The 141047-nt window shown below is 37.2% G+C and overlaps 1 protein-coding gene and 1 long non-coding RNA gene across 5 annotated transcripts; one reads left to right on the forward strand and one right to left on the reverse strand.

Annotated features, from left to right (window-relative positions):
• Positions 1-45839: 45839 nt before the first annotated feature.
• LOC127522488 (uncharacterized) lies at positions 45840-46871 on the reverse strand. Its single transcript, XR_007932612.1, has 3 exons — positions 46751-46871; positions 46196-46274; positions 45840-46035 (listed from the first exon to the last, which is right to left on the reverse strand). It is a non-coding gene; the product is annotated as an uncharacterized LOC127522488 (long non-coding RNA).
• Positions 46872-49880: 3009 nt separating this feature from the next.
• On the forward strand, positions 49881-120286 carry cntnap5l (contactin associated protein family member 5 like). Of its 4 annotated transcripts, none has more exons than XM_051912512.1 (24): positions 49884-50164; positions 68204-68314; positions 76243-76436; positions 93916-94063; positions 94804-95007; positions 95564-95748; positions 97302-97445; positions 99559-99829; positions 100188-100337; positions 100963-101134; positions 101564-101670; positions 102871-102990; positions 106024-106221; positions 107090-107246; positions 108510-108637; positions 108810-108980; positions 109387-109605; positions 110797-111033; positions 111940-112173; positions 115825-115958; positions 116206-116293; positions 118360-118572; positions 118673-118747; positions 119109-120286. In XM_051912512.1, the coding sequence occupies exons 1-24, from the start codon at positions 50086-50088 to the stop codon at positions 119303-119305; spliced, it is 3936 nt and encodes a 1311-aa protein (XP_051768472.1). In that variant the 5' UTR covers positions 49884-50085; the 3' UTR covers positions 119306-120286. The 4 variants fall into 4 exon arrangements, 2 of the variants coding, with proteins under 2 accessions (XP_051768472.1, XP_051768471.1); XM_051912511.1 differs by having other exon boundaries at positions 49885-50164; positions 106021-106221; XR_007932611.1 differs by lacking the exons at positions 118673-118747; positions 119109-120286 and having other exon boundaries at positions 49882-50164; positions 106021-106221; positions 115829-115958; positions 118360-118488.
• Positions 120287-141047: the final 20761 nt, after the last annotated feature.

Below are 141047 nucleotides of genomic sequence, written 5' to 3' on the forward strand. Positions count from 1 at the left end.
CTATGTTCAAGTACATTTATTGGCTAACACTGATTTGTCAAAATTGCAAGAATGACCTCAAGCTATTACTGCTGTCTTTGTAAAGAAAACTGGTAACAATTTATTTTAGGGTGTTTTAACTAGTTGCTTATTAGCATGCATATTACTAGAATATTGGCTGTTTATTAGTGATTATAAAACGGTTAGTTCTCTCTTCTCCTTGATTCTGATTGGTCAACAGCTGTGTTTTATTCACGATAAAACACGGCTATGACCGCTTCACCCAACGGTTCTGTGTATCACTACACAACACCCTTAGCAACCACTCTTGGCAACGTAAACTATATGTTCTCAATTGATATTGTTCATTGAAGCTTACTGTATTATGTAAAACTAGAAGAGAATTGTGAGAAAGAGATCGAGTGAGCAAGTTTATTACCTGCATTCAGATTTAGCATTTTCCTTCAGGTCAGTCCTATGTTCATAATAAAAAATCTGTTTAAATGTCCAATGTATTATCTTGTCCTTTTAACAGTTAAGGAGTTTTCCCCTGACTGACAGCGCTAGTCAAAGCATTTGTCAGTTGTGTGTTATGTGAGTTGTGTGAGTTATGTGAGTTATGTGTTCACAACAATTTAGTCTTTTCAATGTAAAAGTCTTCGCTACTGTCTGACACACTCATAAAGACAGTCTTTGCCGCCATCTAATGGCGTAATTATGTAATTTCTGTTGCTGTTCACGGTCAGGGACTATTTTTTCCAGTGGAAGGAAGGCTTTTAGTGAAAGTTTACTTAATGAAAGTTGTACATTTTTGGCTTTAATATTTGTATTGTGTGGTAACCGTATTATAAAAGCAATAAGGTACTCGAGGCTAGTGCTATATCGTGAATAAGTCACGGCTGAAGAGGTTGCAGGCCCTTTGCTTCGCGTCGTGCCTAACAACGCCCTTCAACCGTGACTTATTCACGATACAGCACAGCCTCTCGTACCTTATTGCTTACTTAAGCACATATTAATGCCTTATTCTGCATGACCTTATTCTACATTCTTAATCTTACTCATACCTAAACTTAACTTACTAACTAGTAATAAGCAGTAAATTAGGAGTTTATTGAGGGAAAAGTCATAGTTAATAGTGAATACATGTTCCTTATACTAAAATGTTACCAGAAAACTATATATGAATATGTAAAATAATGTATTATACTAAGCAATATTTTATATTAAATAAATATTAAATACTGCATGTAAAAATGTATTTAAACATGTATAATATAATAAAATACATTTAAATTAAAAATGGGACCAGAGAAAATTTGAACACAGCCATCAGAAAAAAAGTTGTGTTATAGAAATAGTCTCATTACGTGTCTCGTTAGTTTTTTTGTTTGTTTGTTTGTTTGTTTTTTTTTTCATGCCAGTCTATAATTTTGAACAAATCTAACCTATTTTGGAAAAAGCTATGTTTGGTCGCTTTACTTATGTCAGTTTCTTCCTATCTAAGTGGGCAGTTCTTGGCCAGAATAACCTGATATTCATCCAAAAATGTGGCTCCATGAGAATACTTTAAAAACAACAAAGCATGTTAACCAAAGAACATGGCCTACTTTTGTAATTCAAATTAAAAGTCAAGAAAATAACATTGCCCAGTGTTTTTACAGCACAATCAAAAATATCTTATAATCTATTTTGAGCCCAGTGTGCATGACTGACACAAAATAGACAAGAGCACACCGTGTACGCGTGCTTGTGTTAAAGCGAGCGAGCGAGAGAGAAATAACCGGAGATTCTTGACAAGATAAATCATCAACAACCACATAAGCCATCTCTCCTCTAGCCCAACCCTGCTGACGCTGAAGAAAAGCTAAGGTTGAGCTGTTTGCTGCAGCTCCTTCACCACAGAGCTGTTTTTACGGGAGCCTCTGAGATGCGGCCATCTGTATTCATCTGTCTCCATTTTCATTGTGTTTCCCCGTGTTGCGGTAGAGACGCTGATGCAAACGGTACCAAATGCCAGCCATATCTCTGAGACTGCTGATGCTACACAAACACACTTTACCCAGAAGTCCAGTGCTTTGTCATGAGTGACATACTGACAAAAAAAGAGGCCTGTAGACAGCATAAAAAGGTTATGTCACTGCCATTACCATGAACTCCAGCATAGACAGGACAACATCGCAGTGGATGCGTTTTCCAGGTAAGAAATTTATGGATGAATTGACTGCAGTATTCATCTATCAGAGGCAGAGCTTTGTGTCAGTTTACAGCACAGTGAAATAGACCAGACTTTGAATTATTGCACAGAATATTTCCAACACAGTGAATGATCCGGTAAAAATGGCCAGGTGGATGTGTAATTTGTTGTTATTTCTCTATTTCTAATTCTCTCTCTCTTTTTCACTCAGACAAACATGTTTTTCCCAAAGGACTTTTCTTACACCAGTTCCTACCTCTGTAACAGGTAGTGAGAGAGCAGCCTAATTGAATTCAGTGTCAAGCGTCTGGGGTTCGGCCATCTCATTAGCCTGCGGTTACTCGATGTCCCAGGACATTAAGCCACAGACTGATGTACTGAGAAAAAGACAAAAAAGTCACCTTGTGTCTCCCCGAGACAGAAATATCCCACATGTAATGCTTTCTCTTCTAAATAAGAGTCCCATAGGGCGTACACATGTGGGGTGGGCAGTATGACCAAAATCTCTAAAAACTTTTTTTGCTGTAAATTATCCCTTAAATTGTCTAGCTTCACATTATCCAACATGTAAAGACAAAATACTCAATAAAACAAAGAAAGTAATATGTTATAAATATGGATACGTTTAAAGCAATTTTAAAATTGCTGGTGAACTTTATGTGAACTTAAAGGGTTAGTTCACCCAAAAATAAAAATGCTGTCATTAATTACTCAGCCTCATGACATTCCAAACCTGTAAGACCTTCATTCATCTTCGGAACACAAATTAAGATATTTTGTTGAAATCCGAGAGCTTTCTGACTCCTCAATATACAGCAATTTAACTACCACTGTCAAGGTCCAGAAAGGTACTAAAGGTTCAACCTTAATGTTATGAAGTGATGACAATACTTTTTGTGAGCAAAAACAAAACAAAAATAATAAATAACAGTAATTATTTTTGTTTTCTTTTTGTGCACAAAAAGTATTCTCGTCGCTTCATAAAATTAAGGTTGAACCACTGCAGTCACGTCGACTGTTTTAACGATGTCTTTAGTACCTTTCTGGACCTTGACAGTGGTATTTAAATCTCTGTCTATTTGACAGTGGTAATTAAATTGCTGTCTAATTGGTGTCTATTAATGCTGGGCAAACGATTAATCGCGATTAATCGCATCCAAAATAAAACTGGGCAATGTGTGTGTGTGCTGTGTAAACTTATTTTGTATATTTAAATACACACACATACATGTATATATTTAAGAAATATTTGCATGTATATACTGTAAATATACTTATATAAATATAAAAATTTCATATATAATACATTTTTCTTAAATATATACATGCATGTGTGTGTGTGTATTTATATATACATAATAGTTATACACAGCACACACACATATATTATGTAAACACAAACTTTTATTTTGGATGCAATTAATCTAGTAAGCAATCAACAATCTGTCTAATCTGGGGGGATTCCAGAAAGCAAGGATATCTTACTGTCAAACATACACTGAACTCTATAAGATATTTAGGGGGAGATGACAGAGGAGACTTGGATGAAAGAGATGTTGATTTAATCTGAGTTGGATCTAAGATCCATTCCACTCCTGGTTGTTTTTTAGTATTCCTCCCTATGTGGTACATATCAGGGCAGACGGAGAGTTGGCGGGCGGGTGGGTGGTTGGGTGGAAAGTTGTTTTGTTTCAGGAGGGTTCTGTAAATTGTATTATATGCATTTGTTTGTATGTACAGTGTATACTTAGATAGCATGTGCATGTATATGAATGATTATTTCAGGTGTATATATGTATGTACAAATATGTATATATAGTTAATAACTGCAGAAATAATTATAACCTGGTTAATTTTTGTTTGCATAAGGAAAATTCAGAGGAACTTCTGATTTGATTTCTGTTAAGCCTATCTGTGATCTATTTCTCCAATTACAAAAAAAAAAAAAAACATACACTGAAGTCTTGGTTGATTAACCCAAACCTTGCTTATACTCAAGGTATGCTGGTTCCAAAAACATGCCCAGGAGTAAGTTCAGTCAACCCAGAGTATGTTCAAGGTTAACACACAAGACATTCTCAACAGAGCAACGCGTCGACGAGTCACAACGGAAACGGACCCTTTCTTCTTCTATTGTTTAATAACGATTTACATACTTAGTGAATATCGCCACCTATTTGGTGGTTGTGCAATCATTCTTCATATATATATATATATGAAGAATATATATATATATATATATATATTCTTGTTGCATGTAAACTTGGTTGTTCTGTTCCTGAGTTCTTTTGTTTAATAAACTAAAATTGCTGCATTTAGATCCTTTTTTCCTCATCATTTCAACAATTGTGTGATAGCAAGTAGTTCATAATTTTGTGTTGTGGAAAAAAAAAGCACAATGGACACACTGCGGAGGCAATGGTAACAGAATACTAGAAGCATGATGTACAGTATGCTGTCGTCCTAAGTGAACTGAATGTTTAGTCTTATGCTTGAGGTTATTAACCCAAGAAATGATGTCAGTTCATGGAGACTCTGCTAGCACAGTGGCAATAAAAGGGTCTTTGCACTGTAAAGTCAATTTAAATTGATGGTTCACATTGTCATGTAAGAGGACTTCAGAATGCGTTTACAGCACATATGATTGCCTTTTTAAGTGGCCCCAGAGCTCTACACGCAGTCCGCTGTTTGTGTTAATAGGCGCCATTGCCCACCAGGAGTCGTCGCTGAAAGGCTCTGAATAAGTAATAATGGACATATGAATAAATAAAGAACAGTGTCAGTTTGAGATTGGTCATCAGAGACGATCCATTCCAGGTAAGCGCTTCAGTCAAAAGACTTTTGATTATTTATTTAATTACCTGCATGATCCCATCTCCTCCAAGCACGTCGCATTGCCCGCAGCAGAGGGAGAGCCTTGCAAGGAGCCACTTCCTGCTTTTCATCCCAGCAGGAAGAGTTACACTGTGGGTCAGCTACCATCGTGAGGGCTCTGGGGGACATGAAAAATGCATCAGCGGTAAGAAAAAAAAGAAGAGGGGGGAAGGGGGGGTATGAGGAAATGAAAATATGTTGGAAATTATCCTTGATCCTGTTTGTAAACACGGTTTTGCCATTTAGCTTGTACACAATTTGCAGTTCTGCACAGAGATGAACTCTTGGTTGTGTCTGAAGGCTGTCGAGCTGGACCAAAAGGGTACATAGCATAAACCACAATCACTTTGTTCTATCCAAGCGCTAATAAGCATAACGGCCATGAAGAGGCTGTGGCAACATTCCAAAAGTCGACAGGCAGTTAATAATTCAGTAGAGCTCAATACATTTTTTTTAATGATTTTGAATGAATTATTGAGGGATCCAAACGCCAGACTCCCCAGTAAGCAGACTTACTAAAGTCGTCGCAGTTTTGGCCCCTTCTCAACCCTTTTGCTGCAGGGGCAGCCGAGGGTCAGACCACCTAGCAAGACCACACAAAGGCAACTAGCTTCAAGCGTGCTTGATTGGCAGTTTCAATGAGTAATGGTTGTGTGGCTTACAAGGCCGCAGCAGATTCTGTTTCATTCATCCCTAAAGTCGTCCACGCAGTAATTTCACTTACCTTCATTTTGACATCCCTGTCAGACTCACACGCAGCTTCTTTTCAGTCTTGTTTTCTGTGCTGCTCTGACCAGATTGCAACTTCAATTTACTGTGGCTCCGTGAGCCATTCGGTCCTGACAGTAATGTTGAGCGCAGCTCCAGAATGAGCCGCATGGAGCCAACTAATTTCAGTTCAATCTACTGTTATGAGCGTTGCGCTTGTTCTCCCTTACCTTAGACAGTACGATCTATTTACTCCACCAGTGGGATATGATCTGAAACAAACACACACACGCATGCTTCTACAACAACCTGTCACGTTTCTCTCTGGGGGAGTGAATGCATATTGATCTGATGGCAAACTCTTTACACCAAAGGACCATTAGGGCAACACATTACTTCCTGTGCGTCTCACTCTCCTTCTCTCTCTCCTTTACTTACAGCTGAGCCCTGAGTAAGAGATCCATTGTGTGAATGACACACTCGTGCTGTTTTGACTGGTGCTGTCATTCATAGTGCTGTCTTGTCTTCAGAGCCGCTGCTGTATGGGGTTGCACATTGCTCAGGTTACCAAGGACGGGGAGCGGAGGGACGGAGATAGAGATGCACAGCAACCCTCAAGGCTGAATGAAATGAAGGACTGGCTTTGAGCAAGAATGAACTGAATTCAGTAAGGAAGCTAATTGTGCAGAAAGCATTCACTGTTGTGAAACATATAGGAGAATGGGGGTAGTTGTAACCGCAGAGAAGATTTCTAATGGTGGGTTTTTGCAAAGGGAGATATTTTCTTTTAAAGAATTCTCTGTTTAAGGACTACAACAAACGGCTAGTAGGGACTACAATGAGCTTCTTCCTGGGTTAGTGACATCACTAACCCTAAAATTTACATAAACCCTGCCCCCAAGAACACGCAACAAAGGGCGCAAGGCCATGTAAGGCTGCTTTAGAGAAGGGAAGAGTTGTTGTTACCATGCTGTCATTTTATGCCGGACTGCTTCACAAATGAGGGTCAATTTATTGGTGGATTTGCACAAAAGATTAACATGAAGGCACATGCTAGTCGATGAGTTGAATCAACTCAATCTCCACAGCAACTACATAAATTTATCCACTAACTGTCCAGAAACGTCCAGATGCATTCTATAAGTTGTAACTTCTTCCTGAGTCACTCCATCAGTGTCCGACTCCGGTTTGAACAATGTAAGGCTGAACACTGTTACTGACAATCCTCATTTTGGCCACGTGAGATTCTCCAGCTTTGTTGTTGTTGAGCAACCGAAGCATGAGCTGTTAAATCTCTGCCATTTTCTGGAAAGCGGCCGGGAGCAGCAGCTCATTTGCATTTAAAGTGATTCACACAAAAACAGCGTGTTTTTGCAAACACCCAAATTTGACAAGCTATAATAAATTATTTGTGGGCTATTTTGAGATGAAACTTCACAGACACAGACAGACTGTTTTGAGTTGGGTTGCTTATCTTGTTCATTTGGGAATGCAAATTGTGGCAACAATCTTCCCAAACTTGTAATGAGAAATGCTTATTAAACAGCTGTTGTCAACAAACACTATTTGCAATTTTTAAACAAATTGACATTTTAAACCTGAAGGTTTTTTTTTAAATCCCATCCCAAGCAATCGTTAGCAGAAAAATCACAATTAGATTATTTTCCCCCCAAATCATGCAGCCCTAGTGTAAATTTATGACATTTAACAACGACAACTTGCCCCAAACTGACAAGTAACGTAATGCTATAGCCCTTATGTAGCCCCGCCCCTTTACAGCGCTGTGCTTGTTGTGTTCTGTCTTCCGGTTCGTATTTCTACAGAATGAAGGTAAGATCTTATGATGAACCACTCGTTTTAAAATCTTCCCAGTCTACTGACATTTGTTATGACATCCGCTTCAAACATTACAATGCTCATGATAAGTTTCGTTAATTCTACAATCAGTAAATTTACTTCACCAGCTAATTACGCTTCGACAGCGATGCCATAGAAACATACAGAGCTACCGCAAAGCAGAAGTTCAAAGACAAAATTCTAAAGAAGGCTGCTGCTTGTTTCTCTGGCGCATAAGGTCTATACAATTGAATGATAGCTCAAACTATGTGGCTTTTTGATGGGAACAGTTTTCTTAATAATTAGACTTGCTACAATGTTTCTGGTGGCACAAATCAAAAGGGTCCACTTGATATGGTTCTCAGTCTCCATGATATTCTGGTCTCAAGGTTTGGGTTCCTCCTTCAAAGTAAGCACCACACACATTTTCTTTAGAAAAATAAAAAAATCTTGGAGAATATTCATGAAACATGAACTTCTGTGTAAATCATTTATAAATCCATTCGTATGTAAATGGTCCAGTTGAATTGAATGTGACAATTTACGCAAGAAAAGTTTTATAAATGATTTCGTTCTGCTTGTGTTTCATGAAGTTTTTTCTATTTTTGCATTGCTTTTAAAAGTAATTTACTTCAACTTCAAGGCCAATGAACTCTCTATTTCAATTCTCAACTAAAATACATCTATAGGGTCCTTAACAATGAAGCTAATCAGATAAGCGACAGACCTCCAGTGACATGAAAATGTCTTTAACTGCACAGCAGCTGAAAACATGCATATGTGTGTGATTATGATATTTTTGATACATTTTTCTGTTTTAATTGGCTGCTTTTCTGATTGCAGATGTAGGGGTGGCTATGTTTAGACCTCTTGGAAAAGAAAAGTCAACAATTTTCCCCCACAGATGGTTCTTGTCTCGAGCAGATGGCTTCATGCAGCATTGGAATATAGGGGATATAGTTAAATGAGGTACTATTATTTTATTATGATCAGTGCTAACACTGTCATGGCAGATTGCTCCACCTGAAAGAGTCTTGCTTTTGTCTTTTTGGACAACAGGTTTTTGTTGTTGTCCATTCCAAAGAACCAGGCAAGAAATAGAAGCTTTTGACTAAAATATCAAAGTACCTCAATTTACAACCATCACAGCACGTTAAGAAGAAAGTGGAAAAAGAAAAAGGAAGAAACGCAACTGCGCTTTGTTTCTTTCAGGCAAAACTGTTTCCCTGCCAGCTCAGAGCGTCAGACTCCTAAGGAGAGCTAGAGTGCAGAAACACAAAACATTACAAACCCAACCGAATTCCACCCTCATTCCTCTTAAAGAAATATAGCCTACTTCATCTCAGCAAACACAAGCTCTTGAAGCTACAGGCAAATGTTCTATTAATCACACCTGGCAAAGACACAGCGAGTGTTTCGACAATGACTAAGGGAAAGAGAAACGTGTATCGAGTTCATGGTTAACTATGATTCTTTGTATAAAGCCAGAGCCCAAACCACCATAGACAAAATGGGGGGGGGGGTCACAGAAGATGAGTGCGAATTCCAATGTGATGCTTTAGTTATAATGATGAAAGAGCCACTATAAAATTATTTCTGAACACAGCAAATTAGGGTAGGACATTTTCAGAAAGGCTAGCAATAGCAAACTAGCTTTGAAAGCATTAGATCCCACCCTTCATTCAGAGCGCTCTACAAAGCCACGCCTCCTCCAAAACACATGAACGAGTACAGCAAGGAGCAAACAAAAGGGTCACGAGAGATGGTGTTAAACTACTTAAAGCACATAACATTACAATAATAATGAACATAAACAACTTAAAGAGCACTGACCTCTATCACCTGACTGCTGCAGGTGCTTGGTGACTGACATCTGTCTAACTCTGTAGAGTCTCAGCCTCAGGCAATCACGCCCACGGACCGTTGGCTGAATGTCTGATGCATAAGGCACACACAATTGGAAATACCTCAGGAGTTTAGAAGTCGTCATTAGATTGGTTGAATTCTACAGGATTTCCGGGAGGCGTGTGTGTCATGTTATTTAACGATCTGCCTGAAAGCAAAGACGTTGTGATGCCAAACCCCCTCATGGAAGAAGAAAGCCTGTGACTGTGACAATGAGCGTTTATCAGGATCAACTAAATGCTGGAATTTTAAAAGTATGTGAAGTTCACAGCATAGATTTTTTTTTAAAATAAGTCCAAGAGTTTTACACTCCGGTCTTTTATTGTAGGGACACTAGGGCTGGGCGATTTGTCCGATTTTTTCGATTAATTAGAATTTAATGTTTGGCCTCGATTTTATTATTTTTTAAATCAAGAAATCGCGATTTTGAATAAAAATGTTAGCAAGCATTACAATTAGACATGTTGAGACAATACAGCAATAATAACCGTATTAAGAGAAGAAAAAGATCCGACCTCATGATGGCGCCGGCGCGCCTGATTAACCGCTCTCATGAATGTAGAACACATCACTAGTCTTAAGCGGCTGTTCATTCAGAAATGCTTTATTGCGTTATAAAAATGAGACGCAGGCAGTGGAATGAGAAAAAAAGGCAAAGATATTAAACGCAAATTGAGCTTTTTTGTTTTAACTTGACCGCCGTGTTTTTTAGAATGCCATTTCATGGGTGAGACGCTGCAAAAGACGCGAGACACAAGTGCAACACCTAGACATGTCCGCCAAACATAAAAACAATAAGACAAATAGCGCAATGGAATGCAAAAACCTGTAAACCTGTTTGATATTTCATGTTTGCATGATGGTGACAGGCTGAAAGCTGCTGTTGTTTTCTGTTTTTACAAAGCATTTGCTGTTAATAATAGCCTATTACTGGTGTTATTGATTGCTATTACTTTTTGGCTAAGAAATATTTAGCATTTATTTTATATTATTTCTGAATATATAGTATGTGTTTAAGATAAGTTTGTACAACATTTGCCTTCATATTTCAGGCATATTTTCTGCAAAGATATTTAACAAATTGTTTTACATTTACACCATGTTGATTACTTCATGTGTGGTGCACTTGGAATGGAACTTTTTTTTAACCAGATTGTTAATAAAGAGAATGTTACTTAAATCATATTATAGTTAAGTTTTTAAGTTGACTAGTTAAACAGTAAAAAAAAAAAGTGAATCGGTCAATCGTTCTGAAAAAAACGAGATTTTTATTTTTTTTGCCATATCGCCCAGCCCTAAGGGACACAGATGTTATATTTTCACTCCCATAACATGACGCTGAGCAATACAAACTGTAATTGGTTGCTTTACATGTCAATCAGACGGCCTCTTGGGTGGTCCTTGGCCAATGAAAGCAGCTATGGAGTCCAGACCTTCTACCTTCAGTACACTCAATACAATACAATACTTCAATACATACGCTGACAGGTAGGAAGGACATTGTATCATTGCATTTGGATTGAATTCAATGACTGGACGAACATTTTATGGACCTATGACTTCCACAAATGATAAATATACATATTAATACATTTAGAACTTAGTGACTGCTATCAGGATGTGAAGTAACTTTCAACCAGCATAACAAATGATAATTTTCATAATAAGATATAGTTCTTCCTAGCTGATTATTACTAGATGTGAGTAGAGGACATACTGTATAAAAAAAGATAGCTGGGTCTGGCTTTAAAGTCAGGGTTGAAGTCAGTCAAGGGTTTTCACATGACAATTGCTAGAGAGACAAGAAAATGGGCTTTGCTTTTGACAGAAAGCTTTGAAGTCCATCTGCATCTTTGAAATTGCACATCACAAATGTCAATCCAGTGGACCGAGTAAAAAAAAAAAAAACATGAAAAACACTAATGGAGCCCTGAAAGCATCTCTGACAGATTTGGTAGAGCACCTGGGTCAAGGTTTGTTATGATAATGCCTACAACCGCCCTCATGGGCAAACACCTGTTTGCTTTTTCTTCTGAGGATGAGGGTAAATAATGAGACACTGAGTAGTGGTTTGGGTTTCAACAGAACTACACTGAGTTCAAGAAGTAAATATGAATTTCTAAGACAAATAATAATAATTAAAAAAAACTATTAAAAAAGCATAACCTCATCTGCATGTAAAATATGGCAATAAAACAAACAAAATACAGACTTCTAAATCCAGTTTTGCTTTAATCATCTGCCCTATTATCTTTGAATAAACGTATTCATTTATGAGTATTTTTAATTGATTTTTTTTTTAAATGATACGCTGATTAATTATTATTTAGATTAATTAATCAGCATATATCTATGCTGGTCATTCCAAATTAAATAACAGAAGTCTTAATTAGTAACCAATCTTAACTGTTAAAGCTGTCTACTAATAATATGAGCTGTCAAATAATGAAAGGACAAAATATTTTTTTCTTCTTTCAGGTGGAGATATTTCATTTTGTTTTTCTTCACACATGAAACATGACATGTTAAATGCAATCGGTCAGACTGTAATGATTTTACACACAGATAAAGGCATATAACAGTGAGTATGTGTGTGTGTGCGTGTGCATTTGTATGATAATGTACTGCACATATGAAACACCACTTTGCCTTTTCTCCCTGCTGGGGCAGGACAGTGTAATTGAAACCTTTATGAGAATAGAGGGACAGGCAGAGGAAAGGCTGGGGAATGGGGAGGGCTGGGTCACTGAATCCATAACTCAATTTAATGGAACTATGGACTTGTGGCTGCGGAAAGTAAAACCAGAACACACGTCTTTATTTTCATTTTCAATAATGGGACGATGACGCAGCAAAACTGCAATCGATTTCATGGTCGGAGCTCTCTCTCTCTCTCTCTGCCTGTCTCTCTTCCCTCTCTCACAGTCAAAAGTACCAAATGCACCGGTTCAGAACTACAGTGAAAGCCTCTCTTATATCCAAATCAACTCTTAATAATACAGGTTCTTTACTGGGATTGATGGTTCCAAGAGGAAACTTTAACATTCATGGAAACTTTCCATTCCACAAAAGGTACTTTAGATTATTAAAATGTTAATCACAATAAGAAAGAGTTCACTGGAGGGTTCTGTGGAGAATCACAAATGGTTCTTTTATGGCATTGCTTTGAAAACCCCCTTTTGGAACCTGTGTTTTTAAGAAAGTAGTGCTTCAGTCAAATACACTGCTCTAAAAAAATTAAAGGAACACTTTGAAAAAACATCAGATCTTAATGGGGAAATATATCATGCTGGATATCTATACTGATATGGACTGGCTAATGTGTTAGGAACGAAAGGATGCCACATAGTTTGATGGAAATGAAAATTATCAACCTACAAGGGACTGAATTCAAAGACACCCTGAAAATCAAAGTGAAAAAATGATGCAGCAGGCTAGCCAATTTTGCTGAAATTTCATTGCAGCAACTCAAAATGGTACTCAGTATGGCCCCCACGTGCTTGTATGCATGCCTGACAACGTCGGGGCAAGCTCCTAATGAGGCGATCTGGACCAGGGCATCACTGAGCTCCTGGACAGTCTGAGGTGCAACCTGGTGGCATCGGATGGACCGAAACATAATGTACCAGAGGTGTTCTATTAGATTTAGGTCAGGTGAGTATGGGGGCCATTCAATGGTATCAATTCCTTCATCCTCCAGGAACTGCCTGCATACTCTCGCCACATGAGGCCTGGCATTGTCGTGCACCAGGAGGAACCCAGGACTCACTGCACCAGTGTAGGGTCTGACAATGGGTCCAAGGATTTCATCCCGGTACCTAATTGCAGTCAGGGTGTCATTGTCTAGCCTGTAGAGGTCTGTGCATCCCTCCATGGATATGCCTCCCACCATCCAGGCCCTTTCACATCTGTCACATGTACTCAGGGTGAACCTGCTCTCATCTGTGAAAAGCACAGGGCGCCAGTGGCAGACCTGCCAATTCTGGTGTTCAATGGCAAATGCCAATCGAGCTCCACAGTGCCGGGCAGTGAGCACAGGGCCCACTAGAGGACGTTTGGGCCCTCAGGCCACCCTCATGAAGTCTGTTTCTGATTGTTCGGTCAGAGACATTCACACCAGTGGCCTGCTGGAGGTCATTTTGTAGGGCTCTGGCAGTGTTCATCCTGTTCCTCCTTGCACAAAGGAGCAGATACCGGTCCTGCTGATGGGTTAAGGACCTTCTACGGCCCTGTCCAGCTCTCCTAGAGTAACTGCCTATCTCCTGGAATCTCCTCCATGCTCTTGAGACTGTGCTGGGAGACACAGCAAACTTTCTGGCAATGGCACGTATTGATGTGCCATCCTGGAGGATTTGGACCGCCTGTGTAACCTCTGTAGGGTCCAGGTATCGCCTCATGCTACCAGTAGTGACACTGACCCTAGCCAACTGTAAAACTAGTGAAAAACAGTCAGAAAAGATGAGTAGGGAAAAAATGTCAGTGGCCTTCACCTGTAAAACTATTCCTGTTTTGGGGGTCGTCTCGTTGCCCATCTAGTGCACCTGTTGTTAATTTCATTAACACCAAAAAACTGATTAGCAACTCTCTGCTACTTAACTGACTAGATCAATATCCCAGAAGTTTAACTGACTTGATGTTATTCTCTGATTAAAAAGTGTTCCTTTAATTTTTTTGAGCAGTGTATAATCAATGTTCTGCCATGAGCACAATGCTGTGTGGTGAGAATCAGCTTGAAGTGGACTGTACTCCGCTAAGCAGGAAGTAAAGTAATGGGACTGAATCATACTTTTGAATGTTGCCTGCAGGAGAAGCACAGTCTCTATGAAGTGCAGCATTGTGCAACGGCCATTTAGTTATTTAAAGCCAAAGTAACTGAAATATCATGAGCTGCTTACTGCAAGCACTAATGATGCAAGTAAATGATTGAGATGTGGGTTTCTAATTCTTCATTGACTTGACTTCTATTCTGTCATCAGACTTTGACCTAAAAGATCAACTGAATGGGCTTTCATATCATTAATGGTGATTATTTTTGACTTGTGTTCAGCAAAATAAGTAGACCCAGAAATGGAACATTATTCATCTAGTTTGTCCTTCATTAGAGAAATATTTGTTTTTGATTTTCCTTTTAACCAAATGCATAATAACGCAGGGTGCCGGATTCATTTATCAAATACCAGCTGCTTTCATGACTAAGTATGAAAATATATAATATGAAATATTTATTATGCTGCTTCAGTTTTTTATTAAACTGGCACAATATGGGTAATTATACTGAAAACACTGTATAGGGTTCAATGGAAGATCTATTCACAGCATTTGTAGCATAACATTGATTACCACAGAAAATAATTGGCTCATCCCTCAGTACTGCAGTTCTACAAATAAACCAGACTAGCATTCTGGAAGGTCTAGTATTCTTGTACATGACGCACTTAAATGATTTAGTAAAAACTATTTATATCTTGTAAAGAAGTCCTTTTTGAAGTGAGAATCCTTAGACAACTTTTGAATTGCATTACTGATGAATTCCAGTAAATTTTTTGCTTTTAAAAAATGGCCCATTTCTGATATCCTTGTGAATATGAATATATCAATATCATTCAAATGTTAATACTACTAGAATAACCAAGACATTGAAGTTGAAATATAAAATTTAAAACCTTAGACAAGCGATTCTATCATCCAAGTATTCTACCTATAAAAAGTATGTATTTTACCATTGGCCTCATCGCCTGGCCTTGTGTATTTCCATTGTAAGTGCCTTTTTATTTCTTACTGATGTATGTTATATCAGTATGATATCTTACTATATCATATTAATTTTCTGTGGCAATTGACAATGCCACAAATGCTGTCGATAATAAGCTTAACTTGTTCAACCTGCATCACTTCTTCATATATCGTTCCAGCTTTTTATCAGGCTATCACATATGCACACTGACAATGTAAGTTCTCTCTTTGGAACAGGGTGACTTCCTTTATCAGCATGTAATGAAAATATGCCAGAATTTGTCTCATTAATGTTTCATTTGTGTCCCATTAGTGCTGCATTTGTTTCCACTTCATGTTGTCCACTGCGCTCTTGTTTTTGTGCTGCTCTTATTGTTAAAGTAATAAGTTAATGGGTGACTTTTCAAGGTTTAAAAGGATAGTCCCCTAAGTTGCTCCAAGCCTGTGTGAATTTCTTTTTTCTATACTTCCATATTCCACAACTTGAGGGTGAGTAAATTTTTTGGGTTGACTATCCCTTTAAAACCTTGAAAAGTCCCCCATAGGGTGACCTGTCTCTTTAAAGTAAATGATAAAAACTTAAAGAGGTCATGAAATGTATTTTCAGAACTTTATGTTTATAGAGGTTAGCTTATGAAAGGTTTTTTTTTTTTTTTTTTTTGCATTAAAAAAAATTACCTTTTTGCATAAAAAAAAATACCATTTTCCATACTTATTTTCACTCTATGTCACAAACACTCAAAGGGTTAGTTCACCCAAAAATGAAATTTCTGTCATTAATTACTCATCCTCATATTGTTCCAAACCCGTAAGACCACCGTTTATCTTCGGAACACAAATGAAGATATTTTTGATGAAATCCAAGGGTTTCTGAACCACACATAGGCAGCAACGTCGGCGTTCTGTCGTAGACCCCGGAAGTGCTGCACTGCGTTTACTACGTCAACAGTGTAGGAGACTGACAGGGAAGAGAAGAAATTGTTGAATAAAGTCATTAGTATTGTTTTTGCACACAAATATTATTCTCTTCTCTTCATAACATTAAGGTTGAACCACTGTAGTCACATGGACTATTTTAACAATGTCTTTACTATCTTTCTGAGCCTTCAAAGGAGCAATGACATTGCTGCCTAAGTGTGGTTCAGAAACCCTCGGATTTCATCAAAAATATCTTGGTCTTACAGGTTTAGAATGACATGAGGGGGAGTACTTAATGGCAGAAATTTCATTTTTGGGTGAACTAACCCTTTAAATGGTACTTCACTGCTGGCAAAATGGGCTTTCAATAAAACTTTGCTGCCTATACAGTAGAAAAGCAAAAACATTTTTTAATCGGTGCTACCTGACTAGAGAAAACGAAAAAAGGCTGTTGTCTTCCCTTTTGCCAAATAGGTAGGAAAACTTCAACACCCATAATGCACTGTGCATGTTGCTGTCCAAGGCCAGTGAGTTACTTTTGGTTTCCAGTGAAGGATCCAGCGTGTGACTGCAAAGAATTGTAAACACAGAGAAAGTATCCGTAGTCAACTTTAAACTGGATGATCACGAACATTTAGGCCAAATGCTAACAGAGGGGAAAAACTGAAAAAAAAAAAAAATGGCATTCTGTCAGTTCCGCCCAACCCCCGAAACAAAATGCCATTGCGTACACATAAGAAAGCTGTTGCCATAGTGTACCATTTATACCATATAATACTTCTTTCAGAAACGCAAATAAAAACCCACTGCTGTGATGGGCTCAACACAGATGGCTATTAAGTTCGCCTGAGTCAGATTAAAATTAAACAATGAAACCACAATGACAAAATGCTTAGCACTACCAAAGCATGTTGAGAATAATTAAGAAAAGAGTAAGTGAAATGAGCATGGTCTTACTCAACTCGTACAGACATGAGTTGTTAAGAGTACGCCTCCTTGATTTGCATACACATGTTTAGGGTCGTGTAAAAAATCTTGATGTCACGAATGGGGCAATTTCAAATCCTGGCGTGTGAGAGGGGTGGAAACATTTCTTATTATTATCAATGTTGTGCGACTTAATATTTTTGTGAAAACCGTGATACTGTACTTATATATATATATATATATATATATATAATTCTTTAAAAAACAGAAAGTTCAAAAGAATCTGTAATCTTTTGTAACATTATAAATGTCTTTGTCACTTCTGATTAATTTAATGCGGTCCTGCTGAATAAAAGTAAATTTTTTATTAATTAAAAAAAAAAAATCATACTGACCCCAAACTTCTGAACCACACTGTATCATACATTAGCTTGTGGGGACAGACAGAAAATCATCTTTCACTCATAATCTTCACCTTGTTCACATTATTAATTTTTAAAAACTAGATGAGCTTATATTTTTCACCCAAAAAAGTACATGTGAAAAATGAGCACAGGCCTTGCAGCTGAGTGAAACCCAAACATCTATTCTTTCTTTAAGGACAGTCTCCATTTATTCGCTTTAAAGCAGCCTGTGGTCTAAAGCAAAGTAAAGGAGAACAACAGCTTTTCTTAAATGTCCTTGGTGCCATTTAAAGATAATGGAAATTGTGTGCTGTGAAGTACGCCAGGTTTCTCTGTGGTAATTCCTCTTTGCATTATGGGTTGAGGACTTGGTACTTACCCGCCCTACTGCTCTGATCATTATTCATGGCCGCTGAAAGCACACTCACACACAAACACCCTGAACACAGTTCCTCTCTGGAGGTGGGGAGGTGCAACAGAAGAAAGCCTGCCAGAGATCCTTAGAGTCTCACCATCAAAACAGAGACCGACAGACACACTGTGTGTGTGGGTTTATCTGTGGGTATGTATGTGCCGTTGTTGTGCCTCAGTGACCACTGCTTTCCAGTGTCTTGTTTAAGGAATAGTTCAGACAAAAACAAAACCATGTCATTTTCAACCCAGCATGCTGTTATTTTTCCCATGCAAAACAAATGGAGATTTTTTCTAAAGAATAACAATTCCATATAACATCCAAATGGACACAAAACACCATTAAAAAAAAAAACTATAAAAGTAGACCACGACTATTAAGAATTTCCTGAAGCCATATGGTAAACCTGAGAGGAAATTGGGAAGGCTAGTAAATATAGGATTGTCTACAAATTGTATGCACTCTTAATTTTCTTCATATTCCATGTATCATGCATATTCCCTAATCCCTATTCTATTAAACATATACATACCTAATTTTTAAACATATCAATACACTATAGCGTTGACAAAATTGGATGGATGGATGGATCTCCTGGAAAGTAATATCTACATACATATAATTATCTTTCTTTGCATTTGCTATTATTCTTGTTTTTGTTTTATTTATATGTATCATTGTTTTGCTTTTTCTTGTTTTTGTGTGTTGTCTTTCATTTTGTATGTGTACAAATGCAATAAAAAAAATACTGAAAAATTTTACTTCATGGCAGATACGAAATCTCTTTCTCCATCTGGTGCATCACATGCTAAAACAGACATTAAAACCAATGCCACTTTTACATTAGTTACTTTTAAAAATGCATGATGACACATGGTTCCAGATTTAATCTAAGATCTGTGTAAATGAAATTTGACAGCTATGACAATGGGGAAGATCATGGTCTATTCTTCACACAAGCCTTACTTAGCTTTTTGGAGCTTGAACTGTGATTTCCAATAAACAGAAATAAAATACTAAATAATGAAAATTAATCAAAAGCATTACATTTCTACAACAGAATAGTGTTGCATGATATGCCGGTAGTAGAAAGGTATCACAATACCCTATCATTAAAAACTGTACAATACTAAATTTTATTAGTAATGGTACTTTAAGAATGACAGCATTCTAAAAAGCGCCGTGTTTCTTAATTGGAGTCGAAGTGTGACAGTAGGAGTGCAGAGCTCTGCTTCCACTCCCTGCAGGGGAGTAAAATATATCCCCGCAGCGCATGACAAAGAAAGCAACAAAGAAACCTGCATACATGAGAAAATAAAGCACGGGACACTCACGATGCTGCACAGAAAGCCGCCTTTCAGACAGCATGTGATTCCGATCTCTTTCTTGGATTATTGCACTTAAATGGTCAAAAATAAGTTAAAATGCACTTCCTGGTGAGCATTCACGGGAACAGTTTTTATGCGCATTTTGGGATATCACATCAAAAACTGCTTTATGGAAACGCCAAGATGCGCATAATTTCAAAAAATGCGCATAAAAAACTTAAACCCCCTTGGTAGAAATCGTGTTCCGAGGGACGGGAGAAATGGGAACGCGGGGAAATGCTGAAATGCTGTTTTGGTTGTAAATGCCTGAAAAAGCCTGTCGTCAAAGTGATTTGGTATTATTACCTTCCAGAACTGTCTTACACGATTGCGTTCCCAAACAGCAGGCATCTTCTTCCGAAAGCAAGATAACACGTTTATTGCATTTCATCTGCATGATCTGAGATGCAAGTACTTTATTATATATATTAAAATTATTAAATACAGTGGCTTCTCCTACTTTCCTTAGTGAAATTTAGTGTCAGTTTATCAGGAAGTGATGATTTTGTTCTTTTCAACTCACTGGATGGAAACGGTGCTTTATTCGCAAATGTTTTATGCGATATTCCAATTTTGCGCATAAGTTAAATTCACAACTTTGAATGGAAACATAGCTACTGTATTGGATCCATGCAGATCTTCAAGTGTAATAAACCAATAAATGCTTTTTTACATTTGATTATTTAATTTCTTAGGCCTAGTCCACACATACATGGATATAGTTTTTCTTCCTCATTTTAAAAAAAAAAAATCTCATCTACACTCACATTGTAAAACAAATTTCAGTCTACATGAAAACGCAAAAACGTTATGAAGCATGTGGACGAACAGCCAAACCGCATAAAAAAAGATTTCCGTGTGGACAGGGCCTTACCAGAATACTATTATCAAATAGACCTACAGTAGCCTACCTGAAAAATGTAAAGCACTGTTAATTTAATTTGTATCTTTCTTATACAGAAGTACTTTTAATGTTTTTTTTATTTATTTTTTTTTTTTATTTGCTGTGGTATCGATTTAGTATCGGTATCAAGGTATTTTAGTCAGGTATTGTATCAAGTCATAATTTTGGTATCATGACAACACTACAACAGAATGAAAGAAAATGTTAGAAATATGAAGTATGGAGTCAAGTTACAATGAACGTGCCCCATATGAGTCAACATACGCACTTGCAACTGAGAACAATGACTCATAGGGAGAAATGAAATGTAACCACATTGAGCTAATATGTTCTTTTGAGCCAAATAGCTGTACATCTGCTTCATTAAATGTTTTGAGTCACTTTGAGACTCACTATAGCTGAGGACAGCCACTTCAGTATCATGGCAACATTCACACAAGCTGTAATGGACGACAACGAATGCGCAGAAAAAGAGTAGCTCATGTGGGAGATTTCTGTACATTTGGCACCTCCAGAACAAGACGTCACAATGTCTTTCAGCATGTGCTTTCAGAGAATAGCTCTAATTGATCTCACAGATCACCATGTAAGTGGGTGTCCTGCAAAGAGCGGCTACCCATAATTCGAACATCTCCCAAAACTCTTGTTCTTTCATCTTTAATTTTCATTTCCTTGGCACACAGCTCTCTCCATATGGCCGATCCCTATCAAAAGCGCGAAAGCATGAGAGGATTCTTAATTGGGCTTTAATGTCTGGTAGTAATTAAAAATGAGAAGAGCAAAATATAATGGACACTCACAGAATGGTTGTCATCCTCATCAGAGAGCTTGATTAAAATCTGATATGTCTTAAACATATTAAGACTAATGAAAGAACATTGAGGATTCATTTTTCCCCACTGTCCGCACTTTAAAATGCATTAATCAGTAATTTAGCTGCAATGGCTCAATACTTATGACCTTCATAAAAGTCTGAAGTTTTAAAGAGATTGTTGCACAGTTGCATGGGATGATGTGGCCGCACATCTGTTGAGTTTGGACGACGAATCCATTATAAACTCTATTGTGACCAAGCGGAAGAATTAAACCATAACTGAGCTTCTTTTTTGTCCAATTAAATGTGTGTTGCAATGCATTCTCTGCAAAATGGCCAGTCAGTGTAGTATATTTCATATGACAGATGCCAAAAACAAACTCTTGGATCACATCCACAGGCAATAAAACACATAAGCGTAAATTAACCACAATAACACAGCTCAGAGACAGCTGTGAAACTCAAGTATCTAAGTAATGGATGGGTTATCGGATGATTAGGGAATTTGGGAGCACCATGGCAAGACGCAAATGGTCACGCTTTGTCGTTTCCATCCCATCATCACCATCTATTCTGTACCAAAACAATCATAGTCCACCCACAGACACCTGTCGTCGTTGTTTAAAGGGAGGAGAGTTTTGGCTCTGAAAGATGCATGGGAGGAATATTGTGATAAAGTACAAGAGAGAGTTGAGTCATGCTTTTTGAAAGCTGAATGACAATCTGCTGCATACATCTGTTAAAAAAGAGAAGAAATTTGGGTTTGCAATTAATTGGAGGCTTTTCTGTGTGTCGTGAGGGGTTAGGTCATGTTTCTGAGTGAGGGAAGGCAGTCATGAGACAGACAGAGAAATTAAAGAGTGCTTTGTGCTTGGAGACAAATTGGCCGTTAACTTGATACGCGCTGTAAAATTTGGCTTCCGAGCAGCCGGACCTTGTAGCCTGAGAGTCGCCGTAGCGACAGAGGAATTGTGCTAATGACTCGGAGTGTTCCAGTAAATGTTATTGGTTAGACGCCCAAGCCATCGGTTTCTTCCCAGTCCAGTGAGCACACATTGTTATTAATCTCTCTCTCTCGCTCTCACACGCACACACAAATGGATGACAGTCGATAGAATGGGAAGTTTGAAAGACCGAAGACTTCAAGTCTCACATTCATCACTCAGGCCTGCAAATACACACAGACTTACACATTTCGACTTTTCCGAAGCTCAGTGAAACTGGAATTATCTGTGCTGCAACAGTGATAATACATCACTATGGGTCTGTTATGAAACCCAGTGAGCAGCCTTGTTGCCTAAGGCCTACATACTGTAGACAGCATACTGTAACTCAAACGGCACCTCATGATTTTTTAGCAATTTTTTTAACACTCTCCATGAATAATCTAATATCGCTGAATCAAATATTTTCTTTTCACTTTAAATACACTAGAGTAGGAGTAGAGTAGATTCCCAAAGTTTGTTTTGACCCAAAATAAGTGCCTCCTGAGACTTTAAAGTCAGAATTTGTTATAATTAAATAAATAATATGTGACCCTGGACCACAAAACCAGTCATAAGTCACACAGATATATTTGTAGCAATAGCCAACAATAAATTGTATGGGTCAAAATGATCGATTTTTCTTTCTTTTTGCCAAAAATCATTGTTGTTCCATGAAGATATTTTGTAAATTTCCTACTGTAAATATATCAAAAATGTATTTTTGTGAGTGGATATGCAATGCTAAGGACTTAATTTGGACAACTTTAAAGGTGATTTTCTTAATATTTTGATGTTTTTGCACCCTCAGATTCCAGATTTTCAAATAGTATCTCAGCCAAATATTGTCCTATCCTAACAAACCATACATCAATGGAAATCTTAATTATTCAGCTTTCAGATAATGTATACATTTTTTTTAAAAATTACTCTTATGAGTGGTTTTGTGGTCCAGGGTCACATATTTTCAATTGGGCCTGTTCTGTCAGTTTTGGAGCGATTGTTGTGGAGCAGATCCGATCGTGATTGCCGTGTTCATATATGCCTAAACGAACCGAAAACAAAATATACTAGCCTTTGCAAGTAGCGTCCAGAGGTAAGACAAAACCCGGATCCAATGTTTGTGTTTCATTCTGTCTAGTAAGATGTATTAACTGGGCAATGATGGTAGAATAGATGTACCTATATTAATATATGGCAGAAAAAGTAGTATGGTAGTATGCTATTATGAACTCAGCACTTGTCACATGACAACAACTGGCCTCCTGCATGTTGTTCTTCATTTCTCAGTCACTATGGATAAAAGTGTCTGCTTAATGAATAAATGTAATGTTGGTTTCAGCACTGACTTTGACTTGCAGACAAAAGTTTCTGTAAGATTAATAATATAAAACTAATTAAAACTTGATATAGCTTATTTACTTAAGAATTTCAGCCTTCAACTTAAAAAATTAACATGAGTTTGCAAAAACATGAACTTACCAGTCCCAAGGCGTACAATTTAACAAGACAGACGTTAATGAGGACAAGAGGTGAAGCTGGAGATGGTGTGATCAAAGAAGTTTGCTAAAAATTCAGATAAAGGATAGCCTTAGTTAGCAGGTTAAAGCGATAGTTCACCCAAAAATTCTGTCATCATTTACTCACCCTCAAGTTGTTCCATACCTGTATGAATCTTTTTCCTCTGCTGAACACAAAAAAAGATATTTTGGAGAATATGGGTAACCAAACAGTTGATGGGCCCCATTGACTTCTATAGTATGGAGAAAAAAATAATAATATGAAAGTCAATGGGGCTTATGAATGGTTACCGACATTCTTCAAAATATATTCTTTTGTGTTCAGCTGAAGGAAATTCATACAGATTTGGAACAACATTGTGATGAGTAAACAATGACAGAATTTTGGCTGAACTACCCCTTTAACAGCTTACCAAGGCAGACATGGGAATTGTGTTACTTAACATCAAAAGCAGCTGAGCAATAGCTGATTTCGAAGACCGGCCTGATCTGACATGTAGCTTGATTTTGTCCACCGTCCTGGTGAATTTTTGCACTTAGCTTGGCAAATTGTATTCAGGAACTTCCTGTGAAAATTACATGCAGATACTGCCTGAAGTTGGGCAAAAGAAGGTACACTAAGGTACAGCAGCTCACTAGTTTTTGAAACCTTTTACGGTTATATGCTCTGTCAAAATTAAAGGTTACATTTAGTGTAACAAAGGAAATTATTTGAATCATTTTTTCACAATAACAATAATTCATGACTACTTTAAAATACATTTATGTCAATGCATTGCATCAATACTGTGATTACATGGTCTGATATTATTTTAACTCTAAATTGAGTTGTTCCTCATAATCCAAGTGTGGAGTCTGAATAAAACTGCAATAACTGCAACCCTCGTTAAGAATTCTCTCATACCACCCACCTTTTTGCAGACAAAATATGAGGCAGATAAGTATGTGTGGCCGCTATTCAGGTAAAGCAGCAGGGAGGTATGTTTAATACATGAAACGCACAGTTGGACACCTACTTGTCCAAATGAATACTTCAAATTATAAAATATAATCCTCCTCTCACAATTTCAATTTCTCTTTCCCTCCACTCCATCACGCCCACACACAAACTCAAGCATACAAAATACGTTGTAGTTTTATACTTGTGTACATGTTGTTGCATCATTTCCCCCACCAAATTTCACAATTGGGATTACTCAGACTGGAATTACCTGATCTTAAGGGCGGGAGCTGGCCCTTTTTTTAAAAAAAACATATCTTGAGAGCATACCAGTGTGCAATGAAAAGAAAAAAAAATCCCCTTGAAAAACACCCTGTCCACATGCTCCATTTGTGTAAAAAGAAGGTGAATAGAGGGGAGGGAAAATTCTCCATCTAAATTCCGAGGGCTGGAGTCCTTCAGGGTAAGTGCTTCTCGCCAGTGCCATATAAAACGTGCCGGAATGAGGGAGAGGCTTTGATGAGAATCTCCTCCAAAGAGATGGCAGTGATGGAGAGACGCAAGAAAGTGAGAAATGTATCTGATGTAGGATAAAAAAAAATGCAAAAATGCAAGAGGATGCAAAAGATAGGAGTAAAGTGACACTTTTTGTAAAATGGAAGTTTACTTCATCTATTTGCATTGGGACTATATACATGAATAATTTTCAATAGCCAGATCCAAACTGACACTGAACTGACATCAATGTAAATTTAGAACTAATATATATATATATATATAAAACGATTAATTGCCAATGATTGGTAAAAAGCCATAAATTACCGGTGGCACAGACAAGTTGACTTTTGCAATGACGTCGACTAGTCGCTGATAATGTCCTATAGAGGGCGCAACAGGATATGAAATCTTTGAAGTCCACTTTTACACTCCGTTTCCAACAGTTAAAATTACAAATAAATGCAAAATCCGAGAGCGCTCCACAAGACATGTTTGATTATACCATCTGGATGCTTAATATTTAATCGGGTGAATGCACTTTTTTTAAACAGCTTATTGTACACGTAAGTTAATCGTTGTTCTAAACTAATATGCTGCTGCATTGACGCGCACACACATACAGTATAGCTCATACATCACGTGCAGATCGTGCACAAATTCAGTAGTGCAGAAATGTATTGTCAACACTGTTCTGTGATTTATCAATAAAATAGCTTAGAAACTGAAAAGTTCTAGCATATATTACAAATATATTTCTTAGTAACTAAAACCCACAGCTTCACTATTAGTAGAGAGACGCTGCTAAGTAGAATTAATTCACACATACATTCACTCTCTCACTAATGGATTCACATAAATGTAATCTTTACTGTGCTACTTTATCTGTATCTGATTTAGAACGAGCAGAAATCTGTGAAAAATAACATGACCACAGACAAAAGAACTAAAAAATATAAGCTGTTATGTAGGAGAAATAGCCTTGTGGGCAGCGCTGCAAGGTTGCCAGGTTTTCACAACAAAACCTGCCCAATTCCTACTCAAATTGTGTTTCTGGGGGGATCCCACAGTAAAAATCGTGTTATGGGGTAACATCCACGTTTCTGGCAAGGTTCTCCTGGTAAAATTCACATTCTAGGGGCTAAGTATCATGTTATTTGGGGTCGCTTCAACCTACGGACATGAAAAACAACCCACGGAAACAGTGTAAAGTAGCACAATTACTTGGCAACACTGCAGCGCTGTGTCATATGCCATAGATATGCACAAGGCAACCCGCATTCGAGTCACAGCTCAAGGTTCAGGCTTATTTGTTCATTAATGACTTCATCAGTGACTAGTCTACGTTGACTCAACTTTAATCACATAAATGTCAACTTAAAGAAAATAATAAGTCATTCAACCCCTAATAAATTATATATATATATATATATATATATATATATACACTACCAGTCAAAAGTTTGGAAACATTACTATTTTTAATGTTTTTTAACGAAGTCTCTTATGCTCATTAAGGCTGCATTTATTTCATAATAAATACAGAAAGAACAATAATATTGTGAAATATTATTACAATTTAAAATTATGGTTTTCTATTTTAATATACTTTAAAATATAATTTATTTCTGTGATGCAAAGCTGAATTGTCAGCATCATTACTCCAGTCTTCAGTGTCACATGATCCTTTTATTATTATCAATGTTGGAAACAGTTGTGCTGCTTAATATTATTTTATAACCTGTGATACGTTTTCAGGATTCTTTGATGAACAAAAAGTTAAAAAAAAAAAAATATCAGCATTTGTTTAAAATAGAAATCTTTTGTAACAATATACACTACCGTTCAAAAGTTTGGGGTCAGTAATTTTTTTTCTTTCTTTTTTTGAAAGAAATTAATACTTTTATTCAGCACGGATGTGTTAAATTGATAAAAAGTGATAGTAAAGATTTATATTGTTAGAAAAGATTTATATTTTGAATAAATGCTGTTCTTTTTAACCTTTTATTCATTAATGAATCCTGAAAAAAGTATCACAGGTTCCAAAAAAATATTAAGCAACACAACTGTTTTCAACATTGATAATAACTGAGTATCAAATCAGCATATTAGAATGATTGCTGAAGGATCATGTGACACTGAAGACTGGAGTAATGATGCTGAAAATTCAGCTTTGCATCACAGAAATAAATTATATTTTAAAGTATATTAAATAGAAAACCATAATTTTAAATTGTAATAATATTTCACAATATTATTGTTTTTTTCTGTATTTATTATGAAATAAATGCAGCCTTAATGAGCATAAGAGACTTCGTTCAAAAACATTAAAAAATAGTAATGTTTCCAAACTTTTGACTGGTAGTGAGTATGTAGGATTATTTGCTGAATAGAAAGTTCAAAAGAACAGAATTTTTAAATCTTACTGAAGTTTCAATGTTCAATACGTTTCAAAGTGTTCAATTTCAGTTAAGGTGGAGTTTTAGAAGGCAGTAGCCTATGTAGACAGTTGACTGGAGTGCAACCAACTAGGGGTTAGAAATTGAAAATACTACCATCACTCTCAGTTAATACAGACTGACAGAAAATGTCTTTAATCAAAAGATGAACATGCTGTCAGATTAGGCTTTGATAGTTAAACCACATGCCTGCCCAGTGGTTTTTATTTATTTTTATTTGTGATCAAAATCTCTCACATCATTCTGCATGATTTCTCTCTCTTGCACATGCCCAGCAGGAAATAAATCACATGCCTCTCATGTCTGTCAAGATCACACGCAGGCCTAAGGCACTGATTAAAGCTTGACATCGAGGCTCTGAATCTGACCGCCTGGTGTTGTGGGTTTGGGGTGTGTTTGGGCAGGGGGTGGTATGTCATACTGCCCTGACAGGTCAGGCTGTTTATAGGAGGCTCATTTAGATTCCCCTTCTAGAGGCAATGCGGCTCTGCCTGTCTGGTCCTGACTGACAGGTAAGTCCTTGTGGCGTCTGCTTGCCCATGGAGCAAAGGGCAACATGATAGAAACAAAACAGTCTGCTAAGGTGGAAATGTCCTCTAATGAGTGCTTAACCTTCACGACATGGGGTCATATAAATATAGCCTTATGCCTAAATAAATGACATTGACAGTAAGACTATACCACAACACATTCAGGTAGTATTAAAGATTCTGTTCTGTTCTTTCTATACTGAAAAAAAAAAAAAAATACTTTGAAACAATTTATACTGAGAAATTGCTATTAAATTTTCACACATAATAGCAAGCAACACATTTAATTAAACATGAAATTAAGTAAAAATAATTAAATAGTATTTACTTGTAAAACATACTACAATAATCTTTGTTTTATTAACTTCAAATTTCATTTTTACATTCTATTCTATTCTATTCTATTCTATATAAACACCTGATAATAAATCTACAGTAAAATCTGATTGGACAGTCTAGGTGCAAATATATATATATATATATATATATATATATATATATATATATATATATATATATATATACACACCTAGGATGGCTTGAGGGTGAGTAAATCATGGGATAATTTTCATTTTTGGGTGACCTATCCCTTTAACTTCTATTTTAAAAATTGTGACGTGTAAAATAATTGAGTGGCTTTAGCTCATTTTAAGTTAAAGTAAATTGTACAAGCAACGACAAAAAAAAAAAAAAACAATTGAGAGTGGATTAAACCTTGAGCAGGCCACAAAACATAGCCATCATTTAGTAGAAATTAAAAAATTCCTTTCTGTGTTTGATTACATTTTCAAAAAGATGGTGGTGCATGAATTGAAGCATTGTCAGAGGAAATGAGTAATGAGCAGGAAATGGAAGAATAAACAATATTGTGTAGTCTCTGCAGCTTAAAAAGAAAAAAAAAATTAACTCAAAGCAAAGCCTGAGGCAGCTTATGATCTGACTATTTTCTTCCTACTAATTCAGTTTTATCATCACCCTAAAACTAGCAGTGCAGCAAGAGCAATACAAAAGATTCTACTAAAAAGGAAAAGAGAAGATCTTGCTTACAGATGTTCATGGGCAAAACAATTTGATCGAATGTTTTGTGTTCGGCTCTGGCAACCCAGAATGACCCTCATTATTGGTTTTGGTTCCGCTTTTACAGTTAAAAGCCGATATTGTGTATCAAATGGTTTTATAAAATGACAAACAAAATGAGGACTTCCCAGAAGTTCAGTCTATTTTCAAATGATGAGCCAGCAAATTGCATGCTGCACTGACTCCAGGTCTTGTGATTCAAACTTATAAGTAAAGTGAACAATGAAGCTAAAGACTCATTCTTAATGAAACTGAAGAAATTGAGGATTCCTGGAAAATTAATTGATTAAAATATCAAGTAAAACAGTGATCGATCAAGTTATTGATGAATCACTTGTTAGGAAGCCATGTCAAAGACGCAGAACCTCATCAGGTTTTGTCAAACAGACCCAGTCTCCATTGATTAAGCATTATTAAAGAAATGCATGCTCTTGTATTGACTGCCTATTAAATGCATATCAGCAAGCAGCGAGTATGACAAATGATCAGGGTGTTTAGAGACTTCATTATTCATAAGCCATTCCAGGAAGATGCTGTAACATAATGTAAATAATGCTGTTCCACCCTCCACCGAACCCTTTGGGAAGCGAACTAACAGAGGAGAGTGTAGCGGAAATGATGAGGAACTCTGCGTTTCAGTAGGAAGTAGGTGTTTAAATCCCTTCTATCAATCGCTGAGGCTTAAAGAGACAATCTGGAAGTGCTGATCCCAGCAATTAGTGCTGTTTAATCACATGTGGGTGGAATTGCATTAAATATTCACATTATGAACGAGGTGCTGGTATTTTGATGTACCAGCAGTTGCTGATTAGATTTAAAAATGCATCACACATGGTGCAAAAACTGTCACGCTGGACCATCTTGTCAAAATGGAGTGTCACAAGATCTGCCCTATGAATTCTTAAAGGAAAATTTCACCTATAAATTAAATTTGTATTTGTTAATACACTAATCAAAAAAAATTAAAGGAACACTTTGAAAACACATCAGATCTCAATGGGGAAAAATACCATGCTGGATATCTATACTGATATGGACTATGTAATGTGTTAGGAACGAAAGGATGCCACATCGTTTGATGGAAATGAAAATTAGGGCTGAATTCAAAGACACCCTGAAAAATCAAAGTGAAAAAATGATGCAGCAGGCTAGTCCATTTTGCTGAAATTTCATTGCAGCAACTCAAAATGGTACTCAGTAGTTTGTATGGCCCCCACGTGCTTGTATGCATGCCTGACAATGTCGGGGCATGCTCCTAATGAGACGACGGATGGTGTCCTGGGGTATTTCCTCCCAGATCTGGACCAGGGCATCACTGAGGTCCAGGACAGTCTGAGGTGCAACCTGGCGGCGTCGGATGGACCGAAACATAATGTCCCAGAGGTGTTCTATTGGATTTAGGTCAGGCGAGCATGGGGGCAATTCAATGGTATCATTTCCTTTATCCTCCAGGAAGTGCCTGCATACTCTCGCCACGAGGCCGGGAGGCCAGGAGGAACCCAGGACCCACTGCACCAGCGTAGGGTCTGACAATGGATCTAAGGATTTCATCCCAATACCTAATGGCAGTATGAGGTCTATGCGTCCCTCCATGGATATGCCTCCCCAGACCATCACTTACCCACCGCCAAACCGATCATGCTGAACGATGTTACAGGCAGCATAACGTTCTCCACGGCTTCTCCAGACCCTTTCACGTTTGTCACATGTGCTCAGGGTGAACCTACTCTCATCTGTGAAAAGCACAGGGCGCCAGTGGCGGACCTGCCAATTCTGGTGTTCAATGGCAAATGCCAGTCGAGCTCCACGGTGCCGGGCAGTGAGCACAGGGCCCACTAGAGGACGTCGGCCCCTCAGGCCACCTTCATGAAGTCTGTTTCTGATTGTTTGGTCAGAGACATTCACACCAGTGGCCTGCTGGAGGTCATTTTGTAGGGCTAAGGCAGTGCACATCCTGTTCCTCCTTGCACAAAGAAGCAGATACCGGTCCTGCTGATGGGTTAAGGACCTTCTATGGCCTTGTCCAGCTCTCCTAGAGTAACTGCCTATCTCCTGGAATCTCCTCCATTCTCTTGAGACTGTGCTGGGAGACACAGCAAACCTTCTGGCAATGGCATTTATTGATGTGCCATCCTGGAGGAGTTGAACCCTTAATAAGACCCTTATTCCTTGGCTGGGATCGTGTAGAGCCCTTTGAAGCTGCATTGAAACTGAAATTTGGACCTTCAACCGATTGTACCCCACTGAAGTCCAATATATGGAGAAAAATCATGGAATGTTTTCCTCAAAAATCTTTTCGCCTGGGGAAAGAAAGTCATAAACATCTTGGATGACATGGGGGTGAGTAAATTGTCAGGAAATTTGAATTCTGAAGTGAACTGGTCCTTTAATGTCACTTTTAATCAATTTAATGCGCACTTGCTGAATGCATCACATCATATTTGGATGTACGCAAATGCAACTGACTCATGAAGGTCAAATGTCATTGGTTCTTATATTTCGTAACTGATAATCATTGATGTTAATCATTCAAATGTGTTTTCATGCAGCATATCTGAAAGTATGTGGAAGATTTTCTGCAAATAGCTCATTCAAAGCATATGGCTTCAGAGGTCTTGAATGCATGGCTTACCGTGATATCATGAGGCTCTCTGATCATTCTTTGAGTCATGACTCTGATGATGTGAATTGCAAATTGCAAACTGGAACAGAACTACCTGAGATAAAAGAATGCCATTGTAAGTGGCTGCCAAGCAATGTCAAAGATGGCTTACCTACAACACAGGCAGCCATGTGAATAAATGCTACAAGAGATGTTATAAATGTCTGATTATTTGCCTCCTGGATTTCCTGGAGGCATATAGTGGCTAAGTGACTCGCTCAAGGCCAAATAAGGATAGTGGCATGGCTCTGGACTTTCAAAAGTGATTCTCACCTTGCTGTAAAATCTCTAGGGGATTTTGTCCTGAGCTTCTCAAGTGCATTTCCTGACCTGCAGAACACCATCAGAGCTGCAGAGCAGTACATGTGTCTGCCGTAGTATATCATGCACGAGATAGCAGTGGTATGTGAAAGGTCTCGAGCCCTTAGTTCAACATCTATGATGTGCGTGACTGCACAATGCCTGCCTTTTCTTTTGCACTCCTCTTTGATGTCTCTTTTTCAGCTTTCTGTCCTTGATTGCTTCAGGTATGTATATCTGTCTCTTTTTTTCAGTCTCTTTCTCACTCGCTCTTTCTGTTCTCTGCCCAGCTCATCTCTCTAGACACCGTGCTAATGAGCCCAGCTGAGTGTGAACATCAGCGAACCATTTATCGAAGCTTACCAGAGTTTTGCAGGAAGAGGTGTGTTCAGCTATGATTCAAATTATTCAAACCATCTCTCAAAATCACTTAGCTCTCTTTCCCACCTTTCATCACATCCCCCACCCCCTCGATCACTTTATTCTGCTATCGCTGGCTGTCGATCATTGGTTTTTCTTTCTTCCTCTCTGATGGAGCTTCTACTCTGCATCATTCTTATCGGTAAATCTCATCTGAGATATCTGAAACTGTTGGTGGACTTTGAAAACACCATTTACGAGAATTTCAAACCATCATGGTTAGATTAATATCGAATAAAGATGACAGAAAAAATATGTATATTAAGGCTGGAACCACTAATCATTTCATCAGCATGTTCCAGACTCCCTATGTTCAAAGATAATGATGGATATCTCTATCCATCTTTCATTTGACAGTGAGTCTGAAAGTTTCCATTTGGATGGACCAAATTGAATTTTCTTATATATATCTCTATCCAAATAAAGTCATAAAGTCAAAGTAACTAAGAAGGACCCTGAATACATGTATACTGAATGTTTCCTCCCTTTAAAAAGCACTTAACATGACAGGTGTTTTCATTACACTTCTTAACCTTCATTATGTTACGGCTGAAGATCACAAGAGGTAATGCATTTTTTATATTAAGGTTTGTCCTTCAGGTTTGACAACTTTCTTTTCAAACTGTTTTCACCTGTTTGAAGAGCAAACGGGTGCTTCCTGAAAAACAAAGAGAAGGATGTCTATATGAGGACAAGGTTTGCGCCTGTGCTGAAAGCTCAGACAGGCAGATGGGTAATTTGTCAGGCAAGAGCATAGATGTGAAGTTATTCTCTTTGATTCTCTCTCGCACCGGTCGGCACATCAGTGGAGATGTGGCAAATATGAGCAACCTTAAACCTTTACTGGGGATCAAATGCTTAACAAAATAAATTAATGTTTTACAGATGCTGATTTAGGGAGATGCTTAATTTACAAAAGAGGAGGAAGAAGAAAGGCTTGAGTCAAAAAAAATGCTCAAGTTTATCAGCATTGAGACCAAATGTAAGCCATTCATGGGTATAAAACAGCCTAAATATCAAGGATACACCTGTGTTTCTCTTGTTGAAACCCAGATCTGTGTTTGTATGAAAGCTGATCCCCAGTCAGTTGTGGTCGACCACCGCGGTATTGGCTTCTCGTCTGACATTTGTTCTCAGATCAGATTAGTGAGGAAAAGCGTCTTCCCTTAGGAACTAATGGGGTTTTTATCTCTGCGGTAAGGTATGTGAAGCTCGCTCCACTGTCAAAGGCACCCCTAACTTGTTATATGACCCATTGCTATCTAATACACATACCCACTTTCAGATACGAGAAGTAGCTCCCTGAAAACTGTTCTTTTCATGGATACACTCTCACAAACATCTCACTGCTGTCTGATTAGGCTCAAAGATTCTCACCCATTGTCCTTGCTGTTGTAACCATGGTTACTATTTTTTTTTCCATGGTTAGATTGTTCTGTTTCACTCCCTGAATCAAACAAACTACTAGAACTACTAGATACAGTATACACAATTTGCTTTCATCTCTCCATTAAAGTAAGTGTTAACTCAAAAATGACATTTCTATCATCATTTACTCATTCCTTATTCCTTCTATGAAGTAAAAAAAAAAAAAAAAAAAATGAAAAATGTTTTTCCCCTCTGTTTTGTTTTCATACAACAAAATGTATGATCAGGGACTGTCAAGTACCAGAATGATTATCAGTGAACAATGACTTTCTATCTGTTCCTCACAACATGTGCCCTAAAGAAAGTAACGTCATTGGATGGATGGATGGATGGATGGATGGATGGATGGATGGATGGATGGACAAACTGTTGGATGGATGAACAAACTGTTTGATGGATGGATGGGTGGATGAACGGACGGACGGACAGACAAACTGATGGATGGATGGATGGATGGATGGATGAATGAATGGATGAATGGATAAACAAACTGTTTGATGGATGCATGAATGGATGGATGGATGGATGGATGGATAGATAGACAAACTGGTTGATGGATGGATGAATGGATGGATGGATGGATGGATGGATGGATGGATGGATAGACAAACTGTTTGGATGGATGGATGGATGGATGGATGGATGGATGGATGGATGGATAGACAAACTGTTTGGATGGATGGATGGATGGATGGACAGACAAACTGTTTGATGTATGTATGTATGGATGGATGGATGGATGGATAGACAAACTGTTTGATGTATGTATGGATGGATGGATGGATGGATAGACAAACTGTTTGATGGATGGATGGATGGACAAACTGACGGATGAATGGATGGATGGATGGATGGGTGGGTTTTTTGGATGGATGATGGATGGATGGATGGATGGACAGACAAACTGTTTGATGGATGGATGGATGGATGGATGGATGGACGGACGGACGGACAAATTGTTTGATGGATGGATGGATGGATGGATGGGTTTTTTTGGATGGGTGGGTGGGTTTTTTGGATGGTGGATGGATGGATGGATGGATGGGTGGGTGGGTTTTAAGGATGGGTGGATGTTTTTTGGATGGATGGGTGGGTTTTTGGATGGATGGATGGATGGATGGACAGACAAACTGATGGATGGATGGATGGATGGATGGATGGATGGATGGATGGATGGGTGGTTTTTTGGATGGATGGATGGATGGATGGATGGATGGGTTTTTAGGATGGGTGGGTGGGTTTTTTGGATGGATGGATGGATGGATGGATGGATGGATGGATGGATGGATGGGTTTTTAGGATGGATGGGTTTTTTGGATGGATGGATGGATGGCCAAACTGTTTGATGGATGGATGGATGGATGGGTTCTTTGGATGGGTGGGTGGGTTTTTTGGATGGATGGATGGATGGATGGATGGATGAGTTTTTTTGGATGGATGGATGGATGGATGGATGGATGAGTTTTTTTGGATGGATGGGTGGTTTTTTTGAATGGATGGATGGACAGACAAACTGATGGATGGATGAGTTTTTTTGGATGGATGGATGGATGGATGGATGGGTGGGTGGGTGGATGGATGGATGGGTGGGTGGGTGGGTTTTTTGAATGGATGGATGGATGGATGGACAGACAAACTGATGGATGGATGGATGGATGGATGGATGGATGGATGGATGAAGATCTAACCCTGATCATTGCAGAAAAAGAAAAAAAAACCTGCCATCCTCAACATTAACATAATGAAAGAAACAATGTGATTTAAATGTAAGAAAAAGTTATTCAGTGTGAGATTGGAACCATTCGCCTTGTCTTCAAGATCCATATATCACTGTCAGACAGCATAAAATGTGCCAAATACAATGTATGTATGTGTGAAGACTGCATGCAATTCACACTGACAACACACGCAACAATTAAAGTTAATCGTCAAACAGTTTTTGAACAACATTCCATTATAAAGGCCCATTCACATCAAGAACGACAACTATAAAGTTAACTAACAATATCGTTCTGAAAGTGATTTCAGCAATATAATTTCTCTGTGCCATTAACGTTATAGTCATGGTGTGGAATCTGCTATTCTTTTACATTTAGAATGATTTTTAGAACTATATCTTTACCTTTATCATTATAGTTTTCATCCTTGGTTAGTGGAACTTTCTGTATTTCTCCAATTCCCTTTGGTCTTTCATTTTTATCATCTTTTGTTTCCCTTTTTTGTCAAAGTTTTGTAGCCGGTCTCCCTGCATTTGTCATTGATACCGCTCTGTTTGATATTGATCAACAAAAGCTCAAAACCCACAAAGAAACAGATTTACGGAAAGATTCCCAAAGCAAGCAGCCAAACAAGTAAAACCATCAACTCATCAGCTCTAAAGTATTCATGAAAGAACATATCCTAATGTGTGTGTTCATGCCATTACAACATGTTTTTTCTGCATTACTCCAACAACTACATGTTCAAACAGCAACACAAATGCTTTAACCTATTTAAATAATGGATAAAATAAAGCCCAGATGCATCACACTACCAAAACAGATCAATCATGCCACCTCACTTCACAGTGAGTGTTAAGTGCTTGGAGATGGAGGCAGTATCAATCAACAGTTACATTTATTAGTATTGATGAGCCAATAAAAATACTTCTAACACATTTCTGACATGTTTATCACAATAGGGTCCAAAAGAGACTTTTTGAGCCAATCGCCTGAGCTGTAAAAAAGTATCATGTGACTCTAGAGTCATGAGAAAAGTACATCATGACAATGCAGCTTGGCACTACAAGAATATACACCTTTCCAAACCCCACAGTCGTGATTATCCTGAGCTGTGACGTCAAAGACAACAAACATGGAAAAGACAATTTCACACTTGAACAAGTCCTCCAAAAAGATTCAGGCAATGGTAAAACATAAACTATCCCATAATGAAATTGAAAATAAAATAAAATCGAAAATAATAAATAAAATAAAATAATAAAATATAAAATGATCAAATATTAAATATAAAATAAAATAATAATATATACAATAAAATATATAATAAAATAAAATAAAATTTATTTTAAAAAGTAAAAACCCAAAAATCTAAATTCACAATTCAATAAAAATGAACTGTGTATTTGAAATTCATGAACAAATTACTATTTTGAGCAGGTCCTTTTTATGAATCATTTAAAAAGACTAACTACACAACACTACCAGTCAAAAGTTTAGAGTCAGCAAGATTTTTTTTTTTTTTTTTTTTTGAATGAAATTAATACTTTTATTCAGCAAAAATACAGTTCTTTTGAACTTTTTGAACTGAAGGATCATGTGATTTTAAAACTGTAATGTAACGTCTGCTGAAAATTCAGCTTTGCCACCACAGAAATACATTACATTAAAATATATTTAAATAGAAAACAGTTATATTGTAATAATATTTTACAAAATTGTTTTTACAGTATTTTTGATCAAATAAATGCACCCTTGGTGAGCATAAGATTAAGCTTAAAAAATACATTTAAAAAATCTTACCGAAACCCAAAACAGTGTTCATAAATATATAAATATATATATACACTAATGTAAACAAAATATAAAAATACAACTATATACAAATAAACAAATCATAATCAAACAGAAAGCTTGTAAATCAAATCGATACTCAGCCCTAATAGAGGAAAGATGCTAATAATGGAGTTTGAATCTAGTAGGGAGATGCTAGCCAGCCAAACCTTGACCCCACGGATGCTTTACCAATACACAAGAAAACCATTTTCATAAATAACACTTAGAGATTTGTTGGAATTTGGTTTGCCTGTACTTAAGTTAAATCATGATTATTCAATGTTCTAATGAATTTATAAAACTATTCTGACTAATTAATCTCAAGATCAAAGCCACTGAGCTTTTGGTACTGGCATGAAGAGAGGAGTTTGATGTATTGCACTGATGTTTGCTGCAGAACTGCATCACTGGAATGAACAGGGCTGATATGCTGGTTAGGGAGAACACAGACTCTCTTGTTCTGCCCTGGGTCTCCAAATCAAGGCCAAAACCCTTGAGGGAGAGAGGGCAGCATGTCCTCTGGCTCCTCTGGATAAAGTAAATAAAGTTTTATCTCTTACCTGTCTCTCAAAAACTCCAAACTGCCTGGCACAAATCCAGTGAGCACTCCTAAGGCATAAGAGGCAGCGGGGGCTGACCTAATCACCGTGGAGACGGTGTTTAACAGATGGCATTATGGGATGTGGGGAGAGCGGGGGGATTTGTCAGTGTGCTGCTTGTTTTGCTCCCGGCTGATTCTGAAGGTGTTACTTTCAGGAAGCTGATGATCTGTGAGTGGTGAAGAGGAAGAGAGAGAAAGTGAGAGAGAGAGAGAGAAGAGCTATTCGTGCTGGAGTTTTAAGCATAAAACCCCAGAAATCTATTGGATTGAAACTTGAGTATTAATGAGTATGGACTTCTGAGTTGAGTTCAGGTGGTGGATCACAGTATGAAACAGTGGTTTAAAATGTAAACTCTGGGTTTAGATGTTCTGGGTTGTTCACCCTACTGTTCACCCTACCTAGGCCACGTTTACACTGTAAAGCCTAATTCCCAGATTGAATATTTATATTAAAGTTTTAGGAAGTTTTCACATATAGCACACTTTAAATTCGGGATTAAACAGTTTGTCTAATTTCTTCGCTATTGTGACGTATATTAAAGTGAAGCGACTTCTCGACCGCTCAAAAATGTATGTTAGATGCCATTAATCTATTTGACAGCCCTAGAACTAAATAAAAAATAAATACATGGATAAATAAACAGATAACTAATTTTGTGTCTCTTGGTGGATCAGAGAGTGAAATTATGATTAAAGAAAAGTAACTGAGAAGTAACAGAGATAAAGAGATGTCATTTTTGAATGGAGTTTAAATGGCAGTTATCAACGCAACTGATGCCATAAGTCATCTGACAGTGACAACATGGTGAATGTATTACATCTGGATTTCATTCCTACGATACACATTCATACTATATAGAGCAGTTTTTAACGGCCTCAATTAAATTTAGTACCTACTAAGACATGATTTTGGATGCAGCTCATGTACTTGTTCTTAGAAACTTCTTAAGAGGTCAATAAAACATTTGTTTGAATAAAATAAAATTGCAGGGATAGTTCACTGAATGAATGAAATTCTGAAGTACAAAGACTAAAATAGTTTTAAAACATACTCAAATAATCTTTATTTTATTTACAACTTCGAAAATCATTTTTTATTGCGTAGTTATCATTGATCAGTGTGTTGGAGTGAGCAAAGACATTTATCCACCCCCCCCCAAAAAAAAAAAACAACCTTCATAAATAAGAGAAGAATCAGATAGGAGTGTTTATACACAGTAGGTCAGATGCCAAGATATCAGATACATATTGGATTTAAAACCACGACTGAAAATGGTCCAAATCGGATGCAAAAAAAATACAATTTCATATCTCGTATGTAACAATATACATGCCAGATATTGGTGAGGAGAAAAAAAACGTAAATGAATTATCATGTAAAATGCTGCTCAATAAACTAAATAATAATAATAATAATAATAATAAACTCAGTATTTCACTTTTCTAGCTTGTGTAATAATTTAGCTGGTACTAATGTGGCTTTTACCACAAATTGTTTGCAGTGTTCCTCATTTGCAAATATCTTTTGTTAAACACTTATGCTAAATGAATAAATGTAAATGTTTAAACTAGTTAGTGATGGTCTAGATTATTAATCATCATAACCATGGCGTTCAACCATTTGGTGGGAAAGTTAGTCTCACTGCTTAAAGGGATAGTTTACCCAAAAATGAAAATTCTGTCATCATTTACTCACCCTCAGGTTCTGTTGAACATAAAGCAAGATATTTTGAAGAATGTGGGAAACTGAACAGCTCTGGGGCACCATTGACTTCCATAGTATTTTTTTTTTTTTTTTTTTTTCCAATGGTGCCCCAAAGCAGCCTGGTTACAAACTTTCTTCAAAATATCTTCCTTTGTGTTCAGCAGAACAAAGAAATTTACACAGATCTGGAACAACTTGAGGGTGAGTAAATGATGACAGAATATTAATTTTTGGATGAACTATGCCTTTAAGCTAGTTAAATAGCAAATATATTGAATGCATCAGCCACAACTCATATATCCAAGTCTTTTCAACAGGGCAGTGCTCATTTTCGATCATCTGCCACATTAGCATCCATGTATATATCTGCCATTTTCTTTGCCTGACTCCATTAGTGATGGCTGTATATCTTTGACTCCATATTGACTTTCTTTCATCTTCTGGAGGAAACTCTATAGCTGTAGATTACAGACTGACCCTAAGGCTCCCTGCTCAAGAAGAGAGAGAGACTTGTGTCAGCTGAAGGTATAAGACACACACAAACACACAGAAAAGCCATTGACAGGATGAGAAAATGCTGTCATGTTTCTTACAGTCTGAGAGTGTCCAAAGCATTCAGTCAAGCACATGTTCTCTCACCCACTCAACACCCTCCTCTTTCTCTCTCTCTCTCACACACACACACTCAATTATACACGTGTGTATGATCACACAAGAATGAGTAAGTCCCTGCTCTCTGGAGACGAGCGGTTTATCGGCTTATCACTGCTGACTGAAGCAGCTCTCCTTCTTTCTTTCTCTCTCCTTATTTTCCAGCACATTTAAACTGACTTATTGTCCTTCCTTTTGAAAGACAAGCCTCCTCTAAACATCTGTTTCACAGTGAACGTCACAGGTGAGGTAAATCCATGTCTCTACTGTCATTAAGAAAACACACACCCTGAAGAGACCAACAGGAGGGAGGATTTACACCATAGGATCATTTTCTGTGTCTGAATGCAAAAACGTGCCGTGTGGATCTAATTTGGCGCTACCTGGGCTCCATGTCCAGACACCCGATACCTCATGCAGCTCGGCTGGGCAGGTAGGAGGGGAAGTGGAGTGGATCGATACACTTGTTAAAGATTGCAGATAATGAAAATATGGAAAAAATATATTCCCCACCATCAATTTTTGATGAGAAGAAAGCCAGTGGATGCAAAAAGTCCCAAAAGAAGCAAATGTAGAAATAGTATACTGGATTAATAATTGAATGAGTATCTTCATTGATTTGTAGTCTTATTTATTTTTCTTTGTTTTCAACTCTTTTTTAAAGGCTAAAATCTAAAACATTAGACCCGAAGGTCATAGTTGTGCATTGTGCGTTTGCGTTCAATTATGTTTTTACATATGTAATGCAAGCTGTCAACAGTCTTAAAGGGATAGTCCACCAAAATGCAGATTCTGTCATCATTTACTCACACTCCTGTCATTCCAAACATCTATGACTTTATGCGGAAGACAAAAAAAGATATTTTGAAAAATGTATCATTGTTTTTCATCCATATGATGGGGTCCAAAACAACTCACTATATTGACTATCGTATGGAGAAAAAAGTCCTTTGTGTTGTGCAGAAGAAAGCAAATAATGCTGCAATGATGACGAAATTTTGTTGGCAAACCTGGAAGTTAACATCACCCTGACTACTAGACAAAAAGCCAATAGGATTTTTCCATTAGCTTTTGGATAATTGTGAGAAAAAAGCTCTGTGGCCAACAAAAGATTCTTACACATTTTCTTCATCAAGATAATCTTTACCAATGAACAGAATTTTAAAGCCTAAATATTACAACTCGCCAGAAGTAAAATGCAAAAGTTAGGCTATAAACAAACTACACCACGATCACATGACTTCAACATCACCATCACTACTCTAAAAGGTAATTCAGGGGACCTGTTACCACAACTTAATTAATGCATGGTTGCAAGTTAAACATTCTAATTTATTGTTTTAATTAAACCTTTTAAGTTGCAAACATTATTTTGTAGAGTTCTGTTGACATAATAATGTTGATAAATGCAACATCAACTTCATATCCTCTGTAATTTAAACTCAAATTTCTGCGTTAATTGGCTTAAAAAAAGTTGCATAATTTTTTTAGAGTGCTTCGATTTTCATGCCATTTTCATGATACATAAAAGCTGATACAAAAAAAAATCTAAAGTGTGGTATTACTGATGTATTTTATGTTGTAGAATAAAACATAAAAACATATTGAGCTTCCATTAACCACAGACCTTACATCAGGCATTTAAGCAAAAATTAATTCCAAAAATCCATTGACTTCTGGACAATGGAACTTGTTTCCGGGTTCTAGGACCCATTCCTGCAGCATTCTATATAGGTTTATATATTGAGAGCTGCAATAATAAGTGATTAGACAAACAATTCTAGCAAGCAAACTTTGTTGTATCATCTAGTTATGCTCAAGTTATGACAATTTGCAGAGGGAGTTTCATGGTTTGGGAGTTTTCAAGGCTTGTTGTTTTACTTGAGTCTAGTTCTACTGGTGCAATGTATTATACACAAACAAAATACTTCAGAAATCAGAGCTCATCATTACACTATAAATGTTTGCTTTTAGATCTCCATGGGAACAGCATAGGAAACATGTCATTAGAATGTACCTATTTCACAGGCTTTCATTAGCTCAAGCTTAGTTTCAAACACTGAGTGTGCTTAATAATATGCAGACCAGACGATGCTCCACACGGAGGCACGAAGGAACGAAGGAGACACGTCGAGACTTGCACGGAGGCGTTGAAAATGTCTGCTGTTCCGTCAAGATAACCTTTACATCAAACAGAGTAACAGCTGAAACTCCCAGAGAGAGAGAATTTAGTATTCTACAGAATTTAAATATATGCAGAAACATCCTACACATTGCAAAAATAAAGAATAACAAATAATGTGGAATAAAGAAGGTGAAATAAAGCAGGTACTTGCTCATAATTAATATAATAAAGACAGTGCTTTGTTCTTGTTTTAAAGTTAAGTGCCCACAACACACTGCAAAATCCCTCCAAATACAATATATGCTCATAATCAATTACAAAGTTGAAGTGAAGAGAATCCAGCTGAGTTTGGAAGAGCTTCATGCTGCTTCGTGCTTCTATAAAACCTGGAGCCATTCATAAGCTATTCGTAAGCATATCAATGGAAGTACATGATCTGAAATGTGCCATCTTTTCCTCATCATGAGCTGTCATGTGACTAATCTCTCTGGAGCAGCAGAACATTTACATCATGGCAACTCTGACACTAAAAGAGCTTGCATAGTCCCCAAGCCTTTCACTAGCCTCTATACTGAGCTGTGAGGTCAAATACGGAAGAAAAATGTCAAAAGTGTCCAAATCAATTTCACCCAAGGAAACAACTTCATCTTAAAATATTCATAAGATCTTGTCAGAATATTACAAAAGCACATTAACTTGTACCACTGAGCATTGCCACAAAAAGCACAATGTTGCACAGTGCAAAGTACAGCAGATGTCCAAAACAATCAAGCAGTGGTAAAACATCAGCTATAATATAATGGGAACAGCATTTATACACAGATACTTTCGAAAAACCATCAAATGACAAAAATGCTTTTTAGAACCAGATAGTGTAGAAACAACACCTACTAGCAGGGGCTAAAGTGCATCAGGCTAACCAGTCAAACCTTGACCCTTTGATTTTATAGAAGCTAGCAATGTATCAATGCCATAGCTTAAGAGACAGAGTGTAACATAATCTATTGCTTGCTATCACACACTATCAGTAAAAAATGTGTATTTATATGAATATATACAGACGTTATTTTCTCTGCCCCACTTTCCTCACCTCACTAGATCTGAAATCTATTTTTGTAATTTCAACTAAATTCAATATGCTATACTTTATCCTTCACTTCAAATTGTATTATGCAAGTACTTGAAGGCTGTAGCAATACTGCAGTCCTCTACATTTATTCTGTCTCAATGTTTTTAAAAGGTCTGGTTGGAGTAAATCACGATTCCACTTAATATTGATATTGAAATCATACAATTTATTCAATTCCAACTTTGACTGTAAAGTGCTTATTTCTACATAACTAGCCTATTGAAATGCAATATATATTATAGAATAGATATACACTACCGTTTAAAGGGTTGTTCATTGCGATTTCACTTTTTTAACTTTAGTTAGTGTGTAAAGTCATTGTTGGAGCATAAACAACATCTGCAAAGTTAGGACGCTTAAAGTTCAATGCAAAGCGAGATATTTTCTTTTAAAGAATTCTCTGTTTAAGGACTACAACAAACGGCTGGTAGGGACAGACCGTCCTCCAAAAAAAACGACCCTATAGGTCAAGCACCTTATTACAACCTATATTTACGTTTTAAAGTCATGCGCCCTCTAGCTGGCGTAAAAATAATGACAGTGTCGTATTACGTCTGTCGTCATGAAATGACGTATGACCGTCGTTACCGATCAAAATGCGTGTTCATTTAAATGCAATGTGTGGACTTTTTACACCATTTGTCCGATTTCCATTTAGCAAAACTAATTTTTTATTAACGACACCTACCCCAACCCTTAGTGATGTATAGGGCATATACACTTTACACTGGGATCGAACCCACAATCACATGATTGCATATTGTTGCATATTGCAATGCTCTACCATTTGAGCTATACGAAACTCGAAATATGATGCAGATAAAAGGGTACAATGCATTAAAGTGAAAATGTCCTGTTGTCAATAGGGGTGCAACTTTAGTAAATGCTCCTATGGGTAGTATTTCATGCATTGAAATGAAAGTGTCCTGTTGTCGATAGGGGCGCAACTTTAGTAAACGCTCCTATGGGTCGTATTTCAGGGAAGTGACAAACAACCTATATGTGCGTATTGGTTGGAGGACATGTTGGGTAGGGACTACAACGAGCTTCTTCCCGGGTTGGTGACATCACTAACCCTAAAATTTACATAAACCCTGCCCCCGAGAACACGCAACAAAGGGGTGAGGCCATATTATTGCAATACAGTATGTAACACAAATTCAATAAAAAGCAAGTCTTAAAAGCAAGATGCCAACATAAGTTATAACCGTAATTGAACTAAACTATACCTGTTCCATCTTCATGCAGCATACTGTATATTCTCTGGCTCTGTAGGAATCTTACAGTTCCCACATGAGCGATTTATAGATTATCATGACAGAATATGCAATCAATAACTTTAAGATAGTTAACTCCACATCAGCTACATAAATTCATCAACTAACCATTCAGAAACGTCCTGTTGCATTCTACATGTTGTCACTTCTTCTTGAGTCTCTCCATCATTGTCCGACTCCGGTTTGAACATAAAAGTCTGAACAGTTTCTGATAGTCTGTGTGAGGTAATCGGCGCTGCTAACACAAGCTCTTGAAACTCCGCCCTCTTCGTAGGAGCAGCAGCTCATTTGCATTTAAAGGGACACACAAAAATGAAGCGTTTTTGCTCACCCTCAAAAAGTGACAAATTTAACATGCTATAAAAAATGATTTGTGGGGTATTTTGAGCTAAAACTTCACATACACACTCTGGGGACATCAGAGACTTATTTTACATCTTGTAAAAGTGGCATTATATCACCCCTTTAAAACTTTGGAGTTGGTAAGATTTTTTTAATGTTTTTGAAAGAAGTCTTTTATGATCACCAATGCTGTATTTATGTGATCAAAAATACAGTAAAAATAGCAATATTGTGAAATATTATTCAAATTTAAAATAACTGTTTTCTATTTTAACATATTTTAATATGTAATTTATTCCTGCGATGGCAAAGAAGCCATTTCTCCAGTCTTCAGTGTCACATGATCCTTCGGAAATGATTGTAATATGCTGATTTGGTGCTTAAGGAGCATTTCTTATTATTATCAATGGGAAAACAGATGTGCTGCTTAATATTTTTGTGGACATACAATTTCAGGATTGATTAATGAAAAGAACTTTCAAAAGAACAGTGTTTATTTGAAATAGAAATCCTTTGTAATAATATAAATATTCTATTACTGTCACTTTTGATCAACTTAATGCATCCTTGCTGAATAAAAGTATTAATTTCCTTTAATAAAAAACTGAACTTGTGAGTGGTAGTCTATATACACTTCCTATTTTAAAAAAAAGTATGCATGCATGTGCATACATTTATACATGAATAGATGATAGAATGGAGATTATGTACATCATCACTTGCCTTTTATCATATTGAGCCTTTGAAAAAAATGAACTGGAGAGATGGAGGGTGGCAGATTTCTGGCTTTTCCTCATCAGTGGAAACGATTCCCATGTCCGCCATTGAGTGAAGGGCAGTGGAGATGAGAAGGTAGATTATGCTAAAAAATAAAGGAGAGGAGAGATTGTTTGCAGCTTAAAGGGTACGCTTCATTTCTCTTCATTTACTCTGAATTACCCCAGAGTCCCTCGGGAGGCTTGTCTTGCCCAGTGCCCTTCAGTTCATTCTACAGAGCCTTGAGAAGTTCACACTTACTTTACCTTGTAGGAAACTGAAGACCCGCTGCGAGTAGAGGTTATGTAAAGTTAAACGAATTCCATCTCCACATCAGCTGTTAAACTATGGTACATAATAGAGAGATTGTTAGAGTGGGATATGGCAGTTCGAATACATATTATTTCAACTGACACTCATTGTAAACACCACAATTTTGCTGCATGAAATTACAGATGGCATTTTGTTTCATAACCAGGGATATAATTGCAATTTTTTAACTAAATTCTCCTTGAATATAGTTCTAGCCGGTTCTAACATTTATCTAAAATGTATAACTTCATTGTTGCTTATTTACAGAATGCGTATATCTTTTTTCCCCCCCCTAGTCAAGTCAGAAGTGCTGCCATCAACGGTGTGACATCTTAAATGCATCTCTTTGATCTGACGTGTCTTTGATCTCCTCTCTGCTTTCTTCTTTGGATTGTAGGATATTCACTTTTGATTAGACGCAATACACGAGTTTTATCAAGAGTGCATATGGATTGAAAGGTCAGACAGTTGCATATTTATAGACTCAATCATTGTAATTCAATGCTTACTTATTCATAGACTCTTCTAAAGAGACTGCCACCGCAAGCTGTCAGCCAAACCAAACTTCTTCATTAGCAGATCCTACTGCGTTCTTCATCTGTATGTCTAATCTTGAATCAGCTCAGGCTTGGAAATCAGTACTGATGTAGTCAGACATCTGACTATGAGCAATATGCGTCAGATGGTCAGTGAACAGCAGACTGTGGGTGTGACGTCTATATCCAACAAGTGAATAGTGGTCAGTTTAAACGGCAACATATAATAAAGACATGAAACAGGCCATTCATGTGCCATCAGATTTTATCTACTTCATTTCCTCACTTCTGTTTCTGCAATATTGAAGTGAATTGAACTCCAGCATGGAGTGGATGTCTCATGGCATTTCTCCCACACAGAGAAATTGCCCTCTACTCAAGCTCCACAGCGGGAGATCAGTCGGTCAGACCTGTTTTAATGAGACACGCAGACAAGTCTATACGCATGTGTGAGAAAAAGAAAGAGAGCGACAGTGTATTAGAAAGTCGTGCTCACATCCTTGCCGCTCTTTACTCTGGAAAGGATCAAACAAACATGTCCTTCAGATATTTACACAGTCTGAAGCACACACACACACACACACACACACAGAGTAGTCCCCTAGTGTACCAATGTGTCATGGTGATTTCAATTCACTCTCTGGCATAAAGGATCTCTCAATATCACCTCACAGTTCAGCATAAATGGTGATAATCTCTGCGGTCATGATTTAAACCATAAAAAATGACTTGTATTGCATTTATGATAGACAGATATATACATATACTGCGTGTGTATATATGAAGCCAGTTAATTCCAGGTAAGATCAGTAAAAGTCTGACAAATTTATAATTGATTGCCCTTTATATATCAGGAGACAATCAAATGTAACAGTCATTAATAATTGTCACAAGGGTCTTTCTGGCTCTGAAAATGTTTTTGACTTGCCTGACATCTTAGTGGATGTGATCCAGCTTCAGTTTAACAATTGATCTCAGGGAATACAACAAAAATCCACTGGAAAATGAGAATGCTCTTCTCAATACAGGCCTCTATTTAAAAAAAAAAAAAAAAAAAAAAAAAATATATATATATATATATATATATATATATATATATAAATCACATGCAAATAGGCCTACTGATCAAGCTGGCTAGACCAAGTGGACCACATTGGGCCAGTAATTTTGCTACTGTGTTACAATAAAACAATTTGACCAACTTGATCAACTGATATGACTCTGTTTTTCCAGCAGGGACCAAATTTAATAAAATTCCCACTTTTCAAGAAGGAGTAGCAAAACTGTGAACACACACACACACAAACACATTGCTGAACGTACTAACAACGAAACAAAAAACGCGAAAGGAATTTACTTTTTGTCGTTAAACCATTCAAACCAGTCGCCAAACCACGAAGAACAACGTACATGTTGCCTGATGCTCTAGTCTAGAATAAAGCCGCCTGGCTCACACACTAAGGGACGGTTTGTTATAGTTTTGTTGTGGCTATTACGACATAAGGGAACATTTTTATTCATCTCATCTCATCCCATCCCATCAGTCTTAATGCTGCCTTCACGTGCTATCGGAAATTTCCTACTTTCCGCTTCTTAAGTCGTGACTTAACTAGAAAACTAGTTTGATTGACAGGCGATCTAACCAAGTAAGCCAACCATAATGCCGAATCCGCCGTTTTGTCCGACAAAGTAGTCAGGGGAGTTAGTAGATTAACATCGGTGGACTTGAACTTGAAAAATTGTGTGTCTTGACGTCTTTCCGCGGTTGAAACAACATTCTTTTTGATTGATGTTTATTTGATGCTATAAATTAGCCTAACTAGTATCGGTTCACGAGCTGCTTGAACTGAGGCGTTACAGCGACCTGTCACGACACATTAAAGAGCCACAAAACGGTAATTATTGTTTACATTTCTTTAAAAATTGCAAAATTTGAAATTTGAGACTTTGTTTCATATCAAAAGTAACCTTCTCTGTCTTGTCTGTCGACGCGTTGTCATTGTCTTGTTTGCTCCGCGATGTATTTTTCACTGCGTGAGAACATGATGTGTGGTGTGACAGGGGCTTGGCTTGTCGGATTAGCAACAGAAACTAAAGGGGGAGGGTCTTTGCGAACGGTCAATTCCGATATCACCTGAAGCCACTTCAAGGCAGCATAAATTTACTCATTCGATAATTTCTGATTTTTATGTAATATTTGAATATATTTATTTATTGCTATTCATTTATTTTATTTCCCCCTTCGTTCATCATATCACTCCCGTTCAGCAAAACTAACTGAATGGAACCCGTCCCTTCCCGGACACCGTAGGTCTCTGCCATTTTTCAACTTCTGAATCTGAAGGCTCCTCAGCATCTATGGCCTCCTGTGCATTTCTCAGTGTATACAGCATGTCATCCAGGCATTTATTTTTCATCAATATTGCGTTTTTGGACATCATTCTTCTTGCATTTTATATAGTGGGGAACTACGCGTATTCTGACACGGTGAAAGACAGAGGAAAACGCTTTTAGCAATGCTCCATCACGAATCTACCTACCCACTTTTGCTCATGTTGCCACATGAGGCACATTATGTATGACAGGGGCGTTCGAACTATGATTTTTCGGACCCCCAATATAACAATCTCCATTTTGTGAGGGAACCCCTATAATAGCTATAAAATGCAGGTCTATATTAAGGTCTATGTTATCATGTCTATATGCATATGAGTCATACTGTTGAAAAAAAAAAATATATATATATATACATATATACAGTATAGCTTTTAGCTTTTTTATATATATATATAATTATTATTATTACGTCTACTTTTTAGATTTAATTTTAATTAATGCACTAATTGTCTCTAAACTTTTCCACAAACTTCTTATAACACTCCCTTGAGGCTCTTGAATTAGAACCCCTGATTTAGGTTACCTGGCTTAACAATAAAGAAAGAAATGCTCGACAAGCTAGACAATATCTTCCAGTTGTGGAGCTCTCCATGTCCTGAAATCGAGAGCGCACCACTTATATCCTCAAGCACATACTAGTGTGTGACTGACTGAGATCAGCATTGACCCAGAGAGAGAGAGAGAGAGAGAGAGAGAGAGAGAGACTCAGAAGGAGAGCGCTCGCGCAAGTGTTGGATCAGTCCTTCAGAGGGATCTGAGGAAACGGCGGGAGGCGCGTGCTCATTTGTGACTGCACCTCATTCTGGTGGGAGTCCAAACGCTACCTTCACGAGACTTTTTAGGCTTTTTCCCTAACGGTTTTAACGGTCGGAGGTACCTCGGAAGCGTGGAGCGGAGTACTTTTTCCAAACATGAGATTCCACAACAGCATCGGAATGTTCGTCCTCACGACGTTGAGCGCGTTAACTTCAGTTTTATCGGCGAGTAACTGTAAGTTAATTTATGTATTCTGTGAAATACTACTGTTAAACAGTATGTCAATGTATTAAACCTAATCTAGACACACTCAAACACGAGATTTGTTTTTATAAATACAGTCAAGCTGCTTACAGAATTAAAGTTAAACCAATTAATGCAGTTTGTAAGCAGCCAAAACTGCAGACTGTCTTTTATGTATGAATTATTAATGAATGAATATATTCGTTGTATCTGTTATTGTTTTGTATCGTATACAACTTCTTTAAGACCATTGTGGCGTGTTTAAGTGTCTCGAGACGTTGTTTGGATCATGATTTTAATGCATTCACTGAGATTTCCAGTTAAAGTCTACTCTTCGCTAAAATTGTATATAATATGTGTATGCCAACTTTAATTGTGGGGTATGTCCGAGGCCATATTATGCTATCACAGCTAGTCTCAAGCTCACACAGAAATGTCATTAACCCTCTAGAGAGGCAAGAGTCGGCTCTTAAATAAAGATACAGAAATTATCACGTCAAAAGAATAAGAAAGAGAACTACTCTTTTGATACCATAAGATAAATTCATAGCGTGATATATCCTCTTTCATCTTTGATCTCTCTCGCGCGCGCGGACACACGCACACACACACACACACACACACACACACACACACCAAGGCGTGAGCGAGCAGAAAGACACTTCTTGAAAAGTCACGCGCTGAGTTCTGTATGGAAGCTAGCGCGTGATGGGAAGAGTACTACAGAAATAAAATGCTGGCGATGCTTATGATCGGACCGCCTCAGATACTCGCACGAAATGATGCAGTGTGTATAGGTCAGGTGTTGTCTACGTCCCCCTAAGAATATTTAAACCTGACATCACCTACATTGGGTAGACTACCGAGCTGTGCAAATTAGGAAAGCAATTTATAAACGTACTAACTAATGTCTTAATGAAAATGTAAAAATGCAGAGAGTGGTGTATGTGATGTTTAGGGGTGGGGACACAAAATATTACCTCATTATACAAGCATGATGTAAAAAATATTTGAAAAAATAGATGTGTGTACAGGTATTGCTATACTTGTAAGGGGCTTTTTTTTAATGAAAATGTCCTCACTAACCTGGCAAAAACGACTTCTATTTTGGGATATTCTTTACTTGGAAAGGCTCATCGATTGGCCAAAACATAATTTGGTTTACACACACTAATCAACAGGTTTGAGTGAGGGTTAGTCTAGTGTTGAGGTTTATCAAATGCCATAGCCTCCTTGTGAAAACCATTGAGTCTATGAGAATTCACTAATAACATAGTGAAGCCACTCATTATAAAGTGAAACCAATAATGTGTGTTTTGGGGTGCATTGAAAGACCATTAAATGGATGTATGTAAGTGTGTTTGATTAGTGTTGTGAGCGCTTAAAGGGTGCATATCTGCATTAGTCTGGTGTGCACTAAAGCAGAGGTTTTAAAACTTTTTTCATTCCAAGTACCCCCCAATTATTTTCATTCCCTTGTGTGGCACTGCCTTTTTAAAGTACAAAAGCATCTGGAAGCATCATGTACAGACCCATTAAACTGTGTGGGTAAGGGAAGATATTTTTAGCATAATTAAATGGATTTAAAAATGTACTAAAGCCAAAAGAAAATATTGTAGCATAATGTGTCTGTAGCCGCTGTGAGTGGACTGTAGATATATTTCAAATTTATTTGAGTAGCATTTTTACAATAAAAGTTCCAAAGCCACTTTACATAAAATATTGCCTTAAAACACTGCTAAACTGCTAAGAGATCAAGCTGAATGTGACACAAATGCAAACTGTACAGTACTTTTAAAAGTATGTATGTAAGAGATGAATCTCTTTTTTTTCACATGAGTATATATATATATATATATATATATATATATATATATGCCAACAAAATAATCGCATGATTTCCAACCACTCTTTAAAAAGCAGAATAAAACCATAATAATATCAGATTTGGTGAATGTTAAGTTTGTTTATTTATTTATTAACAGACATTTTTCAGCTGGGGTCTGTTGGACACCAGTTTGAAAACCCTTCCAATAAACTGTGCAAAGTGTATTGGGCTGCAGTAGAGGAAATAGTCTGATTGGTGAGTGTTTTGGGGTTCAGTGTGTATGAATTAGGGCTGGGCGATACAGCTAAAAAATGTATCACGATATAATGTTTCATATTGTTCGGTATCGATAATTATTGAAAATTTTTTTTTTTTTTTTTTAAAAAGACCAGTAGAATTTTTTTTTTTTTTTGTAATTTAACCAATGCATTTTTAATTAAGGCAAACAAAATCTTTCTTATATTTTATATGAAGATTAAATAAATAAGTGTTAAAGAAACTTAGAGCTTCACAATTCTGGATAAACTGAGAAACACTGTTTCTGTTTGTTTCAAACTGAGATCATGATTCTGAATGACAGGATTGACAACTAAAAAAAATATCGTTATCGATGAAGGCATACCGTCGATAAATATCGATACCGTTTTGTCGGCCAGGCCTAGTGAATGTGATTTTATTTTGCAGTAAGAGAAGTGCACTATTGTGATGAGGTTGTGTTTTGTTGGGGGAATGTGGAAAGCTGCTGTCTACGAGCAATCAGCACCGCCCATGTCAGGCAGAGGTGCTGCAGCTTCAGTAAGACAGAGAAGTGGCGTTTAACTCGCTACCTGCTGAGAACAAAAGCCCTCTGCGGTTTTCAATCTGTCTCTCACAGACTTCAGCGCCCACGAAACAGGTGTGTGAGTGATTGAACTCGTGGACCCTTGCCAGGAGAAAATAACTTTCCTTTAAATAAGTTACACTTAGGAAAAAGTGTTCTGAAATAGACAGCAACACTGACATCAGGGCTATATGAAGAATCTCAGACAAAACCCTGGAGTAAACTGCTGATTATAATGGGAGAATGCTTTTAACGAAACTTCAGACTCAAAATGAAATGGATTTTAGTGGGACTTTTCACACATTCCCCTTTCAGCATTCTGTAAATAAAGCAGCAATTATTCTAAGCAGATTTTTCAATGTGTAAACCGTCTTTCTGGCATCATACCACAGAAAAGCAAAATGCATTCAATTCTAAATGGCAGTGAAGTTTCTTCGTGAAGCATTTTCTAGGTGTTTACATATATCAGTTTCAGGCACATGCTTCTTATCATTACACTGGTAGAGCAGTAGAATTGTTTATTTGCCTGCACAAAATGTGTCCATATTGCACATACGAGTCAAAATCCGCACAGCAGTTTATAATAATTTAATAGTAGACATTTCAAGCTTTCTATAGATACGGTATATTTCTCATGTCTGTGAGGCAAGTAGCCTATACGCTGAGTTTCGGTTCATTTCTGTGACGCGCTTCAGTTCAAGGGGACCAAGACGGCAGAAAGTGCATCCTATTTGTTTTCTTTATTTTACAAAAGTGCAATGTTTTGTTGTTATTGTGAGTTTACACAAATAAATGTATATCCTTTAGACAGTTTCAAATGATGTATTACTCTTATCTGTATGACCAAAAATGACAGAGCATTTTAAGTTGTTTCCTCTGTTATCAGGATTGAACAGATGCCTCCATGTCATGTAGTAAACGCAGAATACTTTAGCTTCCACGTTAGCTTCCACGCTCTGCATAAACATGGATATGCACCTAATAATAGTCCACATCTATATAGGTTAACGTTAGAGTAAGCGGCCAAGTTACTTGCATGTTTCAAATGAGCCATATGGGGTCAATGGATGATAGGCGAACGTTTGGACAAGACATTTTTGACAAGACAAACATGTCAATCTCTGAGTAATTTATTTAAGCCACGAAATAAACTTCATTCCATAAAATAAGTATAATGAACTACGCAAAAAGCTTTTTGAATGTCTCCAGCATGTTTTACAATTACTCAAAAATCAAACTAGTTTTTTGTCGTAATTTTGGCAATAGATGAACTGTTAAATGAGTGATCTTGAGATGAGTTCATGTATTCGTCCAATCTGACTCTCATATGCTGATGTAATATACATTTAAAACTTGACAGGTGATTTTTAAAAAATGTAGTTTGATCACTAGTTGTTTAAAAAGATTAAGGCAATTATCAAAGTTTAATAAAATGTTTAATTTTCCAATAAAAGATGATAAATTTTTTACATGGTCTGTTACATTTAATTACCCCATAGGAGATTTTGACTCATATACAAATTTCTTTAATAAACAGAAAGCATGCTTACATTGGCCTACAGCTGTTGATGTAGATTAAGGATTTTAGGGAGCCAAATCAGCCTGAATTATGCTCTGTGTGTTTCTGAGTCATGTTTACAGTCTTTCCTAGTGAGTGTTACGTGTGTCTTGTGGGTGTTTATTTATGGAGCTGTTTTCAGTTGGTTTTCACTACATTCATGAAATGCTGAAGGGACTTCTTGCTATATTTATAATCAGCTTTAGCCGTCACTCCCAGTATTCAAGCTAGATTTTAAATCATGTAGCTTTTCAGCAGTGAAGCTATTTTATTGATTAAGTAACAGGCTAGAGCTGACAAACTCTAGTTGTGTTTTTCTGTTGGTTGTTCAGAATCAGTGGCCGGATTCACAAAAATCTTCTTAAGATTAATTCCAAAAAAAGTTTGTAACAATGTTCCAAATGCGGTTCTGAATGTATATCGGTTCTTTCCCAAGACTCGCAGATCAACTAATGAAAAAAGTCTTTTTGCATCTGCCTGCCTGCATATTTCAGTAATAGTCATAAACGTGCACGCTATTTTTGTCGCAACTGGTTTGACGGGTGTTCAGCACTTGGCTTCATGTTTTTTAATGTGCTGTATACTTTTCTAAAGTCTGTCTATTGAATTGATTTGCACTCTGTCTTTTTGCGCTCTTGCTAGAGTGAATGTAGCCTGTATCTGTGTGTGTGAGTGTGATCCTGTGTATGGGTGCACTAATATATGCTGAATATATTCTAAAATTAAAAACAATGGCTCTATTTGAATCATTTTGGTAGAGTTGTTTTACGGTAGAGTTGGTAGAGTTTGGTAGAGTTGTTTATCCTTAGTATTATAGTATTATAGTGTTATGTGTTGTAATCCTTTATTACAATAATTACAGTAATTTGAAACAACCCAATGAATTCATTAAGCATCTTACCTTGGATTTAAGGCAAGTTGGAAGTTATTCTAACTTGTTTACAATTATTTTTTGAAGATTATTTTCAAGAATTCTTCTTAAGTTTAATAATAAGAAAATAGCAATTAAGAAGCATTTTATTCATAAGAATGTTTCGTGAATACGGCCCCAGAAGTAGCAATGCCCATTTCATGAATGAATCACTCTTTTGAGTCAAACTGATTAGGAAAATTGGTTTGCGATTCAGTATGAATCATTTGGACAGTTCACTCATGCACTGATTCATTTGGAGTGGTTTCTCGCTCAGTAAAAATTAAACATAAAATATACGAGCATATGCTATAACACGATTAAGTGAACATGCACACAGATACAGCTCAAGCTATGAATCCTTTGGGACAGGACAGAGGCTATGCTCTCATAATCCTCCATAAGGTATTCAATTAAAAAATGGCTTTCACCCTTAATTCCACAGCCTATTTTTTATCCTCCAACAGATCCAACTCTTTGTGCTGGTGTGACTAAGTGCCTATCAGAGCAAAGCTGTGGAAATAAAGGCCCAATCTCTCTATACGTCATGTTAAGCATAAAATTTAAATGTAAATTAAATAAACCACAGATATCTAAAGCACCAAATGTTTGAAATGCCAGCATCAGATGAGCATAAATAATCACAAAATGTCCTGTGTAAAAATATGTGAAATATTTGTGAGGCACTGACATCTGAAATATTAATCAAAATTCAGTTTGCCAAGAGATCAGTGTGATTGTTTTCTGCTGACCCTAAAGCTGCGGGTCCAATCAGTGTCTGCAGGACGACCCAGATGCTTGCTTAAATTCACAAGAAATTATTGTAAAACTGGATGTACAGGACTGTGCTCTCATCATTGACCTCATCTTTAGATTGTTTATTTCTCTTGGGAAATAAACAAAAATGATTACACTTATTATTAATTAATTTGTGTGCATAATGTGGGTGTTGTTACAAGTAATATGACTGACTAATCTTGAGAATGCATTCTCCTGAACAAATATCTGCACTACTTCATCACTTCATAATACATCACAAGTACTAACTCATCTCATGTTAAGACAGTATACATCATTAAAAATATGTACAGCTCAACCTCCAGATATTAAGAGTCAAGCATACATTGTGCAGTATGTGAGTCAGGCATACTAAGTAGGGCTCCCTCCTGCTTGATGGCTGGATTACCTCTTGATTTCAGAGGAAGTAGCTCAGCCCACAAACCGTTTGCCTCATTCTGTTAAAATGTCAGGATTACTCAAAGTTATGACACAGAATTTTTCAAACTTTGACTCACAGTAATGCACTAAAATGATAAAAGAGAGAGCGCCTGAAAATTTAATTTGGTTACACTTTATTTTACAGTATGTGTACTTACCCAAGAAAGTACTGGTAATATAAGGTAACTACATGGGATAATGTTAGGTTTAGGGATAGGTTCAGGGTTAGTACCTAGTCATTACCCAGTTATTGTAATTGCTATAATAAGTACATAGTATGTACATGCGGAACAGGATTGTAAAAAAAAAATATGCTACCTTAAATTGTAATAATTAAATCATTGGGTAAACATGCATTTGAAGGTGAAAACAATTTGTATTTGTGCACATTTCCTGGCCTACATTACATAAATAGAGTCAGCATAAACTGTTCACTAAATTTGGCAGTGTTTACATATTACAGGTTATTTATTTTCTACAAACACCCAAGACAAGTACAAGTATCTTGAGTTTTCGAAATAAACTCAATTACCTTTACAGTCACTTAAATTGTTCCTCACTTTTAATAACATCAGAGCTGCATATAGCCTGTGTCGTCCTAATAGCTGTAGTGTTCGTGAACTTTCAGAGGATCAGTGAAGCAAGGTGGGCTTACTGACTGCATAAAGAGATGTGTTTGGTGTCATATACTGTCTCAGAAAATTGCTCATGTTAATTTATATTCAAGGTTTTTAGATGCTGTTGTTTCTTTTTTTAAAAATTTACAGCACCCATTTCAATTTTAGATGCGGTAGATGAATGTTCACTCTGTTTTGCTGCATCTCAGAGATTCTCATAAAATATCGAATTTATTAAAGACCCACTGAAGAGCCTTGGATCGTGCAGCATTATTCAATGTGTTGACGTAATTTCAACTGAAACAGGAAGACAGGGTGGGACATATCGAACAGCTCCACCCCTTTTTAAAAATAGCCAATAGTGTTATGTTTATATCACAGCTCGGCCAGAGCCGTTGAACTCGGTAAAGCCTCAGTTTCGTTCTAATGTCTAACCGTTTCTCCTCCTAATCTCCTCCATATCGTTTTAAAATATAGCATTCTGTGCTAACGTTCTGTGACTCTAACGTGAAACCAGACTTCATTCGCCCGGATGAAAAGCACATTTAATCGTTGTTAATCGTTCCCTATCCCCTATATAGTGCACTATGTGCCATTCACCATGTAGAAACTAGTAGATGTGTGAACAAGTGACCAATTTCAGCCGCAGCTTCAGCGTCTATTTGTATTGTAGGGGGCGGGGCGCTTTAGATTCTAGAGAGCATTTGATTGGACAGAAAATCTGATGAGAAGCTGAAGTGCGCGGTGATGTCATTAAAATCATTGATCCATATTAGCGGAAGTGAGAGACGTTTTGAACGCTTATATCTTCTAAATATGAATTTTGTCGTTGTTTTGGGGGACATAGTTATTGTGTTTCCACATTAAAGTCCCAATAGAATGGTTTTCACATCCAAAAGTGTCCCATTGATTTTCTTAGCTCCTGCAAATTTTGCTAGTCAGCCTATGTCGTGTTAATAATTTAGCATATTGCTGGGCCTGTGCAGTTCTTAGTAATATGAGGCCATTTTAATGTTTGATTTTTTTTAAGGGCATTTTTGTTTACCTTAGTATGAAAAAAACTTTTGAAAGTCCTTTGAAATCTCTTTCTTGGCAAAAACATCACTGCCCTAGACCACAGGTTCTGATATGAGGGCATTATCATATAGTCTCCTTCTTTCTGTCTCTTTCTTTCAGTCGGTCTATCTCTGTACTGATCTTAGAGGAACGTGATAGATCCGATATTCTAAGGATCCGGTTGGGTGGGGGAGTTTGGTGAGAGGGCCCTCCCAGTCACAAACAACTGGCAAGAGGACCCTCCCAGTCAACACACAAATGAAGATCAAAGAAGGCAGGCAGGGATTTACAGAGATTAAAGCAAAGTGAAGGACAAACAAAATCCTCCCGGGTTTTGATGAGGGGAAATTAAGGCCACAGCTCAGCATCAGATGAATACAAATAAACAGCACGCCTGCCAAATGACACATCTCAGACAGGAAAAAAACATGCATGCACAAATAACATGTTTTAAGCTTTCATAATGGTTGAGCTTCTCCACGATTCTGCTTGTCAAGGGTTTTTTTTTTTTTTTTTTTGGCCAGGAGTTATTAATCAAGGAAGAGGGAGCTTGATGAGATCACTTGGAGTTGAAGCATGTTTTTACTCTCCCTTACAATAATAAAATTAATAATGTGTATTTTTATAATCAATTTAAAATTTCATAATATAACTCAATTTTGCAATTGCAATTTTGAGAGAGAATTATGGAAATATAGCCTTCCCCAGCCTGTCCACAGATTTGAATAATACACAATGTCATTAAATAATCATTTTGTTACAATTAAATAAAAAAAAATTCAATTCACATTTATTTGTATAGTGCTTTTTACAATACATATAGTTTCAAAGCAGATTTACAGAAAAACTGCTATTATATCATTAGGATCTTAAAATGTCATAAAAATGCTGCTCACTGCTCAGTTTGACCTGTCCTGTGGTGTGGCTTGTTAAATTTCATGTAAAACCTTTTTAAACATTATTTTTCAAATTGTATTACAATGATTGTGAATTTTCTTTGACGTTAATTGAGAGACCACGTAAAATATTATGTACTTTTAAAAAGCCATTTGTCTCACTGCAGGACCGTTAAATTCAACTCAAAAAGTTGATTTAAAGGTGTTAAAATCTTAATGCTTAAAAAAAGTTAATGTTCATTTGCCCACTACTCTTTAGCAGTTTTTGGGAAGAGATTTCAGATCCATTTCTGTCGTTTGAATCTCATAGAATTTTATTATAGATCAAATAATGGTATCTAAAGGGCCAAACAGAGTTATTTGTCAGGCAATCTTATCAAAGCTCCTATTTACACTGCAAGTACTGCTGTCATTCTGCTGGGAGATGATTTAAACAATGCCTGGCGGAAACACTGTAGAAACCCGTTAATCTGCCATTAATCTCCCACCTTAATCAGCGCTATCGTGGGGGCCCATCAGATGGGTGATCGATCCCGCAAGCTATAAATAGCTTAGAGCAGTGTGGGCTAAACAACTCTCTGACGTGATGTACGTTCATTAGACCTGGATGCTTGAGGTGTTTAGTACATCCTGTCCTCTCTGAGATAATCATAATCACTTCCTCTCTTTCTTTTTAATCTTTCACTTTATCCCGCATTGTTTACAGCTGCTGAAAACTGTCCTGTGATCTCTCTATACCTGGGGATGGCAACCTGTTTTACATTGATTGACATGTCAATCTCCAAATTAAATCTATTATATAGTATAGACCATAATACAATATGCAGTGGACCCAAAATGTATTTGGACACTTACAGGTGCTGGTCATATAATTAGAATATCGTGAAAAAGTTCATTTTTTTATTGTAAATTATTTTAAAAAATGAAACTTTCATATATTCTAGATTCCCTACATGTAAAGTAAAACATTTCAAAAGTTTTTTTTTGTAAATTTGTTGATTAGAGCGTACGGCTAATGAAAGTCCAAAATCCAGTATCTCAAAATATTAGAATATTTACATTTGAGTTTCATTAAATGACCATCCCTACAGTATAAAATCCGGGTATCTTTTGTTTTTTGAAACCACACTAATGGGGAAGACTGCTGACTTGGCAATGGTCCAGGAGACAATCACTGACACCCTCCACAAAGAGAGTAAGTCACAGAAGGTCATTACTGAATGGGGTGGCTGTTTACAGAGTGAAATATCAAAGCATATTAAATGCAAAGTTGACTGGAAGGAAGAAATTGGGTAGGCAAAGGTGCACAAGCAACAGGGATGACCGCAAGCTTGACAATACTGTCAAGTAAAGCCAATTCAGACACTTGGGAGAGCTTCACAATGAGTAGAATGAAGCCGGAGTCAGCACATCAAGAGTCACCACACTCAGACATCTTCAGGAAAAGGACTACCAAGCCACTTCTGAACCAGAGACAATGTCAGAAGCATCTTACCTGGGCTAAGGAGAAAAAGAACTGGACAGTGAACAGTGGTCGAAAGTCCTCTTTTCAGATAAAAGTAAATTTTGCATTTCATGTTGAAATCATGGTCCCAGAGTCTGAAGGAAGACTGGAGAGGCACAGAATCCAAGCTGCTTGAAGTCTAGTATGAAGTTTCTGAAGTCAATAATGATTTGGGGGGGGCGTGACGTCTGCTGGTGTTGGTCCATTGTGTTTTATCAAGTGCAAAGTCAATGCAGCCATCTTCCAGGAGATTTTGAAGCACTTTATGCTTCCATCTGCTGACAAGCTTTATGGAGATGCTGATTTCCTTTTCCAGCAGGACTTTAGCACCTGCCCACAGTGCAAAAACCACTTCCAAGTGGTTTGCTGACCATGATATTACTGTGCTTTATTGGCCAGCCAATATGCCTGACCTGAATCTATGGGATATTTTCAAGAGAAAGATGAGAAACAGTCGATCCAACAATATACAGATGATCTGAAGGCTCAATAGTGCCTCAGCAGTGCCACAGGCTGATCACTTCCATGCCACACTTCACTGATGCAGTAATTTGTGCTAGGAGCAAGTCATTTGCTGTAATACGTCCTGCCGATCAAGTATTGAGTGCACAAAAGAACATACTTTAAAGAACTTTAACTTTTCTGTTTTGCAAATCCATTTTTTGATTGATTTTAGGAAATATTCTAATATTTTGAAATACTGGATTTTGGACTTTCATGAGCTGTACGCTCTAATCATCAAAATTTAAAAAAAAAAAACTTTTGAAATGTTTTACTTTACATGTAGGGAATCTAGAATATATGAAAGTTTCATTTTTAAAAATAATTTATAATAAAAAAATGAACTTTTTGATGATATTCTAATTATATGACCAGCACCTGTAAATTACAGTTAAAAATATAGAAAATTGCATTGCATACACTAACAAAAAACTTTTCTCAATTTGCTATTGATTTTGACCAGCTGATTACATTTTTTTTTTTTTTTAATGTATAAAATCAACTGTCAATTATTGTTGTCAGAAGTACCGATTTCGGTATCAAGTCGGTACTGAAGTTTTAAAAATGTAAAGCTTTGAGCGCTGTTGAGTGGATTCTTAAACACCTCTGATTGGCCATTGTGTTCACAAGCTCATCAGATATGTCTGTGATTGGCTAAAATGATCAATGCTTAAAAAACATGTTGTAAATAGACATCAATGACACTCTTCACCGAGCGCTTACACAGATACACATGGGAGCGTTTGAAAGCAGGCATCTATCAGTGGACCGGTCAAATTCAAACACTTGGGTGCGCTTTCAAACACTCCCGTGCGTTGATCATTGTAGCCAATCACACACATATATGTTGAGTGTGTGAACATAATGGCCAATCAGAGGTGTTTACAAATCCGGAAAACAGCGCTCAAAGCATCACATTTTTAAAATTTCAGTACTGACTATATCGATGTCTGTACTTTTGACAACACTACTATCAATCAATTTGAACTCTTTAAAAATGAGTTTAACATGTTGAACAAATACTTTTTTATAAAAAACAAAGTATTTTAGTCCAAATACTTTTTATCTCTATTTTAAACCGTAACAGATCCACTAATTGTTTTTAATAATTTGAAATCTAACAGCTTTTTTTTAAATGCTTTGCTTGAAAAACAGGGCCACTGTATACTCAATATGCTATATTGAAGTAAGTATTGCTTTATGTGCAAAAATCAGCATAACAGAAGTGCGTAATTGCTGCAGCACTGCTGTGTCTGCGAGTAGGACTGCACAACCCACAGATCTGTTTCGTTGAGCGTTCCACTTTTTGTTCAGTGCAGATCAGTTTCTGGTTTGCACTGTCTGTGGGTTGCGCAAGTAAATGGTACGGTTCTCTGCGCTGTTCAGTGGGCTGTGCAAGAAAACAGATCTACTCTCCAGTGATTCGCGCTGTGCTGTTCGGCTGTTTCATCCCACTTTTGGAGCGTTTGGCTTCCCATACAGTGTTATAACTCAATAAAACTCTGTGTGTGATTACAAAGAAGGATTGCTAAAAGATTCATGCAGATATGATTGACTTCAGCATTTCTAAAATAAACAACTAAATAAAATTATATGCATAATATTCCTCTCTCTTCTGTTATTGCTTGCATGTCAATGATCACACCTCCGTGTTCCAATGGCGGCAAACTTGCCTAAGTTCCTTGCCGATCCCTGCTTTCTTATTACCAGCATTCCCTTGTTCTCTTCCTCTCATTTCTCTTTCCCATTCCCACCCCCTCTCTCTCTTTTCTATGTCCCTTTGACCATTTGATTAAAGCACTCCTGCCCAGGACACATACAGGAAGCACAGTAATAATGTCTGACCTTTTGAACAATGACCATGTGGATCCACTCTCATGCAGGTCAGAATGTAGAGTCCATCAGAGATGCGGACCTGCCTGAGACGTCACAGGCCCACCTTTCTTAGTCCTAAAATTCCACATAATGTCTGTCATTCAGCTACTTCAAAATGCTGCTGCTCCCGGGGTTATTTGGTGTTGGAAAAATATAATTATGTGCCTGTTGCTAGGCAAACACTTTACTCTGCTGTGGTCTCTGTCATTGTTATGTTGTGATGTGAGCATGTGTGCATGTGCATATGGCTAAAAGTGAGGGAGAACGTAAAATTATAGATGTGGTGATTTTTTTAAAAATGTCGAAAGGTCAATGACGTGCTCTTGCTGTAGATGATGAGGCTTGAAGGGAGGTGCTTTTGTTGTTTTAACCATGAAGGGCCATAAACCATTTTTATGAAAGCTAAAAGCGCACATTTTGATAGGTGATGAGGTGAAAGGGTTCCTGCTGAGGGTACTTATGAAACCACCAACAATGCTGGACTTACAACAGTGTTTCTGAAGAATATTTCATTGTTCTTTTCAGTATAAAATAGGGCTGTCAAGTGATTAAAATTTTTAATCTAATTACATGATGTGGCGATTAATTAATCGCACATCAAATTTGGCAGAGAACTTACTCCCAAAAGATAATTTGAAGTCATTATTGTGTAAAGCATCAAATATATATTACAAAAAGTAGCTTCAGCAAGAAATATTTTATATGATTCAACATAGACTTTATTACAAATACTCTTTTGGACCATGAGGGTGAGTAAATGATGACTGAATTTTCATTTTTGGGTAAACTATAACTTTAATGTTTTTTTTTTTTTATTACCATAGAAAAATAAAATTATTATTTTAATGAAATTATACTCTAAATAACAAAATAAAACTTCGAGTAGGTGGCGGTAAATGCCTTAATGATTAAGTCGTTGAGTCATTCATTCATTCGATTCGTTCATACGGCTGATTCATTCAGGAGTGAAGTAAATGGTTCTCTTTATGAATGGTCTATATCATTAGGTTTGTTGGACTTGAAGCGGATCATCACCATCAGACCAATGACATCAAAGTACCTCGAGAGCAATTAGAAAGCAGACGGCTCCGTATGCTTTTGAATCATTCTAGGTACTTGATGTCATTCACCGATCGGTTTGTGCAGCACCGCTTCAAGTCCAACAAGCCGAATGGTTCACCTGATTCGTTCAGAAATCAAATGCCTCTGTGTGTTGCTTGGAGATGAACAGTTTTGCTTTGTCTTTATGTTTTTGTTGGCAAAATTGAGCAAAACAGACAATATAATGTCTTAAAATAACACAAAATGAACTTCTTATTTATTGAACTGTTGTATAAAATCAGTATCAGATTTGCACTCATGCTATTCTGGACATAAAAACGGGCATTTTTTGCCCCATATTTTGAATTTTAGGGACATTCTAACTGCGTTCTATATAATAGGCCCCATCACGCAGTGAGTTGTTGCCCTGCATCATATTCGTAATCAATCAACTGTATGAAATGTCAGATGACCTACGCAGGTCGGGGGCAGGGCAAGTGCGTTAAATGCGCTAATATTTTTAAAGTGTTATTTTTCACCATAATTAATTAATCAATCTAATTAACGTGTTAAATACTAACGGTAATAACTGTTCAGGATATTTATCAGTGAGATGGGTTCTCATTATTTGGCTTAACCAGTAGTGCTCAATCCTCTTCCTGGAGATACTGTCCTGTAAAGTTCTGCTTGAATCAGCTAAATAAGATCTTGAGCAACAATTACAGACAGGTGTTTTGAAGCGAGGTTGGAACTTTACAGGATGCTATATCTCCAGAAACAGGGCTGTGCACCCCTGAGCTAAACTTTCAAAGAATTCAGTTCTTAAAGTTGCAATGAAATGAAAGTAGAAACAGATCTTTTCTTCTGTATTGTGACATGCATCCGAGTGAAACCGATTTTTAAAGAAAAAAGGAAGAACGGGGACTTCTATCATTTGGTTTTTGATTGGATGAAGGCGGATCAAATTGTGAGCTTGCAGTCGATTGTAAGAAAGGGGCGAAGTTTAAGTAGACTAAATGATTGAAGAAGTCCAGCATATGTCACCAGAGAGAAGTCTGTCATTTCACTGGAAGGTAGTTATGATGTTTTGATTAAGAATTACAAGGTAATTTTTAATAAAACATGGACATGGAAGAAACGTTTTATAATAAGATCAATAACAGCAACATAGGTTAAATTTTCATTTCATGTCGACTTTGAGAGTGATTCTCGAAACGGCTTGCATCAGCCAGTGGCAGACTCTGCCCACATTCGCTCTGAAGTTATCTGTCAACACAATGTCTATGAATAGGTTTGTGTTGATTAAAATGCCTGTTTTTCTGCTGGGTTCAAGTGTCTACATTGTAATAACTGTGTTTGATACTTTTCTTAGGAAGAAAAACAGTATTGACAGGAATAGTCTGCATTATTCATATAAAGAATAAAACACAGTACTCATTAATATCTCTTTCAAGATATCAGCCATGTTTTGAAATATAAAGCTATTATTTAGTTTCAAAGGGGTTGCTTGAATGAGGTTAATGCAGAATTAAATATATATGACAGGATCTGTAAAATATGTATAGAATTTCAAAGAATATTCACTTTCTCAGCTTTTATAGTGATTGTCAGTTTCTCTAAATGGGTCAACAAGCAACTGAAGAAAGCCTGCAGGATCAGCTTTCGCAGTGTATCGTCCTATTCTTAGCTCTTGTTCGTTTGTTGACTCTGCATGTAATGTTTCAAAATCTTGAGTGGGATTATTAGCGTGTGTAAGTCCATCCCTAGTCTGTGCTTATGATAATTAAACATTAGTCCAATTTTATGTGCCCTTATCATCTGTAACATCTTCAGGTCTAGACACTCCATTGGGAAATTAACTTTGTTTAATGAAAAAATCCTGTTAGAAATATTGCTGGAGTCAACAAGACCTCCAGTGTGTTTAAAATCCTGACACTGCCTGTTTACTAATTTCCCACTCAAGAAAGGGCTTGATTACTTTCAGGACATGTGAAAGTTCCGAAATGTGTGCTTCAGTAAAATTTATAAGGTCCTCCTCATGAATTCAGACAAGAAATATTTTGTTGTCCTCATCAAATGATGTCATACCCTTGAGGGTGTCACATAAACGTCAGGTATATCATTTGTAGTCTCTGAAGTTGTATTTCAGTGCAAACAAATCAACCTCAGATGAACTTTGCAGAACATCTAGTAGGACACTTCATCACTTTCTTTGGTGGACTTTCTTAAAATGCTACTTATTACTGTAGGAGTAAATCTGAAGGGGGTGCTGTGTGTCATTTGCTCAGCTGAAAGTGAAAGGACGATGCCGCAGCTGTTCTCTCTGATGCAGCGAAGAGCACTGCTGACTCAGATTATGGCTCCCTTATGGTGACAATAACACATGTGAGCCCCCTCACAATGGCGAGACTTCTCTCTTTTCTCATTAAGTTGAAGAGAAAGTGGGAGTGTGTACGTGTGAGATGGAGAGAAATGAGGAGGAGGAAAAACAGAAAATGAAGAGTGGGTGAACAGAAACATGGGCGAGATTGGGGAGGAGAGAACAAAAGAGATGGAGAGATGGCCATAGGGAGCGTCAAAATGGGGAGTAGGCAATTCAATGTCAAATGAGTGATTGTCAGACAAAATGTTGCCACAAATGCAAAGGCCCTCTAAATAAGGATATATTTTTACCCTGGTCCATGGAGAGTGCTGCAAAGTGCTTACGCTGCTGAAACAGGAGAGAGCTTTAAAATGCTCCCTGGACACAGCTAATGGTTCCCTAACCTGCTGTTCATTGTTTTGTTATTCTGACGATACATGCATATTCTGGAAGCTTGAGACTAATGTGTTTGGGCTGTCGAGCTGTGGTTCATTAGAGTTCTTTTGATCTGTGTGTTTCCATGGAAAAGGCCATTGAAGGATGCAAGAAAAGCAAATTATGGCATGTTATTTACCTTTAAAGTACAATAGTCTTACATTTGGTATGGTCTCACGAACTTCCTGGGCATTCAGTCTTTGTACAAAAGCATTTAGGGCTCATTCACACAGAACGTGTTTTTGCTTTAAAAACACGAGACGCGGGCAGTGGAATGGGGAAAAACGCAAGGTCTCGAGATGCTTTTTTAAAAAAATTAAACTGATTTTAACTTGAGTGCTGCGTTTTTAGGATGCCATGTCATGCGCAAGATGCTGCAAAAGATGCAAGACATGTTTACATAGAAAAACAATGTAAAAGTAGCGCATTGAAAAAAGGCTTTCTGTGTGAACGGCCCCTTAGTATGCTTGATGTTTGGTTGCATGATTACTAGGCAAGAGGCATGATCTGTGGTGATATATAAAAAAGCAGTTTGTAATTGGATTTACATTCCTTGCTTTAAAAGCGTCCAGGACTGAAGGCCACAGAAATGCTTTTTTCAGTCTTTTTCATTCAAACTGAAAAGGGTCTTGACCTTTAGCAAATTTTGCCAACCACACTGAGCAAAATATTCGAGAGACTAAAATTACCACTGTTGTAATGAACTGACAAGATTTGAGTGAACATTCTGATTCAACTGGTACTGTCACATACTGTACCCAATATTAAAATTCCTTTTTCCATCTTTGGCTTTGACTTCTATTATAATAGTCACAATCTCGGATGATTATAAAAATCCTGACAACCCAGACAATTTCAAACATGAAACATGTCGAAGTGAATTCTTTAAAAACAGACCGGGGTCAATGACAAACTGGCACTGACAATTCAGTTGGATGAAAGGCATACTATATGTGACAGCTTGCAAGACTAAGACTTTAATTAACTCTCAAAAACTGTCCGTCTTTACAGAGAGCAGATGTCTTTACATCACACCCTGCACAAGGCTATGCCACTACGATTAAAAGTTGTTTTGTTTCAGATTCGAACCCCATTATTGAGCTGAAATTCTCTTTTTAGTAAATTGTATCCAGTAAAACAAAAGGTTTAATATTTAGTGCATGCAAAAACATGTAATAAAACTGAAAGTCATATAATGTTTTTTAAATAATAAATAAATAAATCATAATAAAACATATAATACAATAAAATAAAAATCATATGATAATATTTATATAACTTTGAATATACCCTTAGCTGTTTTCCATTTCAAATAAAGAACTTAAGACAAATTCTTTTTTTTTTTTTTCTTTTTTTTCTTTTTTTTTTTTTTTGGTTTTAATGTAACTTTTCTTTTCTTTTTTATCCAGATTACTGTGAAGAGCCACTGATGACATCACTACCCCCTTCATCCTTCCAGAACTCATCAAAATTTTCTGACAGGAGGTCACCACACTATGCTAAACTCAACAGAAAAGATGGTATGTGCTCCTGTCTTCTTGTTCTCTTGCCCCGTTTGTATCAAATAACATCCAGTTGTCTGTGTTTATGTGACTAGAGAATTAAGCAGAAGGGAAATTTGTCCTTGTCAGGAAAAGTGTTGACGTAAAGCTTTTTTTTTTGAATACCTAACGTAATGCGATTTAGCTTCCACAAACACTGCAAAAAAGTATTAGACTTTACACTTTCGTTGGAGGGAATATAACATTCCGCTGGTGTCCATGAGCAGTACTGATGTGAAAAGCTCTAGTGATTAGCTGTGCCCGAAGCAAGATTTGAAGATTTTGGAAGTCATTTCTTAAGTCTGAGAAGACATAGACAAACATAAATCTCTAATGACTATGCAACTTATTTATAACCTCTCAAAATGTAAATATGGACTCAAAGGAAGCTAAAGGAACTGAAAGAAGTTTCAAAACTTGCACTTATGGAAATAAAATGTAATTTGATCCTTATTGCCCAGTAGGGCTGGGCAAAAAAATTGATTTTTCGATTAATAATTTTTTTAAAATGTGGTCGATTCGATATAGATTCTCAAAAGCCACGAATCGATTTTTTACATACTATTTATTTCCGCAAACACTGAACATAATATCTGATTGATGTTAATCTTATTACTAGTCTTCTCCACTAGATGTCATCCTCTTATTTACCTTGCGTGATGTTACAGCGGGGACCCTGTCATTCATTCAGCGCTAAACGTGGCGGATGCAGGCGCGCCTTTCAGCGTGAAAGAAGTTCTGGACAGTTGAAGGAACTGTCAGTGTATCGATCGGGCCAGCGCTGCATGATCACGAAAGTTTATCATTTGCACGCGTTTTCAAGACTTGCCAATTTAAGGATTCAAGTAAAAGAGAAGTCGCACGCTGTGTGAGAAGTTTTGTGTGCGCAGCGCACACACCCGAAGCGCTTACAGCTGTGCGCCTCAGATAGCGTGCAAATAATAAAATTAAATCTCTTTCACCTCTCCTTGCACCTAAATGGACAAATTCACACAAATCTATCTCAAAATGCCGCCTTTGCGAGTATCTAGGTAAACATAGTTAAAGTAAGCAGTAAATAAAGAACGCATGTGTATCATTATTGTATCCGTGCATTAGTCTTAAAGTGACAGCAACCGAATATTCCTGTAGCTGTCTGTTTTAATGTTAATCAAACTACAAAAGACAAAGAGAAAATCACTCCCTGCTCTTTACTGAATAACATTTTTGTAACTTTAACAAGGATTAACCTTTATTTAATTTGTACAGTGAAAATTATTTGCAGTGTTATTTTACATTTGATTACTTTATTCAATTTATGTTCCTGAAAACTACTGTTATACCTACCTGAAAAACCTTAAAAGCACTGATTATTTCATTTGTATCTTTGTTCTAATGTATTTATTTACAGGTGCTGGTCATATAATTAGAATATCATCAAAAAGTTCATTTTTTTATTATAAATTATTTTTAAAAATGAAACTTTCATATATTCTAGATTCCCTACATGTAAAGTAAAACATTTCAAAAGTTTTTTTTTTTTAATTTTGATGATTAGAGCGTACAGCTCATGAAAGTCCAAAATCCAGTATTTCAAAATATTAGAATATTTCCTAAGATCAATCAAAAAATGGATTTGCAAAACAGAAAAGTTCAAGTTCTTTAAAGTATGTTCTTTTGTGCACTCAATACTTGATCGGCAGGACATATTACAGCAAATGACTTGCTCCTAGCACAAATTACTGCATCAGTGAAGTGTGGCATGGAAGTGATCAGCCTGTGGCACTGCTGAGGCACTATTGAGCCTTCAGATCATCTGTATATTGTTGGATCGACTGTTTCTCATCTTTCTCTTGAAAATATCCCATAGATTCAGGTCAGGCATATTGGCTGGCCAATAAAGCACAGTAATATCATGGTCAGCAAACCACTTGGAAGTGGTTTTTGCACTGTGGGCAGGTGCTAAAGTCCTGCTGGAAAAGGAAATCAGCATCTCCATAAAGCTTGTCAGCAGATGGAAGCATAAAGTGCTCCAAAATCTCCTGGAAGATGGCTGCATTGACTTTGCACTTGATAAAACACAATGGACCAACACCAGCAGACGTCACGCCCCCCCCAAATCATTATTGACTTCAGAAACTTCACACTAGACTTCAAGCAGCTTGGATTCTGTGCCTCTCCAGTCTTCCTTCAGACTCTGGGACCATGATTCAACATGAAATGCAAAATTTACTTTTATCTGAAAAGAGGACTTTCAACCACTGTTCACTGTCCAGTTCTTTTTCTCCTTAGCCCAGGTAAGATGCTTCTGACGTTGTCTCTGGTTCAGAAGTGGCTTGGTAGTCCTTTTCCTGAAGATGTCTGAGTGTGGTGACTCTTGATGCGCTGACTCCGGCTTCATTCTACTCATTGTGAAGCTCTCCCAAGTGTTTGAATCGGCTTTACTTGACAGTATTCTCAAGCTTGGGGTCATCCCTGTTGCTTGCACACCTTTGCCTACCCAATTTCTTCCTTCCAGTCAACTTTGCATTTAATATGCTTTGATACATCACTCTGTAAACAGCCACCCCATTCAGTAATGACCTTCTGTGACTTACTCTCTTTGTGGAGGGTGTCAATGATTGTCTCCTGGACCATTGCCAAGTCAGCAGTCTTCCCCATTAGTGTGGTTTCAAAGAACAAAAGATACCCGGAATTTATACTGTAGGGATGGTCATTTAATGAAACTCAAATGTAAATATTCTAATATTTTGAGATACTGGATTTTGGACTTTCATTAGCTGTACGCTCTAATCAACAAATTAAAAAAAAAAACCTTTTGAAATGTTTTACTTTACATGTAGGGAATCTAGAATATATGAAAGTTTCATTTTTTAAAATAATTTACAATAAAAAAATGAACTTTTTTACGATATTCTAATTATATGACCAGCACCTGTATTTGTGCTATTGCTTGTAGTTCTTTTTTATTAATGACTGTTTACTTGTCTTTAATAATCTTTGAAATGTATCTAAGTAGTTTTAGCTGTGGTCTCAAATGGAATCAAGAATTGTAACATTTCAATGGTATTTAAAATATTGGTTTGTCATAATCTTATTTATTACATTATAAGTATACATGGGTCAAAAACAACAAAGACAATAACTATTTTATTCATTTATTATTATTTTTTTTGTGGTGGGGCATGTGAAAATTTATTGAATTCATTGAATCAAAAATCGAGAATTAAACCCGAAAATCGAATCAAGAATCGAAATCGAAAATCGAATCGAGAATCGAAATCGAATCGAGAATCGAAATCGAAATCGAATCGAATTGAGATCTTGTGAATAAAAAATCGAATCAAATTGAGATCTTGTGAATCGAAATCGAATCGATTTGGGACATCTGAATCAATACCCAGCCCTATTGCCCAGCCTCAATGAATGTTCAAATCAGTGTTAACAAATTTTTTTTTTAACACAAGTTTTTAAGTTTTTGCAAATTGACAAGCAACAGCTACGCATTTCCAAGTCTGTATTTTCAAAAGCATTGTAAAAGGTAGATTGTAGAAACCATTGGGACCAATGGTCTCTTGGATCTACTAGGCACAATGCTTTTAGGAAACACAGAACTGGTTCATTTTATGAATAACACTGTGTCCTAACCTGACTTAGACTAGGACTAAGATAAAAGGCGTCTTTTCCGTGTTTCAAACAGAGTTTTTGTCCTAGCTAGCCACGATGGTGACGCGGAATGAGAATCGGGAGATTGTATTTTAGTAACTGTTTCTATTTCCACGACATTATAGCTGGAACAACAACATAGAAAGTATGACAATGATAATCTCAGGTACTAATTATTTTCTTTATTTAATGTTAAAAGCATTTATTGTGAGTTTAAATATCATTTTGCATGACCTTTATAGCCGTACTGAAAGCGACAATGGATAATTTACCTCAGATCTTGAAAATAAAGGAAAGGAAACAAGACTGTGAACAAACTGTGAACAAACAAGTGTATTTATGACCGATTATTTCAGTCACTCAGTATGTGGTTTTAATAATGTTAGAAAGGTGTAATAAATATGAATTTGATTATGTACTTATCCATTTCACTGCAAGTGCAGTGCGCTTGCAGAGAGGCTCTTCCCCCACACGCTCTCCTGACTGGCTGTGATTTTGATTGATTTTGTCACTTCTCATAGTCGTATTATATCTGGTGGTATGCTTAGGACACTGTGCAAGAAGGTTTTACAGCAAGATATTCCTAACGTGAGAGTGAAGGGAAAGTTTACCCAAAATGAATATTCTGTCATGATTTACTCACCCTCATGACGTTCCAAACCTGTATGACTTTTTATCTTCTGTGGTACGTGATGATATTTTGAGAAATATTTCAGTGGGTATTTTTGTCACTAAAATGAAAGTCAGTGGTCACCAAAACTGTTTGTTTACCAACATTTTTCAAAATATCTTTTATGTTCCACAGAAGATAGTCACACAGGTTTCGAACAACATGGGGGTGAGTACATGATGATTTTATTATTGGGTGAACTATCTCTTTACATCAGAAATGCCAGTGGATACAGGTTCCCTAAACAACAACAGCCCCCCAAAACCATGGGGAATGAAACCCAGAAGGAGTATAATGGCTGCTCTTGATTTGCTTAATGATCCTAAAACACTCACAGACTCAAAGTATTTTGCCAGAATGAGCTTTGGCAAATCACGGGGTATAACAAGAGGACTGTATAAATTATGACTAAGCAAACGTGTTGTGGTTTTTACTTCAGGGAGGTGGAGAGCAGTTTGATTAATGCAACCTAACAATCAGCAGCTGATTACAGTCTGTAGAAGCACTTGAGAAAACTCCCCAGCCAATTAGGCAGTTAAGCATAGACATGCCATAAATTCCAGTTTATGCTGAGGCCCTTTGAGAGCGTTGTTTGACCTCATGGCCCAAACACACTCCAAGAACTTCCTTATGATGCTTGGTGGCACTCGCAAATGATCACAATACCAAACTTGGTAGTAGATTCTTAACTTTTCGGATTAGCAGTGTCTTTCAGTGCTAATAAGTGGGGCTACAATATGTCGGCTTGGCCATGTCACCCTCAAGGCATTTCTTTTTCTCATCATGCCTCTTGCCTAGTCACAGCAGGAGGTTTTCTTTTGCTGTGAGACACAGACAGGCAGCCCGTTCCCAGTCACTGCCAGCCTGATCTAAACGTGTGCAGACACCAAATGTTGTTATCTTTAGATCTATCAATCTATTTAATATCTGTCTCTGATGGTCATTAGAATACAAGATCTTTAAGTTGTAATTTATGTCTGTGTCTGTTATTTATGTCAGCTGGGAAATTATTTAATAAATTACATAAATTGCTCATGTTAAAAATGCATTTTCTGGATGCACATACTGTATAAGAATGTCTTTTCCACCTCTTCACGGAGCCTGCAGTGAAATCTAACAAGCTCAGAGTGTTCACCCTGACCTTATGTGAAAATCTTCACAGATGATACCCAGTCACTGAACAGCACTGATGAAGCATTTATTATCTGACCATCTTGTTCTGACTTGCCCCGAGGCAACCCTGTCACTCCTGACCTTGAGGGTTTCCTTTTTCCACACCAGCTTTATGTCCTCTTTAAAACCACAATATGTAAGATTTTGAAATAAAATATCCAAAAACCACTAGAACAATGCTATATACAGTATTTTGTTGACTTGTGTACTTACATTATCCCAGATGTTTCCACAAATGTTTAAATCCAGAGAAATAAGCAATTTTAATCAGGACACGGACTGCATCCGTGTGTTGCCTATCAATGACATCATACTCGCGTTATCCTTGATTTCCGGTTTTATTTTGTAGAAACCATGGAAACACCAAAGACGCTTTAATATATTATGTGTTTTTATTAGACAGGTGAGCAACTGTTTGGATACATTCATCAACAGAAAACTAATCATTTTTATATGCTCAACACGGTTAGTCTTATTGTTTAAATCTCATTTTCTTGATTTACAGTGAGTACCATGTTTTACCATCCTTAATATTGATCTAGCTTACTGCAGTGTGCAACAGGGGTCTCATAGTAGCCATCGAGCGAACGCACAGAGTAGCACTATAACAATTTTCAACACACAAATGTATCTAAAATGATAAACAGCTCTACGTTACCCCACATACTCATGACCAGAAGAAGCGGAAGCGTTCGTCTGCGGCATAATAAAAGCTCCTCTGCTCTCGAGCCGTGTGTCATGCTCGTCTCTCATTAGCAATGGCTCCAGCGGCCTCGTTCCGCTCTAGCGGCTTTCAGCCACACCCTGCTAGTCATGTTAATAAATCTTTAATACATTTGCTCATCCATGAATATGATTTCTGCCCAAGTCTCGTTGGATTCCGGCTGTAGACGTGAAGACAAGACCTCCCATGATTCCGCGAAATCACGGAATCATCAAGCTACGCCTTTGTTTTGAATAAGCGACCTCTAGCGGCAAAAAATTACATATTGTGCCTTTTAAAAGCAACTTGAGCTGTGGTGTGTGATATTGACACAAATGGATGACATAATGATAATCAGACAATATTTTGCTCAGTAGTTTTGTGCTGTTACCTTGACTGGTTTATGCCTGTCATGGACAGCTGACTCCTGAAGCCTTTCATGTTCTTTATATTCTGTGCAGTGAGTAGTTCACTGCAGTGACAGAAATGAACTTTTCCACTATGAGGCAATATTTGACACAATATTTGAGTTTTACCTTTATAGTGGCATTTGTTTTATAACTTGTTTAGATGGATGCATAATCTTTGATGTCAAATTCTTACATTTAATCAATAAATTCATTTAAAATAATAAGGGACTGCTACCAATCAAATTAAATCAATATAAACATCCATATTTGCACTGCAGAAGCTTCTGCACTCTGAGCTGCTTTTTAATGCAGCTCAGAGGTGGCTTGAATGCTTTTACAACTGCTTGAATAGAAAAATAAAATGATACTTTAAATATGAAAGTAAAACTGGCATTAGGTGGCGGCAAGTAACTGTCTTAATGAGTTGAGTTATTGAGTCATTCATTCAAACTGTTCATTAAAACAATTCATTCAAACAGCAGATTCATTCGGTCATTGAATCATTCATTAAGCTGATCCATTCAAAATGCAGATTCATTCAGTAACCAAGCACTGCTGTGTGGTTCTTGGAGATGCAAAACAGTTTTGTTGGGGTTTCATTTGGAAATTTTTGTTGACAAAATAAAGAAAAAATAACAATATTATGTCTTAAATATAATTGAAAATGTGGGCGGTGTTCTTTATTGTTGTTGTGTTTCATTTCTTTCCTATCATACCACTTGCAGAAATCAAATACTACTCCTTTAATATAGTGGTTGCTCATTTTATAGATTGCCCTCTCTGCAAGCGTTCTTCCAGCAGGTACCGTTTACCGAATTCTGGTAAAATAAATAGAAAAGGAGGTGGGTACTCAGTAGGTCTGTGTGGGTGGACAAATATTTTACAAGAAATCTGTGAAGTTGTTGTGCGTGTGAGACCTGCTTTTATTTTTACTCCGTTCTGAACAAGAAATGCTGGAAACTAGAAGAACTACAGTAAGACATGCAAGTGTAGAAATATGCTGTGTAATTTCTAAATTGCCTTTTTTCAACCGCAGTAATATTATACTGCACTGAGGTCTGTCAGCTCTCCTCTAGGGATGGATTGGTGATTTCTATCTCAAAAAGAGAGAGGCTGAGCCACAAAACTGCTGGAACAAATTTAATTCATTTTTTTTCTCTGACCACTAAGCTTCAGTCCTGTCAGCATGATGAACAGGAGTATGAAATCTTAGTGAGTGCTTGAATTGTGGAGAGAATTACGCCCAAATTCTGTTTCATTCCTCTGCACTTTTTTTTAAGCACTGGCTCTTAATCTGTCCCTGTAGGTGGTGGGGGATGGTCTCCGAGTGGAGAAGACCAACAACCTTGGCTACAGCTGGACCTAAGGGACAGGTTGAAAGTCACATCTATTGCTACCCAGGGTCGCTGGGGCAGCTCTGACTGGGTGGCCCGATACCAGCTACAGTATAGTGACTCTGGACGAACCTGGAGACCATATAGACAAGAAGAAGTGATATGGGTGAGTCTAGCTAATCTCTGGAATTTATGCATCTTGAGTGATTGCCTAGACAATATTGGGCATTGTTTGAATAATTGGACACCAATGATAAGAAATCCTTAGCACACGTGAAAAATGAAACCATAGCAACCATAACTAAATAGAAGGGACATTGGCTGTCAAATGTACCTGTCGGTACTAAAAAAAAAAAGTTGACAATATCAGCATTTCTGCAGTACCTGGTACAGTCGGTACCTGCTGATAGACAGAGTTTATTTACAAGAGTTTATTTACAAGTGTTGAGCATTGTAGCCGATCATAGTCATATCTGTTGAGCGTGTGAACGCAATGGCCTATCAGAGGTGCTAGTCAGTAAGTTGAAGTCAGAATCTGCTCAACACCACTGAAAAAGGTTTTGTTTTGTTCAACACAAGCCACAGGCTCATGAATCATTTCATTATAACAACAAAGTGCAAACTCGATGCATATAAGAGATTCTGTCACAGTCACCAGCACCGGCACTACATTTCCCAGCGTCCCTCCCATTTCTCACTTGCACACGATCTCCAATCACCGGCACCTGCAAGTCATCACCTCTCATCAGCACTCCCTAGACAAGCAGTCACCATCCTCACCACATTGTCCTGTCTCGTATGTCTATTGTGTTGTGTTGTGGTCATGCCTGTTCCTGTATCTCCCGTTAGATTGCCAAGTAAAGACTTATTTGAATGTATCTTCTTCGTTGTGTATTTCCTACACAAGCAGCGCGTTACAGATTCATTGTACAATTAAGACAGTTTTTTTTTTTTATTATTATATCGGGAGTTTTCACAAGAAGCTTGCACTTTAGAGGTTAATTACGTAAACAACAAAATTCTGATCACTCACAAAAAACCTGTTGTCTTGGTTTACATGCATACCAGTAACCTTGCAACGCAAGTAAACCACGTTTTGAAATCTTTTTTAATACATCAGTTTATTTCCCAATAGTGACGTCAAAACATAACCTTTCGTGTATCTGATTCTGAGTATTCAATTTGTTATGTCTGTTTTGATGTTAAATAAAGCATTAAAAACTGAAGAGTGTTCCAACACGGGACACTTACGGACTCATATATTATCCTCTCATGCAGTTACAGATGCAGCATTTTGACTGTGGCACTTCTGCACGAGATAACATATTTTTATCATTTCTTGGGTCAAGAAAGAGTCAGAGTTTGCGATATATTTTCTCATCCCCTACAGCAAAACACTCGCTTTGTCTGGATGTGCTTAAATCCCCAGTAAGCATGCATTGTCGGCTTATTAAGCATAATCGGGGTAAGAACGTGCATGTTAACATGCTCATTGACAGCTTAAGTGATTATAAAGGGAAGGCTCTTCTCTTGCTTTCTGTTTATTGCCAGTTCACAATCTGAATACAAGTTTAGTTTTTCATGCTGCTACTGTAAGTACACTGCAAAGTTTCTGGGTTGAAAACCATATTTAAATGCGCAATTGAATCGTAAACCACAATGATTGACTGTGATAACCAATGAGACAAAACGGACATATGTTTTTTATCTGAAAGTGTATTCTCTGTAGTGTTATTTTAGTATTATTTATGTACTATCATAGTATTTATTATTTTGAAATACCCTTTTGGTTATACTTTATTTTGATGGTCCACTTTAGACATTAGACTAACTATAAGTAACATTGCAACTACATGTCAACTAACTCTCATTAGAGTAATACACTATAGACTGTTAGTAGACTGTCAGGTTAGAGTTAGGTGTTAGGGTTCGGGTTAGTAGAATAAGTTGACATGTAGTTGCTAAGTTCTTTATAGTCTGTAGAATGTCTGAATGTTTTGATGAGGACCATCAAAATAAAGTGTTAGCAAATATTAAGCAGATAGTGTACTAATACTCTAATAAGAGTTAGTTGATATGTAGTTGTAAAGTTACTTATAGTTAGTAGATAATGTCTAAAGTGGACCATCAAAATAAAGTGTTAAAGGGATAGTTCACCCAAAAATGAAAATTTAATGTTTATCTGCTTACCCCCAGGCATCCAAGATGTAGGTGACTTTCTTTCTTCAGTAGAACACAAATGATGATTTTTAACTCCAACAGTCGCGGTCTGTCAGTCAAATAATGTGTGTAAATGGGAACTCCATCTATAAGAGTCAAATAAACACGACAGACAAATCCCAATTAAACCCTGCGGCTTGTGACGACACATTGATGTCCGAACAGTATTTATATCATTTTTTACCTCTATAACACCACTATGTCCAACTCCGTTCAGCATCCGGTTAGTGAGGTCAAAAAAACGCGCTCTGATGACGGAAGTGATGTCTCGCGCTTTGCTTCAATGAGTGCGAGACATCACTTTCGTTGTCAGAGTGCATTCAGACCTCACTAACCGGATGCTGAAGGCAGTTGGACATAAATGTGTCATCACGAGCCGCAGGGTTTAATTTGGATTTGTCTGTGTCGTGTTTATTTGACTCTTATAGATGGAGTTACCATTTACACGCATTATTTGACTGACAGACCGCGACGGTTGGAGTTAAAAATCATCATTTGTGTTCATACAGCTCTTACAGGTTTGGAATACAATAAGGGTGAGTAAATGATGACAGAATTTTCATTTTTTGGTGAACTATCCCTTTAAGCTTTTATTTTCACTTTCAGTTTTCATTTTAATTTTAATTAAATTTTTTTTTTTTTTTTTTTTTCTATTTAGCTTTATTTTTATTTTCGTTTAAAGGGATAGTTCACCAAAAAATGAAAATTCTGTCATCATTTACTCACCCTTATTGTATTCCAAACCTGTATGAGTTTCTGTATTCTGTTGAACTAAAAATAAGATATTTTGAAGGTAACCAGACAGTTGACGGAAGCCACTGACTTACATAGTAGGATAAAAAAAAATACTTTGGAAGTCAATGGATACTGTCAACTGTTTGGTTACCAACGTTCTTCAAAATATCTTCTTTTGTGTTCAACAGAAGAAAGACACTCATACAGGTTTGGAACAACATAAGGGTGAGTAAATGATGACAGATTTGTCATTTTTGGGTGAACTATCCCTTTAAATAACGATAACAACACTGATTCCCTGTAGTGCCACCTTGATTTTTGCTTATGGGCATAACAATGCAAGACTATGATCAATGCTACTAATCAATTCATGTGTTGATGTGTTGATCACCTGCAAACTTTATTTTTAGTCTTTTATTCCATTTGACTGTCATATTCCAGCCTATATTTTTTATTCAAATTGCAAGGATCCGAATGGCCTGTGTGGCATTGATGCAAGATGCAGTGAAGCACGAGGCATTTTGATAAACTGCGTTCAGTGATGGAATTTTGTTTGGAATATGTTGATAAATTATTCTCCCTGTCTGAGATCAATAAAACACACTTCGGGTCACTTAAGACCTGTCAGTGCATGCGGCACATACAAATGATTCATTAGGCTATGTTAATTAATCCTGCAGTTCTCTAGTGGCTTGTTTCGGTGAAGTGATTTTCCACAGAGAAGAAATTTAAATGGGCCTGATCTCCATCTTGTATTGAATTTCATCCTCTTATTTTGAGTACATTTCACTTTCCTTCAGACTAAAAAACAAAGTGCAAAGTAAATTTCCCAGAAATGTCGATCAATCTTGTGTTCTTGTTTTTCCTGGTTGCTTTGTGAAGTTTTTCCTGTTTAAAGTTGCATAAAACCACCAAATGCCTTTTCTTCCTAATGAGCTGATGGGAGGGAATATTAATTATGAATGAATTCTTAAGTAGCCAGAGTCCACTGTGACAATGCTGGTGACACATTGAATTGAACATTAATTATTCTAAAGGACATTTTGCTAATTTGCTTAATTATTTTAGATAATTAGTTAATAAGATGGATATTTTTCCACTACGAAGACATAGTAATAATTTGAGCAGGAAGAAATTTTTCAAAGAATTGAGCAACAATCAAGCCCTGTCAAAAGACGTGCACATGTGATACCTGTCATTCGACTTCTGTGATGAATAACATAGTTGGTTGACCAACATTCAGCATTGAAATACAAAAATAATCCATTTGTTCAGCCTCCAGCCTAACCAGCAGGTTTCTTTTCACCTTGAAATCAAGTCTGTCACCAACAGAGATGGTGTGAGCCATGGTGTGGCCAAAAGGAGATATATGTGAAAGGAGAAACTGAGTTTCTCCTTGCTGTTGGGCACACACTGGCAATAGGACCTTGAATTTCGCATGTTTACCCATTCAGAGGAGGAAACCATCTCACAGAGGTGCCAGTCTATGCCAAGGTGAGTTGCCATGCCAGCTGGAGCAGATGCCAGTGAGTCAGACAGCCAGCCAGACAGAATCTGATGCCATCTGTTTAACGCCAAAATTCAGTCACCCACTTTGACTAAACCGAAACACGCTGCCCATTAGATAAGGGTCTTCTCATTGCTACTGCCCACCAGCTACTAGCTGTTAATCATGGTAAACATGTGAGTCAGTAAGTCAGTATAAATCCAAATGGTGTGATTCTGCCACTTACACAATATTTATGAAGCCATTCTGACTGCATTTGTGTGTTAATGATTTTGGATTGTTATGTCAGGAATTTTGTGTGAATGTACATCTGTATGGCTACACGGGAAGTATGACACTATTCGAAAAATAATTATCTATAGGCACAGAAGGGTTGAGGCTAATGGATGGAAGAGAACAGGAAAATACAGCTGTGATTCTGCAAAGAGAAAATATGTCATGATTAAGTCTTTTGTCATGATTTCAGAAATGCTGCTGAATTGTTCCATTTCCATCACCAGTTTTTTTAATCATGGAGTTTTTGTTGCGCGGATATCCCTCTCTCTCTCTTTCCCACCATCTGTGTGAAAGCTTTCTGGGGTCTGGAGTACAGCTGAGGTTTTATTCCTGCTGGCACAAAGCATTTTATTCTCACCACAGCATGAAGGTGGTGCGCTTTGACAATTAAATCCTACATTAGCCACCATCCCCTCAACCTGCCTCACCCCATTCTTTTCAACAGCTGTACAGTACCTTTCGCTCCTTTACTTTGCTTTCATCTATATCTATACCTTGACTTCTGCCTCCTGTGTGCATGGGAGAGAGAAGAAAGCAATTGAAAACCATTATAAAGGCATCCACAATCCAAGCAAAGAACTAGAGTGAGCGAGTTTCATGCAGATGAATACTACATTTTATGTACATTTAATTACTTATGTCTACAGAAAAGGTACCCAAGCTGATTTTCTGACAAACGGGTGCATACACATATAATTTTATAATGACTTTATAATTCGCTTTAATGTTAATTAATCTGTTTTATTTATTTTTCTTAGTGAAGCAGCAAGTAATACGCTATATCTAATCCATAAAATTTGGCAACAGATTACAAGCAATATAATTAATTAAATTCAACAAATATAATTGATTTAGAATGAATTAGATTAATTCCTTAAACGTCAACCATTTAAAACAAGTAAAATTTAAACAAAAAAATATCTGAATAACAGACAGACGTCAAAGATAAATTAATAACTCTTTATTTTTTATTGCCAACATTGAAGACACCTGATGATAACAAGCATAATCTCTCTAGGAAAGAGAAACACAAGAATTAACAGAGGTTTAGATGTTAATGTTGATTTGAAAATGTTGAAAATATTTGGTCACCATTATGGTGATTAGTGTTGTATTTAGTTGGGTAGTTTGACTCTTGCTTTTATGTCAGTTTGTGGTTTTTGTAGTGGTGTTTGCGAATTTTACACAATTTAAATGGTTGACTTTTAAGGAATTAATTTGATTAATTCTAACTCAGTTCTTGTATGTTGAATTTAATTAATGATATTGCTTGTAATCTGTTGCCACAATTTTATTGAGTAGATAGAGCGTATTACTTTTTTACAGTGACCTGTGATTAGTATAATGCGCATCAAACCATGTTAGGGCTTTCCGCACACACACTACTATTCAAAAATTTGGGGTCAGTAAGATTTTTATTTTTAAGAAATTAATACTTATTCAACAAGGATGCGTTAAATTGATCAAAAGTGATAGTAAAGGCATTTAAAATGTTACAAAAGATATCTGTTTCAAATAAATGCTTTTGAACTTTTTATTCATTAAAGAATACTGCAAAAAATGTATCATGATTACCACAAAAATATTAAGCTGCTGAACTGTTTCTTAAGCACCAAATCAACACATTAGAATGATTTCTGAAAGATCATGTGACACTGAAAACTGGAGTAATGATGCTGAAAATTTAGCTTTACCATCACAAGAATTTTAAAATATATTTAAATAGAAAAGTGATTTTATATTGTAAAAGTAATCTTTTGCTGTATTACTGTTTATTCTGTATTTTTTGATCAAATTAATTCGTTGGTGTTCTTTAGAGACTTTCAAAAACATAAAAATCTTACTGACCCCTAACTTTTGAACATTAGTGTGCTTTTCTGTACAGCCATTTAAAAGCAATTGAAACACAATAAACACTATTTTATAGGTCTAGACGACATGTGATCAGCTTCATTTTTATGCAGAATCTATCCAAGACCAAGCTATAATGCACATGCTTTTTGTTACTCTAAAATAAATAAGACTTAATGCAGAGTAATTTACTTATTCAGATTCTATCATAGAATATTTAATTAAAAATTCCATATTCCCAAGGCCACTGGGAGTCTTGCATACAGGTGGCTCTAAATTCTGCTCTAAATTTATAATAAATTTAAGTGCATACTTATTCATGAATCATTTTTTCTGCATTAAAATGTTTGCACACAAGTTAACAGACAAATATGTATATGCGGTTAGTGGAAAAAGACCCATTGTGTATGTTCCTAATGGCAGAATGTGGAAAACTCTCAAGGACGTACTTGCATATATGTGTGTGTGCTTTATAGCACACTGTTGATACCTTTGCCACTGCTATAGTGTCAATGTAATGAGGCATGACGTGAAGCAGCATGACAATACAGGAAACCACATCCACTCCATATCTATATTCGGTATCCTCCTCAGTCCTTAAGTGCACACATAAAGACATACGCACTACATGAGACAACGGCCGAGATATTACACTCCAGCTTCTCCCTGCTCTAATGGTCGTGTTCAGGCAGGAGAGACTGAAGTGACTGTTTGATGGCCATATCCTGTGCACAGCAGCAGCCAGAAGTAAACACCACTTTGCCTGGCGCACTGTATGTTTGGGCACGCAAGATAAAATTTTTCAGTCCGATGCAGAGGCAATACCTGATATGTTCCAGTCCAATATTGTTGAACACAATTTACCGCCTCATTGTCCCGGTGCATGCAGACCTAGTTTGGTTGTTTTTCCTGGCAAGGTGACACTACATATGTTTGCAGGTTGATATGAACGGCTTCAGATACAACTGCAGCCCTTCATCTTTCAAATGTGTGCATTTTTTGGCTTGCATTCTTTGTTTTTGTTTTTTAATGTGTACAAAAACATCAGTGCAGTGTTTCCCAATCCTGTTTCTGGAGGCACACCAACAGTACACATTTTGGATGTCTCCCTTATCTGACCCATATATTTCTGGTCTTGGAGAAGGGGTGGGCACTTCCAGTCCTGGAGGGCCACTTTACTGCACAGTTTAGCCTCCATCTCTTATCAAACACACCTGCCTGCAATTTTCAAGCAATCCTGAAGACTGTGGTTAGATTTTTCAGTTGTGTTTGATTAAGGATGAAGCTAAACTCTGCAGGACAGTGGTCCTCCAGAGTGCCCCACCCCGTCTTGCAGTCTCTACGAATAAGCTGATGAGTTGAATCAGGTATGTTAGATTAGAAAAAGTTTGAAAATGTGTACTGTTGGTGTGCCTTTAGGAACAGAGTTGGGAAACACTGCATTTAACCCGGTGTGGTGAGAAATCTAGTCCCCCCAAGGAATCAGGTGTCCTTTAGGACCCAGGCGGTAATGCCTAGTCAAAAGTTGTTATCACAATGTCTTGACCAATTATAACCTATTTAACTATTGTGTGATGTTTATTACATTAAGTGCACAAACAACATGCTTGAAATACAAACCCGATTCCAAAAAAGTTGGGACACTGTACAAATTGTGAATAAAAAAGGAATGCAGTAATTTACAAATCTCATAAACTTATATTTTATTCACAATAGAATATAGATAACATATAAAATGTTGAAAGTGAGACATTTTGAAATGTCATGCCAAATATTGGCTTATTTTGGATTTCATGACGGCTACACATTCCAAAAAAGTTGGGACAGGTAGCAATAAGAGGCCGGAAAAGTTAAATGTACATATAAGGAACAGCTGGAGGACAAATTTGCAACTTATTAGGTCAATTGGCAACATGATTGGGTATAAAAAGAGCCTCTCAGAGTGGCAGTGTCTCTCAGAAGTCAAGATGGGCAGAGGATCACCAATTCTGCTGCGAAAAATAGTGGAGCAATATCAGAAAGGAGTTTCTCAGAGAAAAATTGCAAAGAGTTTGAAGTTATCATCATCTACAGTGCATAATGTCATCCAAAGATTCAGAGAATCTGGAACAATCTCTGTGCGTAAGGGTCAAGGCCGGAAAACCATACTGGACGCCCGTGATCTTCGGGCCCTTAGGCGGCACTGCATCACATACAGGAATGCTACTGTAATGGAAATCACAACATGGGCTCAGGAATACTTCCAGAAAACATTGTCGGTGAACACAATCCACCGTGCCATTCGCCGTTGCCGGCTAAAACTCTATAGGTCAAAAAAGAAGCCATATCTAAACATGATCCAGAAGCGCAGGCGTTTTCTCTGGGCCAAGGCTCATTTAAAATGGACTGTGGCAAAGTGGAAAACTGTTCTGTGGTCAGACGAATCAAAATTGGAAGTTCTTTTTGGAAAACTAGGACGCCATGTCATCCGGACTAAAGAGGACAAGGACAACCCAAGTTGTTATCAGCGCTCAGTTCAGAAGCCTGCATCTCTGATGGTATGGGGTTGCATGAGTGCGTGTGGCATGGGCAGCTTACACATCTGGAAAGGCACCATCAATGCTGAAAGGTATATCCAAGTTCTAGAACAACATATGCTACCATCCAGACATCGTCTCTTTCAGGGAAGACCTTGCATTTTCCAACATGACAATGCCAGACCACATACTGCATCAATTACAAGATCATGGCTGCGTAGAAGAAGGATCCGGGTACTGAAATGGCCAGCCTGCAGTCCAGATCTTTCACCCATAGAAAACATTTGGCGCATCATAAAGAGGAAGATGCGACAAAGAAGACTTAAGACAGTTGAGCAACTAGAAGCCTGTATTAGACAAGAATGGGACAACATTCCTATTCCTAAACTTGAGCAACTTGTCTCCTCAGTCCCCAGACGTTTGCAGACTGTTATAAAAAGAAGAGGGGATGCCACACAGTGGTAAACATGGCCTTGTCCCAACTTTTTTGAGATGTGTTGATGCCATGAAATTTAAAATCAACTTATTTTTCCCTTAAAATGATACATTTCCTCAGTTTAAACATTTGATATGTCATCTATGTTGTATTCTGTATAAAACATTGAAATTTGAAACTTCCACATCATTGCATTCCTTTTTTATTCACAATTTGTACAGTGTCCCAACTTTTTTGGAATCGGGGTTGTATAAAATGAATGCCTATGTATTGCATAATAACACAAATTGGTTGGTGGTCGTAGCAAACACACTGTTAATCTTTTGTCTGGGACAGCTGAAAAATCGTGCATCGTGTCTCAGGCTTTAGTGCACACAAATTTATGAATAGGTCAGGGGTGGGCAATTCCAGTCCTGGAGGGTCAATGTCCTGCAGGGTTTAGCTCCATCCCTAATCAAACACACCTGAAAGTCTTCAGGATTACTTGAAATTTCTTTATAAAAGAATTATATTGTGAAGAATAAACCCAAATAACTACATCTGAATTCTGATGTACTGTATGCATGGTATCAAAACTGAATATTTTTGTTATATAAAGTGAACCGTGAAAGTTGAGTGATTAACGTTACACTTGTCTATAAGCTTTTCCATGCTTTTAAAATTATTAAAATACTGCATGTGAAATTAAAATAACTTGCAGAACCATTCACTAGAGACTTGCTTTCTGCAACTCTGGTATAATCTAGAATCCCAAGTTTCCAGCTTGTAAATACGACTTCACTTGGTGTGCTCAGAACTCGTAATTACGATATTTCAGACTGCACACGAGGGCACAATAATATAGATAATATAAAATAACATAATTTAATTATAATAATCTATATATAGGTCAGTGAGCCCAAAGCAAATCTGTAGTGAATGGCGAAAGTTAATAACTCAGTTAATAACTAGCTTATTAAAGTTAAAATAAGCTAGTTATTTTAGTTTATAAAATTATAAATATAGATATTTTTCTTACAAAAACCCATCGCTTCACTTCAGAAGGTCTTTATTAACCACCTGGAACCATATAGATTATTTGTGTGATGAATGGATGCATGTTTTGGGCTTCAAAAGCTGTCCCTCCATTCACTACCATTATAAAGCTTGGAAGAGCCAGGCTATTTTTAAATATATCTTCAATTGTGTTTGTCTGAAAGAAGATAGTCACACACACCAGGATGGCTTGAGGGTGAGTAAATCATGGGATCATTTCATTTTTGGATGAGCTATCCCTTTAATGTGCTTTTATTGCAACTATAGTGACCATTATAGCAACTATAGTGACCATTATAGCTGTCTTGAAAATGTTTTAATATGTCAGAAAAAGTTGTTTGTTAGCCTGTTAATGTTTAGCATGTATTTATTTAGCAGACACTTTAATCCAATGTGACTTACAAATGAGAATAATACAAGCATATGTGATTAATCTAAGTGGTTAACCGCTATCTGATTGTTAGCTATAGAGGGACAACAAGAGAAACAGACCAAGACAAATGAAGATTCATGTCAGCAGACAGCACTACTGTATGCCCATTCATTCCATTGTCTAAGGAATATTCACTGAAATTATAGATACTTCTCTAGATGTAGCTAGAAAGTGCAGCGGCGTCTTCTTGGGGAAAGAAATGGATTTTATACATTGATTTGAATCATTTTGTACATGTTTTTGTCCTCAATGTTCTTTTAAACAATGTAGCTGTGAGAAATATTACTGATGGCAGAGTTTGCACCAGTCTAAATGGAAAGTGTTTAGTTTAAATCAGCTTTTCTGTGAGGTACAGAGATGGAATGTTTATAACAGATTGGCTGCTGAATGGGGAATTGCTGTACAGTGTTTGCATTGGATTACTGATGGAGTTATACAGGTAGATGTTTTTTATTGAGCAAGCTCTCCAGATATCAAAGCAGTATTAAGCACAAAGCATCAGTGAAGAGGTCTGGCTTTTAAAGCTACAAGCTAATTTAAAGTATGACTCAATTTTTTAAAAAGGAATTTATGAAGTTAACTATCAGATGATATATTTAATTATTAATGTATTTAATGTATTTCAATGTAATGTATTTTTAATTATTTGCAATAAATGTAGAAAACATCATAAGTTATACATTTATTGAACTTCAATATAGTAATGAACAACTGCATTTGACCAAATATTCTGTGAAATTATTGAAAAAAATATTTAAATACTTTGTATATCACCACAAAAAAGTGCAAATTTTGTTTAAACGGTTGGTTTTAAATTAATCAATTCAAAGTGAAGCAAAATCCCCATTCTAATGAGCTGCTTTTAGTTAATTACCAAGATTCAGAGGTCTATAGAGCTGGTCTATTCTGCACAAGTCATCTGTGTACACACAGGTTCTGGTTCACTAACACAAACAAACTAACCAGAAACTCAAGCTCTTTTTACAGTTATTTTATATCATGTAGGCAATATCTTGCACCTCAGACTTTATTTTTAACTGATTTCATTATACCAGAAAATAGTTCCACCAGAAAGGATTTTAACTATTATTGGTTTATATTATAGTTATTTGGAAACAAAATTGCAGGCTAATCATAAAACCTTGTGGAGAAATTTAAAGCAGCGAGGCATAAAAGTAGCTATTTATTTCCTGCTGAATGATTGTGTGTTGATTTATGGCTAGTTGATGTGGCTCCTGCTCCATGGGGTTGTGCATTATTTAGAAATATATCAAATGAAAAAGATTTGCCAGTTCATTAAAAATGCTCTGTTTGAAACTGACCACCCAAAGAGGTCACCTTGTTGTCATTTTATTTAATATAAAATGCAAAATCTGTAATTTTGAAAATGTCAAATGCTAGAAAATTGCATTTATACTCAAATTATCTCAGTTTAATATAATTTAACACTCTTTTAGAGTTTTGGAGTTGGTGTTGTCAGAGCCTTAAGACCTGGTGGTGGCAGATCCAGTTCTCACAATGAACAGAACACTCTGCAGAGTTATTGTTTGGATTTCTGCAGTGCCTCCCATTGACTAGTTGTTGCTTGTTTAGTTTGGGCTGATTGTGATGTCTCTGAAATCGATTTCATCTGCCTTTCTCCACTGCTGGTTTGTGTTCACGTGATCCACCAAGTGGAAAGCCCTAGACGTGCACAAACCCACAGGTGTACACATTCACACAAAATCAATATGTTTCATTTCAGAACTCTCTCTTATCTGTTCCTCTGTGCTTGGATTGGTAAAGCAGATTAACCTAGACTTTTTCAGCTCTGGCTAAAATAATACTACTGAAAATGATGTGGCAAAATATGAAAGTCCCTTATCATTTTACAATAAAGATCAGTTGTCAATTTCACACAAAAACAATACATGACGTCCATGATGAGGAATATTTGAGTAATATTTACTGGAATAAGGCATGTTTTTAAGGCACAGTGTAGTGGTTTGGAAAGAAAGATAATCATTTTAATGAAATGTCTGCAATCTCTAAATACATATTGTAAGTAGAATCCGTGGTGGTGGTGGTAGGCTATTAAAATATTAATGAATGCCAAAATCTTTTTTTTCTCGCAATTAACAGCAGCATTTGAGGTTTGATTGCAAATTTAATCTTCAGCATCATGAAAAGGTCAGAGCTGCTGTGTTGTGTTTTGTGCTTTGGCACTGATCTCCAAGACTTTTCATATTGTTTCTTTTTTCATTAAGCGCTTTGATGCCTTTGCTCTGCAAACCGCCCACTTTTTACCCCACATAATACGATTTTGGTGTCCATTTAAAATCAATGGCAATGACTGGAAGGAGCTTTAGCGTAAGCCGCTAACAGCGGCTAATGTGGCAAGGAGGATTTATCACGTTGTGACAGATTCTATTAAACCACTCTAAAAAGGTCAATCAGTTCAGAAACGTGTTTATAGATATTTTCTCCCGGCCTTTCTCGTATGCTGCTCTGTCTCTGTCTGGCTTGTTTGGCTAGTCATCAGGTGTGGTCCAACATGTCTTTGTGTTTCCACAGAGCTGGAGGTGACCATGGAAAATATTGATTATGTTGAGCTAAAGCCACTAACGGCTTAATCAGATCATCTCACTGTTATGAAGACTCTGATAGAGTTTGCTGATAGAGCTTTAGCTGCAACATGTTTCTTTGATCTCTTCTTCTCTTTTTTTTAAAGGACTAGAAATATTTTTGGAATATTCACATAGCAAATGTAGAAGTCTGAATTAACCAAGATCACACACAAAAACAATGTAAAGCCAGACGATAAATTATAGCTCAAAAACTTCATCGCCTTCCCATCTTTCATCCCTCCTCTTTCAAACAAGGTTCGATAGATCAGAGTTAATTGACCTCTGAATTGAACTTTACAAGCAACACAAAATGTCAGCAGTACCTTTAAAATGCAAAATAATAATGATTATAATTAAAAAATCGATACTTGCCGTCTGTGTATTGACTCTATATTGGGATGAAAGAGAACACAGTGTTATACTATATTGATTAGCTTCCTCTCACTTTAGTTCAGAGCATTCAAATACCATCACATTGGCCAAATGAAGAAACAAGGAAGTTGCTAGACAACAAGTCAGTTATAATCCTAACCTCTATAAAAATGTACATGGTAAACAATGTTTTATTTTATTTTATTTTTTAGTTTAACTAAAAGATTACATGGAGATTAATAGATTAAAAGATTCTTTACATGCCTGTAGATGTGCATTTTCAGGTGACCAATTTGGGAGACATTGATATCCATGCTATTTAGCACGGAAGTTGTTTTGTTGAAGAGCCTTTAATAAACAGTCACTAAACCTTGTTGAAATTTATTTGACATTTATTTTATTCTGCTGTTTGACCAGCATTCAGTTTCCGAGAACTATTGGCTGAAGTACCCAGATTTTGCCATGTTCGCACTGCAGGAACTAGGAACGATTTTAGTTGTAGGAACTCCTTTTGGGGGAACTAAATTAGCTCCTACTTCAGAGTAGGGTCTAAACCAGCACTGTAGGAGCTATCAGTGACGTGAGTATATGTTGATTGGTCAAACTCATGTCAAACACCGACACCCAGCATTTTTAAAAAGCCGTGTAAACATATTTACTTTACAAACAAGGAAAACAGCGATAACCACTTTGGGAGACATTGATATCTAGGAGACCTGCAGGTTGCAAGTTTTATGATAGATTGAGAAAAAAAATTGTGGAGCAGCTTGTGTAATACAAATTTAGAATGTTCATTTAAAAAAAAAAAATGTATATACTTCCTATAACACAAGGCCTGAGGAATATAAACTTTAATTTTATTTTATATGAAAAAACTTCATAGTTGAGTATGCAGACATTTTGTTTGCTTGTTAAACAAAGTACCATCATCTTTTAAACAGCTTAATTCAAGGCTTAAGAATTTCATTTAAGTTTCAATTAGTGATATTTACAGTGTGTTGCTTAGTCCTCTCTGCTTTGTGTATCTTACTAATGAAAGTCTTTGAAAAGCTATTGTACCTGTCTCTGTCTCTCTCTTTCTTCCTCTCTCTTTGCCTATGCTGAATGAACACACAAGCTAAGCCTATTGTTCAGTACAAGGATTAAACACCTAGGCCTTCATCCTTGGGTTGAGAAGGTGAATCACTTGTAAATTAAGTTTTCCTGTCATCGTCCACTGGGATGTTGGAGAAAGTTCAAAAAGCATTGAATTATTCCCTTTTTCTCTGAATAAATCATACATGGAGCATTGTTGAATTATGTATAGAACTTTTGTTTTGCATTATTTTTTTATGCTTAGTCTCCCTTGTAAATTTGTGAGCACAAAGGAGATGATACTATGGAAGTAATAGCGGAAATATCTGAAGATATCTTAAACCAATTTGTATACAGTAAAGCAATTCTGTCGTGTGAGACTGTCTATATTAAACCAACACACTATGTAAATTTATAATAAAGGAAGTAAGGAAGTACAGGACTGGCTTTTTCAGAGATTTTCGGCTATTCTGAAAAGGTGACATTTCAACGCTTTCCTATTAAAGAAAACAAATGGCATAAATTGACTGCAAGGTTTAAAAAAATAACCAGAATTCTAATAATTCTCTCATTTGTTGATATCCAGGAGAACATGTTTTATTCTGATTGCTGCCTGTAATAATTCTGAGAATGCAGTTGCACTGTTACATTTCATCATCCAAGTTTATTTTTCATTTCCTCTCCATTTTCTTTGCATCCGTGACATTTTTTTCTTCAGCTGATTTCTCACTAAATGAATTATTAATATCAAGTTCAACAGCCTCAAAAACATCAGTCCAAAAAGAGATTAAAATCATGACTCCTTTCACCTTTTCTGGCAAAATTATGACATTTTTATTTTTGTATTTTAAAAATTGAAAGTAGATCATTGAATAAGCCAGCTCACATGAACTTTTTTAATGATATCCCACTAATTTACACCACACTTCAGTCATGCTGGAAGCTAGTCAACCATTAGTCAGAGGTTTATTCATGCTCACAGTCTGTGAGCGACTGCTTAAAACTCACTTGGCAATGAACAAACATTCCAGTCACTCTCTCCTACAGAAAAAAATAGATCTTTCTCTATCTGTAAGTTTGCTCATATTTTCTCATTGTTTCATCACACCCTTGATCTTTCATTAACTTTAATGATGTAGACAAGAAATGAGTTTATTCCAGTTTGTATGCTGTCGGCATACGTTAGCTCGGTGAAAGACAAACAGACTAGCCGCCATCTTCCAAAAATCATTTGGCAACTTCCCCCATACAAGCTCAGGGAGTGATTTATTTTCAAGGATCCTTTAATAAAAATGACAAAACAAAACAGCCCAGCAGAGATGAATCAGCACACAGCTGAAAGACCGAGAAGGTCAGAACTCATCAGAAAATCATTTAGTCTCATTTCATCATCACTGGGGAGCAAAGAACCAAACTCAAAAAGGATCATTTGTGCTAATATAATGTTTGCATCGTACAAAGCATTGTATGCTAAATGGTGTCTGCAGGGCCTGTTTAGCATGGAAGTTGTTTTGTTGAAGAGCCTTTAATAAACAGTCACTAAACCTTGTTGAAAACACACATTTATTTTATTCTGCTGTTTGACCAGCATTCAGCTTCCGAGAACTATTGGCTGAAGTACCCGGATTTTACCGTGTTCGCACTGCAGGAACTAGGAACGATTTTAGTTCTAGAAACTCCTTTTAGGGGAACTAAATTAGCTCCTACTTCAGAGTAGGGTCTAAACCAGCACTGTAGGAACTATCAGTGATGTGAGTATACGTTGATTGGTCAAACTCATGTCAAACACTGGCACCCAGCATTTTTAAAAAGCCGTTTAAACATATTTACTTCACAAACAAGGAAAACAGCGATAACGGCATTTACCTGTTCTCTGCAGGGTTGTGTTCTTTTCTCTGCTTCGATACTGAAAGTTGTCATAGGAGATTTCGTCTCTTAGCTCCAATTTCTGCTCTTTCAGTCGCGTAAATTCTGCGTTTACATTCCATCTCTGTTATCACGAAACCCACGACACACAACAAACACAGCTCCGATCACGGCGTCTTCCATCCACCGGTTTTTAGCGTTTGTAAATGCTGCGCTTAAAGACGCCGCTGTCGGCCGCTTCACAGTTCCTAATCCCGGTGCAGATACAACCAGGAACATGGCCCGGGGCAGAAATTAGTTCCCGGGGAACTATCCTAGTGGCTAGCTCCTATAACTGAGTTCCTAAAACTATTCGGTGTGAAAGCCTCTAACCATTCAGAACTTTGGGGTCAGTAAGACTGGAGTAAAGGCTGCTGAAAACTCAGCTTTGCCATCATAGGAATAAATTACATTTTAAAATACATTAAAATAGAATATTTTAAATTGTAATAATATTTCACAATATTGCAGCTCTACTGTGTCGTTAATCAAATAAATGCAACCTTAGTGAGCGTAAGGAACTACAGTAATTTAAAAAACATTTTTAAAAAAACTAACCGACCCCAAATATTTGAATGGTAGAGTACTTAAAATATTTGATTTCAGTATTAGCATGGTATCTATTGGAATGTCTGACAAATATCACTGTATATGTGTGTACCTATGTGTATTTTTACAGACGTTTACAGGAAACAGTGACACAGACACAGTGGTCCAACACAAACTCCCTCACTCAATCAGAACTCGATATATGCGTCTTCTGCCCCTTGAGGGAAGCCCCAGAGGAGGAATGGGTCTACGGCTAGAGGTCTATGGCTGCACATACAGTGAGTAATACCTTACATGAACTGATCTGTAGAAATCATGGTAGAGATTTTCCATTGATTTTTTTTTTTAACTGAACTAATGATATTTTCCATCATATCTCTAAAACTAACTGTCACACAAACCTTTCTGCATGTTTATATTTCATTAAGCCATTATGTAGTATGTTTATTTAGCCCTTCTCCTAGCAAAGTCGGTATGAAATGGAAGTTGCGATAGTCTTTTCTTCCCTATTGTGATGTATATCCAAGTAAAACGGCTTCTCAAACAAGAAGAAATGTAGGATGGGACTTGATTTTGTCTATTGGGAATCAATTGGATTGTTGGATGTTTGTGGTTTGCTATTGATGCAATCTTATGTGAGTAACAGGTTGTCCCACCCCTAGTTTAAAAATAAAAAATAAAAAAGATGTGCACAGATAAATCACGTATAATAAATATTCCAGAAAAACTAAGAATTGTCCATTTTGATTTCATGGTCAAAGCATTTTTAATGAAGGTACTTTGATATCCTTTCCACAGTGTAGGTGAAACTTGACACACACACACTTGCATTAGTTTATTTTTGCATATTTTATACCATACTTCATATCTGAAGAAGTCAGCTGCATTCAAACATTCAACTTCATTTTCAAATCAACAGGAAGTACAAGAGCAGTCAGATCTTGGAAGGTCAGAGAAAGTTCAGAGAGCTGAGGGTCTTCTCACATTCTCTTTGATCTCCTTTTGCTGTTTTCCTCAGAGTCAGACGTAGCTGACTTCGACGGTCGCAGTGCCTTACTCTACCGGTTCAACCAGAAGTCCACCAGCACAGTGAAAGACGTGATATCCCTGAGATTCCGGAGCCATCAGGCAGAAGGTGTTCTGGTTCACGGAGAGGGACAGAGAGGAGATTTCCTCACTCTGGAGCTTCAGAGAGGAAAACTCATTTTGCATCTCAATTTGGGTGAGAGGAAGAAAAGGGCAAGACATAAGATAAGCGAGAATAAGAAAGGAGTGGATTTTTTTCCCCCAAAGGAATATGAAATTGCTGAAGAATCTCATCCCGTATGATTCAGAATGACCTTCTATCCTTTTATTCTCACTCAAGTGGCTCTTGATGGATCAGAGAGTGAAATTAGAGAAAAGTACCTGAGAAGTAACGTGGATGGATGGATGGATGGATGGATGGATGGATGAACCAGCTAAATTCTTTGCTTTAAGGGTGTGTTCACACTTGGCAGGTTTGGTTCAGTTAAAAGGAACTCTGGTGCGATTACTCGAGCGCACTTAGCCCAGCATGCAGTGTTGTTTTGGATGTGTGATAAGTTCCGTCGCAAAATATATGTCATACGCTCGGTATTAAAAATGACAGTGTGAACACTACATGAACAAGGACTAAATGCCTAATTTTCTTTTTTGGTTCAGATCAAAAGAACCAAGAGAGCCAAACTACAAGTGTGAGCACACCTTTAGGTTCCTAAATCTATGTTCTTAGTCTCTCTTCTGCTGTCTCTGCACAGACGATGCCAAGCCCCAGTCTAGCGGTCGCTCATCTTCTGTCACATTAGGAAGCCTGCTGGATGACCACCACTGGCACTCTGTTCAGATTGAGCGCTTTAACAAACATGTCAACTTCACCGTGGATGGACACACGCAACACTTCCGCAGTCAAGGACAAGAGGACACACTAGAGATAGACTATGAGGTGAGATCTGAGTGTAAATTATTATAAATTTGAATTATTTTCATTCAGTAAATTATATTTGTAATTTGTTTAGACAACACTGAAAATATGACTAAAGGCTATCCCAAATACACCAGTAGCTCCTCACTGCAGTACAGGAGATCCATGGGGTGAGGTTGGATCCAGATCCAGGGGGTGGAGACGGGTAGGGATCAGTGTTTGGTGTAGGCAATCAGTACTATGATTGACATGACTAATAAAATCTTAAGAATCAGCTGCAGGGTGGCATTGGCCTGGCTTATGATGTCACACTTGGATGTGGGCTGGGTTGGATGTCCACTGCAGGTTGCAGCGAGACGCTCCTCATATGTAAAGTGGGAAGAGTTGGATCTGGATCCAGCCTCACCCCCTGGTGTGTATTGGAGATGGTCCTCACTGCAGAACACGGGATGTGTTCTGCAGTGAGGACCATCTCCAATACACAGCAGACATTGACAGAAAAAAATATTTAAAAGTAAATTCTTGTTATAACAAAACAAAACAAATAGAAGAAACGAATAAGATCTATTTCTGTGACATGCATAAAGATATCCCACTCCCTTGTTATCTGAAACCATGTTTCAAAATATTTTATTCAATCACTGTCACTGCAAACTTATGAAAGCCTGAAACAAAGCACCACAGAGAACAAAGTCAATGATTTCAGGAATCTCAGCACAGATATAGATGTAAACCAAATTACCACACAAAGACCCTTTAAAATACACTACCGGTCAAAAGTAAAGGCTTGGATCACTGTGTTGGGTAGTGTAGAGGCTTGGATTGCTATCAGACCTAAGTGTTTTTCTAATTTGCTTTCACCTTTATTTTTGTTACCCATTTTTCTGTAATGTTTCACCTTTTCTTTTCTTCAACCTCCACCCTGTCTTCCATCCCTCCATTTATTCTTTTGTGTGTATAAGTGATTATTTCAAACATGAGAGCACATACCCCCCCCCCCCCCTCCCCCCCTCCTTTTTTTTTTTTTTTTTTTTTTTTTTTGTATTTTTTACTCATTCTCACTTAAATGATTAATGGGTTCAATACTGAATGAAAATTGATACCATTTATTATGGATTAACCTCGTTACAAACAGCTAAAATATTTACCACTTTCCTTTTCTCTCTATTTTTCTTTTCTTTGTTTTTTTAAAGAGCTTCCAATGTTGACAAGGAAAGCAAAGTATATCATTTTCTCATTGAGTGCCTATTTGATGCTTTGTACCATTACTATCAAGGTTCAGCACTCAAAGAAACAAGCAAAAGTGCAGATACACCACTATCAAAGCCCAACTAAACACATGCTCTGAAAATTCAGCAATGCTTTCTATTTCTGCAAAACAAAATAGTTGCAACGTATTGCTTATATTAAAATGTGGTATATAACATGTCTATAAAAAAGGTATATAAACTTGCCCTCAGAATTATTCTCTGCTATGCAAACAGTATTGTTACTGATCTCTGGGATATGTGGTTGTTTTGTGTGTTTGTGTGTATGTGTGTGCGTTTCTATGTGTTTGTCTGTCCTTATTCAAGCTTAGTTTCGGAGGAATCCCTTTGCCTGGCAAGCCTGGGACGTTTCTCCATGAAAATTTCCATGGCTGCATAGAGAACCTCAACTACAATGGTGTCAATGTCATCGACATGGCAAAGAGACGGAAGCCACAAATCTATACCGTGGTAAGTTTGAACTTTTACAAGTGCTAGTCTAACTGTAAATACCATTTTTCAGCATGCCTATATTGTGAGAATCAATGACACTTTAGTGAGTTTGAAAACCATCAAATCCCACTCTTTCTGAAGGATGTGAGTTGAACTCATGCTATTCACAAGGTGAAGTGAGACTTCAAAAGCATAGCTTTGTTGATTTATTTTTGTATTGTGTCATTTAAATAACTTTATTCACACAGGCATTTATATCCAATACAATTTGCAACGGTGTCACTTGGTAAATTACAGTAGCACTGTGTGTGCTTCTAAAGTCTGCTTCTGCAATTGTGTGAAGTTGTGTGCATCGCACCATAAAAGAGCTCTCTTTCTCTAATTAAGAGGCTGTGAAGTCTCTCCTCTTGTCCATTTTTCTCTCGCTCTCTCCGGGTGGTCTAATACACTTACCACAGACAGGAAAAGAAGAGCACTGATCTTCATTTTTCTTAACCTCCCTCTTGTCAGAGGAATTTTAAGACAAAGATCTTACCAGCTTATTGCAATTCCAAAGTCCAAGACTTCACTGCAGAGCTTGACATTAACTTTTTTGCTCACCAGCCATTGTAGCTGGTGGTTTTCCAAAGTTACTAGCCACTCAGCATTTTCACTGGCCATAATTTGGACATCGATACCGTAGGGGAAAAAGCTGCCATTTAGATATTTTTAATATTATCTCATTATTTGGCAGTAGGTATATTAGGCTGCTGTTATTTTAAGACCTGACGCATGGATCCATTATACCGTTAAACATGCGTTTTCTTTCTCAATTTTTTATGTTCACTTAAAACATAACTGACTGTGTTTCTGTGAATACTCACCAAGGCTGGCATTTTGACATTATTTTGTGTGTATTTGACTGTTGCTGCGAAAAGCAGCGAAAAATAACTCAATTAGTACTGAGAGGCGGCTTTATGTGCGCGCGGAAGATGAGTATTGGAAGCGTTTCAGATATTTCAGTATCAATATGTATCGATATATTTTTGACAACACTAAATTGCACTTAGTTTATTATTTCAGATGCCTTTTTAAAAGACTACAACTTATATATATATATATATATAATATATAAAATTTAACCGCCAAAGTGGCTAGTAAGAGTAACACGCCACTGTTACATGGGTGTTAATGTCAAGCCCTTCACCAACTGAATGATGTTCATGCAGTGCTATAGCTATTTTTATACAATAAACTGTTATAGTAACAATTCTGATTAACAGGCTGTAGATTAAAATGGAGCAACTGTATGCCATATTCTTTATGTAGGTTGCACTTTCAAAATGCTTTGAGAACTTCAAAACAACATTGGTCCTCAAAACAAAAGTTAAATTAAACATAGCCACTGCATTCATGTGCAGAATTGTCTTTCATACTCATGTTGTAAATAGGAAACCTCAACGTTTCATCATTAGAGTGTTGAGAGGTATTGATTCACAGACCTTGTCCTGGTCTGTTCCTTGTTGGTGGAATGACCTACCACGCTCTATCCGAGCAGCTGAGTCATATTTTTTTGGTCAACACTTGACCCAGCAATAATAGCACTTTTTATTTTACTTTTCTTTTTTCGATTTTCTATTCTCTTTCTCCATCTATTCGCGTATATTTAAAAAAAAAAAAAAAAAACCCTTGCTACGAGCACTTTACTGATGAAACTGTGACTTGACACGGCACTTACATACTACTGTTGATTTGATTGCTTCTACTATTCTCATTTGGAGAAAAGCGTCTGCTAAATGACTAAATGTAAATTAAATGTAAATTTATAGCAGGATTTCTCAAACTTTATTATTTTTGGGGGGCTCCTTTGGGTTTATTTAAGCTCCATTGGGTCCTAATGAGTCTTAAATTAGGTTTGATCAAATTACGGTCATAAAAAATGTTAAATATCTTAAATGAAACAATGCAAATCGTAATTATTTTAAGAGGTCTTAAATTTGGAGAAAAACAGGAATCAAATTTCAAAACCTTTAATACTCCTTGTTTCCATATTGTTTTTCATTGTCCTTTCCTTTTTAATTCTGCTCTCCATATATTCATCTTTTCTTTCATTTTCTTTCATATTTCCTTCTTCTCTCTCTTCCTTACTAAGGGAAATGTGACGTTCTCGTGCTCTGAGTCTTCCTCAGTCGCTGTGACGTTCCTCAGTTCCACAGGCAGCTTCCTGGCACTCCCTGCCGATTATTTTACGGAGGGTCTCTCTGTACGCCTTCAGTTCCGCACATGGAATCAGGAAGGGCTGCTGTTCTCAGTCCCGCTCTCTTATGATCTGGACCCTATTAACCTGCTTCTGCAGCTCAGCCAGGCCCGGCTGCTCCTCTCTATCTCTGGAGGGCCACAAAACTCTGCTCAGGTTTTCAGTGGTAAGATGTGTAGGAGCAATAGCATTTAATTTGTTAATATATTTTTAGATATTGTATACTGATGGGCAGACATGGTCTGATGGTTAGAGAGTCAGACTGGTAACCCCAAGCTTGCGGGTTCGATTCTCAATACCGGCAGGAAATGACTGAGGCAGCTAAGCCCCAGTCGCTCCCTGGGCAGTACAGCAAAAATGGCTGCCCGCTGCTCCGGGTGTGTGTGTCCACGGTTTGCAGTGTGTGTGTGTGTTCCAGTGTGTGATTAAGTGTTGATGCAGATGATTACTTGATCCATTCATCACAGCTTCGGTTCTGAGGCTGGGCAGACTGCCTGGTTATGCCTGTACTGTTTTTGTTTCAGGTCAGAATTTGAGCGATGGACAGTGGCATTCCATAGTTGTCGGGGTCAAGGGTCAGAAAGTGTCTTTAACAGTCAACAACCAGAAGCCTGTCGCCATGGAAATCATTGGCCTTAGCCAGAACGTGCAAAAAACAACCATCTACATTGGAGGTACAGCATTAGAAATGGAAATAGCTAGTTTATCCTGATTCTTGGAAGGAGTTACTGGCTATATTCAAATTCAGGGATAATAAATTATTTTGATCTCTTATCTACACAGCTCAGTTCTGAACTAGCCTGATTGCTGCGGGCAAAACGAAGTTATTACCCAAAACATTTTCCTGAATGCAAAGAACAATTTTCTTCTGCCTTATTAACTCTAACCTCCATCAACCAAACGTTCCTCATATTCCTGAATGAAATACAGGTTTGGCAAGCTGAGAGCGTTCTTAGGGTCCATTCATTTCACACGCACAGCTGTTATTCCCAAACCTCCTTTTTTACTGGAGGGTTTTTTTATTTCTTTTTAGTTCATTCATGCAGCTCTAACCACATTCAATTACTGTAGAGGATAAATGCGTTTTCTTTAAAGCTGTTATTGAAATCTCTGACTCAAACTTCCAATGTCTTAACTAAGACCTCTAAATCTCTCATTTTGCTTACTTCTGGGACAATGCAGTCCTGCTAAGATTTTATAAGCTGCTTTGCAGAGATTTGTCTTTGTGCAACTTGGTATTAGTTGTGGATGTTGTTTTTGATTTAAAAGGCAGTAAGTTGGAATTTTCCATTATTTTAGGCTGCCCTTTATTCCAGAGCAATTTCATCTGTGAGAACCCCAGCAGAGGATTTCAGGGCTGTATTCGCCTCCTTTTCATCAACAACCATCCAGTCAACTTCCTTCAGATTCAGCAGGAAAGCCTGAGCAACTTTAGCCAGCTTAGCTTTGATGTTTGCAACATACAGGACAGGTCAGTTTTCCCCATTGATTTCTTTCTCACACAGTTTTCTTACTACTTTTATGTGATCAACTATATAATTTGGCTCATAACCAGGCCCAGATGGAATTGGCAGAATTTCTTTGCCTTCTCTATGCTAATTTTGGAGGAAAATCTTCATTAATGGAATAGAATTAATAGTTAATAGTATGGGTTAAACAAAGTTCAGAGGAATGTGTAGAACTTGGAGAACGATGGCCATTCCAATTCTATGGAAATATTTTCAGGAGCAGATTCAGTGTGGGCCAACTCATAACCTATAAGCATAGAATAATATTAAATAATAATATTGTTTGTAATCATAGTATATACAATAATATTAAAAAAGTTGGGTATGAGAAATAATAACGGTTATCATTACCACTAAAAATCAAAAAATGATGTACATGTTTATCCCAACAGGTGTTTGCCCAATCTGTGTGAACACGGAGGTCAGTGCATCCAGTCATGGGACCAGTTTTACTGTGATTGTTCTGGAACAGGATACACAGGAGCCACCTGCCACAACTGTGAGTTATGCAAAGCCCCAAAACAGCCTATGCCTGTTTGATTACTCAGATGTGAGTTTAATTTCACTGTTTTGCAGCACATTACTCTGTTTGAATAATGTATGTAGTTAGGTTTATTTCAGATATTACAGATGCATTGTCAGAATTATAACTAATTATTAAATTATTTAGCTATAACCAAACAAAAAGTGTTCAAAAGTTTTAGAGTGGTAGGTAATTGTCAGGTGCAGGCTACAGGTGCCAACATTGTGTGGAAGAAAGTAGCCTAAATTAACTTTGACTTCAGTAAAAGTGAGGTCTGACTTTTCCCATCATTTTTATTATTCATATAAACTGTATTTATTTTTTAAATGATTCTTACTGGGATAGGCCAGTGTTGCTTACCTTTTATCTTTAAATCATTAACATTAATTATGGCATGCATAATGCATCACTTGACAGCTGCAAGTGTAACAATGATTTGAAACTATGCACTCCCCAATTTATCTATTTAATTTTGGCATCTGTGTCTATGATTTTGAGTTAGCTGTAATTATTTTCGCCAGATATATTTTTACGCTTCCTTGCTGTAATCAAATTTATTGGATCAATATGTTCTAATCTGCCGCAACATGCACCGTTTCATCATATGCTCATGACTGTACATGTTCTCTGGAGGAGACAGAGGCACGACAATGCCATCTGTTAAACTTATTGCATTAAAGACTGAGAAATGTGATATTTCCTTTTTACAAGTCCTGCTGTGCAATTCACAGTCAGCAAAACAACACGTGCAACAAATTAGCTCACTCTGCCGCACAGAGGATTTCTCTTTCTGACGAACAGGTCCCAAGTAAACAGTAATTACCTCTGTTTGCTAAATGAACTGTTTACAATGTCATTGTTAGGGAAGTTAATTTAATATAATTAAAAGAAGACTTGTTTGCACGTGACACTGTTTTTATTTGGGACTGATATAACAGCTATCGGCTGTTTTTGGCCAAGCAGAGTACAGTACTCTATCTGAATGATTCTAAATGAGCAAAAGTTGACACGTTATTTCTTATAATTACACTTTAAGGCAAAAAACAATGTTCTTGATCTCAATTTTGTGTTTTTTACCTCCCACAGGCTCAGTAAATGCAAGCATTCTGTAATCAAACTCAACATAAAAACAACAGCAGATTTATTTCCATCATTTCTATGATTCATCATTTTCAGCAATATATGAGCGATCCTGTGAGGCCTTCAGGAAAACAGGAAGCCAGTCGAGTGTGTTTACAATCGACCTTGATGGGAGCGGACCTCTAGAGCACACTCAAGTTAACTGCACCATGGCAGGTGACTGACCCAATTATGCATACTTAGCGTTGCACATTTCTAGACGTATTATACACTGATGTTCATCATGTTTAACATTATTCAATGATGAAGCTCAAAGCTCAGCACTTCTCATTTACAAACCTGATTCAGTGCATGGGCAGGTGTGACCTCAGCATGTGTGGGGGACTGCCTGGAGAAATCACACATCTCATTAAGTGAATTCAGCATCTCATGCGGCTGTCTAGTTCAGCAGGTTGGATTAGGGTTGGCCAACCTTCCTCCCAGGGAGCCTCCGGTGAGGCAGATTTTTTGCTCAAGCACCACACAAACATCCCTGATTCAGCTAGACTGGATCCAACAAAGCAGTTATTGAGTGTTACCAAGACATATAGATGGTATGATGTTGCTGTGATTTAGACGTTTTCGTGTTTTTCCTAGACTGTGGAGGAAATCACTAAGAATAATTTTTGCCTATTGATAGTGTTGTTTTATTTCCAGTGATATATGATGGATTATAACTTTTCCATCATTTTATCATCATTTGAGCCATTACTCTTGCTAGAAACTGTGTGTGACAACTGTGAGAAATTTGCGTTTTTGTATTGGAATACAGAGAGCAGAAGGGCCACATAAGTGAATGAATTTGGCCCTATGGGCCAGATTTACTAACAGCTTGTGCCAGCGCAAACCCTCTTTTGGCATTAAATATCTACTGTCAGGATTCACGCAGTGAAAAATTATCAATGAAAGGTGTGAACATAACAGTTATTTTTGCAGCTGACCTTATTGCATATGCATTTGTAGGAGTTTCCATTTTAGGCATAAAATTTATTGGAGGAAATTTAAATAAATCATGCAATGTGATTTACTAGGGTTTGTTGTAGTCATTGTGCTCGTATTTGAACCATTATTTAATATAAAAAATGTTGGTAACACTTTAGTATAGGGAACACATATAAACTATTAACTACGTCTTTTCCCTCAATAAACTCAGAGTTTACTGCTTATTAATAGTTAGTAAGGTAGTTGTTAAGTTTAGGTATTGGATAGAATTAAGAATGTAGAATAAGGTCATGCAGAATAAGGCATTAATATGTACTTTATCAATACTAATAAATAGCCAATATTCTAGTAATATGCATGCTAATAAGCAACTAGTTGAAAGACTCTAAAATAAAGTGTTACGAAAATGTCTTAACCCATTTTGCACTTGACATGGCTGCATTTGTTTTTTAATTTGCACATTGTCAATAGATCATTCACAGTAGAACTTTTCACTCCCATTTTCTTTTTTATGGGAATGCAGCCTCACACTAATTTGCACTGTTTAGTAGATCTGGCCTTATATGTGCTATTTTTGTAGCAACTTTACACTGTAAAAATATTAAAGGATGGCATACTGGTGCCTGTACATTTTTACAACTTAAAACTATCTATCTTAATAAATTATGTTCATATACCAAACTACTTAAACTACTTGAACCAAAATCCGTTTTACAGTTGACATATTAGTAAATCACATCAAAGTTCCATAAAACATGGCCAATACTCATTTATAGATGTGCACAGGGTCATACACACAAAACACCATCAGGGTAACACACAACACTTCAATAGGAAAATGTAACAAAAAAAATTACTGATAACAAAAATTAGAGGAATCAAAACTATTTATATAAAACATTAGCATATGTGATGTGTCACACAGAGACTTACCAATTTTCACTGTAAATGACTACTTTCAGTAGGTTAGCTATGTGTATGTCTATACCTGCTTATATTTTCATACTTCTACTGTTTATATGTTTATATTTATGTTTAAATATGTAGCACCGTGGTCCTACGAGGCATGACATTTCGTTCCACTGTATGTCTCCACATATAGCAGAATGACAGCTCACTTGACTTGACTAAACCCATGTATATGGTAAGGTAACCTATTAACAGTTTTTTTTTACTGTAGGACTTTTACAATATTTTTCTGTAAAAATTGACATCTAAGATATGAGTTCTTCATAACCAGTTCTGATATAACAAGATATAGCGAAATGAAAGAAAAAAAAATCTGGTTTACCACCTCTCCAAGACATGTGGGGGCAAGCAGATGTATCCTCTGCCACCAGGAACAATGTGTTTTCTCACGTCTCCTGTCAGGTTTCATCACCAATTTCACAGACCTTGGTTTTTGGCCTCTGACATTACCCTCCGCTGCATCAGATGCTGGGGCTGATTTGTCTCTGAGATAAGACTGTAATACATTATATCATCACGCAGGGAAATTCAAGCCCCATTTTGTCAGCAGCAGGGAGGAGTGCAGGTAAAGAAAGAAAAAAGTCAAGAAGCATTTCTGCCTGCAGAGACTGGCGGCGCGTACTAGCTGAGACTGATAGCTTCATTTTTCTTAGTTTCATAGGCAGCGGGTTTTGGCTCTGAGGTTATTGGAGCTGCAAGCCGAGCTGAGAAAAGTAAGCACCAGGAAGCTGTCATACGCTGTGGCCACCTGCTGCACATTGGCACAGCTAAGCTGGCTTTACTTTACAAAGTTAGCTTTCATTGAGCTTTATTCAGATTGCAAAGTTAGCTTTGTCATGCTGAATGCATTAAAAGATTTGGAGACTCAATACAAATAGAGCTTTTCTCTCAAGCGACGCCAACAAGCACTGGCAAGAAAATCGTTTGAAACTGACCTCAATTACAGGAGCTATTAGCCATGCTAATTCTACAAGACGCCGCACACCGGCTCCTTTAGACATCACATGCAGCAATTTCAATGTGCATAGGGAAAGGTGCTAGTGTAGACTACCACACTCTCATCATTTCACACCCACCTGAATGAGTGACCTTCTGTTCTCTACTTAATATTCATCAGGTATTTGCATACGACTCCATCACTCCGTTAATCTCTCATTTTCATTCGCAAGCACATACGGTCGATTGAGTGCAGGCTTGAGAGGGTTGATGCACGATCGGAGTCGATGGGGATTTCAGTCTGTGCTAGTTTTTCAAGTGTCCCGTTTCTTTGTGTGTGTGTGTGTGTTTCTTGCACAGAAGATAAAGTTTGGACTGTGGTGGGGCACGATCACACGAGGCCCATTGACATTCGAGGATCCACTCCACGCAGCCCTTTCGTTCTCATCTTCAACTACACCATCTCACCATACCATCTCCGCTCGCTCGTGACCTCCTCGGAACACTGCCAACAGGAAGTGATATATCGCTGCAGGAAGTCTCGGCTTTTTGACACCTGGGGTTGGTTCTGTTTTCTTACTCACTGAGTTTATCTTATTGTTTTGTGTGCTGTACCGCTGAAATGTTGTCTTTTTATGAAGTGTGTGATTTATGTTACCTAAGGAATTCTAATCCTCTAAATTTGGCTAATATGCTCCAAAGGAACAAAAACATACCTCACAGCTAAATGATTCACAACAGCAGGTTATTACCACCGATATTAAAGGGGCTCAAGTGTGACATGACGACGATGTGCGGTGAATGATGATGTTCACTTAAAAAGTGGATAGAATGTAATTCTTGTCATGCAGGGATGGTTGTGGGATGTGATGAGAGCATTTGAATTGCAAAGGCATGCATAAAGCCTTAAAAAAGATTATAAGCTGGTACGCTAAATTATTCCATATGTTTTTTCTGCACACTGCTTTAATACTTTCGACTTTGTGGGGTTTATATGCTTAGGCTTTTTACTGGGTTGGAGTTAACTTATCCTCAAACACTTGGCTCACTCTCTGGATTCATTTTGATTTGTCGGAATGAGATCCAATAAAGCCTTTGAGCAAAGATCAACCTTTGATCAAACAAACCTCCAGCACTGGACATCTTGCATATCTGATTGCCATTTGTCATTGGCTAAGCTCTTGGCCAGATCTCTGCACCGCTGTGATAGCAGATGTCTGGTCACGCACATTGTAGCGCTACTATAACGGCTACTTGACTGACAGGAGCTTTAGAGTCCATTACTGACCAGCAGGAGCAGGAGACCAGATGTCATCATGCATGACTAAATTACATTAGACTCCAAACAGTGCTGTCATTATTTGCATAATTATTTACTGCCAGGAAAACAAAAATATTTTTATCCTTGGGGCATTTTGTCCATTTTCAGATGGAACGCCTCTGTCATGGTGGCTGGATAGAGATGGAGTGAAACGAACATACTGGGGAGGATTTCTGCCTGGGGTCCAGCAGTGTTCTTGTAGCTTGGATGGCAACTGCAGGGACATGAATTACTTCTGCAACTGTGATGCAGACCAAGACACTTGGTAAATCTTCATTTCACAGTGAATCTGACTTGCCAGGTCTGCGTAACAAAAAATAGCCCAATGGCCAATCAAAAAATGGCTCAAAACTAGCCCAATGACCCTAGCCCAAATATCAAAACTCAAAATATGCCAATCCCATACCTACACTCTAAAAAATGCTGGGTTAAAAACAACCCAAGTTGGGTTGAAAATGGACAAACCCAGCAATTGGGTTGTTTTAACCCAGCGAATGGGTTGTTTTAACCCAGTGATTGGGGTGTTTTTACCCAGCAGTTGGTTAAATGTTTGCCCAACGCAACGCAACAGTTGATTAAAAATGACTGTATTGCTTGCTTAAAATGAACCCAAAGTATGTTGGAAATTAACATTTATTAATAAGTTTAATGAATAATAATTAAACAAACATAATTGCTTATTAATAAATGTTCACCTTTTGATTATTATTGTTGCCTCTAGTAATTATGTGTCTGATTTATAATTTCCAACCTATTTTTGGTTCATTTTAAGCCAGCCATATGGTAATTTTTTAAAAATAGTTGGGTTAAATAAAACTGCCCAGCATGTTGAGCAAACATTTAACCCAACCGCTGGGTTAAAACAACCTAATTGCTGGGTTTGTCCATTTTCAACCCAACTTGGGTTGTTTTTAACCCAGCATTTTTGAGAGTGTAAAATATTTTTCAGTCACTGTTATACATTTGACATAATTTCAACTCTATATTAGTGATCATAAACACAATTTGTTTTCATAAATGAGCTCAAAGGCTTCCTACGAGTGCTTCTTTCTCACAAAACTTACCATCTAGTACAATTTTGTCATTTGTAGAATATAAAATATTTAAATACAAGAATTTCAGTCAAATATAATTTATACATGGCAAACCTTTAACCTGCAGGGAAAAAAATCAACCCTCGGCAACAGTCTAAAAGTAGCATAATGGACTTGAGCAGTTTTTCCTATTTGTAAGATAATAGGATTGTTGTTTTTTTATATAACGAAAGAAATCAGATTAAAGAGTTTTGATCAATTAAAATACGCTATTGGAATCACACTTTAAAACCCTTCATTAGTTTTTCAGTTAAAGTGACTGAGACAAGCAAAACGCTTGCCATAGGGCAAGTATTACCATTTTTTAAGCAACAAGTGAAGCATACACACTCCTCGGAGGGCAACTGTTTACCTCAGAGAGAGATTAAGAAGACTTTCTACTAGCCTTTCACTCATTGCTTCTCCTCTTGCACATTCTCTTTCTCCTCCTGCAGGGCAAATGATACTGGTGTGCTGTCTTACAAAGACCATTTACCCCTTAGTGAGATCGCCATCGGAGACACAAACCGGACAAACTCACAGGCCGAGCTTCAAATTGGACCGCTGCGTTGCTATGGCGACCGTGGGTGTTTTGTTTACCAAATTTAAAAGGGGAATGGGGGGTAATACAGCTCTCTACTGAATATATTTTCATATTTCAAAATGCAAAAGAGATGGACCCTTTTTTATCAAATTCAGTGCACAATTTGTTTTTCAACACGCTGTGTGCTTTCTTGCCTGTCCCTCTGCTACAGGATTTTTCTGGAACTCTGCATCTTTTTACCAGGAATCCTCCTATCTGCACTTCCCCACCCTGCAAGCCGAACTGAGCGTTGATATTTCACTCTTTTTCAAAACTAGTGCTCTCTCAGGAGTCTTCTTGGAGAATCTGGGTGTCAGAGACTTCATAAGGCTAGAACTTAGTTGTGAGTGCTTGGTCAAATATCACTTGTAAAAAAACATTATTTTTCTTATTCTTTTTTTCCAAGAACATATCTAAATAATAAATATACATTTACTTGAAGCAAAATTGCATAAGAAAAACAACTTGTTTATAGAAAATATATGCTGAATTAAGTATATTTATTTATATATTTGATATTTAACTTGAAAGCAAGACAAAAACATAACAGTTCATTTCAGACAATATATGCTTGAAGGGAAATGCACTGGTATTGGGTGCGTCTGACCTCAAAATAAGTTTTTTGAAAGAGCCTCTGAGCACTTCTTTAGAAGAAGTACATTCAATGAACTTTCAGTGAACTCCATTGTCATACTTTTTTTTAAACCGCAAAGTGTGAGATAAACATACCACTTTTTTGTCATTCTCAGCTCCTTCTACAATGAACTTCACCTTTGACCTTGGGGATGGACCAGTAATTCTTACCGTTCGATCACCTGTAGTCTTAAATGATCGTCAATGGCATTATATTCGTGCTGAGCGAAATGTGAAAGAAGCTTCTCTGCAGGTTGACTCGCTGCCACTGGAGCTAACCGAAGCACCGTCTGAAAGACCCTATCGGCTTCAGCTCAGCAGTCAACTCTTTGTGGGTGCGTAAATATGCAATCAAGCAAATGTCACTAGTAATGTTATAATAACATTGAGTGTACTTTAGCTAAGAATACCCCTGGGAACAGAGAAAATTGAGATCGTTTTAATAGAAGGAATCTGTGATCATATTTCAAGTCAGAAACCATGGCATTGTTAAATGTTACAGGGTTGAAGATCAGTGCAAAAAATACCATTACACTACACCTCATTATTTACAGTCAGAATTCTTGTTTTATGCTATGAACAATATTTATTAGTAAACTTACCTGTTAAAAATGTGGGCAGATGTTATGTTGTCACTTATGGAAGCTTGTTTCCGCCACTAAATAAAAATATATAAAAGGTAATTGCGATTTTAATCTCACAATTCAGAATTGTGAGATTTAAACTTACAATTGCGAGTTATAAAGTCAGAATTGCGTTATATAGTCAGAATTGCGTGATATAAAGTCGTAATTCTGACTTTTTTCTCGCAATTGCGAGTTTTTATCACACAATTCTGACTTTATAACTCGCAATTCTGACTTTTTTTCTCAGAATTGTGATATAAACTCACAATTGAGAGTTATAAAGTCAGAATTGCATGATATAAACTTGCAATTGCATCATATAAAGTCAGAATTGACTGACTTGTTCTCAGAATTGCGAGTTTATATCTCACAGTTCTGACTTTATATCACACAATTGTGAGTGTGTCTCACAATTCTGAGAAAAAAATTCAGAATTGACTTTATTTTTTATTTCATGGCAAAAACAAGCTTCCATAGTCACTCCCTTAAATATGATGTCACAAAAATCAAACCATTATTTAGAGAGTTTGACATAACCTACAAAGACAAATAAGGCATTTTAGAAAAATCTATGATATTTTCATGTCAGTAAAAACAAAATTTTGATACAATTTTTACTTTTAAAAGTGTAATGGTGATGAATAGGAAAATGCAAATCTGCCAGAATTTAGATGAATTTATTTAATTTTAATCAAATATTTCATTTTAATTGTTCCTTTGCTGTTTACACACTAAATGGAGTAAAACTATCAAATAATAATCAGTTAATTATGTCAGTAGTAAGGGACACACATAGTACTCAAATGGCATCGTTTCCTGAGAATGACACTATTATCAACTTCAAAGGGCTTGGCTTTATAAATTGGCTAAGACAATTAATCACTGTAATCTCCCCATTAGGAGGAACGGCTTCTAGACAGAGGGGCTTTCTGGGCTGCTTACGTGCCCTCACCATTAATGGGGTTACCCTTGACCTTTATGAGCGTGCAAAGACCACCCCTGGGGTAAATTCAGGCTGTCCGGGTCACTGCACAAGTGACAGCATCTGCCATAACGGAGGGAGATGTGTCGAAGAGAGAAGCAGTTACACCTGCGACTGCACACAGACAGCCTTCGATGGGCCACACTGCAGAACAGGTGAGGTTACGATGGCCTCCAGGCGAGCTCTCGTTCATAGGTCTTATTGCGCCAATCAAAAAGAGCTGAAAGAAATTGGCACTCTGGACCAAAGCACACCTCAGATGCTTGTAGTTCTCAAATGCCGTAATGTTGGCATTCTTGAAGGCGGAACTGTTTTTATTGGATTTACACTGTAAAATCACACAATTAGATCAAAGCCTACAGAGAGAAATTAAATCAGGGCCCTATATGAGATGATTTAATATCCGTTTAAGCCACGGCTTGCCGTGAGCTGTTGGATATGGCATGAGTCTCACAATGGGAGACATTTGTACCAAAAATGTGTACAACAGGTAGAAAAGTCAACCCACTATATATTCTATGGAAATGTCATCCATTTCAGACAACTTTTCGTTTTCTATTAGATCAGGAGGGTCGGCCGCCGGTGGATGACAACATGCCCTTGATGGCATATTCACCTTGAATTCCTTGAGGCTGGGCTGACAGCCCTTGGCAGAAAAGCTTTAACTGACAAATGGAATTTAATTACAGCAGCCATTCCTCTGCCTCATACCCATCCAGCAGCCTGTCAGTCAGATTAGTGATGTAATGGCTTTGTTTCTTCACAATGCGATGTCAAAATGGGTCCGCTCAAGCCACGGCTGTTTACTGCTAACTAGAATAGATGACCAGAAAATGAGAAGAGACAGAAAGAATCAGTAGGACACCTCTCTGCCACAGTCTCAGCTGTGGTTGGGGAGGAAACAATGCTAATATTGTTGTTTTTTTATAGCTCTAATAATGACAGATGAGACGTTGAGTTCATTGCCTTTGCGCACAATCTGAATTTGCATAGAGATGATGATGCTGATGTTCTCAGTGAAGTTCACCAGGGGCTTCTTTGTCTCTCTGTGTCCATCACAGCTCTAGCAGCTTCCTTTGAAAGTGGGTCTTCAGTCTTGTACACTCTCCAGGAGCCATTTTCCGGGATACTGAATGAGGAAGCCAGAAGATCACCGGCCCGCTTCCATGATGCAGAAGTTACCAAATCTCAAGAGAAAGTGTCGTTTGGGTTCTTGACGCATCACGTGCCTGCCTTGATCCTGACAGCTCACACTCTTGACCAGCACTATATGGCTGTTATGCTATCATCAAACGGTACCAAGTCATACGTTACTCTAAAACTTGGGGAAAAGTCATCATTTGCTCATTTTCATATTGTTCTAAACCTGTATCAGGCTCAAAAAAGGACAATAAATAGCAATAATTTTATGCATTTTGTCCTTTTTCCAGCTTAGTCATTATCTGATTTCATTGACTAGAAAAGAGCAGCCAGCAAATACAATTTAATGTGTATGTGTATACATACATATCATTTATTCCTGTGAAAAACATTTTGAACGGTAGTATATATATGCAATATCTATCTTCCTTTGAACTTCAGAAATGAAATTTTAGCTATGCAGGTTAAGTTTTCACAGAATTTTTCCTTTAGTCCTAAAAGCAGTCAAGGAAAGAATTTGTTCGGGTTTGGGGGGGTCTTCAATTTCACACCCTGCACCTTTCTTGCTGGCACATATTCTTACAACCAGCCAACTCAATATGCTTGAAATTCACACATATCGATTAACAGGTGTGTTCACCCAAAAATGAAATTTCTGTCATTAAGTACTCACCTTCATGTCGTTCCAAACCTGTAAGACCTTCGCTCATCTTCGGAGCACAAATTAAGATATTTTTGATGAAATCCAAGAGGTTTTTTTTATCCCCCATAGAAAGCAACGTAATTACGGTCATTCAAGGTCCCGAAAAGTAGACATTGTTAAAATAGTCACATGACTACAGTGGTTCAACCTTAATGTTATGAAGCAAAGAGAATACTTTTTGTGTGCAAAAACAAAACAAAAATGACAACTTTATTCAACAGTCATTCTCCTACGCTGTTTATGTTCATCGCTTCCAGGTTCTTTGTCAGAACGTCGGCTCAGTATTGGCCGATGCTGATCACGAGAGCAGCATGACGTATGCGTGTAATGCTGACGCCAATACTGAGCCAGCGTTCTGGCATAGAACCTGGAAACATTGACTATTTTAACGATGTCTTTACTACTTTTCTGGACCTTGAATGATGGTAATTACGTTGCTTTCTATGGAGGATAAAAAAAAACCTCTTGGATTTCATCAAAAATATCTTAATTTGTGTTCCGAAGATGAACGAAGTTCTTACTGGTTTGGAACGACATGAGGGTGAGTAAATAATGACAGAAATTAATTTTTTTTTAATTAAACCCTTTAAAGCGCATTATATGCAGACATTCTTTTTCTCACTCAGTTACACCCACACCGTTTATCTAAAGAACACATGGCATCTAAATTAAAGAGTCTTGCAACCATTGTCTCTCATCACCATTTACAGTACTTTTTCACACCTCTCTGTTTTTTTCCATTGTGCAGAAAAGAATTTGGCACCATCTCTCTCATCAAGAGAACACATGACTGGCTAACATGTCTTGCACAGCAGATAGCAATGCATATAAATCTTTGACATGAAGGCATAAAAAAGGGAGAAAGGTGGCAAAAAAAGAAGCACTGAGGCGAGGAGCAGGAAATGCAGAACAGAAGGAAAGTATGCTTAAGGAAAGACTGAGCATGAAAATCAATGAATTAAAGCTAGGAAGCAAGCTATAAAGGCTATAAAGAATACTTAATGACAGAGAAGGGAGAACTAGTGGATGGAGTCAGTCTTGTTCCACCTACAAAAGAAATGATAATTCACATGAGAATTTTTCTAGTGCAGAGGTAATTGCAGAGACTTGCTTGGTCCTGCTATCCCAAATGACTTAAACATGTTCAAGCATTCATAATTCTCAAATTGTTAATTGCAGTGAAAAAAACCTAATTATTACTTAATTAACTAAAGAGTAGTGTAATACAAAACTGAAATGTTCTGAAATATTACATTTTAAAAGAACTGTTTTTTATTTGAATATATTTTAAAAAGTAATTTATTCCTGTGATGACAAAGCTGAATTTTCAGCATCATTACTTCAGTCTTCGATGTCAAACGATCCTTCAGAAATGATTCTGATATGCTGCTCGTGTAACATTTTTTATTATTATCAGTGTTAAAAACAATTGTTTTGCTTTATTTTTTTATTTTTTTTTTGGAACTCATGATAGATTTTTTTAGGATTCTTTGATGAATAGTTTAAAAGAACAGAATTTATTTGCAATTGAAATCCTTTGTAACATTGTAAATGTTTTACTGTCATTTTTGATTTATTCGATGTATCCTTGCTGAATAAAAGTATTAATTTCTTTTAAAAAAAATCGTTCTAACCCAAAACTTTTAAATGGTCATTTTAAACATATTTTTTAAAAAGGTGCTATTCATTTTGTGTGTGTGTGTGTGTGTGTATGAGAAATTACATAGCTTTCTGCAATACTTGATTCTTATTAGTCAATCGCAGTGATCTGTGGTCAAATATATTTATTTATACTACGGTGCTGTTGAATGCTCGAATCTGATTGGTTGACCAACGTTCTAAGGTGTGCAGTTATTTTCAGGGAAACGGCTAAAGTAGTTCTAGGCAGGTCTTGACCACATTGCAGTTCCATATCACTTTGCCAAATGATTTCAGTTATTTCAATAAGTCCTACAACCTACAACCACAAAACCCACACCGACACTGACTAAGCAAATAAATATAGTAAACAATAGGATGAAAACAACAAATTATTGTCATGTTTTTTGCCACAAAATACGTTTTATTTTGTCCTGAAATTACTCTCGCGTGCTCTCTCTGTTTCAAACGTACACACGTACACATGTACTGTATCGTATGGACACACACTCGCACAGAAACATTTTGTCAGCGCTGCTCTGATGAATTAATCAGTAAAATAGTTTAGCAACTTAAAAGCTACATGACATTTCTCACCAGCGAGGTAATAACTGTGCGGTTCTTGTGGTAGATAAATGTATAGTTTCACTATAAGTAGAGACACTGCTGCCGTGAGAGATGCACTGACTCAGGTAGGCTAATTCACATATGCTTATTCTCTCTCTCTCTCTCTCTCTCTCTCTCTCTCTCAAGTGCGTTAATAACTCTATCAATGGTATTATTCTGCTATCAAGGCTTAAGCCTCCGTTACTAGTTCTGAAATGACGTTTTGGAATTAGCAACAGAGGCTTGGGATGAGGTGCGTAAGAAATTAGTCCCACACACAAGAGTGTTTTAAGGACAAAAACCTGACAAAAGTCTTGAAATACAACATCAGAACAGTGACTTGAGGTGTGGTAACTGTAGTTTAAGCAGAATAATTGACTCCAGGCTGTTGAATTCTTCACGTTGTGGCCACATTACCACCTCAGGATTGTGCATTATTTTCTAAGAATTCAACAGCCCGTCGTCAATTATTCCTTACATCATAATCACTGAACAGTATAACTGACATTGTCCTAAACTAACAATTTCCTACTTAACTGCTAGTGTAATGTTTGTCATATCCACACACCTTTTTTTTCCGCACATAATAAGATGACTTCAACTCAAATCAATATTTCTTGTCTATTAATTTATTTCTTTAAGTAGCCATGTGTCATTATCACAAACCCCTTCATGGTGAAACAAAAACACTTTACACTGTGGACTTGAACACCCTGTTGGAGTTTATTTTGCAACCCATTACTTATCTCTGTTGAAATTTAAAGCATTATTCCTTCTTGTCATGCTACAACCCTGCATTCATTGCATCAAACAAATATCTTATGACTTTAAGTCAATAGCTTTTACTCTGATTTCCCAGGCAGCCTGCAAATACGATACTTGTTGAACAAAGAAAAAAGAACAGAAACGTTCAGCCCAAAGTCAGCCAGTCTAGCAGACGGACGGTTCCACTGGGTCAAAATCAATCGAAAGGGACAGGAACTCCTTGTCCAGGTGAGTCTTTGTCTCCATAGCAGCAGGTGTTATCACAATAGCCAATATCTGATTTCCAAAGATGTTTTACTTGACCACCTGTACTATCTGATAACTTATCTGAGATTTTAAAAGTCTTGTAACATAAATGATATTTCTAAAAGCATGTCACAATGACCTGAGATGTATGATTTCCATGACCAATTTAAACTTAATACAGGTATAAATCTTTTACACATCATCTGCCATAATATCTGTGCCTTTCCAGATTGACAGCACAGTAACCCAGCAGTACAGCCTGTCTCCTGGCTCTGCTCTCAGCCCGGTGAGGTCAGTGATTCTGGGGAGAATCCAAGGTGAGTTCTTGACAGGCTTTTGAAGAGGACTCTATTTCTTCATGTTCCTTGTGCGCCATTTCACACATTTCTATTTCACTGCTGTGGCGTCAGGTGTTTGAATCCAGACAGGTTAGGAAAGGGTGGGTGGTTGTCTGGGTTGGGAGGCAGAGGTATGGTGTGCACACTTTTGACAGCGCCGTCACAGGTGAGTTGCCAAGTGAAAGCCAAATGGAATTTCTCAGTGTTGCCTAGGAGACAGTTTCTTTTTACCTGATAACAAATAAGGAGAGTATTGAAGTGGCACGAACCCTTAGCGCTTTGATAGAGGCGAGAGAACAATTAAGACAAATTAGCAATAAAGCACTCACAAAACTACAACAAACCCTTTTTAAACTCATTAGTTGTTACCGATACAAAATGGAAAAGGAACCAGCACAGAATGCACTGATTTATTCTGTTTTGGAAAGGCTTTTTAGACACCAAAAAAGTGACTTGTGTAATATAATAGCTTTTTTAAGCAGATTTAAGCAGATTAGAGGTTACTTCTGTAATTCTGCAGTCTGCTCCTTTTAAAATGAAGGCTGATGAGTGGTTTTATAAACAGTTTAACATTTAAATTAAGTTAAAGGTGAAATGCATCATTTTTATGCCACTGATGTCACCAAATAGAATTGCAAAAAAAATGTCTCTCCTTGTCTTCCATTATTCAGCCAAATTTCACCCAAAATATTTATCAAAGAATCCTGAAAAAAAAAATGTATCACAGTTTCCACAAAAATATTAAGCCATTTTCAACATTGATAATAATAAGAAAGGTTTTTGAGTACCAAACCAGTATATTAGAATGATTTCGGAAGGATTATGTGACAATGAAGACTGGAATAATGATGCTGAAAATTCACAGGAATAAATTACATTTTAAAATATGAAATGTTATTTTATATTTTTGTTGTAATAATTTCATGATATTGTTTTATTTGATGAAATAAATTCAGCCTTGGTGAGCTTAAGAGACTTCTCTCAAAAACATCTTACCAACCCTAATTTTTGAATTGCAGTGTAGTTGTCTTTGCATATTAAACTAGGATGGGAGAATGCATTTTAACATGTAAATATTACACGCATATTACATGCAATTGTAGTTCAGTTGCTCAATTCTTTTTCCGGTCTCACTTTATATTAAGTGGCCTTAACTACTCTGTACTTCCATTTAAATGAATCATTTGATACAATGCACTTATTGTGTACGTACATGTTTTTACACTGTACTTATATTTAAAAAAATACTTGCATGTAATTACATCTGTAATTAATTTCTGTAATTACTTTTAATTACTTACACCTTAACACACCCTATGAGCACAATAAGTACCTTTTACATCTTTTTTGATGTAAGTACATAGTAATTAAAGGGTTAGTTCGCCCCCAAATGAAAATTCTGTCATTAATTACTGACCCTCATGTCGTTTCACACCCATAAGACTTTCGTTCTTCTTCGGAAGACAAATTGAGATATTTTTGATGACAGAATGCTGTCAGATTTCCTTCCATTGGCTGCCCTTGCAACTTTCACTTCGACGCTTCAAAAACTTCATAAAGAGATCGAAAAAAAACGAATCCATATGAATCGAGTGGTTTAGTCCAAATTTTATGAAGAGAATCAATCGCTTGTTATGACGAACAGATTTAATTTAAGCTTTTACTCGCATGTAAACATTGATCAGCGAACATACACAGAAGCTCAACCTAACCTGCTACACCCGCGAGAACAAATCTCTTCCGGAAGCTCAAACGTGCCGCGTAACCAATGAGGTTCATTCTTTTGGACTAAACCACTCGATTCATTTGGATTCATTTTCCGATCTCTTTATGAAATTTTTGAAGCGTCAAAGTGGAAGTTGCAAAGGAAATCTGACAGCATTCTGTCATCAAAAATATCTCAATTTGTCTTCCGAAGAAGAACGAAAATCTTATGGGTGTGGAACGAAATGAGGGTGAGTAACTAAAGACAGAATTTTCATTTTGAGGTGAACTAACCCTTAAAGGACACCCAATATAAAGTGGAACACTTTTTTCTGTTTCAGGTAGTGACATCACTGATAAGGAACTGGTCCAGGCTGGATTGAGAGGGTTTATTGGCTGCTTGTCCTCCGTCCAGTTCAATCAGGCTACCCCGCTGAAGGCAGCCCTGCAAAACAACCAAAGCCCGTTAGTTACTGTTATCGGCCGTCTGGAAGCATCAAGTTGTGGGACGATATCCAGCTCGAACACTTTGAGCAATACACACACACGGTCAGGTAAATGGTTCTTTAAATGTTTCCACACTGCAGAGCCTGCTGAAAAGAGTCACAAAAGCCAGTCCTTTGTCTTTCTCTCGCTCTCGTTCTCTGCTTACAGATGACTCAGCAAAATCAGACAGAGGCAAAGACCCAATGAAAAAGGCAGATCAAAATGACTTGGCACTAATCGGAGGTATAGATCCCCATGATATTGTGCTCTGGGAAAAACTTTTCAGAATGATGCCCAGATAATAGACCATCCTCAGAAATGAAACTGTACAGCCTCATACATCTTTAGTGTATTATCAGAAGTTTTATTTTATGCTGTTCTCATTTGTACCACTGCAGCACTGCATTGCAGAATGATCAAAATATTAATACATCTTCCATTTTTACTCATGATAGATTTATGAGATCCAAACCCACACCACTTCATTCAAACCACTTTTTAGGAAGTGAATCAGTATAATTTTTAAATATTTAGCATGCCTTTCATGCATCCATTTCAAAGGAAGCACATGCAACACTAATTTGCACATTTATCTAATAAACAGGAGTAGTGGCTGCAGTGGTGTTCATCACCCTCTGTGCGTTGGCCGCTATCATCCGCTTCCTATATCGACATCGACGGACTCCAGCGCCCTCCGGGATCACCGGAAAGACGCACTGCCCCAGTATGGAGCATCCACCATACCGGGCTGCACTGGACCTGCACAAACCCAACCATGACAGCAAAGAATACTACATCTGACCTCTCAGTGTCGTGCTTGGCCTTTAATCGAGTAGCCTGTCGCCAGTGTACATGCTAACAACCCCACCACACTGTATAATCTACACTGCAGGCTGAGCAGCCAATCCAAGGCCAGCAATGACTCAACAGCCACTTTTAAAGGCTGCGACACAAGAGAGACAACAGAGATGTTTTTGTTTGTTTGCTTATTTTCTATGAAGAGAGTTAAGCTTATGTGGAAGTGGTGTGTGTGCGGGCCTCCTGAATGATGACGGAGCTGTATATTGTTATTTTACGGGCATAATAATAGGTTTTACATGCACAGCACACACACTTTCCAAACAAACAGCACAGCAGGAGGCCTGAAGCATCACTCGGAATTGTCTTTATCCAGTGTGCCTGCTCAAACCTGTCTGTCTCAGAGCCCGCATATAGAGTGGGCTTAAGCTAATGGACTGAAACCCCAGCGGACAGCGTTCTGAGAGAATGGTTTTGTGGCAGGGCGGTGGACCTTCCCAGACGTTGTTTTTAAAGGATCGATCATCGCTCAACGCGTCCAAAAAAAACAAAAGATTAAAGGCGTCCGCATCCGACAACCTCGCATTTGATGTTGAAACTATTGACTGGTGCAAGGAGCCACTAAAGGCTGGGATTAACCACCAAAGGACTATAAGAATATATCAGCGGCGGCTGAGGGATGGAATATGAGTCATTTGTGTGTATCCCGATTCCCATGGGCCGGGCAGATTCAGGCAGTTTAATTCTCTTTCCCACCGTAATCGAGCCGGTCTCACAACTGAGCGTACCCAATGTGCTCCTGGAATGAAATTTCGTCCTTATTAAAGTGCATTATATCTCCGGACTAGAAAAATAACAACACAAAAACACTTGCTTTCTATCGGGAATGAATTCTATGGCTGTTTTTTTTTTCTATATGACTATTGTAAATGAATGGTGTACATACATTTCATAATTATATTTAATAAATGGAGCTTTCTAAGAGCTTATGAGTGCAGATGACCTATTGAACTGGTTTTGGTATATTTATGCAAAAATTAATGTGTGTATGGCAATGGAATAGTGCAATCTTGGCAGTAAGGGTTGATTTAGCTTGCAAAGACGGACCAGTAGTTCAGATATCTACAGACTCCAGCACATAAAATGCTAAAATTTGTCACTGACAAATATGGCAAGTGACACTTCTGGCAACTGTCCCAAAACTCTAAAAAAAAAATGGCTACCCATTTTGTTGAGCCATAGGCCTTGTTTCCACCTGGTATAAGATGCGTTTTGGTCAATCGGATCACAAGTGGACAAGAGAGACACATACCAGTTTACACCTGGTATTTTAATCCATCCACTTTTAACCACTTCTGTCCTGATTTCTTCAAGCGGAGGGTCTATGGGCGAGTAAATGTATGGGCTTTTTCAGATCTTTCGATCTAGTGGACAAAATAAGCTTGCGCACTTTACATACGAACGTGCCCGGAGATGACGAAAAACATACAGAGAGCATCAGCTTTCGTTTCTGCTTTGACAGCCGCAAGACTACGCCAAACGAAATCAAGAATGATGCGAGAACATTGTGCTTGGTGCTTTTTTCGTCTGCAAACCAAACTTGGGTCTTCAGCCGACAAAGTTTAAATCCCGCCTGGCTAGCGCGCTTCCTATAATGTTTACACGTTAGGTCAGTAGGTGGAGAGTAGGCGATCTTTTGTGGCTGTTCGAATGCATTCGACCACATGATCGTTTCCACTACGAAAGCAATCCGGTCAAATGCGTTTTCGACTACCTCTGGAAGTGGTTGAAAGTGGACAAGCTCAAAACTCTTTTTTACACCTGTATTTAGCGTTGTCTACTTGTGATCCGATCGACCAAAACGCATCTTAATACCAGGTGGAAACAGGGTCCTAGAGTATTGCCATACTACTCTTATAAATTCTGCAGTATATAGTGTGTGTACTGTGTGTAGTTTTCTGTATCCATGTAATAGAATCTGGCGAAATAATGTGCCATATACAACAGCACATTGCGCTGGGTACTGTACTCTACAATGCAGTCTGTTTGACCTTCTATTTCCTGTGTGTGTCAAATGAACTGCTAGTAATATAAGCCAAGATGGAAAAAGAAAAAGAGAGAGAGAATCGATTGAGAACCCTTAGGATACAGTGGTAATGAAACAACTTCTCTTAGCCATCTGTTGTAACAGGTAGGCTGTAGACAGCAAAACAACACCTCTCATGGCAAGATGCACCTGATTGTCACATGATCACACCTTCACAACAAGCTCTCGGTTATAGGCGGCTTTACAACGCATAGAAAGACTGAATTTAGACTACCAGTCAAAAGTGTGGACACACTTAACTGGGTTTGGCAGGGTTCCCATGGGTCCTTGAAATCCTTAAAAGTTTGTGAATCTGAAAAAAAAAAAAAAAATTCAAGGCCCTGGAAAGTTTTTGAAAATAAACATGCATAGATATAGGTCCTTGAAAGTGTTTGAATTCATGTGCAAGAAGTTTTCTGGAAAATATTCCATATTATTCCCTCCGGTCCGCTATTTCGCCAACACTTCGTGGTCCATGCATACTAGCTTGCTTGACTTACGTTAGTTACGCGCATTTACGCATTATGTTAAGTGTTTCCCACGTGAGAAACTTTGTGTCGTACGTTGCCATGATGCTTACGCGCATGAAACTACTACGATGGTACTTCAATGTTTCACAGATGTAAACCCATGAGGCAAGAAAAACTTAAAAGCATATTCATATATCTTAAAACTTCTGGTTACATGAGCCTAAGCTCTTTTCAATAAAATCCATGCAAAAGTTAATATCAGATAATTTTAGAATACAGTATCCACCTGTTTCCGCGGGGCGCTACTGTAAAAAAGAACGTGGGTACAACTTCCGGTGAGGGGGCGGAAGTAGCATACCAATGGTATTTTGTGTGCTAATTAGCGAAGAGGCTAAGTGTTTTTCGGATCATTGTTTACTTTGTAAAGTTGTAAACCTTTATGAGAGATGTCGTTACGGCGCTCAGGGACAACATTTCAGTTTAGTACATTTATTAGTTAATAATATCACAATACAATAAACAGTTGTCGTGCCCTTAATTGTCCTTTACTTTACTGACCTTCCACAAAGTGCTGCTGCATGACTACAAGAGCGTCCTGACCCTGCAATACATGACCCGCTGTCTGTTCTTCACCTGTCACTGATGCTAGCACCAAAGCCTTATGATGTGATGTTTTACTCCTACTGGTGTCGTGCGTGCCAGTCGCGTTTCCACTGTCATATATGCGATGCTAAAGGCTATTTATGTTAACCATTGCGATAATAAATACACACGTTTATGAAACATATCAGAGACTGCTTGAGGAACGTAGACAACTCACATATGATTATAATCGTGTATTTATTTGGTTTAATGTTTTCTCTCTCTCTTCCCTGTGCCTTTGAAAGCACACTCCGGTTAACTCATATAACTCATAACTCCTGTTTTCCTCTCATGAGCTCCCTCTGTTGCTCTGGCTGAAAGGATCAGGATAGATAGACAGGAGAGATCGCGCAAACGTCCTCGGATTGCAATCATCGCATGATTTAGAGGAAAATGCACAGAAAAGTGACGTAAACATAGGGTATGTTATCAATATATTTCTAAATGTGTAAGCCTTTGGACTTAAAAGCCTTAGTGGAGTTGTTTTGTGCGTTCTTGTGATCGTAAATAAATGGAAGCAGGTGCAGTTAGATTTAGCATTATTGATGTGCACTCCTGACATAAATTAATAAATTACTGTTAGTGTAACATTTTTTTATTGTAAAACATTGTTCAAATATTGATGCTGGAATCTTAAATCTTTAAGTAAAAGCCAAACGTTCGCAAATTTGGATCGCTAAATCTTGAACCCATTAATTTGCAGGCTTATTGTATGCGTAAATGTTTGAAATTAGTTTATAGACAAATATAAATTGGACATATATAAACTTCTTTACACAACTATTTTTAATATAAGTTAGACAGTGAATAATAAGCTGCATATATGGGAACTCCAGCACTGTGTCCAAAATCGCAAAATGTATAGTAGTATGTATTGACCGCCAAAAAGTACATTCTATCTAATATGAATGTATGTAGTATGAATGAAATTCAGACGTACTACATCCGTAGTACATATGTCATGTGACCTATGCCGTCAGTCGCGTTGCTTCACTGCCATTCACAAATCCTCTCCCATGGCCTCATGGGATAGTTTCCTTTGGATGCGCACTTACTATAATTATGACATGGCGTGAGCGCACCTATACTACTCTGCTCACATGTTTTTTCCTACTATATAGGCCCTGTCCCAAATGGCACCCTAAGCCCTTGAGATCTTCCTCCAAGTCCACGCTTTCGTGACGTAATGCCGCTTTGACTGTCGGGTGGAAGTCTGCTGTGTGGGTGGGCTCAGAGTGGGCTCGGCAAAACTGTGCATCGAGGGCACATATCAGCCTTCTGAAACCTAAAAGAACCAATGGGACACCCGACGGTCTTGTGGACTACATGGACTCATGCGGCAGCCATTGTAAGTCCACAAGATTGCCATTTGGCACAGGGCCATAGAATGAAAGTAGGTATATTCAGAGCAGGACTGTTAGAAGAGCATCCCACGATGCACCTATTAACTGAGCAGGTCAAGAGTGAAGTCATTAAGGTAAAGGGAGGCTCCTTTGAAGATATTAGATAGTTTTGATTGTTTAAAATTTTTGATCATTATGTAACTTCATGTGATTTTATTTTAGAAACGTAGAAAAGATTATTACAATAAAAGAAAAAGCTACCAATTGCAGAAAAAGTGCACAAGGGATGTGTGGATGAAGCATCTCTACACGTTTCACATGACTAACTTTTTCTGCTATTTTCTCCGAGCTGGATAAAAGGAAAACAATGTGCATGCAGGAAAAAAAAGACATAAAAATTGAATTATCGATGAGCCCAAATTCAATTCGCCCCAAATATGAGTGGATGTCTTGAGAAAAGTCTGAAACCTGAAAACGCAGCATGTGGAAAAATGCAGCAGCGCTAACCTGAAAGTAGGTTTTCAGATGCGTTTTTAATCAACGACTTACACCTCGACCCTTAAAGCAAGAAGAAAGGAGGAAAAAAATACTCAAAGGGAGATAAAGAGAAATAAATTGCTCTCTCTCTTCACTGCATGAGTATTTGGCTTGAAGATAAGCTGAAAGATAGACGGAATACCTAAACCTAAATGAATTTCTACTAGAGTTAACCAATAAAGCATTTCAATTGTGTGTCATATTCATTTTTCAAGCACTCACGGATGCATTGTGCCAAAAGTACATTTGCCATTATAGGTAAGGTGAATGAAAGCTTTAGGCAGCACATTTTAAGTCCCACTCTGTTGACTGAATATGTGTGAACCTCCCAATTACTATAAAATACAATTATAGCTTAATTGGATGCACAGTGGACAGACGAACGGCAGGAGTGGAGACTAAATCACTGGTGGTGACTAAATCTCTTTTACTTAATGCCTTGATTAAACCCATCACCCTCCGCACTTAACAAAAGCAAAACAATTTTGATACCGTCGATCAGCCTCTGGGGAGGGCAGAGAAGCCAATTAACCTTGGCTGCCATTTACTTTGGGAAGAGATCTGAGGGAACTCTAACCCAGTGTGTCATCTGTTATCATGCTACGTAATCTCATGGGGAAAAGCTGGCATAAACCTCGTAATTAATTTTTCTTGGAACTGGCAGCATTTTTAAAGTCAGCTAGAGCAATGGACTTTTGGGGGTGGCTGGTATGAGTTCTGGTCAGTGGCCATGAAGCACAGGAACTTCGAACATACTTGTGTGTTTTTAACAAGATTAATTGGTGGAGTTGGCAGCTTTATCTGCAAGGTGGTCCAAGTGAAGGTTTAATGATGTTCCAGGATCATATCACTCACATAAGAGGTGAAGAAAGTACAAATTCCAGAAATTGGATAAAGCCAGTATCAAATATCTGCAAAGAGGAAATTGAGAGAAAAATAGCTTGAGAATGTTCGAAACGTATTTATTTAGCCTTTTTACCCCCTTTTTTACTATATTAGAAACTCTACGTAATTATATAGTGGTCAAAAGTGATGCCCAGCCCAGGACAGTTGACATATTCACCCTTTTTTCAAATATTATTCAAAATTTGTCAAAGATTTTGTTAGCATATTGCGTAGTTGTGCTTGGACTCAATGGTTTTATTTGTGATATGATGCAATGAAACATGCCATATTGTGCAGACATCATTTTTGGCCAGGCTATCCTACAAAGAAATTATAAACACATGCAAAAAACAAGAGAAAACAAACAAAATATTAATAACAGAATATATTGTAGTCAATGTAAGCTGTGAGCTTTTTTTTTTTTTTTTTTTTGCATAGCAAAATATGCAACTGTAGCTGTAGTTAATTTTATCAGACAAATACCTTAACTAAGTTTAGTGTTTTGTTCTTCCCTTTTCCCTCCTATTTAATACAGTATGACAATCTTCTTTCAGACGAACACAATCAGAGATATATTTAAAAATATCCTTAGTCCTCCAAGGTTTATAATGGCAGTGAATGGGGGTCCTTGTTTTGAAGCATTTAAAGGGACACACACAAAAATGGCGTGTTTTTTGCTCAACCCCCCTAAAAAACATATTATAAAAAATTATCTGTGGGGTATTTTGAGCTAAAACTTCACATACACACTCTGGGGACATCAGAGACTTATTTTACATCTCTCAAAAAAAAATCCCCTTTAATAGATTTAAAGTCCCTATTATAGCAACTAAAACAAAGTATGAGTGCATTGTCTTTGTATATCTAAAGTCTTTGGCTGAAATCACTGTTGGTGATGGTGTTAAACAGTACAAGAAGTCTGACACATAAAACTATATGTTCCTGGTCATTGAAAATATCAGTGCTGCAGTTTCAGGTTCAAAGTACACTTTAATGTAGTTTCCATTTCCTGTAATACTTTAATTGTGTATTGATTTTATTCCCCCAGAGGCGTAACCAAGCTTTTGAAATGCCCTAAATTCCCAGAAACCCATTGTCAAATACAAGCCTTAGAGACACCCAATCAGCAGTTTACACAGGATCCCATCAAGGCTTAATTTGGCTGATTTTGAGCAATTCCAACAAGTATTACATTAATTATTACTTTTTATGCCACTGAGTTTTTATGCATGGCTCATTTAGCTTGTGTAAATGCTTAAAAAGGCTTTGATTTTCTGAACACACTGGGTACCTGCTGCTTTCAGAGTAAGGACATTTGATTATGCTTCAATTGCTAGTTCAAAAAAAAATATATATTTATATTTAGATTATTATTATTTATTTATTTTATTTATTTATTTTGGAAAAATTTAATCTAATTCTTTTGGAGTGCTCATGCTGCGATGATGCTAGTGTGTTGTTGTAGGTGGTCACAGGGCATTGGTATGCTATTTTCGAATTTAGCCTATTGTGTATGGTGTTTGAGGTATTATTCATGCCCGTAGCTCAAACATTGCAGGTCGAGCCATGCACTAAAGTTTAATACTTAGTATGAAAAATCCCCTACAGGCATGCATTCACACTGTCTTCATCCTCTAAATTTCCTTAAGGAACTGTCTGCTCTTGTCACATGAATAAAAGCATCTGCTAAATGAATAAATGTCTCTAATATGAGTCCCTGTGTGCCATTTCTCTCTGCACCCCAACCATTATATTTTCAAGACTCTTTGATCAAGGGAACAGAGTGATCAAAATCTCAGCTGCACTTTTATTTTTGTGGCATGGCAAGTAGAAATTAATATATGCATAGGCTTGTGTTCCAATGCATCAAAAACTCAGTTCTCTCTGGAAAAAAAAAAAAAAAATCCTTCCATGTGCCATTGAATTATCATATTAAAATAATGAAGTATTACAGGGTTACCCAAAAATGAAAATTCTGTCATTAATTACTCACCCTCATGTCGTTCCACACCCGTAAGACTTTCGTTCATCTTCAGAACACAAATGAAGATAATTTTGATAAAATCCAATGGCTCAGTGAGGCCTGCATCAGTGAGATCATTTCCTTTTTCAATGCCCAGAAAGGTACTAAAAACATATTTAAAACAGTTCATGTGAGTACAGTGATTCAACCTTAATATTATAAAGCGACGAGAATACTTTTTGTGTGCCAAAAAACAGGCACATGAGGCTTCGTTACTTCATAAGTGTTTCGAAATTTCAATAGTTCACGTGACTTTGGCAGTTTGATAAGCGGTCCGAATCACTGATTCGAAAAAAAAGATTCGCAAAGCTTCGAAGCTTCATGAAGCAGTGTTTTGAAATTGCCCATCACTAGATACTGTTGAATAAAGTCGTTATTTAGTTTTTTTGTTGCACAAAAAGTATTCTCATCGCTTTATAATATTAAGGTTGAACCACTGTAGTCACATGAACTGTTTTAAATACGTCTTTAGTAGCTTTCTGAGCATTGAAAAAGGAAATGATCTTGTTGGCAGTGCAGGCCTCACTGAGCCATTGGATTTTATCAAAAATATCTATATATTTGTGTTCCGAAGTTGAATGAAGGTCTTACGGGTGTGGAACGACATGTGGGTGAGTAATAAATTACATAATTTTCATTTTTGGGTGAACTAACCCTTTAAATGTTCACTAGGACAAATATGTAAACATTTAACTATACACGATTAAATATTAAGGTCAGTATGATTTTTTTTTTTTTTTTTTTTTTTTTTAAGGAATCAATACTTCTATTTGGCAATTGGAGTCAAGACATTTATAATGTTACTAATGTTTTCTATTTCAAAATAAATGCTGTTCTTCTGAACTTTCTATTAAAAAAAAAAAAACTATTAAAAAAATCTTACCAGCCCTGACAGTAGGCATGACTTGCTCCCATTCAAATACAAGATCATCACAGTAGATCTTCTAATTCATCCAAAAGTGATGCAGATGAATCAAATTCTTCCACATTAAAAATTTTCAACATCCCTGTAATTGTCATGACAGTCAATACATGTTCTTTTCCTGGGACTGCTTTGTTTTTGCCTTTTTAAAATAGAGCCATGCATTCTGGGAACAGTTCCAGCTGAGAAGAGTCTGGAAACGCTTCTTTATTAGACCTCTCACTGATGGCTTTGTTCAATGGACTTTGAAGTACATATTTTTCCACCTCCAAGAGCACAGAGCCTCATCCTGTTCACTGATCTCTTCTTTGCTGGCATGAGCAGCATGCGATAGGTCAGAAATTACACTTGCCACTGGTTTTTGTGGAAACCATCAGACCAAAGGAAGAAGTGCTGCTCTTTTATTGCAGCAGGAAATTTCATTTAAATTGAGCTATTGATCTGTCTGTACGTTCATGCTCAAAAGCACATACTCTTGATGTTTTGGACACTCATGTCCTCATGAACGTGTATACTTACTGCCCTTTTTGTGCACACTACAAGAAGGAAGCTTGTTGCTTTTTCAGGTTTTTAGTCAGTTATAAAAAAGCTCTAGTAGCACATGCTATGATAATGTTTAAACCTAAAAATCTTATGACTGAGTTGATCAACTTCCATTTACATTCTCTAAATTAAACCTTAATATAGCCACAAGACTTAAAGGGTTAGTTCACCTGAAAATTAAAATTCTGTCATCATTTACTCACCCTCATGTCGTTCCAAACCCATAAGACTTTTGTTCATCTTCAGAACACAAATTAAGATCTTTTTGATGAAATCAGAGAGCTTTCTGTCCCTCCATAGACAGCTATGACACTTTGACACTCGTAAAACAAATCCATATGAATTGAGCGATTAAGTCCAAAATTTTCTGAAGAGACATGATCGCTTTATATGATGAACAGTTTGAATTTAGGCTTTTATTCACATATAAACATTCATTAACTCACACATCAGTTGTGGTAAACAGAAGCTCAAGCGTGTTTGCTTGACGCGTGCAAGAACCAATGAGGTTCATTCTCGTGTGTTACGCAACACGTATGAGCTTCCTCAAGAACCAATTTCCAGTCGAAGCGAGCATCCCTATGCCCTACTCACTCCGAAGGGCAAAACATGACCATAAATGATTATATTACTTCCTTGAACTGACCATTGCATGTTCCCTTCGCTAACGGACTTGTGGAAGGGCCCTTCATGAAGGGATTCAGTTGTTTGCTTTCATTTGGAACGCCCCTACAAATGGCGTCGCCTCCCCGAAGTGCCCTTCAAGGGTGCAAAATCACCATTTGGAATTCGCCCGAGGATCATTCTCGTGTGTTACGCAGCACGTTTGAGCTTCTCATCAATGTTTATATGTGAATAAAAGCCTAAATTCAATTTGTTCATCATATAAATCGATCGAGTCTCTTCAGAATATTTGTACTAAACCACGAAGATAAACGAAGTCTTACGGGTTTGGAACAACATGGGAGTAAGTAATTAATGACAAAATTTTCATTTTTGGGTGAACTAACCCTTTAGATATGATACATTTTAACAATTATCAGTCACTTATTAACCTTGTGTAAATTCTATCCAGTCTATAAACTTTGCTGTCATGCCAACATAAGTCCAGTAAAGACAATAAACTTTGTGACGAATATGCAGTATTTGCACAAGAATGATCACGTGATCCTTCAGAAATCATTCTAATATGCTGATTTGCTGCTCAAAAAACATTTCTTATCATTATCAATGTTGAAAACAGTTGTGCTGCTTAATATTTTTGCAGACTTGATACATTTTTTCAGGATCCTTTGATGAATATAAAGTTCAAAAGCACATAATTTATTTGAAAGAGAAATCTTTTGTAACACTATAAATGTCCTCACTGTCACTTTTGATCAATTAAATGTGTCCTTGCTGAATAAATCTATTATTTCTTTCAAAAAAGCAGGGAATTCTGCTTTAGAAAATTACAAAAGGCCAAGTACAGTTTTTTTCTTGTGTTAATCAAAAATGTGCAACAAATGCTGTCGATTCAGCTTAAGCTGAACCTGGATCATTCCTCACAATGTTACTTGGCACAAACAACTCGAAACTCCAGCAACAGCAGAATTCATTTGACCTGCCTGATGGTGCATTGCTCTCAGGCAACAGTCTGATACTGTAGATCATGAATATTTACATCCTAAACTCTGAGCTCTAACAAATGTGTATGATAAATATGCTTCCCTGCGCAGCAGAGGCCGGTGAAAACACATCGAGGATGGGTTCATCTATGTACGCCTGCAGGGCCGATCAGCGGGAATGCCTGATGGGAAAAGATGTTGCCCGGTACATCCAGCCATTTCAGAGACATGCTGAGCGCCTGTAGCTTGTCAGCAACCATGTATAAAAAAAAAAATAAAAAAAACCCAAGCTCCAGTAATTCAACTGCACAGGCAGAGGCAATTTTGCAGTAAATTTACACAATTATCCTGCTTGAGTAATCAATGACTCTCGTAGCTGGCGAAAAAAAAAGCGATGGCCGCCAGATGTAAAGTGTGTGTGTATGTGTGTGTGAGAACAGGTGTGACTGTACCCCTCTGTGCTACAGTGGAGCTCATTTCCCATACCCTGCCAAGTTTGCAAATTGAAGCGTGCAGAGGCTCAGGTAATATTGCAGCAATTTGAGATTTACTAGCAGCCTTGAGAATACCAAACAGTATCATGTGTACCACGGGAAAGTGAATCATTGGCTTTCATTCAATTAATTAATGCAATTAATTAGTCCAAAACAAGATTATTCCTGTGATGCAAAGCCCTTTTTCTATATACAAGTGATGTATAAAGTTTGATGAAACTATATACAGTCAAACCAAGATTTATTCAGACACCTTGAACATTTCATTCATTAATACCGTTTATTCACTATAGTTTAAAAAAAAATAGTAATAAAATATGACAAGATCTCAGAGTTAAACTGTGTCAGGAAAAATTAATCTTAATTATGTCAGATAACACTTAAGCAAAACATGATCAGGTCAAAGTGTCTGAATAATTTTTGGGTATAATATGTCACAGTTTACTTTATTTTGCTATCCTCACTGTCCTGTGCCCACTAGTAAAAATATATCAAAGATGTCTGAATAATTTTTGGTTTGACTGTGTGTATATATATATATATATTCAATTATATACAATACACACCTAGGATGGCTTGAGGGTGCGTAAATCATGGGATAATTTTCATTTTTGGGTGAACTATCCCTTTAAATATATAATTTTTATTTGATGTGCTTCATGTGAGTGTGTACGTGTGTAGCATGAAGACAAACTACCCACACTTTACTACACGAAATAGCCCACCACATAATCAGGCTGTAACCTCTCATTATGACACCATTAAACCTTCAATCAACAGTTAGAAATAACCCTCAGCCTCTTCCATGACAACACACTTGAATTATGCTATTGCTCTAGCAGATCTTTTTTGTACAAATGAAATACACTAATTTCCAAAATAACCTGGAGCAATGGCTATGGAGCAAGACCAGGGCTTCAGTTATTCTCCAGTTCATAGGTCACACAGATTTGGGAATGAACCTCAAACATTTGTGTGATCATCCCAGATCCATAGCCATTACACACATCAGCTATTATGTGAAGAATCATAGCAAAACATTCTTAACCTTTAGAAAGAGCAAACAGAATTTCTGTTTACATTTATGTTTTTATAATCCCCCTCCAAAGCAACTTTAGTAAGAAAAATTACTAATTAAATCACATTATCATATTAATGGCAATTCCCTAGGCAGATAGCTGAGTGTACACATTTAAGCAAAGACTCAAATGCCAAGGAGAACCACATATAAATTCAAGGATCTTCTCATCATATTGATACCAAACAGAGTGATTAAAAGTAGCAATGCAACTATCTTAACTCTGCTTTACTTTAACTACTTTTAAATTATGTGTAGTTTGTAGTTTGCAAGTTATAATTAGCTTTCTCAACACTGTGACCAAAGTAAGAGTCTTTAAATAATCAATAACAAGAAGCACGGCTATGTGAAGTGTGTTAAAACATTAGACAGTTTGATTAAAGGTCAAAAAAAGGAATTAAGAAGTAGTTAGTTTTGGCCAAGAGTTAAAGTACTTTTAAAGAGACATTACTTTAGTAAAAAGCGGCATGTCTATTAACCTATCCAGCTAATTAGCAGGAAATTACATGACAGCCCAGAGGCAAAATGGGAATAAACACGTCTATGTTCAGAGCTAGTGAAACTATAACGTGGTAAGGTTTTTAGATTTCTTTTTAATGAGGATATTTGCAAATATTCTTCTTTTGTATTTTTAGTCTTGTTAACGGACTTCAACAACCTTGCAAGTTGAGAATTATGGGAGTTCTCTTTTTAAGATAAAGGAATAGTAAAGTGTACCTGCTTCACCTATTGGCTAAATGTAGCTCTTAAAATATGTTGTTTAACTGAACAGTTCAAAAGTATAAATTCCTCGCTGACCTAAAGACTTATAGAACCCATGGCAAAGTGAGTCGGAATGTGCACGGGCTAATTATACGAGCAACAGGCAAAATCAAAATGTCGATTTTGGTCGAATTTGAGGTTTTCACAAAAATGAGTTCATTAAACCCTCATCTAGTGATCCAAATGCTTCAAATAGCAATTAAACATCTAAAAGTATCTTCATTTGTTCTGAGAGGAGTACCTTTCCTTTGTCCATGAAAAATGCCGTTTTTCTCTGCTCACTTCACCACTCGCGCTACCCCTCAGCTTCCTCATTAGTCCAAGTTGATCGTGGTATCGTTTAAAAGCGCAGCATTCCAACTTTGTGAATATTCATTGCGAATTTTTGATGATCTAAACCAATAAAATGTGATTTTCAAACTCCTGCTGATGTAAACAAATCGATCCTACTCGCACTGACTGACAGATCCGGAGTGCTCGCGCAAAGACGCCTCACAGCGCTCGATCACGATATACACATAGCCTACAGAATTACTGTAGGCCTACTTCAAAATATTTAAGTAAAATATTGAAAAAAAAAAAAAAGTCGAACACATATATTTTCCTACCGATATTTGGTTTTGACGAGGTGTCTGCCAAATTATGTGTTAGAACAGGGATTTTAAGGGACTCATTTGGTCAGCATGGGTCACATACAGGCTATAATTATATTTATGCCTTTTAAGTGCACTTCATGTAGATGATTTCAGGTTTTAATATTTTTGTGGTAACATTTGTAAGTAGGCAAAACCAGGCCTACATACTCTTCATTATTTTAGCAGTTCTCTCTGCAAAATTAATTTAAAATGATCAAAGCTGCCAAACTCGTCAATCACCAACAACAAAAAATTCCTAGTTTGGTTTAAATATAGTTCTTTGTTACACAGCCTTTGGTTGAGGAAAATGTGTTCCATTGGGAGGAGAGAGGGTAGAGAGAGATCTAATTTGGTATTCTCGTCGATTCCCCTGTATATTTGTCTGGAACAATCAGGTGATTATGGCAGCGGAGTTGGATGGCAAATCAATGGCATGCCTTTCCCTGTTGTTTCTCTCTCTCTCTCACACATCTCATCAAGAAGGCCAGATTCAGTTCAGACACACAGAACATACAATGCAATATGCTAAAGGTTAACAGAGCACAGGTCAACCTTAATCAGATTGCTTGAAAATGTCAGCAGAGGGCAGAATCCATAAAACTGCATGAGCGCATTAAAGGAATAGCTCATCCAAAAATGACAATTATGTCATTTACTCAACCATTGTAATGTTTTTACAAAAATCTATTAGGCCTATCTGTTAGAATTCTGTTCCCAAATCTGTTGCACCAATACTGTATGATCACTTTGCGTGAGAAACAAACTAAAATAAATAAGTAGGCCTAACTGTTTTCCAAAAACCTCCTTTAGCTGATCAAAGAGTTCAAATATGTACATGTGGCACATGAGAACCAATGACATTTGACTTTTGTTATATATTTGAACTATACTGATAATTATTCATAAAATTGCAAAATCTTTTACTTTTTATCTTTTACCTACTGTCATTGTACAGCACTTCCTGCTGCTGAATGTACACTGTCGCACATGACTCATCAATGTCATGGCCTTTTGAGAATGTGAGTTTGCAGCCTGTAATGTATGTGATGCACTAAAAAGACAGTGTACAACAAAATAATGTCAAGAAACATCTTTATATTGGGCTGTCCTTATCGGCTACTTTCAAAAGCTAAGATACAAGCCGACGTGTTGTTGTTGGATTCACTACCAAATAACTCTACTGAGCTGGTTCTTCTTTGTGAATCAAAAATATACAGCACAACTATATATGTTGCCCGATTCCTGAATCAAATGCCTCTAATGAGCCAGTTCCTTTTAGTGAATAGTTAAAAAAGTCAAGTTACCTGTTTAAATCAGTCTGAAACCCTTACCATGTGTAATTCACAGCATTAGCAGATCATTTCTTTTATGCATAAGTAAAATTGACATTAGGTTATAACTGAAATATGAACCCTACAGAATTGGAGTCGAATTGAATCAATAGCTTCTGAATCTAATCTGCATAGTTAAATAGCCAACAGAAAAGTTCTTGTGCATGTATATGTATGGGCTTTTCCTAATTGTTCATTGAGATATTTTCTATAAACCAGGTCTTATGTCTAGAAGATGTGTTTGAATGAACTCAAGCTTTGATTTAAAAAAAAACAAACAAAAAAAACTGAAGGACTGTTTGTTCATCTTCATTTTTCACTTCACAGCTATAACCTAACGCCTGCTAATATACCAAGACATTACGTAAATGGCAGACTTGAGATGTTTAATAACTTCATCTAAATACTGCGAAGCAGGGAGTCTTCAATCAGGAGACCAGCGATGACATTTAAACAGGCACCTGAGCAAATTAAACCCAGAGAAGGTTAAGCTCTGTTAACACCATCGTAATGTCAAAAAATCCTGCATAAAGTTACTTTCCCATGCCTCTTTTATTTGAGGTGGGATTCAATGTGATGGCTCACAAAGCCAAGAGAGCTCTCATACTGTGCTCTGTCTGAAACGAATTATCTACTTTTAGCTTACCAGGATTTGTAGACAGAGTGAACAGCAAGAGAAATGGGACTATGTCAGTGTGACCCCTTGGGGAGGGTTGTGAATTTGGTGCACTGTCATCCCTTTATGTTCCTCAGAAGGCCTGGATGCAATGAAGACTTTATACAGTCATGTGAAAAAGTTAGGACACAGTATTGAATTCCATGGTTTTTCGTATCAGGACATAATAAAAAAATCATCTGGTCCTTGGCAGGTCTTAAAATTTGATGAACAACAACACATGACATATTACACCATGTCATTGTTTATTTAACAAAAACTAGGCCAAAATGGAAAAGCCATGTGTGACACCCTTACTGTTAACATAAGAATTAAGAGGGTAAGTAGCAGTCAGGCACTGCTAATCAAATACCTTTGATTAATTGATCATCAGCAAGTGTGAGCACCTCTATAAAATCAGAAGTTTTGGCAGTTTGCTTGTCTGGTGCATTCAGGTGTGTGTTAACACAATGCCAAGGAGGAAAGACATCAGCAATGATTTTAGAGAAGCAATTGTTACTGCCATCAATCTGAGAAGGGTTATATGGCCATTTCCAAACAATTTGAAGTCCTTCCTTTTACAGTGAGGAAGATTATTCATAAGTGGAAGACATTCAAGACAGTTGCCAATCGTCCCAGGAGTGGACGTCCCAGCAAATTCACCCCAAGATCAGACCGTGTAATGCTCAGAGAAATTGCAGACAACCTAAGAACTACACCTTGGACTCTACAAGCCTCAGTTAACATGTTAAAATTCATGACAATTAGAAAAAGATGGGTCAAGAATGGCATGTTTGGAAGGGTTTCCAGAAGAAAGCCTCTTCTCTCTAAAAGGAACACGGCAGCACGGCTTAGGTTTGCAAAGTTGCTTCTGAACAAACCACAAGACTTCTGGAACAAAGTCCTTTGGACAGACAAGACCATAGTGCAGATGTTTGGCCATAATGCACAGCACCAAGTTTGGTGAAAACTAAACACAGCATATCAGAACAAACACCTCATACAAAAAGCTGGTGGATGATTTTGGGCTTGTTTTGTAGCCATAGGCCCTGGGCACCTCACAGTCATTAAGTCGACCATGAACTCCTCTGCATACCAAAGTATTCTAGAGTCAAATGTGAGGCCATCCATCCAACAGCTAAAGCTTGGCCAAATTGGGTCATGCAACTGGACAATGATCTGAAGATCACCAGCAAATCTACAGCAGAATGGCTGAATAAGAAAAGAATCAAGGTGTTGCAGTGGCCCAGTCAAGTCCAAACCTCATCCCTGACTGAAAAGCTGTGATGAGAGCTGTGCATAGACAAATGTCCACAAACCTCAATAAACTGGAGCAATGGGCCAAAATTCCTCCAGAATGATGTGAGAAGACTGATTAAGTCATACAGAAAATTATTACTTCAAGTTATTGCTGCTAAAATTAGATCTGTAAGCAACTGAATCATAGGGTGTCCTTAGTTTGTCACCAATTGCTTTTCCATCTTGGCTTTATTTTTGTTAAATAAATGATACGGCGTAATATATCATGTGCTGTTGTTCATTTGAGGTAATATTTTCAAAATTTTAAGACCTGCCAAGGACCAGATGATTTTTTTATGTCTTGATACGGAAAACCATGGAATTCAATGGGTATCCTAACTTTTTCACATGACTGTAGGTGTTTTTGACAAGGTAATAGTGCAAGAAAGTTATCCCATTCTAGATGGAGTAAAGTTATAGGTTGATTTAGGTGGACTCTAAAAAATGCTGGGTTTAAAACCACCCAAGTTGGGTTGAAAATGGACAAAACCAACGAATGGGTTGTTTTAACCTTGCGGTCAGGTTAAATGTTTGCCCAACCTGCTGGGTAGTTTTATTTAACTCAACTATTGTTAAAAAAGTACTCTAATGTTCACTTAATATGAGCCCAAATATTTTGGAAATTAACATTTTTAATATGTTTAATAAACTAACATATATTAATAAGTTTAATGACTAATTAAACAATAAACATTTATTAAATTGCTTATTAATAAATGTTCACCTTTTGATTATTACTGTTGCCTCTAGTAATTATATGTTTTAATTTCCAACCTATTTGGGGTTCATTTTAAGCCAGCCATGTATTCATTTTCAAACAATAGTTGGGTTAAATAGAATAAACATGCCAAGCATGTTGAGCAAACATTTAACCCAACTGCTGGGTTTGTCCATATTCAACACAACTTGGGTTGTTTTTAACCCAGCATTTTTTAGAGTGTGGAGTCAGATTCTAAGCAAACAGTTTTTTCCAGTATGTGCATTCCTTGAAATCGAACCAATGAGGACCGTTTGTGTTGCTAGCTATAATATTATTGCTATAGCTAGTTGTGTTATAGGAATGTTTCACACTGTTCATACGTTAGTTTAACTATCAATCCTGGGTGGTCAGGGTCTGAGATTTCATACTGTACAACTGTAAACCCTGGGTTAACATTCTTACCTGCATTGCATATTGACAATATTTATAACTTTGATTGGACAAATACAGCATGCAACAAGCAAGCAACCTGTTTAAATAACTCTTGTGTAAATTTTGCCACATAAGTCCACTGTTGTTGTTTTGTGAGAACAAAGATGAAAAAATGGCAGGAAATGCAGAGGAGTATTTATTTATTGCAGACGAGCATGTTGCTTATTTTATGTTGATTGATTGATTGATTGATTGAATGATCATATGCTTAAAAACTAAACTTTTTTATAATTGGTTGTTTGTTGCTAATGCCAAGGTTATGGGTCTGATTTCCATGAGATTTTAATGCAGTGGTTTTAAATTACAAAACAACTAAAGGATCTTTACCTCGCAGATGACTTCTTGGTATAGGAAATAGATGTTTTACCAAAAGAATTTCCTCACACAAAATGTGCCCAAAACTTCAGCAAAGCTTGCTATCACACTGATGAATGGTGTAATTAAACATTGGCATCTCAAACTCACAACATCTAATTCACCCCCCACATTTCAGAGGTTCATTACATGCTGTAGATTTAATGCCATTCTTAGCTAAGATATCTGTAAAAGCATTTTCTTTCGGACGTGTTCCTAAATCGTAAGAAAATGAGCCAGAAAAATCAATAGGTAAAGTAATTTCACTTCACTAGTGACTTCCAATCAAACACCAACCCAAATAAAAACACCCAAGTACACTTTTTCCCCGATGCACAAGCCACGATATCACTCGTCTCCTGAATAAAACATGCGTCCCATTTAGATTCAGTTGGCTTCAGAGAGAGAGATCTGGCCTGATGGGACATAGAAAAGAAGCAACGTCTAGAAATAGTTTTGGCATAAAGAATCGACTTATTCGTGGATAATTATGTCAATTATACAACTCTGAAATCCTGCTTCCTCTTTAGCTCAATAGCTCGCGATGAAGATGTCTGTTTGCAACCGAAAGTCTGCACTTGAGAAAGTAAGTTCACAATCATAAACCAGCAACCAGCAGCTCAGAGCACCTGCCATGATGGTACTCCTCTCAATATGCTAATTAAGGAGACAAAAAGTTGAAGATTTGACAAGTAGAAGATGTCGAGAACACTTCTCGGTCACATATGCTGAAGCTTATATAGAAGAGATGTCATTAATGCGAGCACACATCCTGGCTGCACTTCTCCAGACGTTTCCCTCTCTAAACTTTAGTGAAGAGAAAAGCAACTCTGATATCGGCTGAGCGGAGGAGCTGTGTTTATATCGGATGAGTGGGCTACCATAATTTTCCTCGCTGGATCAATAATATTAATCAAAAAAATGAACTGGGCTATGTTTGGACATCCAGAAACCCGATAAGCACGGCTGCACCTGTGTTTCCGCACACAGATCCCCGGCTCGGCGCTTGTCGCTTTCCTTTATCCACCCGGAAGGTTTTCTGTGTGTGACACATATTGACGTTTTTCATGCATACTGTCACCATGATAGATTTTCAGTCCTTTGCCATAACTCCCCGCAGTCCTGAACCTCACTGTTTCCATCAGTCCGTCTCTCTTTTCAACCTTCTTTCTTTCTCATACACACACACAAATTGATCCAACACGTGCAGGAGAACCAGACGTCTACGGTAGTCAATCAATGCGTCCTATCGTTGAATAACAAAGTCTAGCAAGTACGACTATTCCCACTCAGCATGAATAATTAAAGACGGCTACTCTTATGGACACATGCTATATTTTTGCTTCTCTTATACTTTATTCACACTAGAATCGGCCTCTGGGCACAGCATGATTTTTATACACCATAATCAACAAACCAAATGCACTGCAGGCTCCAGAACAAATATCCTTTTTGATGTAAATCCTTAATTAGTAGACGCCATACAATTCTGGCCTCCAGCTAGCCGTATCATAGCCTATATTTCAAAAATGTACTTAAGATTTTTTTTATGGTGCTTTCATAAAGGCACAACATAATCAATGAACATGGACAGGAATGTCTGTTCAGCCCAGCACGTCTAGATAAAAATTAAAGATGTTTATTAAAAGGCCGCTCAGTGAAGAGAAACGGTACCATAACATAAGGATGTAACCACATATTCAGGGTTGAAGGGGACCAAATGTGATTATTTAGTCAATATGAAATCAAAATTAACCCTATTTACATTCTTGGTGTTATTTTTTATTTTTTTTTTTTTTTTTTCAAAAATGTATTAACTATCTCTCAACCTCCTTCAAACACCGCATTCACTTTTTACTATCCAATAAATGTAATAATTTAGTCAATATAAAATCAAAAATGACCCTATTTACATTGGTTTTATGGAGTATGGTTATTGATGTTTTTTAAAATAAAAGGTTTGTGTTCATTATCTTTCATCAATGTACTGTGTCCAATAAATTCTGCCCCACATTTTTTGTTGTTTATATATAGGCATATGTAGCCCTGGAGAACAATATAAACTCTTATTAAACTCTTATTAAAGGATTAGTTCACTTCAGAATTCAAATTTCCTGATAATTTACTCACCCCCATGTCATCCAAGATGTTTACGTCTTTCTTTCTCCAGTCGAAAAGAAATTAAGGTTTTTGAGGAAAACATTCCAGGATTTTTTTCCATATAGTGGACTTCACTGGGAATCAACGGGTTTAAGGTCCAAATTGCAGTTTCAATGCCGCTTCAAAGGGCTCTACACGATCCCAGACGAGGAATAAGGGTCTTATCTAGCGAAAAGAACGGTACCATGGTTACCTTTTTTTGTAAAGGCCGTTTGACTTAGTCTTTGCACATTCACTTTGTAGACACAGGATACTTCTGCCAACGTCATGCGTGACTCTTCCAACATGATTACGTAATGCGTGGCGCATCGCATAGCTAGTGCAAGATGAGCATTCGTGGTTAAAAAGTATATAATTTTAATTTTTTTAGAAAATGGCCAATCATTTCTCTAGATAAGACCTTATTCCTCGTCTGGGATCATGTAGAGCCCTTTGAAGCTGCACTGAAACTGCAATTTGGACCTTCAACCTGTTGAACCCCAGTGAAGTCCACTATATGGAGAAAAATCCTGGAATGTTTTCCTCAAAAACCTTAGTTTCTTTTCAACTGAAGAAAGAAAGACATGAACATTTTGGATGACATGGGGGTGAGTATACCCCCGTGTGGGTCCCCGGACCACTTAGAAAATCCCTGTGCTTGAGCATATAGCCTTTCAAAACACTTGATTTAGTATGATTTATAAGCTGTTTTCCTCATGGGGACCAGAAAAACAAAAATGTCCCCATA

The sequence above is a fragment of the Ctenopharyngodon idella genome, chromosome 11, assembly GCF_019924925.1.
Source record: "Ctenopharyngodon idella isolate HZGC_01 chromosome 11, HZGC01, whole genome shotgun sequence".
Lineage (NCBI taxonomy): Eukaryota > Metazoa > Chordata > Actinopteri > Cypriniformes > Xenocyprididae > Ctenopharyngodon > Ctenopharyngodon idella.

What these genes read in the sequence shown, in the direction of transcription:
- cntnap5l (XM_051912511.1), top strand. Translation starts at nt 50,086, where the DNA reads ATGAGATTCCACAACAGCATCGGAATGTTCGTCCTCACGACGTTGAGC. An exon ending in AGGAGCCACCTGCCACAACT is followed by an intron (nt 101,671 to 102,870) that starts GTGAGTTATGCA and finishes CATCATTTTCAG; the next exon opens with CAATATATGAGCGATCCTGT. An exon ending in GATGCAGACCAAGACACTTG is followed by an intron (nt 107,247 to 108,509) that starts GTAAATCTTCAT and finishes CTCCTCCTGCAG; the next exon opens with GGCAAATGATACTGGTGTGC.